The sequence below is a fragment of the Lygodium microphyllum genome, chromosome 19, assembly GCF_053477565.2.
Source record: "Lygodium microphyllum isolate KBCC chromosome 19, Lygodium_microphyllum_v1.1.10, whole genome shotgun sequence".
In the NCBI taxonomy this organism is placed as follows: Eukaryota; Viridiplantae; Streptophyta; class Polypodiopsida; order Schizaeales; family Lygodiaceae; genus Lygodium; species Lygodium microphyllum.
In genome coordinates, this window is record NC_141153.1 from 142,281,430 (window position 1) to 142,425,608 (window position 144,179).

Consider the following 144,179-nt stretch of genomic DNA (forward strand, 5'->3'; position numbering starts at 1 on the left):
AAAAGGGGTTTAAAAGGAACCCATGGGGGTAATATGGACTTGTGTGGGGAAATCCATGGGAAAAGGCCTTAAAAATCGGGCTAATATGGAGTTGTGGTGGATCCAATAGGAAGGGGGCTTAGAGAAGCCCCCTTAGAAGCTTCTGGGGTGTGCATGGCCACGTGGAAAGAGAGGAATAATGGCTACGTGGACATCGATGAGCTGGAAGGCCTTGATGGTGGCCATCAGGTGGGATGGCGGCAGCAATGTTGGTCGGCAGGTCTGGGCATGGCGGAACACGGCAAGGTGGCGTCTTCCAACGGCTGTAGCATGACGTCATGGCGCTTCTTCTGGACAGGCGGCGACCCTCATGTTGCACGGCAACAGCTATGGTAGCCTAACTCCTTTCCTCCACGCAGCCTTCTCTCTCCACGCAACCTTTCCTTCCTTTTTTTCCCCCCCTTTTTCTGCTCCACGACTCCCCCCTGGTTATATAGGTGAGGGGAGGGAGGACCTCCCCCCTACGTGGCCCCTCGCATGGCCTCTTCCCCTCCACCTCTTAAATTGCCATAATAGCCCATCCCCTTCCCTCAGCCACGCTTGGCTGGGGGAAGTAATAAAAAAAAATTTGCAATTACCTTATCCTCTTGACTCTTCCCAAGAGGCTGTTTACCTATGGTTATGCGGTTTATTTAACCCTCAGTCCCGTTTTGCCAGTGGAGAGGTCATGATTCTTTGGACCCGATTTACCAATGCGGAGTACTCCATTTCTCGCGTACGATCATAAATCAGCTACCGGAAATGGAGATAACTTTTTCACAAATTTACGATGTGCGGGAGGTTGGTCTAGTAATATTTTAAACGGAAATATTACAATCAAGTGCTAAGATTACGTGAAGGAACCAATGTCTAATGGGCTAACTAAGGAAGGTGATTGATGCTTTTCCAACTAAATGTGGTAGGTAATTAGACAACTAAAGCAACCTTGAGGAAAGTGCGGTGGATGTGGCCATGGGTCCATCCTACGGATAGATGGTCGCGGAATTTTTCCAATCGAAACGGATAGCAAGGAGATCTTCTCAAAGGAAATGAATAGCAAGGGCACTGACCTAGGTTTAGGTTATTAGAATCCCGATTTATGTTGTTTTAGCGGAACGGAATGGGACTATGCCTTATGGCAGAGAGGTCAAGCCTTTCATCCCTCTCGTTTCCCATTCTCCTTGAACCAAGTGCAGCGTGAATGTGCTTCGTCCCTGGTGTTCTGCGGAAGGTAGTTTGCTTGGGGTTCGAGGCTAAGTGTCGTTTAGGAAAATGACTATTAGGGGAAGCCCTGATTCAGGTCGGTCCTAAGTGGGAACGGCCGGAATACTTCTGCTACATGGCAGACGCGGAAAGTCCTAGATCGCAAACCCCATAACATTCCATGGGAGTGCCGGGCGGAGCTTTTTAGACTCTCTTTTCAATGGACTGCTAAGACGTGTCCTGAAAGGGAACAGGTGGACTCGTTATAGTTGGTATTAGAGCAAACCAACGAAGGATCTGTCTTTATAAGAAATCTTAATAAGAGGAAATAAAGAAAATGTTGCTGTTAAGAACATTTCCTTACTTTCAATGCTGTCTTATAGAATTATGAAGCATGGAACAAGTTCTTAGTGTTCTAAGTCATGTTTATGACCGCGATGCATTCCTGAGATTATTGATGAAGGATCGATATGATGAACATCCTAGACCGTATTTATAATCCATCACCTTTGTACGTGGAACGGAGGTGGACGGGTAACTTAGGAATCTACTACATAGCTGCCCACTGGTTTGCATACCTTCGAACCAACCTAAAGAGGATCAAGTGGTTGGAGGACCTGAAGATCGTAAAGCTGCTCATTTTTGTGGAGGCTCACATAAACGCAATGCTACATGTCGAAGGTTGGAGGGTTGAGCTGAACTCATATGTATACAAGGAGGTGACTCACATAATCCCTGTCGACAGGATCAAGGTGTTGGGACGCTACGAGAAGAATGGGTTCCAAAGGAAAGGATTGTCAAGAATCGCGTGGTGGGGGAACTTGCTCAAGATGCTGCACCGAACACACACAAAATGCACAAGGAGAAGCTCACTCAAGAGACAAGAAGAGAGATGGAGGCCAAAACGTTTTCTTGCTGATTTCTACTTCTTCTTTCACACTCTTTACAATGTATACAAAGTATAGATAAGATACACCATAAAGGAAAGTGGCCTACTAAGTCAAACAATGCATAACCGACTACACTAGTTGACAGGTGCTATAACTATGCCAGCTGTAAATAGGTGTAACAACCTCAATATAATAAGTAACGAGTCAGTGGCCATGTGAGAGTCATAATGACCACCAATGTGCTAAGTGTAGATGTGTGGACCCATCTAACTAGACGGTCCGTCATCAATGTCTGCATGTGTTGAGCTTGTCATCTCAACAAGGATACCCTAATCTTCCGATGACTTATCGATTCCAGAAGATCCATGACCCGAAACCATACTATTATCCAGTTCCTGTGGCTAAATGTAACACAACATTATTCTCCCCGAACTACTGTACCAGTTGCTCTACCATCCCAAGAAATACTGTACTCCGAAAGGGCTACACCCATATAAATGAAATAAGACTTCTTTTATCAATGTTTATCTTGTCTATGAGAATTGATAAAAAGTTAAGTGGCTAGGTTTCTTGGCTAAAAGCTGAATTGGGTATGAAATATAATCATAACAATTAGCGAGTTGTAACGTTAAAAATCCTCTATCCAGGCACAACCCCAGGTACAGGTTCCTAGTCCGCCCCCTTTACATCAAGTACGGATGTGATCCAGGAGAAGAAGTTTCTTCTCAAGCAGATCAAGCTGCCAGAATTTGACGGAAAAGAAGTTCCTTGGCTGTTGCGGCATGGTCCCTACCATGCGGGATGAGTGTGATATAGCAAGCTATGGTATCTCTCGCTGACAATTACGACCCTTCACATGTCAGTGAGACGGTTCACCACCTTGACCATCTACAAATCAAGCCAAGTTTTTCTAACCCTACTCCTTTTGTTTACAATAATTGGTTATTTTTTAAGTGTGGAGACATACATAAATGAGTGGTGGACAAGTGTTAGGCCCCTATTGATTAGTCAACCCAATCTATTAAGGTCTTAAGTGTAGGGACATGTCCCTACGCATTTGTTTTGCATATTCTCATGAAAACATCACTATCTTATCATTCATGTATCTCTTGTCCTGATTTTTCCTTGATGGGGTCCCTTTTCCACTCAATCGTCTCATTTTCACCCTGTCTTGGGGATGTTCCTTGTTCGTTTATCTTTATCTTGTATTTTATTACTTTTCCATGCAAACACACCCTATGTTCATCGAAACTTAAATCTAATATTACAACCCTATTTGTCTCTTTGTAATGGACATTTTTTCTTTTTATGGCCCCCTATTCAGAGACATGGTTCATGAGCTATTAATTTTTTATAAATTAGATGTGTTTTCATGCAAACGTGTCTTTTTTGCTTCGAAACAAAAATCTGATGTGATAAGCCCAACCTACACCTTCTTCTTTTCGTTTCTCCTTTTTACTGCATCATTTTGATGCACGATTTGCCCATTATTAAAATTTTCATGTTTTCGAGAATTCTCGTCTGTGATTTTGGCTCTTTTTCCATGTGAACTTGCCCTATTTTCCTTGAAATTCAATTTTTATTATATAGCCTTGTCCAACCTACTCTTATGCACATTTTTTACTTTTTCTCCATCCTATTTTGGCCTATCGATTTTATGAAAATAAATTTTATGTGTATTTTCATGCTCATTCTTACTATTTTTCCATGTGAACATGTCTTTCTTACATCAAAATGACATTCTGACTTGAGTGCCCTTTTGATCACCATTCCTTTTTCTTCTTTTTTTTTGCCCTATCTTCTAAATTACTAATTGTTTGAAATTAATTTTTGTTCAGATCCTTGGGAGTATTTTTTACTGTTTTTTCCATGTGATCCCCCCCATTTGCCATTGAAACCATATTCCAATTGGATAGCCCTCTCCCATTTGTTCCTCTCCACAATTTTCCTTTTTGTTGCATTCTATTCCAACTTTTTGATTTTTTTGTTATTGATTTCAAAATCTATTGTGGAGTGTGTTTTGAGTGGTTTTTCTATATGAACGAGTCTTATTCTCATCGGAATTGTATTATGATGTGATAACTTGGCCACCTCTTCATGCCAAACGATTTTCATTCCAAAAACATCATGAAAAATTAATTTTCTTGTGAGTTTTCATGCTTGATTTTTTCTATTTTTCCACATGTTTCCACATGAACACTCCTTTTTGTTGACAAACGCATTAGCTGCATTGTCCATGCCCTTTTCCCTATTGTCCTATCTAGTTTTACTTTTTATAGCATCTTTATCTGATGCACAGATCTCTCTCCATTATTTTTTGTGTTTAATTTTGCATTTGTGCCGGCGCATTGTCACATCAACGGCCGAGTTTCACTTTGACACGCATGTCCAATTTTTACCATGTTGTGTTCAAGCATCTGAATTCCTAATTGTGGTAGATCATTTCCGCTAGCACAAAGTTTTTAATCCCCCCTACCCATGTTTGTACGCGGGACGTAGAAGGGATCCCCTCCCAACTGTCCACTACAAGATATAGGCCTTATATCGACGTTTAAAGCGACGAAAATACAAACAACAAAAATTTTCCCCGTCGTCGTAAAAAGCGTCGTTATTAACGACACCATAGAAACGTCGGTATTGGCGTCGCTATGCATGTCGCAAACCGTTGCTATCAGCGTCGGTATTGGTGCAACGTAGCGACGCTGATAGCGATGCCAATAGCGACACTGATAGCGATGGTTTGCAACATGCATAGCAATGCCAATAGCAACGTGAGAAGTAAAGTTTGCGACGCTAATAGCGACGGTAACAGGGAAAAAAAAAATTGTGATAGGGCAGGAACTATGTGCTTTATGAGAGCCATACAAAATAGTTTCTGCACTACTGTGTACAATGCACTTGCAAACAAAAACAATGTATACTGAAATCATAAAACTGATACATAAAATAAATACATGATCGCATAAAAAGCGATTGATACAATCATAACAGGATATCACTAATACATAGAACATGTCTACATAGATTAGGCGACTCAAAAATAAAGGTGTGTGAGCTTCAAGGATCCAAGGGCGAGCTACGCATCCTCGTCGCCCGAAATCTCATCCGGCCGCAAAGGAGCATCGAACGGACTCTACAGAAAAAGAAACAACACATCAGCCCACCATACAATAATGCATTCAAATATCTCATAGTAACTACGGACAAGAAAGATGAGTGACTTATAGGGCCGCCGCATCTATACAATCGATTGATCAATGCATTGAGATCGTGCTTCTCTGCATATCGAGTCTCAAGGCCAGATGGATCGCGATTTGTAATGAAGTGCTGCAAAGAAAACAAAATGCTAACTGTTAGAAACATGATTTTCAGTACAAAGAATATTTCAAAAAAATAAACAAGCAAAACAAAAGAAAAACCTAAAAAGTCCTCCAAATATGTCATGTGGCCACCACTCCCAAGATGATGGACCACTCTGGCCTCGAGTCGTGCCCTCGCCGCCTCGCACTGCTGACTCCAACGTCTTGGAGAATCTGTAGCCTCCTCCCTTAGTCGGTGCCAGTCTTCTGCATCTAACCACTTGGGCTTTACAACCCCACTCTTGATTGCCTTGCGTGCGTGGGATCGTCTATGTGACATGTATGCACGCATGCAATCCATCATCCAGCCCGTAGAGAATCTATCTATTGCGGCGGGCACTGGAAACTCCTCGTGCAAGGATGCTACTATGTAGTCCTTACTCCCCTCCGGTATGTTCTTCCAATGATCCAAGATGTTGTGCCGAAAAACTTGTTGGCACAACTCTCTCATGCAAGCCATCACCCTCCTCCCCTCATCATTCATGATGATGGCTCCTGACCTACTATCGACCAGATATCCATAACCCCTAGGAGTATGCCTAAGATGGGTCATCTCCCATCTGTGTCCATGCTCCTGGGCATATCCAGGAGACCCCTCTACATGCGGTGTACCGATGGGGGTAATCCCTCTCGAAGTGGCACCCAAAGGGGTGCCACCTGCTGACGGCTACGCAAAAGTCGGAGTAATTGGAGTAGACATCCCCACACAGGTGTGACAAATCCTGGAGATGATGCAGCTCCAGCTGAACGATGAGACGTAGACACCACGTCCACGTCTCCACAGCATCCACTTGAGTCACAAGAGCAAGGAGTTGCACCTGTATCCCGTGTCGACCGTGGGCTCACTGCCTCTGTATCTCTGCAGCATCCCCCTGATCCCGATGTACTCCCTCCCCCTGGCACAAGTCGTGAGCGTCGAGATCGTCTGCTCGAATCCGAAGCATCCGATCGCGCTGAAGCAGATCTAGTAGAGCGCCCTGACGAAGAACGAGATAGCTCCTGGTCTGCCATCTCTCTGAATTTGACGATCTGGTGTGGAGACATGCGTGCGAAGATGTCCTCTAACTCCTCATCGCTCATCCCTCGACTCATCCTGAAAATGTCACCTGCACAGACAAAAAATGATGTTAGAATAATCAATTTAAATCATACAAAGCGCATTAATATAAATCATTTAAAAAAAACTCACTTAAAATGCATATCTTATGTACCCTTATAAGCGATAGGTCAACGAATTGAGTAACTGGATGCTCCAAGTATGAAGTATCCTATGGTCCCATGTTAATCTCCTGACACAACTTCGCATACACTGGAAGGTCGATAGACATGTCACCATAAAAGAATGAGTCTGCCTCGTTCTCAAAGAATTCTTAGACTTCTGTATTTCCATCATTGTTAGCCGATACTGGCTCCAAGCTTTTGACAACCTCCACCCCTTGCAATATCGACCCCTCTATTTGCATATTATCTTCATCTATGCTCGGAACATCGCTTTGATCATATACTCTCGCACTTTGGAGAGTTGAAGGTATAACATACCACCATTGAGGTTGTCGGGGGTTTGGATAGAAGATTACCTGTTCACAAACACGTACAAGAGAGTTCAAACCATTGTGACATAAACCATGTCGTAATACAATTAGCAAGCAAATGACTCCATGCACTTGTTCACAATGGGTCGGCAACACAAAGGTGTTGTGAAAATCCATTCATTTTTTTTCGGAATCTATTTTGAGAAATCCAGATGGACCTCTTCGAATTGTTGCTCCAGCTCCTCCAAGTACGACTTTGAACCACTGCACATCGAATAGTATCATGGAGAAGCTATGGTAATCCACCGTAATAACACTTTGCAAGTTTCCAAAATACTCCATCTTATCTACAACCATGTTTGGATCCATTGCTCGTCGCCGGCTCTTTTGCTCGAACCTTGCCATGATACCACAGTCCATTGTGGAGCGCATTTTGTCAATACGCTCCACGCGAAAATGCCGTCCGCGTGACCTGCACTATATATTTTGTATTGTACATTGAAACACTCAAATTAGATGTCGCATATAAAATTTAGATATGACAGATTCTAAACCCCTCATCACCTTTGGACTACATTCCCTCGAGAATTCCCACTCCTCCATTGAGACCTCTGTCCCTTCGTGAGATGCTGCGGTCAAGGCTCCATGCAACCATCACGTTGACATAAACCGCGGCATCTCCTCTATGCCTTCAGAATATCGAATCGGTCGATGATGCATACTACGTCGGAATTCAGCTCGCGCTTCCTCTCGATCTTGCTTAGCGATCGAGCCACGTTTCCATAGAGGCATGGTGCAACATACAAAAGAGATTCACCTTCTCTTCCATTGAGGCATCCATTCTTTTTTCTACCCCATTTCCAATCACCACATCTCCAGTCAGTCTATCATCGTCCTTCAGCCGACCATAGCATTTCATTGTCTAGTTCCACCATTGGTAGCCATTGTGAAATATGCACTAGCGCCTCAGACACCAACCAATCTTCGGCCATGCTACCTTCTGGCCGAGCTCGTTGTCGCACAAAGCCTTTCAGGGTTTTCATGAAGGGCTCCAAGAAGAACATCCATCACGTATGGACAGGTCCAGCAATCTCCACTTCATCCACAAGATGCACAAGAAGGTGGATTTGTATCGTGAGCATGCTATTGGGTAGGTATTTCTCAAAGAGACAGACTGTCTCCACTGCTCCCCACCTCGCAGATTCAATAGAGGACGTCTTAATCTCCTTCTGTGAGATCCATTGCACCAAAGTCGACAACTTGTAAATGGCCCTGTGAATTTCAGGAGTAAGACATCCTGCGATCGCGATCGGTAGTACAAACTGCCACAAATGAGAAAGCATTATGAATAATGGCCACATTCCAAATAGCAAAATTCCCACGCTAATTAAAATCCATTCGTAGTACAAACCTGACATATCTTATGCCAATCATGGGATTTTAGCCCTGATAATTGGTCGTCTTTAGAAAATGCAGACCTAAGAGAAAGCATTATACCCGTCGGAGTGCGGATAGACTTGATTACTTGCTTCACAATACGCTCTTCTTTAGTGGAAAAAACCCAAGGAGCGCAAGGAAGCTGCATGTGACCATCAGCACTCAACTGAGGCCAAAGCGCCTCCATCTTACCTATCTCCTTCAAATCCATTCGTGCCCCTATAGTGTCTCTCTTTCGTGTGATGTGGTCCCATAACAAGCTGCCCACATTCTTGAAAATATGCATGGGATCCAACAAGTGGTTAATCTGTAAGTGAATCCAATATGGCAACTCGTAGAAAACTGAGAACCACCGCATTCCATTTGGATGTGATTCGGCATGGACCATTTTTAGCTCGTACCAGCTTGCGCCGTTCATACGTGTTGGAGCTCGTCCAAGGAAACCTTCCCTGAGTTCATGATCCTCTGGCAAGAAAGCAGCGTGTCCTTGATATACCATCTTCTTCATGGTTCATGACCTTCACGAGTCTAACTATGGCCCGCATAATGGACATGCATGATAACTTGAGGTAACAACACCACGACCTAGTGAATACTTGATTGAATGAGATAAAATATAGATATTACTAGTGAGAATGGAGGCCTGCTCACCTGAGCACTCTCCCAATCTCGGAAAGTCATGCATCGTCCACATGAGAATGGCTCGAATATTGGCTGACCACCGACCATCGCGCCTGCTCATATCTTGCACTGTGGCCCCCTCCTCCCACAAAATCTTAAGCTCACCGACTAATGGACAAAGATACACGTCCATATTTTTTACTTTGTAGCGGCCTGGGACAAGCAAGCTAAGGATGAGATGTCCTTTCTTCGTAGAAAGCCATGGAGGGATGTTGTAGTTGACAAGGACTATAGGCCACACACTGTAAGAAGTTGAGCGCAGACCGAATGGGTTCACGCCATCCATTGTGAGACCGATCCGAAGATTCCTTGGCTCTTGTGCAAAGCCTGGGAAGGTAGAGTCAATGTGGATCCATGCGCGCGAATCCGCTGATATTCGTTGAACTCCATCTATGGACCTATTCTTCGCATGCCACGTTGTCAAGATCGCCATGCCGGACGTACAAAACATGTGGATTATGCAGGGGATGATTGGAAAGTGTCTGAGAACTTTTTGAGGGATGGTTTGCCCTTGCAAGTCCTGTTGATACCTGTGAGCACCACACTTTGGACATGCCTCCATAGTCTCGTATTCTCCTCGAAATAGACAGCAATCGTTGATACATGCATGGATATTATTGTAGTCCATGCCAAGCTTTTGCAAAACATGTCGTGCATCATCAGGAGACTCAGGCATGGTATTTGTAGGTGGTAATATATGATATTTCAATAACCTGAAAAAAATCATAAAACACTTTGAAAAAGCACAAATGTTTGTAATAATAGTGTCGAAAAAAAAAATCAATGAAGCGTATGTACAAGGTACCTCAACAACTCGGTCACACTCGTATCGCTCCACCCGTATTTTGCTTGCACACTTAAGAGTGCAAGCAGTGTCTTCAGCCGAGATACTGGGCACCCATCATATAATGGTATGGATGCTTCCTCTCTAAGCGGATCAGAAGTCTCGACATCCATGGGAATCAATGCATCAATCATTGCCTCCATCTCAAGCTCCAAGAGTGTAGGTAGGTCTGGAAGGTTGCCTGTCTCCTCTGGCATTGACAGTATAGATTGGTCTTGCGAGTGGTGGATTGGCTCATGCACTCCATCCATCACACACCCACAAACTCTTCTAATTGGCCGCAAAGGGTGCATTCTCCCTTGGGACGAGACATCACCTCCCTGGATAGAAAATTTGCCAGCAAGACCCAATCTTATTGTATATGGTATTTAATTAGCTTGTGAGTACAATGCATGATTGATATTAACTTCAAATTACCGTTTGCTGAAAATCAGCAATCGCGTGATCAATGATCTCAGATTGAAACTCACCAAATCGTCGTACGTATTCTATAGACAATCGGCGTTTTCGTCTAATTGCCAACTTGCATTGAGAGCAAGGACATGGGACACGCTGATTAAGATACGCATCGCGATCTTCAACAACAGGACCTTCTTCGTTTTCCATCTTGTCTATGTTACAACAAAAAATTTAATGACTTGTAATACAATTTGGGAAAACAAGGCCCAAATGGATAGCTTTATGCAAGTTGACCATAAGCTCTTGCTTGAGAGGTTTTAGCCTCTACAAGAGGTTGAGAAGCCAAATTTGAAAAACATTGAGGTTGATATTGATGCATCCATGGTGTTGAAATCTAAACTTCAAGATATAAGAAATGCTTTACTGATTGATGTAAAAAATGCATGGGATATAGTAGTTGAGAGATTTATTGATGTTATATCTCGGCCATTTACCATGCTCAAGGATTTGATAATTATTCATTATTGTAGAAAAAAAAGGCATTGGTTCATAAGGTTCATGAGTTGGAGACTAAATGATTGGACTTGACTAAAAGATTGGATAATGCCTTAGATGCTAAAAGGAAAAGTGATGAAGAGGAAGAGAGAGAGAAAGAGAGGGAGAGGGGGAGGAAATGGGAAAGGAAGAGGGAGGGAGAGAGAGAGAGAAAGAGGGGGGAGGAAATGAGAGAGGGAGAGGGAGAGGGAGAGGGGGGGGAGACGAAAACATAATAGGGAAATGAGAGAGGGAGAGGGAGGGAGAAGAAGTGAGAGAAGGAGAGGAAGAGAGCAAAAGGAAATGAGAGAGGGAGAGGAGAGAGAAAAAAGAGAGAATGAGAGGAGAGAGAAAAAAAGAGAGAATGAGAGGAGAGAGAAAAAGAGATAAGATGTTAAACATAATAGGAAAAGAGAGAAAGAGAGGGTGTGGGTGAGGGTGAGGATGAGGGAGGGAGAGGAAATGAGAGAGGGAGAGGAAGAGAGAAAAGGAAATGAGAGAGGGAGAGGAGAGAGAAGAAGAAACGAGAGAGAGAGGAGAGAGAAAAAGAGAGAAAGATCATCAAACCTAATGGAAAAAGAGAGCAAGAGAGGGTCAGGGTGAGGGAGGGAGAGGAAATGAGAGAGGAAGAGAAAGAAAGAAAGGGAAATGAGAGAGGGAGAGGAGAGAGAAAAAAATGAGAGAGGGAGAGGAGAGAGAAAAAGAGAAAAATTCATTAAATCTAATAAAGAAAGAGAGAAAGAGAGGGTCAGGGTGAGGGAGGGACAGGAAATGAGAGAGCGAGAGAAAGAGAGAAAGGTAAATGAGAGAGGGAGAGGAGAGAGAAAAAAATAAGAGAGAGAGAAGAGAGAAAAAGAGAGAAAAATCATTAAACCTAATAGGGAAAGAGAGAAAGAGAGGATGAGGGCGAGGGAGGGAGTGGAAATGAGAGAGGGAGAGGAAGAGAGAAAAGGAAATGAGAGAGGAGAGGAGAGAGAAAAATAAATGAGAGAGAGAGGAGAGAGAAAAAGAGAGAAAGATCATTAAACCTAATGGGAAAAGAGAGAAAGAGACTGTCAAGTTGAGGGAGGGAGAGGAAATGAGAGAGGAAGAGAAAGAAAGAAAGGGAAATGAGAGAGGGAGAGGAGAGAGAAAAAGAGAAAAAAATCATTAAATCTAATAGAGAAAGAGAGGGTCAAGGTGAGGGAGGGACAGGAAATGAGAGAGGGAGAGAAAGAGAGAAAGGAAAATGAGATACGGAGAGGAGAGAGAAAAAGAGAAAAATCATTAAACCTAATAGGGAAAGAGAGAAATAGAGGCTTAGGGTGAGGAAGGGAGAGGAAATGAGAGAGGGGGAGAAAGAGAGAAAGGGAATGAGAGAGGGAGAGGAGAGAGAAAAATGAGATAGGGAGAGGAGAGAGAAAAAGAGAAAAATCATTAAACCTAATAGAGAAAGAGAGAAAGAGAGGGTGAGGGTGAGAGAGGGAGAGGAAATGAGAGAGGGAGAAAGAGAGAAAGGGAAATGAGAGATGGAGAGGAGAGAGAAAAAGAAATATGAGAGAGAGAGGAGAGAGAAAAAGAGATAAAAATCATTAAACCTAATAGGGAAAGAGAGAAAGAGAGGGTCAGGGTGAGGGAGGGAGAGGAAATGAGAGAGGGAGAGAAAGAGGGAGGGAGAGGAAATGAGAGAGGGAGAGAAAGAGAGAAAAGTAAATAGGACCTTACAATAAGCTTAGGGTACTATGATAGTGTGTACTAAGAATGAGTCCACCTCACTAAGAATAGGATTGGCGGTTCACCTCACTAAGAATGATTCCATCTAGGTACAAAGGGTACAAATACATTATCCTAGAAACTACATTATAGAAGCTTCCACTTGTGTTGGCACAAGGGTACCATCATATTTCACCCTCCCCCTCTCTATATTTGTGTATGCATCTACGTACAAAGGGTACAAATAAAAATAGACAGAAGAGAAGCCAAACAGACAAATGTAACAATATGTGGGTATAATAGTTAGTGTTACAACTTCTCTTCTTCTTTGCTACCCATATTTGCTATTGTACCCAAGTATTGTAAAGGTAGATAGATAGATAGAAAAGTAGATAGATAGATAGATAGATAGTATCATAGTACCCTAGTATGTACTACCTTGTACCTATTACATAGATAGATAGATAGATAGATAGACAGATAGGTAGATAGATAGATAGATAGTCGTGGTCGTAGTCGTGGTTATGGTTGTAGTCGTAGTTGTGGTCATAGAAAAAGAGAGAGATGGAAGGAGAGGATAACAATCTAAGAAAAAAAAAGAATGATAACAAAAACAAATTGTTTGTTGTAACGTAGACAAAATGGAAAACGAAGAAGGTCCTGTTGTTCAAGATCGCGAGGCGTATCTTAAACAATGTGTTCCATGTCCTTGCTCTCAATGCAAGCTGGCAATTAGACGAAAACGTCGATTTTCTATTGAACACATACGACGATTTGGCCAGTTTCAATCTGAGATCATTGATCAGGCGATTGTGGATTTTTAGCAAGCGATAAGAAAAGTTAATATCAATCATGCATTGTACTCGCAAGCTAATTGAATACCATATACAATAAGATTAGGTCTTATTGGAAAATTTTCTATCCAAGGAGGTGATGTCTCGTCCCAAGGAGGAGTGCACCCTTTGCGGTCAATTAAAAGAGTTCGTCGGCGTGCGATGGATGGAGTGTAGGAGCCAATCCACCACTTGCAAGGCCAATCTATACTGTCAATGCTAGAGAAGACAGGCAACCTTCCAAACCTACCTACAATCTTGGAGCCTGAGATGGAGGCAATGATCGATGCATTGATTCCCATGGATGTCGAGACTTCTGATCTGCTTAGAGAGGAAGCATTCATACCATTATATGATGGGTGCCGAGTATCTCGCCTGAAGACACTGCTTGCACTCTTAAGTGTGCAAGTAAAATATGGGTGGAGCGATACGAGTGTGACCGAGTTGTTCAGGTACCTTGTACATACGCTTCATTGATTTTTTTTTCGGCACTATTATTACAAACATTTGTGATTTTTCAAGGTGTTTATGATTTTTTTCAGGTTATTAAAATATCATATATTACCACATGTAAATACCATGCCTGAGTCTCATGATGATGCACGACATGTTTTACGAAAGCTTGGCCCATGGACTACAATAACATCCATGCATGAATCAACGATTGCATACTGTTTTGAGAAAAATATGAGACTATGGACACATGTCCAAAGTGTTGTGCTCACAGGTATCGACAGGACTTGCAATGACAAACCATCCCTCAAAATGTTCTCAGACACTTTCCGCTTATCCCTCGCATAAACCACATGTTTCGTACGTCCGGCATGGCGAGCTTGACAACGTGGCATGCACAGAATAGGTCCATAGATGGAGTTCAATGAATATCAGTGGATTCACGCGCATGGAGCCACATTGACTCTACCTTCCTAGGCTTTGCCCGAGAGCGAAGGAATCTTCGACTCAGTCTTGCAATGGATGGCGTGAACCCATTTGATCTGCGCTCAACTTCTTACAGTGTGTGGCCTATAGTCCTTGTCAACTTAAGTATCCCTCCATGGCTTTCTACGAAGAAAGGACATCTCATCCTTAGCTTACTCGTCCTCGGCCGCTACAAAGTCAAAAATATTGACGTGTATCTTCGTCCATTAGTCGATAAGCTTAAGATTTTGTGGGAGGAGGGGGTCACCATGCAAGATATGAGTAGGCATGATGGTCGGCGGTCAGCCAATATTCGAGCCATTCTCATGTGGACGATGCATGACTTTCCGGGATTCAGAGAGTGCTCAGGTGAACAGGCCTCCGTTCTCATTGATAATATCTATATTTTATCTCGTTCAAGCAAGTATTCACTGGGTCGTGGTGTTGGAACACGTCTGGTTATCTCAAGTTATCATGCATGTCCATTGTGCAGGCCACAGTTAGACTCCCGAAGGTCACGAACCATGAAGAATATGGTATATCAAGGACACGCTGTTTTCTTGCTAGAGGATCATGAACTGAGGGAAGGTTTCCTTGGACCACCTCCAACACGTATGAATGCCACAAGTTGGTACGAGCTGAAAATGGTCCAAGCGGAATCACATCCAAATGGAATGCGGCGGTTCTCAGTTTTCTACGAGTTGCCATATTGGACCCACTTACAGGTCAACCACTTGTTGGATCCCATGCATATTTTCAAGAATGTGGGCAGCTTGCTATGGGACCACATCACAGGAAAGAGAGACACTATAGGGGCACGAATGGATTTGAAGGAGGTAGGTAAGATGGATGCGCTTTGGCTGCAGTCGTGCTGATGATCACGTGTAGCTTCCTCGCACTCCTTGGGTTTTGTCCACTAAAGAAGAGTGCATTGTGAAGCAAGTAGTCAAGTCTATCCGCACTTTGACGGGTATGATGCGTTCTCTCAGGTCTGCATTTTCTAGAGACCACCAATTATCAAGGCTAAAATCCCATGACTGGCATAAGATATGCCAGGTTTGTACTACACAGCCTCCTGCTTCCCCTCCATCGTCGAAGCCTGGCTCCGTGTAGGAGTGAAGGCCGGCCAGTGCTCCAAGCGGTGCCAGTAATGCGGGGTCGAGTGTGCGTACCAAAGAGTGGAGGGTCTATGTCAACGGGAAATGGTGGAAACGATGGAAGCATAATGAAAGTGCTCTCAGCAAGAGTGAGGCTCTGTCGCGCTGCCCATGAGCTACCCAAGCTCCATGCCTGATCCAGAAGAAGTCGAGAAAATGATTAATTGTAATCCTGAACTGAAGGGACTGGAGCTTATCGCCTTCGGGGTTGGGCATCACAGTTAGGAATGACGAAGCAGCCTCAAGAAGATCAACCTTGGTGCATACCTTTCTTAGTTGATCTAGCAAAAGGAAGTCCTTGTAAGCTATGTCCAGAGCAAGAGTGAAGGCCTTTACGCTGCATCAATCTGGAGACCTGCAAGGAGAAATTACAGTTATTACACCTGCAAGTTCTGGTTTTAGTGAAGTTATAAGCACAATAACATCCTTTTCTGAAATTTGTGAGAAAATTCTGCCATCTCATCTGATGTCTCTCCATGTACCCCAATTCTGGAAAGGTTTCCATCAAACTCAATAGGACAATCCTTTAATTCTGAGAAGTCTTATATGACAGGATCTCGTGCTTCATTTGGAGATGGCTCAATATCTCCCTATAGCCCTTCTCTTTCAAAGTCCATTCCTGGCTTTCTTTTCCAGGATGCTGGTCTAGATTTCCCTCAACTGATTCTGTTCCATGTGAGGAATTTCCAATTACCCCTCTTAATCTAGAGTGGAACTCGTCTACAAGAGCAACAAATTGGGATCAACCATACCCGTATGATCCTTCCAATTGTCAGTGGAATTGGTTTTCTTCATCAGAGTCTTTGTGCACAGAAGAAACAACTCAATCTGGAGTTTTGATTCCAGGCCTTCCAAATGATTTAGCATAGCTATGTCTCATGCGGGTTTCATTTATTAAGTACGATCCTTGTTTCTGAATGGTATCTAGACAGTGAAGAGCAGTTCTTACATTTGAAGAGTTCTACAAAGCAAGAAAAACACTTGGGATTAAAGAAGCCTTTATATCACTGGTTGTCCATGGTAATAAAATCCACATCTTCAGCAGAGTCATGGAATTCAGCAATAAAGTAGTACCATAGTGTATGTCATACTTGCGCAGAGTCAAATAACTGTTGCTCAGAAACTGGCCTTTAATTACTGGAACCGGTGGTGTCTGGATTCAATAGCTCTTCAGGCTGTGAACAACAAGTTTATTGTACATATGCATGTTAAATCAGCAATCTTTGCATTCAATATGAAGAGTTTGGAGTTTACTATGGCATAGCCTGATCTCACTTGTTTAATCTTCTATCTTGGAATTTCTTAAGAACCTCTGTGGTCGTGATTTTGCTTTCGAAACCCTTCGACATCTTTGGTGAACCCGACGTGAAAGCGTCGCAGAAATTTCAGGATGGGAGATACTTCAGCCTCTACTTCAGCCTCTACGTTCGCCTCTTCTACAATTCCAGCTGCCTCTACTTCAGCTCCATCAATGGCTGCTGCAACAAGTACTTCAACAGAGGATCTAAAGCAGATTTTACAGAATATGTCTATGTATATGCAGCTCCAAAATCAGCAAACACAATTGTATATGCAGCAGCAGCAACAATTGCATCAACAGCAGTTGTCTCAGCAAAGGCAACTCTATTCAGAGCAGGAGAATGCAAACAGCGCGACTAACGCTATTGAAGCAGTTGAGAATGAGAAGAAGCTATTTGACAGGCGTAATGTTTCAGCATATTTGAAGACATATGAGATCAAGATGGGGTTTTTTGGAGTTCCAGCTGGACTTATGAGTAAGTACTTCCTTCGTCTTGTCACACCCGCTTTGAGGGCAAAAGTGACTGATCTTTTTATTCAAAATACACATTAGCAAGATTTTAAGAAGGCCTTGAAAGAAGAATACTTCCTTGAGGACTTTCGTATGGCGACTCGGCGGTCATTCCGAGAGTGGGTCTACATGCCAAACAAAGGTCTAGCTGCTTCGGAGTTGATTCGAGAATTTGAGGAGAGGTATAGTCAGCTTGATGCCATTGAACAAAGAGCATTGGATGTTGAAAAAGTTGAGCTTTTCTTGCAAGCTGCAGATCCTGCTCTTCAAGAAGAATTGGATGAGCTTCTTGAGGATCGCACAAAGCCTATGGGTCTTAAAACTGATTGGCAGGATGCTCAGGATGCAGTCTCGACTTTGACCAAGAGGAGGATATGGAAGACTCGCCTACAGAATGGTTCCATGACACCTACACCATCATCAACTCCTATGCCTGCTTCTATCCCTATTATTTCTTCTCCTCCTCAGCCAGTTTCTTGGCCTATGCCAGTGCCTACTGTTTCCACTCCACCTATTCCTCCTGTTCCACGACTGATGCCTACACCTTCTGCTCCAAAACCATCCGCTCCATCGGTGCCTACCTCTCTTGATGACATAATCAAAGGCATAACAGATTTGACACTGGAGTCAGTCAAAGCGGAGTTGGTGGGAAAGTTGAAGGAGCAGTTTGCTTCGACTGCGCCTACTACTTCTTCTAGTGCTCCTACTGCACCTAGGAGTGCTCCTAGTGCACCTAGGAGAGATCAGAGATGTATTTGGTGTGATAGTACGGACCATCAGCATTGCAGGGATTGTGAATCTTTTCAGGATGCAAGGAGGAAGAATTTGATATATTGGGGGAAAGATGGTAAGATTTGGTTGACTAAGACAGGAGCTCCACTTGCTACCAACTTTGGTAAAGGTGGAATGAAGAAGTTAGTGGATGACATGGCTGCGCGTACTTCTTATGTGACAGCTAGAGGTGATGCTTCTGCATATGGAGTCCAAATTGAGAACGGATCAGAGACTCAGTCAGCGCTATGGACTTATGCTATGGAGACTGCAAATAAGGGAAAAATTTAGCAAACTGTTTTGAGTAGTGCAGGCTCTAGCATCAGATCAGAGACAGGTTGGGACTCGCCTGTTGACAGGTACTCTATTTATACTTATTTGGCTAAATCTCATGGTGCAGATGTACTTGTTGAGGAAAAGCGTAAGAGGGATGAAGAAAATCCAAGTGCAGCTAAGAAGACTAGAGGGGGTGAGTTTGTTACTCCACCTACTGCAAGACCGTCTTCAAGACCAGGGCCAGATCGACAGATGGAAGATGCTCAAAAGAGAGAAAAGAGGCAAGAGCCTAGAGAGAGAAAGCAGCCAGGGTTTAGATTGATGTCCGATATTGAGACATCTACAGACATGAAGAAAATATTTAATGATAAGATACTTGGCAGTGAGGTGACTTTCACTATTTCTGAGATTTTGGGCATCTCAAAAAGAGAGTTTCAGGATCAGTTTCAGGAGGTCCTGAAGAGGAAAAGACATGCTTTGTCTACCACTAGTACACAGGGAGTTTTGATTGGGGAGTTGGATGAGGATGAGGATGAGGTTATGGTTGATAATGCTTCTGTTTTTCCGCAGGTAGAGAAGAGGGTTCAGCCTATGCATTATGCTGAAATTGATGAGCCTGTCATGATACCGCGTAGTCACTTTTCGCGGAGCCATTGGGCTAGGGCAACTACAGAGACGATGGTAAAGATTGGAGAGAAACAGGTGCCTTATGTTGCATTGGTGGATCATGGTTCAGAGATTAATCTCATAGTTCGTGGAGTTTATGAGAGTAACAGATGGCCTATGGATGTAGAGCATGGGTGGCGAATGAGAGCTGCCAATAACACTGCAGGTGATTTGTATGTTGCCTGTCCTAGTGTCAGGGTTTCTATTGGTGATGTAGAGGAGGATTTTCATTTCTTTGTGCAGGATTCATGCTCTTATCCCATAATTCTTGGACAGCCATTCATCACAGAGATGCGCATGGAAACAAAGGTCATGGATGATGGATCTGCTTATGCACGGATTCGTAGTAAAGATGGTATGAGAGCAGTTCAGTTTATGACTGTATGTGTGAACCATGTTAGAAACAGGGATACTCTCAGAGATGCACCCTTGCCCACTATGAGGGATTCGGGTTTTCATTAGGTACCGCCGTTTCGCGAGACGACGGTGGTACAGAGCAGAGGAGATTGGAGTTCTCGCCTCCTGGCAGCGGTGTTTTCTCCTCCAATTTTGTTGGGATTTCAGCAAACAGTTCAATGAGTTATCAGAAGACTTCTGGGTTGCCTAGAACTGCCAGGTAGTATATATGCAGGAAGGAGAAAAATTTGAAAAATGCAGGAATTTTGGAGGATGATGAGCACATAGATGGGATGTATGACAGTGTGATTTGTGCAGATACGATGACAGAGATGGGAGATATGCTGAAAACTGATATGCAGAATTGTCACAGTGATGTATTAGTGTAGTCCCTGGACATGTTTCATGAAATTGCAGATTTTATGTCACAGATTGAGTCAGAGGCTGAGGTAACTCAGCAAAGAGTGTTGAGTGCTGAAGAAATTCAGCAAACAGAGTTTCCAGCTGGTTATGATCAGCTTTCAGAGAGACAGAGGGCTGAAAACTTTCAGCCAACAGAGTTTACTGCTGAAATATTTCAGCATTCAGAGTTTGGGGCTGTTTCTATGCAGTCCATAGAGCAGAGGGCTAAGGATATTCAGCCATTGGAGTGCAGAATTGCTGATTTACAGCAAGATTTATGTAATGCAGAAGAGCATAATGAAGCCAGGGTTGACACGAAATACAAAACTGTGGATAAGAAGGTGAAGCCGGTTGCTGTACTGCTTCCACCTAACAGTGATCAGCAAATAGAGAGGGCTGCTAAATAGCAAATTTTGAGGAATCTGGAGCATATTGGTCATAAATTTTCAGCAGAGACTCTTGCTGAATTGAAAATTGGAAATTGTGATTTCTTGTTACCCATAGAGAAGCAATGCTTTCAGGAGATGCTTGAGCGTCATGGAAGGGGATTTGCTTTTTTCCCGCATGAGATTGGATGTGTGAATCCTGATATTGTTGCTCCTATGGTCATTTTTACTATTCCTCATATCCCATGGAATCTTCGACCTATTCCAGTGCCTAAAGCACACTTGCCAAAGCTGATTGATTTATTGAATGAGAAAATCAGGATGGGAATCCTTGAGCCTTCATCTGCACCATACTCAAATAGGTGGTTTACAGTTCCAAGAGTTTATACTACCGATCACGATTGCAGGATGTCTTACTCCAGAAATACGCAGGGCCATTTACAAGTTGTCTACTTTGGTGTAATGGATCTCACAGAAGAAGATTAAGATGTCCTCTATTGAATCCGCGAGGCAGGGAGCAGTGGAGACGGTCTGTCTCTTTGAGAAATACCTGCCCATCAGCATGCTCATGATACAAATCCACCTTCTTGTGCATCTTTTAGATGAAGTGGAGATTGCTGGACCTGTCCATACGTGATGGATGTTCTTCTTGGAGCGCTTCATGAAAACCTTGAAAAGCTTTGTGCGACAATGAGGTGACCAGAAGGTAGCATGGCTGAAGGTTGGTTGGTGTCTGAGGCGCTAGTGCATATTTCACAATGGCTACCAACGGTGGATCCAGACAACAAAATGCTATGGTCGCTAAAGGACGATAATAGACTCACTGGAGATGTGGTGGTTGGAAATGGGATAGAAAAAAGAATGGATGCCTCAATGGAGAAGGTGAATCACTTTTGTATGTTGCACCATGCCTCTATGGAGACGTGGCTCGCCAAGTACCAGATCGCTAGGCAAGATCGAGAGGAAACGCGAGCTGAACTCCGACATAGTATGCGTCATCAACCAATTCAATATCCCAAAGGTATGGAGAAGATGCCGCGGTTCATGTCAACGCGATGGTTGCATGGAGCTTTGATTGCAGCATCTCGTGAAGGAACTGAGGTCTCAATGGAGGAGTGGGAATTCTCGAGGGGATGTAGTCCAAAGGTGATGAGGGGTTTAGAATTTGTTGTATCTAAATTTTATATGCGACATCTAATTTGAGTATTTCAATGTATAGTAAAAAATATATAGTGCAGCTGGTCGCGGATGGCATTTTCGCGTGGAGCGTATTGACAAAATACACTCCACAATGGACTATGGTATCATGGCAAGGTTCGAGCAAGAGAGACGGCGACGAGCAACGGATCCAAACACAGTTGTGGATGAGATGGAGTATTTTGGGAACTTGCAAAGTATTGTTACGGCGGATTACCATAGCTTCTCCATGATACTATTCGATGTGCAGTGGTTCAAAGTGGTACTCGGAGGAGTTGGAGCAACAGTTCGACGAGGTCCATTTGGATTTCTCGAAATAGATTTTGAAAAAAAATGGACGGATTTGCGTGACACCTTTGTGTTGCCGGCCCATTATGAACAGGTTCATGGACTCATTTGTTTGCTAATTGTATTATGACATGGTTTATGTCACAATAGTTTGAACTCTCTTGTACATGTTTGTGAACAGGTAATCTTCTATCCAAACCCCCGACAACCTCGATGGTGGTATGTTATACTTTCAACTCTCCAAAGTGCGAGAGTATATGATCAAAGCGATGTTCCAAGCATAGATGAAGATAATATGCAAATAGAGGGGTCGATATTGCAAGGGTGGAGGCCGTCGAAAGCTTGGAGCCAGCATCGGCTAAGAATGATGGAAATATAGGAGTCTAAGAATTCTTTGAGAACGAGGTGGACTCATCCTTTTGTGGTGACATGTCTATCAACCTTCTAGTGTGTGCGGAGTTGTGTCAAGAGATTGATATGGGACCATAGGATACTTGATACTTGGAGCATCCACTTATTCAATTCGTTGACCAATCGCTTATAAGGGTACATAAGATATGCATTTTAAGTGAGATTTTTTTTTAGGATTTATATTACTGTGCTTTGTATGATTTAAATTGATTATTCTAACATCATTTTCTGTCTCTGCAGGGAACACTTTCAAGATGAGTCGAGGGATGAGCGATGAGGAGTTACAGGATATCTTCACACGCATGTCTCCAGACCAGATCACGAGATTTAGAGATATGGCAGACCAGGAGCTGTCTGAGTCTTTGTCAGGGCGCTCTGCTAGATCTACTTCAGTGCGATTGGATGCTTCAACTTTGAGCAAACGAGCTCGATGCTCCAGACTTGGGCTAGAGGGAGGGAGTGCTTCGGGGTCAGGGGGATACTGTAGAGATACGGATGCAGTGAGCCCGCAGTCAACATGGGATACAGGTGCGACTCCTCACTCTCATGGCCCTTCCAGTGAGCGTGGCTCAGACTCAGGTGGATGCTGTGGAGGCACGGATGTGGTGTCTCCGTCTCATCATTCAGCTGAAGTTGCGTCACCTTAGGGATTTTTCACACCTGTGGGGACGTCTACTCCAGTTACTCCAGCTTTTGCTCAGTCCATCAGCCAGGTGGTACCCTTATGGGTGCCACTTTGAGAGATATTACCCCGATCGGTACATTGGATGCACAGGGGTTTCCTGGATATGCCCAAGAGCATGGACGCAGATGGGAGAGGACCCATCTTAGGCAGACTCCAGGGGGATATGAATATCTAGTCGATGGTAGGTCAGGATCCATCATCATGAATGATGAGGGGAGGAGGGTGATGGCTCGCATGAGAGAGTTGTACCAACAAGTTTTTCGGCACAACGTCTTAGATCATTGGAAGAACATACCAGAGGGGAGCAAGGACTACATAGTAGCATCCTTGCATGCGGAGTTTCTGGTTCCAGCATCAGTAGATAGATTCTCTACGGGCTGGATGATGGATTACATGTGTGCATATATGTCACACAGATGATCCAATGCACGCAAGGCAATCAAGAGTGGGGCTGCAAAGCCCGAGTGGTTAGATGCAGACAACTGGCGCTGACTGAGGGAGGAGGCTATAGATTCTCTAGGACGTTGGAGTCAGCAGCGCGAGGCACGGAGGGCATGACTCGAGGCAGGAGTGGTCCATTATCTTGGGAGTAGCGGCCATAGGACATATTTGGAGGACTTTGTAAGTTTTTCTTTTGTTTTGCTTGTTTAATTTTTTGCAATATCATTTGTACTGACAATTATGTTTCTAACAGTTAGCATTTTGTTTTCTTTGTAGCACTCCATTACAAATCACGATCCGATTGGCCTTGAGACTCGATATGCAGAGAGGCACGGTCTCACTTCATTGATCGACCGATTGTATAGATGCAACAGCCTTGTAAGTCACTCATCTTTCTTGTCCATAGTTACCACGTTTAATTAGAATGCATTATTGTATGGTGGAGTGATGTGTTGTTTCTTTTTTTGCAGAGTCCGTTCGATGCTCCTTTGCTGCGGGACGAGCTTTCGAAGGGCGAGGATATGTAGCTCACCCTTGGATCCCTGGAGTTCACACACCTTTATTTTTGGGTCGCCTAATCTATATAGACATTTTCTATGTATTAGTGATATCTTGTCATGATTGTACCAATTTCTTATTATGCGATCATGTATTTATTTCATGTATCAGTGTTATAATTTTAGTATACATTGTTTTTGTTTGTAAGCGCATTGTACACATCACAGAAATTATTTTGTATGGCTCTAATAAAGCACACAGTGCTATAATTTTTTTTTTCCATGTTACCGTCGCTATTAACGTCGCAAATTTTACTGCTCGTGTCGTTATTTATGTCGCAAACCATCGCTATCAGCATCGGTATTGGTGTCGGTGATACCAACGCCAATACCGATGCTGATAGCGATGCTGATATCAACTGTTCTATGGTGTCGCCAATAACAATGCTTTTTGCGACGACGGAGGAAAATTTTGTTATTTGCATTTTCGTCGCTTTTAACGTCGGTATAAGGTCTATATCTTGCAATGTTGCCCCTTTTCTTCCCTTCTTGTTTCTTCTCTTGAGATGCATCTTCCATAACATGCTCAGGCATGACTTTTTTAGCCTCTTCTTGCTGCTCCATTTTACTTTCTATTATGCATTTAGATGGGCCTGAAGAGGAAGGACCAGTAGTATCCTCATCTATTCTTCTATTTTCTTCCACAAGTGCTTCTTGATTATGAACCTCAGTAAAATAAGCATAGGCTGAAAATGAATCCAGTGGTGCACTTCATCCTGTGATCCCTCATATACTCTGACTTGCGTCAGCCAATTTAGACTTTGCTCTTTTGACCTTTTCCATGCAATCTAATGCTTGCATCCAAACACGATATTTTGCTTCAACTATGCCTCCTTTACGACCTTCATCAGACCTTTCAATTCTCAACCCATATGTGGCTACATCTATGGCAAAAAATGCTATCATTGCATCCATATCTGCATACCTCTTCCGCATGCCACCATTTTCAAAGTTTGGCTCTATTGGAATACTAGTTTCTATTGCATGTATTTTGCAATCTTTGCCAAAGACTAACCTTTTTTCTTTCGCTTCATGGTAAGTTGTACAATCTCTCTTTTCATGCTAAAAACTATCACATCAAATACATCTTCTCTTGTATCCTTCTCTCTACGGTCTTTGGCCTGTTGCCCAAAGACCCAACCCTACTCTTCTACCTTGACATCCAACTTTTTGACCTTTGCATAGATTTTTGTCAAATTTAGCCTCAAATCATACATGCCTTTGATTAATTCATCCACAACATCACCTTTAAGAGTTTAAAAAAAAGGTATAGCTGGTTGTTCCGCCATAGCTACAAGCGCCTTGGCTGCAATTTCAACCCCATTTTGAGCAGTGGCAAGTGTGGTGCCTATACCCCATCTTAATTTCATCTGCTCTCTCTTTACCAACATATGCACTGCTTTAGTTACATTAGCCCAATCTCATTTTAGCCCTGTTTTAGAATAGGCATCTTCTAAATGATCAGTCACCTTCTCTTGCAAGATAGGATCTGCAACCTTAAAAAATAAATCAATTTTCTGACTCTCCAATGATTGTTGCTCATCGGCATCCAACTGAGCATACCGACTTTCAAATTCCTGGAGCAAAGCTGTAGCAACCAACCCTTTATTGTGATTTTTAATCCAATCTATAAATGTCTTTTTAGTTACCAATCCTGCATCTTCCAAGAAAAACTATTCTCTCAAAACTTTCTTAAAAGCTGCCCAATTAGCATCTTTTCTATGTAACTCATCAATCAGATCATGCAATGTATACATGGCCAAACAGAAGAAATATTGACTCCATGCATACTGCAGTATCCCATGAAACATCTTTTTTCATACAATCGGATGAAGGCCGAAATATTTTGACCTTTGAAATGTTTCAATTCTTGTCCCACTGACTGCAATGCATTCACGGCTAATAAATCAATTCTTTTTGCTTCGTGCGGAGTTTGCATCTGTTGTAACAATTGTTGCTATTATTATTACTACAACAAAGTAGTCATTTGTTGTAAAGCATCACTACCAGTTCATCCAATAGAATCCCCCATCTTTACACACCTCTATCGCCGACTTTCACATCAGGTTCAACAGTGTCAGAGCGTTTGGGGTCGAAAATCTACCGCAAGGGTAAGAGACAGGAGGGTGAAGGGAGATTCAAGGAGAGGAGTAGACGAAATAGAAGGGGTTTGAAGAAATAGAAGATCACGTAGAAGAATACTCATGGAACGAAATAGGAGATATAGAAGAATACTCACAGAGTTGAAGCCTATCAGTTTATTTCTGCATTATGAGAAGACAAATCTCTGGTACACAAAAACATGCATAAAATAATACATTCCTCTATGCTACTCAGACTGCCAATCTCATGCTTCCATTGGCTCTGAAAGGGGGGTAAAATACTAGCACACCTAGCCAAAATTTTGCCTGATCACTCCATCTCCTACTTCTGTTCACTGCTTGAAAACAACGATCACGTGTCGCGTGATTTCGCCAATCCCCCTTTTTACATAAAATCCTCTCAAAATGGCTAAAAGCTACCTAGTTTCTTTTACATGTCATCCTAATCTAGAAGTTGTTTACAGTTTTATGGATTTTTATAAGAGATAATATCAAAAATTGACTAAACTTGTCCAAAAATCTAATATTTTTGAACCATGGACACTAACACTAATGTGTAAAATGGCATTGGCTTTCTAGATTAATAAGAAAGCCACACTCTAGCATTTTTCACAATGTGCCCGAGTACGCTATTCTTGATATTTTTAAATTATAAAAAAACTATAAATACATTAAAAAATGTTTAAAAACCATAAAAAATCCAAATAAAATAAAAAAGGTTACAAAAAAAGGATAATTTTTCATTCATTAAAAAATACCAATAAAAATATAAATTATATTAATTATAAAAATATTATACCAATAAAATCTTGAAAAAATAAAAAATAAATTTTAAAGAAAAATCCAAATATTTTTCCATTATGATTATGACTAGTCAAAAAAACATAAAAATTTAGAAAACGTATTGGAAATAATTTCTTTAAAAAAACAACTTAAAAATAAGACAATGAGAAAGTGTATAAAAATACATAATTAAATACATAGAAATCCTACAATTTTTTTTTTCATATTCCTAACATTTGTGTTGCCATTTGGGTACTCCCATTCATTTATTTATTTATTTATCTTAAAAACCAAAATTAAAATATTAAAGAAAAAGAAAGAAAAACCAACTTAACACACATAAATACAAACATATGAAAAGAAAAACCCCAACACATAATCATCCAAGTAACAAACCCTTTCTTGTCCCGATTCTTTTTATTTTGGTATTAGCATTTGATTTTTCATACCTTACAGGAGGCCAATTGCCACTTAGTCAACTTGTTGTTTTGTTCGAGGATTTTTAAATTCTTCAACTTGTTTGGAAGTGGAATTTTGCGCACCGGACCTTGTGGGTGTCCACATACAGCCAAGCTCTTTTTGTTTTTCCCTCCTTTACCATGCGCACTGTAATACACATATAATTGTAATGAAAAATCAATAGACTGTTGTACCCTCAAAATAAATAGAATGCACATCCTAAGTTTCTAATTAAAAAGAACCTAGTGTTAATTTATAAAAGGAACACGGTCATTGCACAAGCACATAGGACCATAACCCACTTAGTTTGGTAATTTAAAATCCATTCATAGTATATGCACACACGTATTATACACACATTTAATCTGTAAATAATGATGAATCCTTTGAAGTCAGGCAAGCATGTGCTTTGCCCAATAGATCATCTAAATTTTTAAAAAATGAATTGCATTTGTAGAGATGTCTAGTCAAGTCCAGTCAAGTCAGTCTTAGTAAGGGTTGGGATCCGAGTATGACTCACCATGCATTAATGGAAAATTTAATAATGAACCATGATTAATTGGTCATGTAGTAAAAACAAGTCATGTAGTTTTCACTCACCCACTTCATCACACCATAGGTATATGCCTTACACTTAAAGGGATTGGGGTTTTTCTTGGTTAGTATCAATGATCTTGTCTATCTATATTTATTGTGATGGTCTGAGTCTATGGTTGAGTCTTGATTTCTGTATTGTGCCTGGGATATGGTATACGTGGAATTTTATTTTCTTTTGAGTGTTTAATTACAGGGTTTTCAAGTGCTTGTTTGTATGCATAGCATGAAGCTTGTGGTTGCATATATGCATAGATCATGTCAAATTTTTAGTAGGATGTGGAATGCTTGGCGAGGTTTGGTCTAGTTTAGTCAATTTGTTGTTGTTATTTTTGTTTCCTTGTTATCTATTTCAGTGGTGGTATATGTGGGATATTTGCAGAAATCCTTCCTCATTTTTCCAATTTTGTTTGTGTGTGGATAATCTAGTGTGGTCTAAATGACATCTTCTTCCACACCTTTGCTTGTGATCTAGCATGTATCGTTACCGGTCCATGATTATTCTTTTCTTTTGGATGCTGATGAATACATTCAAAATGATGGTCTTCATCTCTTTGTGCCATTAAAGTTCTCTACAATGGTGGATGCGAAGCTTTTGGGCCTAATTTATGGCCGTCGGTTTGTTTATCCCCTACTATTGTTAATGAGGCCTTGTTCCTACCTTTTGCAGCTTCCCTTATGCCTAGTGGTAATAATTTATTATCCACTATGGAGATCCTTGCCTTTTTTGCAGAAGAAAACCTCTACTCCTTTGGTAGCAAATAAGTTTATCACTAGTTTAGGAGAATTAGTGACATATATTTCCTCTCCCTTATGGAAGCAGTTATGCAAATTCCTCCAAGACCACTTTATGTGTTGGACAAGCCTACATCAAAATGTTCATCCCAATAACTCTTCATGCCCTCTATCAAAATCCTGGAAGGGGTTAAACTTAATTGGAGAACCTTTTTGTTGGCTAAAATGGATCAACATTTTTAGCTTAGTACTATTTTCTATAAGTTTTTTCTATAGAAGATCATTTAGTTGGAACCTCCCTTAGGTGGCATTCCTATGTCTGATCTTGTTCCACTTTCACAATAGTCTCCACATGTTCCTTCTCCTCTTATGGAAGTCAATTCAAATCTAGCAAATGTACCCCCTTGTTGAGATCATTCAAAAGAAGTGTCACACATAGGGTCCTTCTGATCCTCTCCCCATTTCAACCCTTACGGTACATATTTTGATGCCTGAGGTGTCTAGTAGCTCCCTTCCCTCTTTCTTGTCTTATTATAACAATCTCTTTGCATGAAATAAGAAGAACAATTGGATCTACAGATTCCTTCTCCCTTGCAAATAGTACTTTATATATCTATGCTTTCACACCTAGTTTTTTTCTTGTTCAGTATGCTTTAGAGATTTCCATGACTTCATATCTTCAAACAATCTATACATGAGTGTATACTTCACTACGAGACAAGGTGGATTCTTTGACCAGTCAGCTTAGTAAATCTCTCAAGGATTTAGATTTTGAAAAGATTGCTTTGAGTGTATGCAAATGACTACATTTATAGCTTTGATGGATTCATAGAAGTCCATGCTTAAAGAGTTAGAAGCTAAGGTTGCCACTTTAGAGGAAGCGAATGTGTCCTTAACTAAGGAAAAAAATTCCACCCTTGAGAAAATGATAGAATTAGATCGTAAGCTTGGCATATGTGAGGGAAAGTTGCAGCATTCTCAAGAAATTGTAGAGTTGCAAAAGAAGTTTATTGATGAACTTCATTAGAAAGTTGCTACTCTTTCTATTCCTCCTCCAGCGTGGATGATGTCTTCTTTGTTGTCTAAGGAAGAGCTAGATCATTTGCAGCAGAAGGCAAAAGTGTGTGATGGATTTTTCGCCAAATTACAGTGCCTTTAGCAGTGTATGAATTGTGTTCAGGAAGATTTTGTACACTATGCTAAATTAGTGTCACCTCCATCATCCTTCTAGATTCAGTATTAACAACAATGCTTTGCATGTACATATCCTTGGGTAATGTGGACTTAGAACCTCCAAAGGATGGGTAGCAGAACATGTGGTCTGTAGATTTTCTCAAAGCATTGTTTGATAGATTTGTTGATGAGTTGATCTCTCATGAGACTCAATTATTATCTTTTATGTATCTTCAAGGAGATTTGCACATCCCTAATGAGGAGGACATGAATCTATATGTGGGAGATGTGATTTTGCATGCAGTCATGTATGTCGATTCTATTGAATTGACTTTGGTTGATGGCCTAAAGAATTATTATCAACAAACATTGTGGTATAAAGGCTATGCTTGGCATCCTCCTTTTGAGTATGATGTTCTGGATCCTCATCATCGGGGACAAAGTGTCTTTCACAAGTCAGATATTCAGCCATTGAAATCCCAAATTTTGAACCATATTGCTAATAATCGCTTATTCACTGAGGAGTTCTTTCCAGCTTTTGACTATTCCATATATCCATATGATCCTCATGATATCCTCTCTTATTCCTTAATTTATTATCGATTACCCTTATATATTGCTATCCTCCAATATTATCCGGATGGTATCCCTTTCTCATCTTTTACCGCTGTAGTTTCCCCTCAAGTTCTAGTTTTTACTTCATGCCCATTATTGATGATCCTATATCCTCACCTACTTCTAGAGAACTTACTTCTCTTGTCCCACCTATTCCTTTTGGCTTTCTAGTAGAATCCCTTCACAAATTTCTACTTTCTTTGCCTTCTTTCCCACCGTCATTGTCCCTTCAAATAACTTCATTTTATGATTTATCTTGCCCACCTCTTCATTGTTCTCTTATTATTTTCTTACCCTCTCCATCTTGCTATATTAATCTTCCTCCACAATCAATGATGGATAACATAACTTTTGACACTTAACTCCAAATTGAGTAGGGATTGGCATTGCCTTAAGAGTTTCCCAAATGAAAACTTTTAGGGTGTCCAAGGAAGGCATATCTACAATTCAACATATTTGCAATCTAAATGATAAGAACATGAATCAAGAATTGAAGAGATACTACATAGCTATACTTCTCGATTGTCTTCTTCTGAAGGAATTGGTTATAGCTAATTGTGATAGCTCTGATACCATGTTGAGATGTAGAGAGAGAAGATATGCAGAGATGCGAAGGAGAGAAGAGACACACCATGTACACTCCCAAAGAATATATCATATTAATCACAATCTACATATATATAGGGTAGACCTAGTCTACATAGACTGAGCTACATATAACTCCAATAGCCTTGAGCATTTTGAAGGGAGGTGATCTGTGCCATAGTGTATGCATTGTATATTTTGGCAATAGGGTCAAGTGTTTTTAAGAGATTTGGTTAATTTAAGAGAATCCTGATATTATTTATTAATTTTGGTGATTAGGTCTAAGGTGTCTTTGTTTTCTAAAGAATTCTATCGTATGCAATTTCCACAGATTGCTTTATTGTGTTCCTTGTGCAGGTCATCTACACAAATGACCTTGTTCAGCATAGCCTTCATGACATAAAAGTTAAGCCAAGGTCTTGTATATCTTTTCATCATGGATGCCCTTGATGAGGGATTTTGTGATCATCTTAGGCATGGGTTGTTTTCTTACTAGTATTTGATTGAATAGGCTCTTGACCTTAGAGACATAGTCTCTCATGGTCTCTCCTTCTTACTATATTCAATGTTCATCAAGGGAACAATAAAGTTTTCCCCTATCCTACTTTAGCAAAGTGTTTGATGAACATGCCTTTCATTATCACATAGGAGTTCTTCTTAGTGGGATCTAGCCTAGTGAACCATTTACATCTTATTTCTCCTAGGAAAAGTCCAAAATATTGCACTCTTTCTGCATCTCAGGTGAGGTTGTTAGCCTCAAAAACTTGCTCAAATTATTCTAGAAAATTGTAAGGGTCATCAATGGCCCTATATTTAACAAGTTGCTTTGCCACTAAAGGAATCTTGAACTAGTCTTTGTTGGTAGGTGTGTTGCCCATGCTTGTTAGGATGGTCTATGCAATATGGGTCCCTACTTATATGATATCGGGTTGGTCAAATGATTGGTGTTGCTTAAGGTTAGAGAGTGAGCCTTGTGATGTGCTTGTTGCTCCTAGGTTGAATAGCATTCTATGGATATCATCCATCTCTTCTTGCATAGTAGAAAGTTGTAACTTGGTGTCTTTATTAATGTTTATATCAAGCAGTTGATAGCCATTTGTCACTCCCCTCTTAGGTCAACTTGCTTTTGCTACATATATTAAAGGTTCATAGTAGAGGCATCAAAATGTTGGCCCTCTTGAAGCTGTCTATGGTGGTTTAGAAGTCATCTTGCTTGACCTATCCATCATGTCCAACATAGTCTCTAATGTTTCTTGATTGACCAAGTCAATAATTTGGTCTATAAGGTCCTATACGGGTGTGGTATCAAGGTCAAGCGTTTGGTCAAGGCTTGGGTCTCTACTGGTGGTCAAAGTATGGAGTTCATTTGCCACTCCTTAAGTGCATGCACTATAAGTCATTTGCCTTATCATTTTTTGTTTTGTTTATTTTATTTTTAATAAAATTTCTTGTTACACAATGTTCCCTTTTTAGATGTGATGTGTGTTGCTAATCATGCTTGAGTTCTTCAAGAGTGCAGTGCTGTGGCCTATAGTATGTGAGTGAGATTTTATGTGTCATGAGGTTGTGTCTATGGAGTTGTGCAAGTAGTGTGTGTGGTTGTGTCATACTCATGACACACTGAGGCATGTTACTCACAAAAGTCTATTGCACTAGTAGGTGTGACACACTGGGAAGTGTGTCACACTGAACTCTCCTTCTACTACTCTTCCCACAATCATCCCTACTAAGCATGTTGGACAAGTCAGGTGGCTGAGTGAGGAGGGTTCACAAATGGACAGCATGAGTGTATGCTAACATGTTTGTCACTATGCTTGTGTCTCCCTATGCATGGATGTGTGGTGTTATGTGTTGATGTGTAGAGGTGTGTGACATACCAAGGTGGCTCATGTGTCCCCCACAATCATCAGCATAGACAGTGGATCAGAGGTGGGATGTAGAGATAAAGGAGATCCCGTGTGTGTGGGGGGGGGGGGTTGCTATGTGTGACACAAAAGGCACCACCTCTCTCACCACTACTCATAGTTTTCCTTGGTGAGTTGTGTAGGAGGAGAGGATTGTCAAGTGCATCATGCCATGCATGTCGACTAATTAAGTGTGAGTAGGCTCATTAAAATATACCAAGATAATCTCAAAACTCCTTTTAATTAAGAAATATGAAGATTACTTTTCAAACCACGTGTCTCATGTTTCACTATGGTGTATGTGTATTGCACATGGTATCCTCTAGGTCACCTACGAACCCTCCCCACTCCACTATGTGGGTTAGATGGCAGGGCGAGCTAGTGGATTCTTAGTGCCTCTCTGTATTGCACCCAAGTAGACCCCACTCAATAAGATTACACCTAAGAATAGATCCTCCTCTTTCTAGAGTGCAAGTGTTAGCCATGTCTTCTTAGGACATTGATTAATACACAAGATATTCACTTTGTGTGCACCACGGATTTATCAAAAGTCAAGCTTATGTGTGCCCACCATAATTAATATACTGCATGCTAAGCTGTTAACTGATGTCCCTATCGCTTTGGTGATTATCCACCCACTAAGTAGTGTGAGAGTCATAGAGAGAAGGAGGTAGGACACAACTTGGACACAACTTGATAGGCTCAATCACAATACCAAGCCATGCACCCAAAAATTCTCATGTGGATTGGATTAAGTGCCTTACTTGTTCCTACTATTGTGTTGTCATGGGAGTCACTGTGGTGGTTTCCCTGAAGTGGAAGTTGATGATACCTCTTGATCAATGATAGCTCCTCCTCTGTGACATGTTCTTTCTTCTCTTGTTTGGCTTCTTTCTTGTTCTTTATTTTCCTCCCCTCGCCATGAGTCCCTAGCCGAGTGTGATGATGGTGATTGTGATATCGGTGGAGAGGGTACAAGAGTCGATGTGGATGTAGGTGGTGAAAAGAAGGAAGGTGATGGTGATGGAGTTGGTGTAGGAGACAATGGGGGTATTGCCCAATGTTCGGAGGATGTGACTGTGATGGCACCACTATAGTAAGAGGAGATGGTCGTGATGGTGGGTGTAGATCCGGCTATGGTGGAAGGTATGGAGGCAATGATGGAAATGCAAGAGTTGGTGGAGGTCGTGTCGATGGTGAGATGATGGAAATGCACGTCATCGCAGGCACACAACAATGAGTTGTAGGAAGAGAAAACAAAGGGGACAATGGAGATGGCCATGACGACAAGTTGCATAATGAGGAAACACAGGTTAGTGCAGATGGAGATGAAGACAACAAATTTAGAAGCTCTATGCTTCTAAAAGAAGCTTCAAAACATCTAATGTTTAAAAAAAATAAAATATATAGATATAAATTAGCACTAACAACAAACCTTAAGTTACTAACTCTTCTAACTATCCTAACTCTTAAGTAACGTTTAAAAAAAACTCAATCTACCCATACACCAAAAGCATTATTTTATAATACTAACTCAAAGGTGATAATTTATTAGTCTACCAACTAACACACTAACAAGTTTAAAGAAAAAAAGAAAAGGTGAAAAATCACTAACTTACCGAAACTAACACACATGTCTTATGAACAACATCCTTAATGAAACCACACCAAGAATCACATCCCCCTATTCCAAGCTAGTCCCATGCTAAAGGCATTATAAAGAAATGGATCCTAATTGCACTCAAGTGTGCAACTCAACTTAACCAACAACTCATTTCAAAGTTGGTAGAACATGCCTCTGATCCTATTCCACTTTGTGGAACATGCAAGTGACCATGAGCTCAATGTGCCCTTGGTCCCCAAAACAAAACCACATGTTTGGTTTTCACACCCAATGATCCGAACCTTGGATACCCCCTTATTATTTCAAGAGGTTGAGCACATAATACATTAGGCTAGCTCTCACCTAGCCTCTTGCATATGGTAAGCAATCCTACCTTTGTAGTGAGCCTCCTAGGCCTTTCCTCAAGCATGAAGGTAGCACTAGTTGACTCTACGATTCAAGTAAGCCCCTACTTTCTTCCTCACCCTCTATGGCCTTTAATATGCAATATGAGAGCTCTGGGAAGTTATTATATATATATCCTCTACATCATGTGCATTCAAGGCCTATTTATAAATATCCTTATCTGTGAATTTTTCTTGAATAAAACATAACCCTTATCTATTCAATCTGTAAATAACCCCTTTATATTACACCCTTATGTATGTGAAAAATGTATAAAAAATATATTTTAAAAATACATTATTTTGAACCCACTTGATGCACATATATACTCATGAGTACTTATTCGAGGATAAGAGTATGAGACTAGGCATGAGAGAGCATCCATGGGAAGGGAAGGAGGCTTCACCCTTGGTCCCTCACTCTGCCTCACTCCCTCCACACACACACACACACACACACACACACTCTCTCTCTCTCTCTCTCTCTCTCTCTCTCTCTCCCCTTAGCTCACAAAAGGCAAAAGGTAGAACAAGAAGTTGGCACACACAAGAATAGCCTCTTCTATTTATCATCATCCCTTTTATGAAAATTTTTAGGGTTAGGTTTTTCCATTCTCCCTTGGGCAACTTGCCTCGCTTTTAGCCAAAAGACCTATCTTCTCAATCTTGCACACATTAAACCATATTCATAATCCACATTCATGTGTTACAACTTGCATGTGAGGGAGCCCTTCTCTCATGCTAGTGTCACAAAGCCAAAATAAAATATTACAATTTTCAAAATCTTCCAATATCTTCTTAACCTTTCAATGTTCTTAAAAAGTTTTTGAGAATCAAGAGTCTTCGAAATCTAGTTAACATGGGCATACATTGGAAGGTCTATACGTACGTATCCATAGAAAGAGGAGTCCACTTTATTCTCAAAAAAATCTTTACCCATGCTTGTCTCCTCTACACACTGCAAGTCCTCCTTGCCCTAGAACTCTCACAACATTAGCTCCTCTTCCTGCATACTCACCCTGTCCACATAGGACATTACTTTTATCATACACTTGAGTGCTTCGAGGTGTATTGATGGCGCAACATACCACCAACAAGATTGCTTGGGATTTGGATAGAAGATTACTTGTTTAGTATCATATATAAGTCTATCACAAAGGATGAATCAACATTTGTGATTATTTTGTGTTAACAAAAAAAGGTCATGCACTTGTTCACAATGACCTCACAAGACAAATGTGTTACATAGCTCATTCCATCTTTTCTCCAATTTCATTTCCACAAATCGAGATGGACCTCGTCAAACGGTTATCGTTGCTCCTTCCAATACCAATTTAAACCATTGTACATCGAATATGATTATGAATAAGCTACAATAATCCATTGAGATAACACAAATTAACAAAAAAGGTCATGCACCTGTTCGCAATGACCTCACAAGACAAATTTGTTACACAGCTCATTCCATCTTTTCTCCGATTTCACCTCCACAAATCGAGATGGACCTTGTCAAACAGTTATCGTTGCTCCTTCCAATACCAATTTAAACCATTGTACATCGAATATGATTATGAATAAGCTACAATAATCCATTGAGATAACACTTTGCAAGTTTCCAAAATACTCCATCTTATCTACTATAATATTTAGATCCATGACCCATTGTCAACTCTCTTCAAAATTTTCCATGATATCATAGTCCATTATGGTTTGTTGATGCACTCAACTCAAAAATGTTGCCCATGTGACTAGGCCACATTCTAGATTTTGTACTATACATTGAAATGGCTAGACTATTTATTGCATATAAAATCTAGATATGACAACAAAGAAAGCCTACGATCATTTCCAATTTTCACTCCTCCATAGAGATCTCTACTCCTTCGTGTGAAGATGTGATCAAGGAATCATGCAATCACCTTGCAAACATGAACCGTGGTATCTCCTCTATGCCCTTGAGATATCAAATGGATCAATGGCATGTTCTATGCTGAAATTTTGACCGTGCTTCCTCATGTTCTCTTCTTAGAAGCTCGTACCTATCGAGCCACTTCTACATGGATGCATAGCGTAATATACAAAAACAATTAACTCTTTTTCCATGGTACTACTCATTCTCTTTTCTATTCCATTTCCAATGACCACATCTCTTATCAGTTTATCATCATCCTTCAATGTCCATAGCATACAATCATTTGAATCCACCATTAGCCACTCCTAAATATGCACCAATGCCTCTAAAAATGCCAACCTTTAGCCATGTTTTCTCCAAATGAGCTCATTTTCTCACAAAGCTCTTTAGGGTTTTCATAAAGCCTTCTAAGAAGAACATCCATCATGTATAGACGGGTATTGTAATCACCACTTCATCCAGAAGATGTATTAGGAGGTGAGTTTGTATCATGAGCATGCCCATGGGTAGGTACATCTCAAAGAGACAGACCATCTCCAGTGCTCTCCACCTTGTGGATTCAATAGAGGATTTCTTGATCTAATATTGTGAGATCCATTACACTAAATTCAAAAACTTATAAATCACGAATGTATCTTTTGAGTGAGACTCCACAATTGCTTGGTAGTATGAAGTGCCAAAAATTTAAAGCATTATGAATATCAAATCGATAGAAAATAGTGAAATATTGATTGCACTTGCTATCAAGAATGGGACAAACCTAGCATAACTTGTGCCAATCATGATATTTTAGTCCTATTAGTTGGTCATCTTGAGAAAAAGCCAACCTAAGGGAGCACATCAAACCCATCAAGGTATAGATAGGCATGATAATTTATTTTACCATGTACTCTTATTTAGTAAACATGACCCAAGGAGCACAAGGTAGTTGCATACAATCAAAGCGCCTCCATCTTGTCTACCTCTTTCAAATGCTTCCGTGCCCCTACAATATCTCTCTTTCCTGGTCCCACAATAATCTGTTCACATTCTTGAAAATGTACATGGGATCCAAAAAATGGTTGATCTATAAGTAGTTCCAATATGGAAACTCATAGAAAACTAAGAATTGTTGTTGTAACGTGTCCACCTGTTCCCTTCATGACATGTCTTAACAGTCCATCAGAAAGATAGTCTAGAAAGCTCCGCCCGGATCTCCCATGGAATATTACGGGGTTTGCGAACTAAGACTTTCCGCGTCTGCCACGTAGCGAAAGTATTTCGACCGTTCCCACTTAGGACCGACCTGAATCAGGGTTTTCGCTAATGGTCACTTTCCTAAACGGCAGTTAGCATCGAACCCTAAGTGAACTACTTTACATAGAAACGCCAGGGACAAAGCGGATTCATGCTGCACTTGGTTCAAGGAGAATGGGAAACGAGAGGGATGCAAGGCTCAACCTCTCTGCCCATAAGGCATGGTCCCATTCATTTCCCCTAAAATAGCATAAATCGGGATTCTAGTAACCTAAACTCGAGATTAGTGCCCTTGTTGTTCATTTCCTTTGAGAAGATCTCCTTGCTGTCCATTTCGATTGAGAAAAGTTCCCGGCCAATCGGGACCACCGATCCATAGGACGGACCCATAGCCACATCCACCCACTACAAGATATAGACCCTATACCGATGTTTAAAGCGACGAAAATACAAACAACAAAATTTGCCCCCATCATCGCAAAAAGCGTCGTTATTAATGATGCCATAGAAACATTGCTATTAGCGTCACTATTGGCGTCGCTATCAGCGTCGCATTTGCCGCCAATAGCGACGCAACCAGTAAATTTGCGACGTGCATAGCGACGGCAATAGCAACATGAGCAGTAAATTTGCGACGCTAATAGCGATGGTAACAGGGATTAAAAAAATTTTGTGGCAGGGCAGCAAGCTACCGTGCCACATATAGCACTGTGTGCTGTATGAGAGCCATACAAAATAGTTTCTGCACTACTCTATACAAAGCGCTTGCAAACAAAAAGAAGGTATACTGAAATCATAAAACTGATACATGAAATAAATATATGATCGCATAAAAAGTGATTGGCACAATCATGACAGGATCTCATGAATACATAGAAAATGTCTACATAGATCAGGCGACTAAAAAATAAAGGTGTGTGAGCTCCAAGGATCCAAGGGCGAGCTACAAATCCTCGTCCCCGGAAAGCTCGTCCCGTCGCAAAGGAGCATCAAACGAACTCTGCAGAAAAAGAAACAACACATCAATCCACCATACAATAATGCATTCAAATATCTCATGGTAACTATGGACAAGAAAGATGAGTGACTTATAGGGCCGCCGTGTCTATACAATCGGTCGATCAATGCATTGAGACCGTGCCTCTCTGCATATCGAGTCTCAAGGCCTATCGGATCGCGATTTGTAATGGAGTGCTGCAAAGAAAACAAAATGCTAACTGTTAGAAATATGATTGTCAGTACAAAGAATATTTCAAAAAAACAAACAAGCAAAACAAAAGAAAAACTTACAAAGTCCTCCAAATATGTCCTGTGGCCGCCACTCCCAAGATGATAGACCACTCCGGCCTCAAGTTGTGCCCTCGCCGCCTCATGCTGCTGACTCCAACGTCCTGGAGAATCTATAGCCTCCTCCCTCAGTCGGCTCCAGTCGTCTACATCTAACCACTCGGGCTTTGCAGCCCCACTCTTGATTGCCTTGTGTGCGTCAGATTGTCTATGTGACATGTATGCACGCATGCAATCCATCATCCAGCCCGTAGAGAATCTATCTACTGCGACTAGCACCGGAAACTCCTCATGCAAGGATGCTACTATGTAGTCCTTGCTCCCCTCCGGTATGTTCTTCCAATGATCCAGGACGTTGTGCTGAAAAACTTATTGGCACAACTCTCTCATGCGAGCCATCACCCTCCTCCCCTCATCATTCATGATGATGGCTCCTGACCTACTATCGACCAGATATCCAGAACCCCTAGGAGTCTGCCTAAGATGGGTCCTCTCCCATCTGCGTCCACGCTCCTGGGCATATCCAGGAGACCCCTCTACATCTGGTGTGCTGACGGGGGTAATCTCTCTCGGAGTGGCACCCAAAGGGGTGACACCCAAAGGGGTGCCACCTCTGCTGACGACTGCACAAAAGCCGGAGTAACTGGAGTAGACATCCCTACAGGTGTGACAAATCCTGGAGGTGACGCAGCTCCAGCTGAACAACGAGACAAAGACACCACATCCGTGTCTCCACAGCAACATCCCCCTGATCCCGATGCACTCGCTCCCTCTGGCCCAAGTCGTGAGCGTCGAGATCATCTGCTCGAAGTCGAAGCATCCGATCGCGCTGAAGCAGATCTAGCAGAGCGTCCTAACGAAGAACGAGACAGCTCCTGGTCTGCCATCTCTTTGAATCTCGCGAGCTGGTCTGGAGACATGCGTGCGAAGATGTCCTGCAACTCCTCATTGCTCATCCTGAAAATGTCACTTGCACAGATAAAAAATGGTGTTAGAATAATCAATTTAAATTATACAAAGCACAGTAATATAAATCATTTTTAAAAAATCTCTCTTAAAATTCATATCTTATGTATCTTTATAAGAGATTGGTCAACGAATTGAGTAAGTGGATGCTCCAAGTATGAAGTATCCTATGGTCCCATGTTAATCTCTTGACACAACTCCGCATACACTGGAAGGTCGATAGACATGTCACCACAAAAGAATGAGTCCGCCTCGTTCTCAAAAAATTCTTGGAATCCTGTATTTCCATCATTGTTAGCCGATGCTGGCTCCAAGCTTTCGACGGCCTCCACCCCTTGTAATTTGTACATTTGCATATCCAATGCGTTTGTGCCAAATTTCAATATTTGTAACAACACCTTTTCCTTTAGCATACATAGTAGCATTCATAGTAGGAATTCCAGCATCCAGAGTACATACATCCAACTCTACTTTCCTTTGCAACCAACCTGCACTTGTCAATGAAGTCTTCTACAAAGTAACCCTTTGCATTAAATCTGACTTGCAGCCCTTGCTCTACCATCTGACCGACTGACACCAAGTTCTTTGTAATAGATGGCATATGTAATACATTTGAAAGACTGTTTGTCTTACCATCATGCAAGGACAAGGGAACTTTTCCAATGTGTGAAATTGGGTGGCATGAATCATCACCCGTCTGCACATAACCTGCATTTTGCAAATCTTGCATCTCTCCAAACAATTCTGCATGGCTGGTCATATGATTAGATGCACCTGAATCGACATACCAAACATCATCATGTGTTCCCTTTCCTGTAATAGCATGGAGCATATACTGCATAACAAACAGACGTTCATTTTTGTCTTTATTATGTCGTGAAGATGATGCATAGTTTCCTTGCTGTAATTTACCACTACGAATATCATCTTTCTTAGCATAGCATTGGGCTACAATATGACCTGTTTTGCCATAGTAGTGACACACAATACCAGATATGTTAGAACCTCTGTTCTGCCATCCACCTCTTCCTCTAAAGCTCCCTCTGCCTTTAAAGTTACCATGACCTCCTGAAACCTGCATATCGCCAAATTGCTGATTCAATCTATTTTGCTGGTTGTCACTACTACATCTTGTACCACGACCTCTTGAAGATAACTTGCCATGTCTCCTTCTTGGAAGTTGAGTAGAAAGCTTGGACCTGTTCACCACTTTTTTCAAATATCTTACTCTGCATGTTGATCTCTTCAGTGATCATAAGGGAGACCAACTCATTGAAATCTAGAAATGGTTTTCTGACATATACGGAAGTTACAAAAGACTTCCAAGCCTTTTCATTGTTAAGTCCACCCAAGGTCGACGACACCAAATCATCATCATCGGGCATTGCATCAATTGCTGCCAAGGCATTTGCAATGCTCCTTACCTTCAATGCATACTCATTAATAGACATCTTCCCTTTCTTCAATGTATTCAACTCTTGCTTGAGTTGAATCTTTCGTGCCTTTGTATTTATGAAGAACATACTTTCAAGTATGGTCCAAGCTGCATATGAATTCTCTGCATTTCTAATATGTCCCAGCATATTATTGTCAATTACTGCAAACAACCAATACATAACCTTTTTGTCTTTTGCATTCCATTCCTTCTATGCCTTTGTCTCTTCTGCAATTGGAGGATCACTCACCTCCGGCTCCTTTTCTTCACCTGAAACAAACTCGTAGAGGCCTTTTCCAATAAGGAAGTTCGTGACACGGAACTTCCATGAAGGGTAGTTGTTCTTTTCGAGCTTCTCAATGATGGGGTTTCCACTATTCTTTGCCATTATCACAAAACTAATACCAAAGAGCAAGCAAATCTTCTGCAACCCTCGACCTGTAGTGCATAGCAATATATCAGACAGTCTTTTTCACTGCCTGCTCAACAATACATGCAATCTGCAACCAATTTGTAGATAAAACTTGTGTTTATTCACTGGTAAACACCTTTGAACTTACAGATTTGAAATCTGTAACTTGTGCACCCAATTTTGGTCAATACAGCCGAAGTCACAGTGTACCCTAAAACTGTTGTCCACAACCTTACGGCTCTAAAACGGGGCCTGAAACGGCCTCAAATGCCCAAAATAACTGTGGAATTTTTCTAAAGGGCTTATCTGCAGAATACGCAACGCTCTTTGTGCACACCAAATCTCACTACAATCTAAGATTTTTGCTCTGCCCTGCTTCCGGTGCCTCCACAGTCACTATCCAAGAGAGAGTGGAAGAATGGGAGAGCTTCTTACCCGTTGCTTACTTGCTCGAACCTTGCTTCTTCTCCTTCACTTCAGTCTTCAAAATCCGTCTCTCTCAGTGGGCGGATCTGATACTATGTCAAGAATCACGTGGTGGGGGGACTTGTTCAAGATGCTACGTCGAACACACACAGAATGCACAAGGAGAAGCTCACTCAAGAGACAAGAAGAGAGATTGAGGCCAAAACGTTTTCTTGCTGGTTTCTTCTTCTTCTTCTTCCACACACTTTTTACAACGTACACAAAGTATAGATAAGATACAACATAAAGAAAAGTGGCCTACTAAGTCAAACAATGCATAACCAACTACACTAGTCGACTGGCGCTATAACTATGCCAGCTGTGAATAGGTGTAACAACCTGAATATAATAAGTAATGAGTCAGTGGACATGTGAGAGTCATAATGACCACCGACGTGCTAAGTGTAGACGTGTGGACCCATCTAACCAGGCGGTCCATCATTAATGTCCGCATGTGTTCAGCTTGTCATCTCAACACATACCCCAGAGGGGTATGCCTACCTTGTAGATGATAGATCAGGAGCCATCATCATGAATGATGAGGGGAGGAGGGTGATGGCTCGCATGAGAGAGTTGTGCCATCTTGGGAGTGGTGGCCAAAAGACATATTTGGAGGGCTTTGTAAGTTTTTCTTTTGTTTTTCTTGCTTATTTTTTTGCAATATCCTTTGTATTGACAATCATATTTCTAACAGTTGTATTTTGTTTTCTTTGCAGCACTCCATTACAAATCGCAATTCCACCGGCCTTGAGACTTGATATGTAGAGACGCACAGTCTCACTACATTGATCGATCGATTGTATGGACATAGCGGCCCTATAAGTCACTCATCTTTGTTGTCCGTAGTTACAATGTTTAATTAGAATGCATTATTGTATGGTGGACTGATGTGTAGTTGTTTCTTTTTTTGCAGAGTCCGTTTGATGCTCCTTTACGGGGGGATGAGGTTTTGAATGGTGATGATCTATAGCTCACCCTTGGATCCCTAGAGCTCACATATCCTTCTGTTTTGGTCACGTGATCTGTGTAGACATTTTCTATGTAGTAGTACTATCTTGCCATGATTGTACTGATCGCTTTCATTATACAATCAAGTATTTATTTCATGTATCAGTGTTATGATTTAAGTACACTTTGTCTTTATTTACACGAGCATTGTACACATTACTGAAACTATTTTGTATGGCCCAAATAAAGCACACAGTGTTATATATTGCCCTGCCACAAAAATTTTATTTTCCTTGTTACCATTGCTATTAGCGTCGCAAATTTATTGCACCCGTCGCTATTAGTGTCTCAAAATGCATCGCAAAGCGTCATTATCAGCATCGCTATTTGCATCGGTATCAGTGGCGACATTGATAACGATGCAAATAGCGACGTTAATAATAATGCTGATACCGACTGTTCTATGGCGTCACCAATAATGACGCTTTTTGCGACAACAGGGGCAAATTTCTTTATGAACATTTTCGTCACTTTTAATGTCGGTATAAGGCCTATATCTTGTAGTGTAGATGTCATCTCCACCATGCTGAAGGGTGATAGCCAGATTAGAAAATCCTAAGGGGACTTAACTAAGTATATTCAGTGTCATGAGTACGAGGGAGACTGGATGCATGTTTTTGCTACCATCAACCTACCGTTCTCAAAAAATGAGGAGTAGGAATGAGCCATCAAGACGATTGGCAAGACCAAGCACACATCCTTAGTACCAGTTTGCATGATGGTTGGAAGCCTACACAGAAAACCCAATCATGTCACATTCCAAGTCTCGAGCAATAAACGCAAGCTCCTCGAGATCTTAGGATACTTGACCGATAAGTTGGCTAGTGAGAGAGGATCTGAAAAGATGAGTGGGTTGCCTCTTATCCACCGAGCCTCCAATCCTCACTAAGAGAGCTGAAGAAGGACACCACCTAGCCAAAGGGAGGATGGGCTAGGACATCCCTTTCGTCAAAGAGATAGACTAGCATGAGAGTGTTGCATAATGTGCTCTTAGTGGCTCCCCTTTGGGCTTGGTGATCTAAAGTGCTCTCATGTGCTTATGATTGTGTATCTTTACATCTCCATGGGTACCTTATATAGTCTCCATGAGAGATTAGATTAAGATAATTTGCTTGATTAACATAATCCTAGATGATGTATGGCATCTTTGATAATATGGAGAATAGTGGAGGGGACAAGTCCCCACCTTGGTCATCATGCAAGAAGCTAAGGGTGATGGTAGACAAGCTAGAGAAAGGGAGCTAGATTACAAGAAGTGGGTGTCCGAAGCACATTATTATAATATATTTACAAGAAGGATAAAATGGAATGTTGATGTGACAAGGTGAAAGAGAGAAGAAATTTTCCTATAGCCACCAGTCTACGCCTTTGTAACTTCAAATCAGTGAAGAATCTGAAAAAAGCTTCTTCTATAACTTTGTAGACCAGGTCTAAACTGATTGGGCATCGTGGAAATTTTCTTGAAATTTGATTTTTCTTGGGATTTATTAAAATTATTGAAAAATGATTCCAAATGTTGCTTTGAGTTTAATTCCTTATGTAAATATAAATACATATAAGCATGTTACAGAGGGGATCCATACTTATAAGCTTTTGTGTAAGATCCAAATGGCACCATGCTGTGGATATTGACTTGTGTACAAGGGTGAGGTGTCCTCTAATGATGGTGATAGATCTCAAATCTTGGTGATGTAGGTGGAACCCAAGTATAGTTGAAGATTAGTGCTTTGAAAAAAAATCTATGCACTCACTCAACCCCCAGGTATAATTCATTTCCATCATCAATAAGATAACCCATCCCTTTTATCGTTTACATTGACATCCCTCCTAAGAACTTATTTTTCCACTTGATAGAGTTATCATAACCAAGAAGCAATGTAGCATACCTAGTGCTTGAAGAGTAAACCCAAAGTGATAAGATTTAGGGTTTAAGCTATGGGCAAGGATCTTGATAGGGATTTTAGCCAAATTTTGTGGTAGAAATCTAGTTTGTAAAAAACCCGAATCATTAGTCCTCCCCTTAGGCTAGAGGCATTCATGTCTCTAGCTTGCTTATGATGGTCTAATAAAGCAAGGAGGATTGCATCCCCTCATTGGTGGCTCTTTGTCGAATGACTACTCTAAAGTGTTCCCAATTCTTTGAAAATAAGGCTTGAGTTGCCATCCATTTACCATTGTCTTGTGAACCCTCCCATCCATGTCACCTAGCTTATAGCTGCCATTTGGATATCTCCTTATGAACATGAATGGCCCTTCCCACTTGAACACAAGTTTAGCATCCTTTCTATTATGAAATCATTTATCATAGCGTAGCACAAGTGATCCTTCCCTTATGTTCTTGCTAGCCAGTTTCTTATTAAATGTCTTCCTCCTCTCTCTCAGCTTGTATAGAATAGTGTTGGATTACTGCTTCTCCATCTTAATACAGCCTCTCTAGATCCAAGATCCTTTCCTTTAACTTCTTATCTTGATTCTTCTATTGACTGGCTACTAAAACACATTTGCTGGCCAGTTCTACCTCTATAGGAAGTAAAGCCTATTGGCCATAAATGAGGTGAAATGGAGTATAGCCAAGTGAGGTTCTAAATGAAGTCCTGTAGGCCCAAAGAGCTGCGCTCAATTTTTTATCCTAGTGCTTGGGTTGCATGTGTACTTTCTTGGTAATTATCTTACAAATCAGCCCATTCACCTTTTCAACCACACCATTACACAGTGGGTAGTAGGGAGTAAAATGCATGACATGCTTGATTTTTAGCCTTTCCATTAGCTCCCCCGCTATATTAGCCTTAAAACCAAGACCCTAGTCAGAGATAATTTCTAAAGGTGTAACAAACCTGCAAAAAATGTTTTCAAACACAAATTTTCCCACTTCTTGGGCTGTGATCCTACTAGTTGCTGAAGCCTCAGCCCACCTCGTCATGTAGTCCACATCCATTATGATGTATTTCTAGCCATATTGAGTTCGTGGGAGTGGCTCTATTGCATCAATCCCCCATTTCCCAAATGGGACATATGTACTTATGGGATTTTGTTATTCATGCATTAGCTTCCTTGGTCCAGCCTTTTGGCAACGGCCTTTTGGCAAGCAACATCACAAGTGCGGCAACAATGTTGCACATCTCGATCAGACTAGGCCACACAAAACTGGCTTGGAGAATCCTTTTTTTGGTTGTTTCTTGAGCAAAATGTCCACCACGAACCCCCTCATGGCAACTCTTAATCACATCCATAATCTCCTTTGCTGTTGGCACCCTTCTAAGCATTGCATCCTTTCCTTTGCAATATAACAAATCATTTATCAAGCAGTATTTAGTGGCCTTAGTAGCCAACCACCTTTTCTCACTCTTATTCATATGTGTAGGTGCCTCACCATACTCAAGAAAATAAAGCACATTTTATAGTTGAAACTTCCCTTGAAACAAGGGGATCTTTACTGCAATGATGTCCACCATTACCTCTTTCAAAATTTCAACTGCTAGAGCATTTGCATCGTCGCTTGTGCGTCTTGGCACAAAATAGATTTGGAATTTCTATAGCTTTCTTATGAGAGTTTTAGATTCTCTCATTTTCATGGCTATTTAATCATTTTTACAGGCCGAGATTCCTTTCATTTGCTTAACAATTAGCATAGAATCCCCAAAAACATTAAGTTGAGTGATACCATGTGAGAGACACCACCTCAAACCTAAAAGCAAGGCTTGATATTCTGCCTCATTATTAGAATGGGCATCCTCTAGGATAATACCTTCTCCAGAAAGTTTCTCACTTCAGGACTGAACACCACTATTCTTGCTGCAGCTTTGCCTTTAATACACTTGTAGGCCCCATCAAAGTAGAGGGTATGGGCATTCTCCACCCGTGGGGGGTCCTCAAGAGGAGGTGTCTCCTCTTTTACCTTTTCCTTCTCTTTTTTCTTCTTTTAATGGCATCTATGAGTCAACAAATCAGTTAGGCATGCCCGAGTAGAGTCCTCCACCTTGAAGGTGTAGTTAAAATCTTGGAGTTGTATCACCCACTTAGCAATTCTGGCTAAAAAATCCATGTGTTATATGGCATAGGGAAAATTTTCTTCTGTCGTGATCGCTATGAACGGCCTAGGGAGAAGATAAGGACAAAACTTACTTACATAAAACATTAGAGACAAAACCATCACCTCCACCATCTAACAAAATATTAGTAAGTTTGGGAATCTCCCAATTCTAATTTTTTGAATACTAATAAGGTGGCACATGGATAACATGCCCATAAGTTTCTCAAAACCATATGATGTGACATATCATTGGAAAGCACTTGAAAAATGGAATATATTGAGCTATAGAGACTTGATTTAGAGTTATAGTGTTCAAGTTATGAAAAATCCAAAGATTTGACTACGTATCCCAAACTTATTGAAAATTCCCATATTCCCCAATATGGTTGTCAAGAATCGCGTGGTAGGGGGACTTGCTCAAGATGCTGCATCGAACACAAATAGAATGCACAAGGAGAAGCTCACTCAAGAGACAAGAAGAGAGATGGAGGCCAAAACGTTTTCTTGCTAGTTTCTTCTTCTTCTTCCACATACTTTACAATGTACACAATGTATAGATAAGATACAACATAAAGGAAAGTGGCCTACTAAGTCAAACAATGCATAATCGTCTACACTAGTCGATTGGCGCTATAACTATGCCAGCTGTAAATAGATGTAACAACCTGAATATAATAAGTAATGAGTTAGTGGCCATGTGAGAGTCATAATGACCACCGACGTGCTAAGTGTAGTCGTGTGGACCCATCTAACCAGGCGGTCCATCATCAATGTCCGCATGTGTTGAGCTTGTCATCTCAACAATGGTGTTATCTTATACCCTCGTTCTGATGGTGTCATTACTCCGCTAGAAAATTAAACCGACATCATAAGGCCAAATTTAGCATCTTTTTGTATTAGTGTTGCCCCTAGAGCATCTTCCCCAAAACTTGGGTTGACAAAAAACTCTTGATCTCAACAAGGCTATAAAATTATGGAAATGGTGCTGAGAGCCTTCTTCACCTCGTGAAAACACCTCACTTTCGTCACTCCACAGGAGCTCCTCAGATTGGGTCAATTGTTGTATTGGAAACACTAATTGGGAGAGGAGATGAATGAACTTTCCCATATATCGCACCTTCTAAATTAAAGAGGTTAATTGCTTCTTAAGAGAAGATGGCACCGCTAATAGGTATCCACTTCAATGCCCCTCACCCTTACGACATGCCCTAACAAAGTTACACTATCAGTTTCTCCAATAAGACACTTCTTATGGTTTAGTTGCCCCCCATTTGTGCGAGGCTGTTGAAACCTTCATCCACCTTCCCTTGATGTAGAGACTTAGAACTATAAATACAAATATCATCAATAAATATGGATTTACCAAAATATGACTGGAAGAAATAATTCATGAATCACTAGAAGGTAGTTGGGGCATTTGTTAATCCAAATTGCATTACTTTGTAAGCAAAACAACCTGAAGGCATGATGAAGGTGGTCTTCTATTGATCCTCCTTAGCTATTTGAATTTGGAAATAACCTGAATACCCATCACAAATAGTGTATCTCTCATGCCCAACCACCTCGTTGAGTATTTGATCCTGAAAGGGAAGAGGGAATGTAACGTGTCCACCTATTATCTTCATGATACGTCTTGGCAGTCCATCAGAAAGGATGTCTAGAAAGCTCCGCCCGGCACTCCCATGGAATGTTACAGGGTTTGCAATCTAGGGCTTTCCACGTCTGCCACGTAGCGGAAGTATTCCGGCTGTTCCCACTTAGGACCGATCTGAATTAGGGTTTTGCTTATTGGTCATTTCCTGACGGCAACTAGTGTCGAACCCAAGCAAATTACTTTACGCAGAAAGGCCAAGTCCGAAGCAGATTCATGCTACACTTGGTTCAAGGAGAATGGGAAACGAGAGGGATGCAAGCTCAACCTCTCTACCATAAGGCATAGTCCCATTCCATTCCCCTAAAATAGTGTAAATCGGGATTAGTTATAACTCTAGGTCAACGCTCTTGTTGTTCGTGTTCTTTTGAACGATCTTCTTGCTATCCATCGTGATTTGAGAAAAGTTCTCGGCCAACCGGGACCACCCATCCGTAGGATGGACCTATGGCCACATCCACTGCACTTTCCTCAGGTTGTTTTAGTTATTTAATTACCTAGCACATTTAGTTGGACATGTATCAATCAGCTTCATTAATTAGCCCGTTAGGCACTAGTTCCTTCACGTAATCATAGCACTTGACATAGAAAAGCAATGTCAAACAAGTTCCTTTTTAACAGGTTATCATATTTATCTTTGAAATACATAAAGTCCAGCTCGTAGGCTTATTCACAATCCGCCCGAAGGTTATCCAGCAATCCACAGGGATCACTAATCCAAGTTTCCGCCCGTAGACTAGTATGCAGGCGTGGAGATCCAATCCCAAGTCACATTGGCATCTTGTGCAGGGCCCGAAAGGCAAGGGATTTACGGCCAGAGCCCCCCCTGGTACCCAAGCGTCCTCCTACTGCAAGTAGCGCCCAACGGAGAGACCTCTCGCAGTGGGTTCGATCCACCTTCCCGGCACGGTTAACAACCCCCTTGGTTAGGGTCAGGCAGGCAGTCGGGGGTAACTGAAGCTGCCTCTCCCTTCAAGCCTTCAACCTGAAGCATTAGATATCCATTTATCCCTTAATTCTTTGATCAAACAAAGCAAAACAGTGCTCTTAAATCTGTCATAAGCACAATCATTTTCATTGGTCGTTATTGTTGGCCAACTGCTAAGGAGTGAATCCTTCTTTCTGAATGCATCAAGCACACGATTCGGGATTACTTGCGACTTGGTAAGGTCCCCTATATCTTGGGTTAGGGTCGTACCCTATTAACCCGACTTGATCAATAACTTAAGTTCATATGTTATTCTGATTTATTGGCTTGTCTTTTGCTTCCAAGCAATTATCTTTACCCCAAAAAGATACTATATTAGGAAAATTATTCATTCTCTTGCAAGATAACTTGCGTAAGAATCTGCCAATCTCATCCCAAGGAATTAGCTATTCCCTTGTGATCAAATCACAAGATTATGCAACTCTACCACTTGTTGCACAAGTGTCGCATCAACTATGGGACTATTTACCCATTGAATGGAGTCATGAAATAGTCTATTCCTGATGGCATTAGGCCGACTTGTCAGTCCTAGGGTTTCGAGTTTCATCATTTTAGCGAGAGATTCTTAGGAAAACCCTAGATCACTTCTCGCAAGTAGGTCCTAGTGTCCCTACATTTCGTGAATGTGGGCAAGTATTTAGGGTTTAGGAGTTTCAATTTTGGCAATACGTGTGACTAGGTAAATGTCTCCAGCGGGCTAACCCTCGTCAGTTCCTTGGGATACGTCGCATTGAATTAACCCTTTTCTAAACGAGTACTCCGCAGTTTTTAGGTGTTTAGGTTTATGCCAATTTAACCTATCTATTCTTAAAGTTAATTACACTATTATTTCCATAACCACATGACTTATTATCTACGCGTAAGTTGAATTTTCAAATCCTAAATTTTTGGTTTAGGATCAAGCATAGATCAGGGTATAGCCTAATTTCAATTAATCATCCTATAACTTACGAACAAGATTCATGCTAAAACATGCAGCCTTTTCTAATAATTATATAGTTGAAAAACAATATTTATACTAACTGACTAGAGTTTTTCAACTTAAGAATCATTTCATGCCTTGCACTTTCCTATGCATTGGATTCTTAGCACTTCCCATGATGACTCATTGTGAAGAAGATATGGCCTAATAATGCGACATGCAATTTATACTTCCATGCTTAAACGGAGTGCATTAATTCCATTTTGTAAATATGGATAATAACCTAAGTTCAGTTCATTGAAATGCACAAAAACTACTTGCTAGGAATGCATACCAATCTTCTGCTCACTTTGTTTTGTTCATTTTATTAAAAATACTAATGACTGAATTCCTCCATCGTGAGCTAATTTTTCTAAAGCATTTAAGACAAAAAATGCATCCTATTTCCAAAAATCATCTACGCCCAATTGAATTATAACGATGTAAAATAAAAATTAGGAAGAAAAACCTAGACTTGTGGTGAGATGTCCATGTGGATTCTAGGAGACGATCCTCATGCGGTTGCGCCTTGGGCTTTCTTAGGAGCCATCGAGAATGTGGCCTTTCCGTATTGGATGTGGCTTTGCGAAACTCCCTTTGTAATTCACCCATCCCTTGTGAATGTTTTTTCCTTCCTTTTGTAGAAGCTTCGGTGCGAATTGAATACACAGAAAGGGGTTTAACCTTGGGCTAATTTGGGAGATTGAAGGAAATCCAAAGGAAAAGCTTGATGGGATTTTTAAAGGCCTTGAACAGGGTTCCACGGAAAAAAAAAGGTACTAATGGATTTTTGAGGGGTTGAAAAGAAGAGCAAGGCAGAAAAGGCCTTAAAGGGATCTTTCATGAGGGAGGGGGGAACCCACGACTTGAAGTGCAATTCTCGGGAAGGGGGTAGAAAAACCTCTTTAAAGGGGGGCTTACTAAAACCACGAAAAGGGGGCTTTTCTTTTTGTGTAGGGGAAAACAAAGGTATAAAAGGGCCTTAGGGAGGAAATTTTTTTAAGGGGGGGGAAAGGGGCCTAAGGGAGCCCTTAGGAGGATTTAAGGTACGGGGAGAAAAAAGGGGCTTATAGAGCCCTTAGGGGGACTCTGGTGTGAGGGGGAAAAAAGGGGCTTAAAGACCACTTAAAGGCCCTTCAAGGAAAATTTGGGGGGGAAAAAGGGGGCTTATAGAGCCCCCCCTTAGAAGCTTTGGAAGCTTCTGGAAAGAGGTACGTGGGGGTGGAGGCCGTCGACAGGTGGCATTCGGCGGTCTTCACGACAACGCCTCAACTGCGACATCGGCATCCTCTCCTCTCTATCACGGCGGCAGCCAAATCCTGCACCACGGTAGCACAACGGTCTCCCACCTCACTCACTCTTCCTCCTCACGGTAGTTAGACGACAATGTGGGCAGGGGAATCAGACTGCAGCAGCAGCTGTAATTGGTTTGGGTGGCGTCTCGTCTGGCTTTACGACAGCCTTCCCTTGCTCTATGGCAGACTCTTCACCCCCCTACCCGAGCTTTATGGCATCCTCGATTAAATAGGGGAGGGGAGGGGATCCTCCCTCCCCTGCGTGGCTTCACGCATGGCTATGTCCCCTCCAGAGCATCCAACAAGGATGCTTAGTCATCCACCCTTCCCTCCCTCTTCCCCAGCATGACAGTCGGCTGGGGGAAGGAGGGAATAATTTTTTTTTCCCAATTCAAAAAATATTATCCTTAATAATTATCCTAACCTAAGAGGGCATCCATATGTGAAATGCATATTTTTTTATTTCGGAGTTCTTACATTATCTCCCCCTTGGAGGAATCGAGATGTCCTCATCTCGAGATAAGCTGGGGATATTGATGGTTGAGAGTGCCTTCATCTATCCAAGTGGCATCCTCTTCGGGATAATATTTCCACTAGACAAGGCATTCTCTCAAGGTTCTAGATCTCAGTTGTCTCTCTCTAACATCTAAGATCCTGTCAGGCCTTAGTTCAAGGACTCCTTGACTAGGCATTACAACTTGTTGGTCATCAAGTACATAGTTAGGATTAGGTACAGACTTCTTCAATAGGCTGATATGGAATACATTATGAACCTTTAGGTTCACCGAGAGTTGGAGTTTATAAGCATTAGGTTCTAGGAACTTGAGGATCTTGTATGGTCCACAATACCTTGGACTTAGCTTCTTGCAATCTCCTAAGGATAGGGAACTCTTCTTAGGGCGTACGCGAATGAAAATCATGTCTCCTTCTTTGAAGACTCTATCTTGACGCTTCAAATCCACGTATGCCTTCTGTCTATCCTTGGTTGGATGTCCTATCTTATTGAATTTATTTGGTCATCCATCTCTTTCAACATCTGTCTTAAAGCTTCAACCCTTAAGGTTGGATCTGAGAAGTTTAGGGGACTTCGACAGTCATGACCATACAATGCTTGGAAAGGGGTTATCTGAATGCTTTGTTGGTAAGAAGCATTGTAGGCAAATTGAACCAAAGGCAAGTATTGAATCCACCTTTTTGGCTCACGACAGCAGTATGCCCTAAGCATATCCTCGATGACTTGATTGACTCGCTTTGTTTGGCCATCCGTTTGGGGATGGTAAGCTGTGATAAAACAGAGTTGACTCCCAATGGCTTCAAAGATAGCTCTCCAGAAGTGTGATGTGAAGAGAAAATCACAATCACTAATGATTCTTCTGGGTAGCCCATGTATCTTGAATATCTCCTTAATAAACAATCTTGCAATATCCGAGGCTTTATAGTTTGTTTTTACTGGAATAAGGTGTGCAAACTTAGTTAGCATGTCAACCACAACCAGGATGGAGTTGTATCCTCCTTGAACTTGGGGTAGGCCAACAACAAAATCCATACTGATGAATTCCCATTTCATTTGGGGAATGTCAAGTGGTTGCAGCTTCCCTGGCATCATGACATGTTTGGCTTTGATAGGTTGACAAGACAAACACTCGGTGACATATTTGAGAACATCACCTTTAAGCCTCTCCCAATGGTAGCTCTTCCTAACTGCATTGAGAGTCTTGGCATAGCCACGATGTCGTGAGAAAGAGGAATCATGAGATTCCCACAATATGTTCTGCTTCAGTGGCTAACTTGTCGGTATACACAGCCTCGTTCTATAGTAGACAAGTCCACTATTGATAGAGAATTCATGATAGTTAGCCTACAACTTTTGGTTCTGACCCTTGATAGAGATCTCCCTTAGCATCATTTGGTAGGTTGGATCATGGCATGCTTCCTCTCTAGCTAACTCAAGTATTGGATTGTTTGGCATAGATACTTTTGTAGCTAGAGATCTAGCTGTTGATGGGTTCTACAAATTTAGGGAATTAAGGAATGCCTTGCGACTGAGTGTATCGGCAACTACATTCTCTTTTCCTGGTCAGTACTTGATATCAAAGTCATACTCCTTCAGCACTTCAATCCACCGACTTCGTCTCATGTTGAGCTCATTCTGGGTAAAGATCCACTTGAGACTCTTATGATCTGTCACTAGAGCAAACTTGTTACCCAACAGGTAGTGTCTCCAAAGCTTTAGAGCATGGATGACAGCTAGCAATTCCAGATCATGTGTAGCATAATTCTTCTCATGACTCTTCAATTTCCTTGAGGAGTAAGCTACAGGATGACCTTCTTGCATGAGCACATATCCTAAGACAAGTGCGCTAGCATCAGTTACTACCTCAAACTCTTTACTGAGGTCTGGAAGTTTTAGGATAGGTGCCGATACCAAACTTTGCTCGGGAGTTGACCATGCAATGGATGTTTACTTCTTCAATAAATCCATCAGAGGTGTTGCAATTAGAGCATAGTTTTTTATGAACACCCTATACCATCCTGTCAATCCAAGAAAACTGGGTATTTCTTTGATAGTTGTTGGTATTGGATCCACTGAGATTCCTTCCACTGATATGATGAATCCCAAATATTCAATTTGATGCTTGAAGAATGCACACTTCTTCATTTTAGCATACAGCTTATGTGACCTCATTGTCTCAAGGACAATCCAAAGTTGGGGTTCATGATCTTCTTCCTGTTTAGAATAGACTAAAGTTTCGTCGAAATAAGACGAGCACAAAGTCATCAAGATATGGCCTAAAAATATTCTGCATTATCTTGTTGAATGTGGCAGGTGCATTTGTAAGCCCGAATGACATAACTAGGAACTCAAAGTGTCCATATCTTGTATTGAAGGCCGTCTTTGGGATATCTTCTTCCTTGATCCTTATCTGATAGTAACCCGACCTGAGATCAATCTTGGAGAAGATATTTGCACCTTGAAGATGATCAAGAAGCTCATCTATTCTAGGAATAGGGTACTTGTTCTTGACAGTTGATTGATTCAACCCTCTGTAATCAATACATAGTCGAAGTATTCCATGTTTCTTTTTCTGGAACAGTACTGGAGCTCCCCCCATGGTGAACTACTAGGACAGATGTAGCCCTGATCTAACAGTTGCTTGAGTTGTTCCTTCAGCTCAATTGCTTCCAGTATAGACATTCTATAAGGTCTTTTTGCAATTGGCGCAGCTCCTGGTACTAGCTTAATCTCATGATCCACTTCTCTTTGAGGCAGGAGTTCTGTTAGTTCTTCAGGAAATACATCCGCATATTCCTTTAGCCAAGAAGGTCCTTCATTAGACTCCTGCTTCTGATCTAACTTGTTGAGCTTAATCAAGTAGACAGGTAATCTTTTTCTGACTCCTTTTATGATCCGAGATGCTTTGGCCAATTGGATTTTTAGATTTCCAGCCTCACCCTGAGTTGTGACTAAATCCCCTTTAGAGTTACGAAAGGAAATTTGGCCCTTCCCACAATGAATGTGGGCATCATTAGGCTTAAGCCAATCCATTCCAAGTAGACATTCATGGATACCTAAATTGGTGACTCTGAATTTGACCGAAGTCATTTTTCCTCCCAGAAACAATTTCACCTTAGCAGTTTTCCTAGTACAAGTAACCTCACGACCATTTGCCAATTCCACAAGCAAAATAGGTGCTTCTACTATGGCTATTCCTAGTCTTTTTGCAAAAGCTGGTGAGATAAAGAAATGTGTACTGCCACAATCAATCAAGGTCTTGAAACTTTTGCCTTGATAGTCCGACGGTGTCTGAATCACCGAGAATTGGCAATTCGGGCCTTTCTTGTGTAGAGCGGCATGGACTGTCACCCTTTCAAGTTCTGCTTCCATGGTCAGATCTTCTTCCTCTTCGCACATTTGCCTATTGGCAATGCAGGCGATTCTTCCTCTGCCTCGGTTAGCGGCTCCCTTACCATGGCCTGTTTCTTGGAAAGGTGCTTGACGATGTCCTCCTCCAAGCTTGGGACATTGCCTCTTGAAATGACCGGGCTCGTTGTAATGGAAACAACAGAGGTTTCGACCATTGCTTTGAGTAGGAACAAAGTTGTTGACGTTATTAGTTCTTGCTTTATTTCTTTATCCCTGACCTTGAAATCTCTTCATCTGAGGCCTGAATGCTCCTCTGTTTTGGTCATTATAAGACCAAGTTTTGTTACCTCTTGGTCTAAACTGCACCTCTTGAATTATAGGGGCAGCTCGAATGAGTGCACCTTGAAGATCTGATCGGCACATCGATTCGAGACGTGCATTCAGTGGTGGGTTTAAACCAGCACAAAATTTTGACACCTGCTGTGTCATGTCCATCTGTGGCGCATACTTAAGAAGTGAGACAAATTTAGAATAGTATGCGTCAAGAGTGAGTCCCAGCTGTTTTAGCTCGTAGAACTCATTCATTTTCTGCGCGCGATATGCAGGTGGTAAGTATCTTCCCTGCATGGCTTTCTTTAGCTTCTCCCAGGTAACGGATCCTTTTGCGATCCCTTGATCCCTGCACCATTGCTTCCACCAAAGCCTGGCTTCTTCGGTGAGCTTCAGCTTGGCAAGCGTAGCCTGATTGGCGGGTGCAGTAGTGGATGCTTCAAAGTAATCCTCCATGGATTCAATCCAGATTTCAACATCTTCTTGGACGGCCTGCCTCTCCCGTCAAATTCGGGCGGCTTAATCTGCTTGAGAAGAAACTTCTTCTCCTGGATTACATAAGTACTTGATGTAGGAGGCGAACTGGGATTCGGTACTTGGGGTTGTGCCTAAATAAAGATTTCTTAACGTTATTACACGATAATCGTTACGATTTATATTTCATTATGATTTCAGCTATCAACCAAGCAATCTAACCACTTAACTTCTTATCAATTTTTAACGACGGAGCAGACATTGATAAAAGGAAGTCTTATTGTATTTATATGGGCATAGCCCTTTTGGAATACAACATTTCTTGCGATGATAAGCCAACTGTTACATTTAGTTTGGGGAGAATAATGTTGTATTACATTTATCTACAGGAATTGTATAATAGTATGGTTTCGGATCATGGATCTTCAGGAATCGGTAAGTCATTAGAAGTTTAGGATATCCTTTCCTTTGGAACGCATTCTTCTCATGGCGCCCCAACACTTTAATCTTGTCGGCAGGGATTACACGAGTCACTTCCTCATATCCATATGAGTTCAGTTCAACCCTCCGACCTTGAATGTGTAAAGTTGAGTTTACATGAGATTCCACAAAAATGAACAGCCTTATAACTTTTAGGTCTTCCAACCACTTGATCCTCTTTAGGTTGGTCTGTAGGTATGCAAACCGGTGGGCAGCTATATTATAGTAGATTCCTGAGACACCCATCCATCTTTATTCTATGTACAAAGGTGATGGATTATAGATATGCTCTAGGATGTTCATCATCTCAACCCTTTGTCGATAATTAGGGGAATGCATCGCAGTCATAAACATGATTCGGAACACTAAGAACTTGTTCCATGCTTCGTAATTCTGCAAGACAGCATTGAAAGTAAGGAAATGTTTGGAATAGCAACATTTGTTTTACTTCATCTTATTAAGATTTCATAAAAACAATTCCGTTGTTGGTTCCTCTGATACCAACTATAATGTGTCCACCTGTTATCTTCATGACACGTCTTGGCAATCCATCGGAAAGGATATCTAGAAAGCTCCGCTCGGCAATCCCATGGAATGTTACGGGGTTTGCAATCTAGGGCTTTCCACGTCTGCCACGTAGCGGAAGTATTCCGGCCGTTCCCACTTAGGACTTACTTGAATTAGGGTTTTGCTTATTGGTCATTTCCTAATGGCAACTAGTATCGAACCTAAGCAAACTACTTTATGCAGAAACGCCAGGTCCGAAGCAGATTCACGTTGCACTTGGTTCAAGGAGAATGGGAAACGAGAGGGATGCCAAGCTCAACCTCTCTGCCATAAGGCATAGTCCCAGTACGTTCCCCTAAAACAGCGTAAATCAGGATTAGTTATAACTCTAGGTCAACGATCTTGCCATTTGTGTTCCTTTGAACCAGGACCACCCATCCGTAGGACGGACCTATGGCCACATCCAACGCACTTTCCTCAGGTTGTTTTAGTTATTTAATTACCTAACACATTTAGTTGGACATGTATCAATCAGCTTTCTTAATTAGCCCGTTAGGCACTCGTTCATTCACGTAATCATAACACTTGACATAGAAAAGCAATATCAAACAAGTTTCTTTTTAACAAGTTATCATATTTATCTTTGAAATACATAAAGTCCAGCTCGTAGGCTTAGTCACAATCCACCCGAAGGCTATCCAGCAATCCACAGGGATCACTAATCCAAGTTTCTGCCCATAGACTAGTATGCGGGCCTCCAGATCCAATCCCATGTCACGTTGGCCTCTTGTGCAAGGCCCGGAAGGCAAGGGATGTATGGCCAGAGCCTCCCCTGGCACCCAAGCGTCCTCTTGCTCCAAGTAGCGCCCAACGGAGAGACCTCTCGCAACAGTTTCAGTCCACCTTCCCGGCGCGGTTAACAACCCGCTTGGTTAGGGTCAGGCAGGCAGTTGAGGGTAATTGAAGCTGCCTCTCCCTTCAGGCCTTCAACCTGAAGCATTAGATATCCATTTATCCTTTAATTCTTTGATCAAACAAAGCAAAACAGTGCTCTTAAATCTATAACAAGCATAATCATGTTCATTGGTCGTTATTTTTGGCAAACTGCTAAGGAGTGAATCCTTCTTTCCGAATGCATCCAGCACTCGATCCGGGATTACTTGCGACTTGGCAAGGCCCCCTATATCCTAGGTTAGGGCCGTACCCTATTAACCCGACTTGATCAATACCTTAAGTTCATATGTTATTCCAATTTATTGGCTTGTCCTTTGCTTCCAAGCAATTAACTTTACCCCAGAAAGATACTATATTAGGAAAATTATTCATTCTCTTGCAAGATAACTTGTGTAAGAATCTGTCAATCTCAATCTCATCCCGAGAAATTGGCCATTCCCTTGTGATCAAATCACAAGATCATGCAACTCTACCACTTGTTGCACAAGTATCGCATCAACTATGGGACTATTTACCCATCGAATGGAGTCACGAAATAGTCTGTTCCTGATGGCATTAGGCCGACTTATCAGTCCTAGGGTTTCGAGTTTCATCATTTTAGCGAGAGATTCTTAGGAAAACCCTAGATCACTTCTCGCAAGTAGGTCCTAGTATCCCTGCATTCCGTGAATGTGGGCAAGTATTTAGGGTTTAGGAGTTTCAGTTTTGGCAATAGGTGCAACTAGGTAAATGTCTCCACCGGGCTAATCCTCGTCAGTTCCTTGGGATACGTCGCATTGAATTAACCCTTTTCTAAATGAGTACTCCGCGGTTTTTAGGTGTTTAGGTTTATGCCAATTTAACCTATCTATTCTTGAAGATAATTACGCTATTATTTCCATAACCACATGACTTATTGTCTACGTGTAAGTTAAATTTTCAAATCCTAACTTTTTGGTTTAGGATCAAGCATGGATTAGGTTATAGCCTAATTTCAATTAATCATCCTATAACTTACGAACGAGATTCATGCTAAAACATGCAGCCTTTTGTAATAATTATACAGTTGAAAAATGATATTTATACCAATTGACTAGAGTTATTCAACTTAATAATCATTTCATGCCTTGCACTTTCCTATGGATTCTTAGCACTTCCCATGATGACTCGTTGCAAAGAAGATATGGCGTAATAATGCGACATGCAATTTATACTTCCATGCTTAAACAGAGTGCATTAATTCCGTTTTGTAAATATGGACAATAACCTAAGTTCAGTTCATTGAAATGCACAAAAACTACTTGCTAGGAATGCATATCGATCTTTTTCTCACTTTATTTTGTTCATTTTATTAAAAATACTAATGACTGAATCCCTCCGTCGTGAGCTAATTAGTTTTCTAAAGCATTTAAGACGAAAAATGCATCCTATTTATAAAAATCATCTACGCGCCCTAATTGAATTATAACGACATAAAATAAAAATTAGAAAGAAAAACTTAGACTTGTGGTGAGATGTCCATGTGGATGCTAGGAGACGATCCTCCTGCGGTTGTGCCTTGAGCTTTCTTAGGAGCCATTGTGAATGTGGCCTTTCCGTCTTGGATGCGGCTTTGTGAAACTCCCTTTGTAATTCACCCGTCCCTTGTGAATGTTTTTTCCTTCCTTTTGTAGAAGCTTCGATGCGAATTGAATACATGGAAAGGGGTTTAACCTTGGGCTAATTTGGGAGATTGAAGGAAATCCAAAGGAAAAGCTTGATGGGCTTTTTAAAGGCCTTGAATAGGGTTCCATGGAAAAAAAAAGGTACTAAATGGATTTTTGAGGGGTTGAAAAGAAGGGCAAGGCAGAAAAGGCCTTAGAGGGATCTTTCATGAGGGAGGGGGGAACCCATGGCTTGAAGTTCAATTCCCGGGAAGGGGGTAGCAAAACCTCTTTAAAGGGGGGACGATGTGGGCAGGGGAATCAGACTGCAGCAGCAGTTGTAATTGGTTTGGGCGGCGTCTCATATGGCTTTACGACAGCCCTCCCTTGCTCTATGGCAGACTCTTCACCCCCCTACCCAAGCTTTATGGCAGCCCCGATTTAAATAGGGAAGGGGAGAGGAGGGGATCCTCCCTCCTCTGAGTGGCTTCACGCATGGCTACGTCCCCTCCAGAGCATCTAATAAGGATGCTTAGTCATCCACCCTTCCCTCCCTCTCCCCCAGCACGACAGTCGGCTAGTGGAAGGAGGGAATAAAAAATTTTGCCCAATTCAAAAAATATTATCCTTAATAATTATCCTAACCTAAGAGGGCATTCATATGCGAAATGCGTATTTTTTAATTTTGGGAGTTGTTACATGAAAGTCTGATATCTTTCATTCTTCTTGGGTGTCACTACTATAAGTGAAACCCACTCTGAGTCCCCTACTGCATAGATGATGCATGCCTTCAAAAGTCGTTGCACCTCAATGAGTAGAGTGTTTTGTTGAACTACTCCTAATTGTCGTAGCCGCTATACCACTAGCCTTGCTGCATATTTTAGATTAATGTGATGTTGTACTGTCGTCATATCTGTGATGTGTTCATAATTAGAAATAAAAAGTGCAGAGTGTTTTATCACCACTTCCATGTAGGCTTCCTTCTCCTCAACTGATAGATCCTTAGCCAATATTTTTTCTAACCCCTCCTTCTCAACCTTTGGAAGTTGTTGTGGAATTTCACTACTAGAAGGCCCTTTCAATGTAACCCCCATCACTTATAGAGAGATTTCTTCCTCCTCATTAGAAGATTCATCCTTTGTCTCACAGATGACCAATCCTCATTGGCACTCCATTCATCAGTAGTGGTCTCTATTGGAAGATCCTCCTATCGGCCCTCCTTCATATTATAGATAGTGCTCTTCCATTTTTTCCGTGGCCCCTTTTGTGGCCTTAGCTCTAAAGCCCCTGTCTTCCAATCTTGTCTAGCTTTCATTTCCATTAGCCATGTCACCCAAGAATGAGTGGATAGTTATCCCCCTTCACTGGCATCACATACATGTCAAGCTCCAATTGCACTCCACACACCTTTACCTTGACTTTCTTTATAACTCCCAAACAATTTACTACTACATTGTTAGCCATTTTGGCCCCAAATTTAGTAGTTTCAATTACCTCTAATCCCAAACGATGCATCAACTTTCCCGGTTGGACAGGCAAGGGCCGCACCTCTGTAAGTGGTCGAGGATGTTGAAGAACTTAAACTGGAGGTGGAGGCCTTGGATTTGGTGGAACAAGCCTCTTTCTAGGTGGTGTCATTTGTTGTCCCCTTCTTGGTTGGAACCCATTTCCTAGCAGACACATGGGATGAGGGCAAAAGTACATATCATGGCTAGTCTCTCCACAATTATAGTAAACATACTCTCTTTCTTGTCTCCTTCGGCCCCGATTTCCTTCATTTGTGAGGGGAGGGGACCGTACTCCTTGTACTAAATTCAATGAAAGGATTTCAAATTGATTAGTAATGCATCATAGAGCTCTTGCTATGGCATTTGTGGTTTGTTTGGAGCCTCTGCTATTTCTCTAGGCCTTGGCATGGTTGGTAAAAAACCTGCATGGGCTTAACTCCCCCCTTCAACTGGGCTTGATACTTCAATTTTCTATGTTTCTCCCTAGCATAAGTGACTGATTCTTCATAGGATGTGGAAAACTTGCCTTTGACATTCTCTCTTATTAGAGGGTAGAGTCTGGCCAGAAAGGAATATCTCTTAAGGCAATCAGGTACTCTCTCTCCCTCGGCTAAGGAGGCTATCTATTTATCGCAAAATTTTATAAACATGCCTTCATACGCTTGGTACTCTCCTGGTAAGGTTTGGCGAAGATCTAGGAGTTGTCTCCAAAGATCTTCAGGAGGCTCTGTATCTTGGTACTTATGTAAGTGTAATATTCCCACCCGTGAATATTGACGTCCCGCTCACGACGTAAACCTTGTGCAAAGGTTATCTCTTGCATTGAAATTATTGGCAGTGTAATGTGTGACCCGCACGCGAGAAATGGGGTCCTCCGCATTGGTAAATCAAAACCGAAAGTTCAAAACCGCAAGTCTCACAAAAACACCCGCTTAGGAGGGGCAATTTGAATAATTCAAGGCAAATTTTTTTTATTTTTACCCCTTTTTCTCCAGCCGATGCACGACTGGAGAAAAGGGAGTGTGGGGGGGAATGGGACATGGGAAAGTCGTGGCTTGCATGGGAGGGGGAAACCCATGCAAGGGGGCCACGTGGTGGAGGCCTTCTTTCCCCCCCCATGCCTATATAAACACCCCCTAGGAAGAGGCTAGGGAGGGAGGTCGCCGTGCTGGAGGGAGGTCGCCGTGCTGGAGGGAGGTTGCCGTGCTGGAGGGAGGTCGCCGTGCTGGAGGAGGGCGCCGTGCTGACGAAATGCCGCCAAGGGCTGCCGTGGCCTCCATCTACCGCCGCGACCAGGAACGCCGCCCACCCTCGCCGTGACTACGACCCCCCCACCCCTGACGTGGCTGCTGTTGACCAGAAGCTTCTTAGAAGCTTCTTAAGAAGCTTCTAAGGATTAAGGCCATAGGCCTTGATCCTATGCGACTTCTCGGTTTTTGAATCCGGTTAGGGAAATTCCTATTCCCAAGCGAGGAGAAGATATCGATCTCCTAGTCGTCTCGAAAAGCAAGGGTAAAGGATAGAGGGAACCTGCGGAGGCCGTAACCACGACTACTATGGCTCCCAAGAAGCTGCAAGGCGCGCCTGCGGGAGGTTCATCTCCAAGCATTCAAGTGGATATCTCCCCGAGCCCACAAACCCAGGTTTTTATGATTTCGATTCTACGCGAAAGTAATGCATTAGGTATGATAACTCTTACGGGATAGAAAGCACCTATGCATGTTCAAATTTATCAAGCCGAATAAAAAGGAAATTGAGGAAAATTTGTCTATTATCTCGTGACATGAAATGGAGTTATTAGTAATTTCAATATGATGAACGTGAGTTTTCTTTCCATCTTACGACTTAGTATTATGTTGCCTTATCATGCATTTCAAAGAACGAGCCTAGAACACCTACCGCCTATCGTTATAAGGCGAAGTTTTAAGTGTATTTTTTTGACTAGGCATGGGAAGAATAAGCTTATGTCGCAATTTAGGGAAAATCTTTATTGTAATGGTTCATGGCGAAAAATTGTTAACACCCGTAGGAGGTTATCCGAAAAGTAATGATGGCATATCAAAAAAATCGAATCTAGGGATTGGCATGTGGCATGTGCTTGCAAGAAAGAATATACCAATTCTAACTCTACAATAATCTCATTTAACTACGTTGTAGTTATGTAAAGGTTGCATGTTGCACTTTCATCGTGCATAAAAATTCATTCATCAAGTGTTGCCGTAGGAAAGGTTGCAGGATTTAAACAAAGCCTGAAATTCTAAGGTGTAGATAACAAGGTAGTAGACATGATTATTTGAAGTAAGGCCTAGTAGGTCCTAAGGAAGTTGGTATCCAACTTATCATGTGTTTCTTTTTTTACTTACCAATAATAGAGTGAGTCGCATGTTTACATGTATTGTGGTAGTCGAGGCCATTTTTCTTCTTTAGATCTAGTTTATTATCTCTAGGAAGGATTCATCCTTGTCGCAAGACAAGCATAGTGAATTACCCAAATCACCTAGCCACAAAGGATTTCGTATACGCATGAATCAGTCAATACGATAGATACCCCAAACACTAACTAGGGATTAGCAAGTTAAGGATTCGGCCAAGTTTTCCAATTGTCGCTAAGTCGAAACCTTCAAGCCCAATAGTCCTAACCACATTCCCAAAATGTTGAGTTAATTGGATGCTCATGAAAACAATAATCTAGGATTCCTACCTTAAGGACCAAGCATTCAAAATGACGAAACTCGAATTGAGTTGGAACCCTAGGACTAATTGTTGTCGATTTGGTAAAATTAGGGATGGGTTGGGTAAAAAGACACCCTAAACCCAGCTTCTTGTCTGAAGTTAACTCCGTGACCAGAGTACGCCATTCATTAGGTGAAACGATCTCTTGGAATAGAGGCGACGCTTGCGCAATAAGTTGCAACGTCGCATAGCCTTGCGGGTTGATCGTAAGAAATTTTGCCATTCCTTGGAACGAGGTTGGCCGGTTCTTGCGCAAGTTTAACTTGAAAAGGGATGGGTAGTCATCCTGTTATATCGTCCTCATTAGGGAAAAATTGCTAGTTAAGGGAAGTTAAGAAATTGCTCGGCGCAAATGATTAGTCAATAAATTAAAGCGACATGGTCGCCGGAATCTACTATTAATAAAACCTAAGGTATTGGTTAAGTTGGGTATGACCCTAGCCCAAGGACGATAGGAATCTTGCCAAGTTGCAATTGATTCCGGATCGAATGCGGGATGCATTCGGAGAGAAGGAGTCACTCCTTAACAGTTTACCAACTAAACGACCACTGGAATTGATTGTGCTTGTAACAGTTTAGAAAGCATTGTTTGCATTGTTTGTTCAAGGAACTAAAGGATGAAAGATATATAAATGCTTCAGGTTGAAGGCCTGAAGGGAGTGGCAGCTCAGTTACCCCCGACTGCCTGCCTGACCCTAACCAAGGGGGTTGTTGACCGCGCCGGGAACGTAGACCGAACCCGCCGCGAGAGGTCTTTCCGTTGAGCTCTACTTGGAGCAGGAGGACGCTTGGGTGCCAAGGGGGGCTCTGGCCGTAAATCCCTCGCCTTCCGGGTCCTGCACAAGAGGCTAACGTGACTCGGGATTGGATCTCGAGGCCCGCATACTAGTCTACGGGCAGAAGCTTGGAATAGTGATCCCTGGTGGATTACTGGATAGCCTTCGGGCGGATTATAGACAAGCCTACGGGCGGAACTCCTTGTATTTCAAACATAAAAGGATAAAATGATAATAAAGAAGTTGTTTGACATTGTTTTCTTTATGTCCTGTGATAAGATTACGTGAAGGAACCAGTGCTTAACAGGGCTAATCAAAGAAGCTGTTTGTTATATGTCAAATTAATGTGGTAGGTAATTACATAACTAAAACAAACCGAGGAAAGTGCGGAGGATGGACCATGGGTCCGTCCTATGGATGGGTGGTCCCGGTTAGCCGGGAACTTTTCTCAAAATCTTCGACGAACAGAGGGATGATCATCATCGCCGAAACAAATAACAAGAACGATGACTTAGAATTACCTAATACCCGATTCACGCTATTTTAGGGGAACGGAATGGGATTATGCCTTATGGCAGAGAGGTCGAGCCTTGCATCCCTCTCGTTTCCCATTCTCCTTGAACCAAGTGCAGCATGAATCCGCTTCGGACCTGGCGTTTCTGCGTAAAGTAGTTCGCTCGGGTCTGACGCTAGTTGCTGCTAGTTAACGACCAAACAGGAAAAACCTTAATTCCGGTTGATCCTAGGTGAGAAACGGCCAGGACACTTCCGCTACATGGCAGACGCGGGGAGACCTAGATTGCAAAACCCATAACATTCCATGGGAGTGCCGGGCAGAGTTCTCTAGACAGCCTTTCCGATGGACTGCCAAGACGTGTCCTAGAGGATTCTAGTGGACACGTTACAGTAAGAATGCGGTCTTGAGATCCTCTCAGTTACTCCTTGTAGCCTTCGGGAGAGCTTGATACCACACTTAAGCATCACCCTTTAGAACTAAAGAGAAGGTTGTAGCTTGGTTGCTTATCATTCCAACCTGTGAGACTAGGAACTTGATTTCTAAGTTATCCAGAAACTCTAGAGATTTCTTCCCTTTGTGCCCAAAAAAGCTTAGAAAAGCCATGATAGGAAGATGTAGATCTAGCTTAATACAAAACAAAGATGAACACATCTAGGTCTAAGTCATATCTTATTAAGGGTAGAATAAATGGATTCACATATGCATTAATCTCAGCAAGACGACGAGGGCCCAACAATTCCCTTATGATATTTTGGAACCTGAGCTTTGTGCTAGCTATTATGTGCACGGTTTGCCTAGTAAGAGGACGGATAGGTCCGTACAAATCCCTATTGTTCATGGGATGCAGTTAGAGTAGAATGAATATGTGCACATTAAAGGATATCTTATAATCCAAAATAGGAAATATTATGGGTTCAGGGGACAACAAGATCTCTCTCAACCTCTCAGCTCCAAAATAGAAGACCAACCTTTGCTAAAAATACATCTTTCTACTAGTGCAAACATCCACCCTAATGTTTTGAACCGATTGAAAGTTGTAGAAAATAGAATTATTGATCATTTATGCATTAACTACAAATTTTCACTACAAATTTTCATGAAGGATATTGCTGAAGATCTAGCCTCTTAGATTCCACCACTCGAGAGATGCGAAGGATTGCTCACCAGTGAGTGATTAGCCTAGCTTTAATGTGACCATCATCAGCCTTCTAAAGTTCATAGGCTTCAATAGCTACCTTCTCAATTACTTTGAGCCTTCTTTCTAGTAGTAGTTGAAGGGCATCACCATATGTAGCCTCTCACCAGTACAACACACCATTGATGTGTAACTCCCCCTCCAAAAACTTGTTAATCTCCAAATTTGAAAGTGCTTTTACCACTTGAAGATGAGGGTCCTTAGGAAGTGTTTTTACACTAGACATAAAGCACTCAATACAATGTCTTGACCTAGAGACTTGATGAGAGCAAGATTTTTCTTGAAGTAAAGAAGGGTGTGTGTAATTAACTTACTTTACCCGCACACGTACTATTTGCCGATAAAGATTCTTCTTCTCTTGAGCTTCTTTTGAAGACCATACTGATACTCTTAAGCAATGAATCCCTTGAATAGAGTTTGATGAAGATTCCTCCTTAGTGATCCCTTGACAAATACTCGTTGAAGAAGAGGACAACACTTTAGATGTTTCTTCCTTCATAGAAATTGTAGAGCATAGCTTGAGTTTGATCCTCAGCGAGGGGCACCAAAATGAGAGTTGAAAAGATGAGTGGGTTACCTCTTACCCACCCAGCCTCCAAACCTCACTAAGAGAGCTAAAGAAAGGCACCACTTAGCCAAAGGGAGGATGGGCTAGGGCATCCGTTTCCGCAAAGAGATAAAGGAGCATGAGGGTGTTGCATAATGTGCTCTTAGTGGCTCCCCTTTGGGCTTGGTGATCTAAAGTGCTTTCATGTACTTGTGATTGTGTATTCTTACATCTCATTTGGCACCTTATATAGCTTCCATAAGGGATTATATTAAGATAATATTTTTTATTAATATAATCCTAGATGATATATGGCATCTTTGATAATATGCAGAATAGTGGATGGGACAAGTCCCCACCTTGGTCATCATGCAAGAAGTCAAGGTTGGTGGTAGACAAGCTAGAGAAAGGGAGCTAGATTATAAGAGTGGGTTCCCAAAACACATTATTATAATATATTTACAAGAAGGATAAAACAGGAAGTTGATGTGATAAGGGTGAAAGAGAGAAAACATTTTCGTGCAACCAGCAGTTTGTGCCTTTGTAACTTCAAGTTGGCAACGAAGTTGAAATTTTTTTCTTTTGCAACTTTGTAGACCAGATCGAATTTGGTTGGACAGTGCATGAATTTTTTTGAAATTCTATTTTCCTTGGAATTTGTTAAAATTATTAAAAATATCTTTCAAAAGCTGCTTTGACTTTAATTCCTTATATATATATAAATACATATAAGCATGTGATAGAGGGGGTCCATACTTGTAAGCTTTTGTGTAAGATCCAAATGATACCATGATATGGATGTTGACTTGTGTACAAGGGTGAGGTTTCGTCTAATGATGGTGATAGATTCCAAATCTTGGTGATGCAGGTGGAACCCAAGTGTAGTTAGAGATTAGTCCTTTGAAAAAAAATCTATGCACTCACTCAACCCCAAGTGTAGTTAGAGATTAGTCCTTTGAGAAAATCTTGGTGATGCAGGTGGAACCCAAGTGTAGTTAGAGATTAGTCCTTTGAAAAAAAATCTATGCACTCACTCAACCCCTAGGTGTAATCCATTTCCATTATCACTAAGAAAACCCATCCCTTTTACCCTTTACATTGACATCCCTCCTAAGAACTTGTTTCCCCATTTGCTAGATTTATCATAATTGAGAAGCAATGTAGCATACATAGTGCTTGAAGAGTAAACGCAAAGTGATAAAATGTAGGGTTTAAGCTATAGGTAAGGCTCTTGATAAGGGTTTTGACCAAATTTTTTGGTAGAAATCTGCTTTGTAAATAACTAGGATCAGCTGGCAATCCAACAACTAACCTCAAGTCACTCCAAGATCTCATGGACGAGCATAATTGGCGATGGCCCAATGTACATGATTTCAACTTGAGGTACTATTGGGCTTTAATCCCCAGCCTACCAGAAGAGATAAATCAGGAGACTTGGGAAATCACTACAATGATATTGGAGTATAGCGATTTATGCATATTGATGACATCACTATAGCGATGCAAATAGCGACGGTTCCCATACAAAAAAAAGGGCTAAAACCCGAGCGTGGCATTTTACCGCAAAGAATGAAAGAGAGAGAAAAATAGATCGAGCATTTGGGAGGAAAAGGGAGAGAAAGAGAGAGAGAGAAAGAGAGAGAATGAGAGCTTCTAACCACCGCCACTACCATTCGCAAAAAAGAGGAGAAAGTGCACGAAGGGCAAAGAGGAGTTGACATTGCAAAGAGGAGCCACCCTCACGAAGAGGAGACAAAGAATCCATCCTCAAGCCTTTGTGGTGATTACATTGCTCCCTCTTGGTTTGTTGTTGTTCTTTCTCCCTTTCTTTTGTTTGATTTTGTTGAAAAAGAGGTGCATTGAGGAAGAAAGAGAGGAAATGAGAGAGGCATAAGAAGAAAAAAAAAGGAAGAAAGAATGGGAGAGAGAGAGGGAATAACATGAAACATAATAAAGAAAGAGAGAAATAGAGAGGGAGGGAGGGAGAGAGAAGAATGAATCAGAAAACACAAGGGGATAGATAAAAACAAAGAGAGGGTTTATCCTTGTTCTTTAATTTCTTCCTTTTTTATTTGTTTTTTTTAGAATGATTTGCATTGAGGGAGAAAGAGAGGAAATGAGAGAAGGAGAAAAAGAAAGAAAAAGAAAGGAAGAATAAGAGAGAGAGGGAATAAACATGAAACATAATAAAGAAAGAGAGAAATAGAGAGAGCAAGGGAGGGAGAGAGGAGAATGAATGAGAAAACACAAGGCGATACAGAAGACGCGAGGGGGTAATAAAAAAATGGTGAGGTCCAGTACAATACCTGTTGGTGGAAGGGAGGGAGATAGACAAAGTGGAGTGGAAGATGAGCCTCAGCTCATTATTGTTCTTCTTTCATTATTCTTCCATCATACTAACTGAAAGAGACTTATACACATAGGTATGACTAACCAAAACTAACTATAGTTAAGTCACTAACTATACTGACTTACTCAAAGTCACACACATGTACAGCTATATCCACAGCTAATGTCGGGCACACACATAAAGATAGACTAACTGAAGAGTAGTGGAAGCTTGGTATTCTAACACTCCCCCTCAAGCTCAAACCATTTGATAAACTCTAAGCAGTTGTGTGAAATATATGAACTTTTCTTTACCAAGAGACTTGGTAAATATGTCAGCTACCTAGCCTTCAGTCTTCATGAATCAAGTCAATCTGCCCTATAAGAACCATTTCTCTGATGAAATGGTAGTGAACCTCAATATGTTTGGACCTAGCATGGTAAATAGGATTGCTAGCCAACATAACACTACTGAGATTATCACAATCTCACTCTGCTTTCCAGTTGTATTCCTAAGTTTTTCAGCAATTTCATTAACCAAACTTCTTTGTAAGCCGCTAAGGCAACTCCTCTGTACTCAGCTTTTGTACGAGAAAATGCAACAATAGGCTATTTCTTACTCTACAAACGGATCATACTGCTATCCAATCCAAATGCATAACCACTGGTTGACCTCCTATCATAGGCACAACCACCCCAATCAACATCAGTAAACCCTCTTAAGTCAAGGGATTTTCCATATACATAAAACATTCCATAATCTATACTACCCTTTATATATCTCATGGTCCTCGTGACTGCATCTAAATGTGGTGTGCGAGGCTTCTACATGAACTGACTAATCAGTCCCACTACATAACATAAGTTAGGACGGATAATAGTCAAGTATATCAAGCTTCCCACCATGTTTCAATACATCATCACATTCTCTATGTCATTCCCAACATCAATCTATAGCATGACATTTTGATCAAGAGGCATATCCATAGGCTTGCATTCAGCCATACCATACTTCTCTAACATGTCATGAGCATACTACTTCTATAGCAGCCATATATCTTGAGGCGTAGAGACTACCTCAATCCCAAGAAAATACTTTAGCTCACCAAGGTCTTTGACTTTGAACTCAGCCTGTAAACATTATTTAATTTCAGCAATTTCCTCTTCATCATCTCCAGTGATGATAAGATAAACCACTAGAAATGCATATCCATGATCTGTCTTCTTCGTGAACAGAATGTGATCTACATCACCCAATCTAAACCCATTTTGCTATAAATAACTACTGATCTGAGCATTCCATGCTCTAGGTGCCTGTTTTAGTCCATATAAAGCCTTTTTCAACTTACATATATGTGTAGGAAGGTCCGGGTGAACATAGCCTTCAGGTTGCTCCATATATACTTCCTCAATCAAATCATCATTCAAGAAGGCATTCTTGATGTCCTTTTGCCATAATTTTTAGCCTTTGCATACTGCCAAAGCAATGACAGTTCTGACTGTTGCCATTTTAGCCATCGGATTGAAAGTCTCCTCATGGTCAAGGCCATATTGCTGTGCATACCCTTTTGCAACCAACCTAGCCTTATAGCATTCTAATGAACCATCTGACTTGCACTTAACCTTGTACACCCATTTCTAGCCAATGGGGACTTTGCCTTTAGGCATCTCAACCAATTCCCATGTCACATTTTCAGCCAAGGCTACATACTCCTCATCCATGGTAGCACACTAGTTATCATGTGTAACTGCATCATCAAACTTTGTAGGTTCTTTGTAACCTACCACACTAGCCATATATGCATAATGGTAGGCTGAATAACTAGTGTATGTAAACCTGTCAACTAGTCTTTTAACTCTCTCCAATATCCGTAACTATGGCTCACTCTGAGCTTGTCTCTCATGAGGTGGTACATAACGACTCTGTCTTGCTCCCCCTCACTGACATATCCGTGTCAGTGGACGTAGGAGTATGACTCCGCAAGAGTCCTGACTAAGGACTTACTATAGGTGACCCATCACCTATAGGACCACTCATAGATGTACTCACTGTAGGTGTATTTTTAGCATTACTAGTGCTAGCCAATCCATTAGTAGCCACTGCAATAGGATTACCATACCACAATGCCAGCTCATCAAAAACAATATCTCTGCTAATCAATGTCTCATGTGTAGACATTAGATAACACTTCTAAGTTTTCTGGTCTTGTGCATAACAAAGGAACACACTCTTGATAGCTTTAGGATCCAATTTCTTTCTCTTTTCATCAGGAACATGCACATATGCAATGCTGCCAAATACCTTCAAGTGCGAAATGTCAGTCTTATGACCATATAATCTCTCATATGGAGTTATATCATGAATCCTTGCTTTAGGGGTTCTATTTAGCACATAGACAGTAGTCAGTACTACTTTAGCCCAATAACCATTTGGCAAACTCTTCTCATTCAACAGAGCTCTTTCTGATTCCATAAGTACCCTATTTTTCCTTTTTGCTACACCATTTTTCCGAGAGTGTAAAACTGCAAGTTAACTGTCTTCTTCTGATCCCATGTTTAGTAAGGTACCTGTCAAAGTAATTAGAGACATATTCTCCACCTCCATCTGATCTAAGACATGAAATTTTATAGCTCAAATCATTTTCAGCATGCTTCTTGAAGTCCTTGAATGCATCAAACACATCATCCTTATGTTTCAGTATGTAAAGACAAGTATACCTGCTGAAATCATCAATGAAGGATACATAGTAACGAGCACCACCAAACGAAGCATTATGAGATGGACCCCATAAATCTAAATGTAGCAACTGCAAGGGTTGTGATCCATGCCGTACATGTCTCATAAATGGAAACCTTGACTGCTTTCCAAACTGATATGCATCACATACATGTCCAAACTCATGATACTTGAACTTAGGCAGTCCAAGCACAATCTCCTTCTATTGCATAGATTTCAGCTTTTGTACATTCACATGGCCAATCCGCTTATGCTATATCTCAACATCTCGTATAGCACCATCATCATGTGCAAACATGGTTGCTTTCAATTCTGGAATTGACACATCAAGAGTAAACATTCTACCATCTCTTCGGCCTCTAGCAATCAATTTGCAGCCATTACCATATTCTTCAACAAAGCATCCATCTCTATTAAATCTCACCTGCAGATTCTGTTCGACAACTAACAAAAGATTCTTGGTTATTGTAGGTACATGTAGTGCATCATGTAGGCTCTTTTTCTTGCCATTAGGCATCAACAACGAAAAAATTCTTGTGTGCTACATGTCATGTTGGGTGTCATCCCGAGTACACACATAACCATGTGAACCTGCAACCATATCATCAAACAATTCTCCATGGGGTGTCATATGACTTGAAGCCCCTGAATCAATGTACTATCTCTCATCTCTGTTCTACCTAGATGCATTCTTAGACACATGCTGCATGGCAAACAATCTATCAACCTGCTCATCATGAGCACTGCTAGAAGATGCAAAGTGCCAATATTATTTACCCTTTGCCTTTATATATCCCTGCTTCTTGTAACAATCATTTGCAATGTGTCCATATCTGCGGCATTAATGACAATCCTTATCTTTGTTTGATTGATCATTTGAGTGCCATGAACCAGATCCACCACCTCTACCATGGGGTGATCTCCCCTTGCCTCTAAAGCTACTAGATCCACGCTAGCCCTGTGTATGTGTGCCATGCTAGGCATTCTCTTGATGCTATATATAAGTGTTTTGAGTGTCTCCTTGACCTCGAAAAGAGATTGATTTTGTGGGTCCCATTGATCCACTCACCAGACGGTAATAGAACAGATACATCTTAGTATGTACAGATTATGTCACAAAGTGGTGTGAAGAAGCTAAAGCCCTGAAGCGGGACGATGGTAACAGCATAGCCCCGTTCATGTACAAGAATATTATCACCCGTTTTGGCAGTCCCCTCGAGTTGGTAAGTGACAGAGGTACTCATTTCCTTAACAAAATCATGGAGGAGCTGACAGAGCTGTATAAGATCCGCCATCGTAAGTCCACTCCCTACTACCCCAGAGCCAATGGCCAAGTTGAAGTCATCAATCGCATCCTTTGCTCGATCCTAACAAGAACTATTGCCGCACATTGTTGCAACTGGGACTATCGACTTACAGAGGCCCTCTGGGTATACAGAACCTCCCATAAGGCAGCTATAGGACAGACCACTTTCCAGCTAGTGTATGGTATAGAAGTCGTCTTCCCTGTTGAACTGGAATTGCCCTCTTTACACGTGGCAGTTAAAGAATGCTTGGGAGATGATCACTGCAACGCCACCTCCTGCACTTGGAATGCTTGGATGAGATACGGCGGATTGCCCTACAGTGTATGGAAACCACTCAAGCATGACACAAGGCATATCGTGACAGTTTCATCAAGCACAAAGAGTTCAAAGAAGGTGATCTTGTCCTAGCCTATGATTCAAGATTTGGAAAGTTTCCTGGCAAGCTTCAACAATAGTGGATGGGCCCATACAAGGTAGTTGCTATCAATCCTAATGGCTCTGTTCAAGTGCAGACCATTGATGCCTCTGATGATCCTTTCCTGATTAATGGCTATCGTCTGAAGTACTTTCCTCCTTGGGGATCTTGACAATCATAGTCAACCTACCCTCTTCCTTTTGGGTGTCGCACTGTCCTCGTCGTGCTTCTGATAGCCCTTATTATTCTCCTCATGAGGTAGTCTCATTTTGCTAGCCCCTCACAGATACCTCTCAACCCGACAGTGTTCTCTTCACGTATGATCTAACAACCATGGCGAGGTTTGTCCTGACACATGGTATTTCTACCATTCTCTTTCTTAATGGGGGAAAAAACAAACAAACAAACTGTTGTGGGAGAAAAGGAAGAAATTCCCTATCATAATAGGCCTCGTTCCAAGAAAAGGTGGAAATACCCTTGGGCGAGAAGCTGACTGTGAAAAAGGCAGTAACACCCTGCAGTTTAGGATAGCTGACTCACCAGCATAACCTTTCCAGCAAGTAATTTGAAGCCACCTCCCTTGGCGTGCTGTCTCTGCAATATCAGTCCATCTGCCCTTCTTAACAGATGACCTTTCTTAGAAATCATTAAAGTACGAGACTTGTTGGCTACCTCCCTGGGTACGCCTCGTCTTCAATATCCTGATGACAACAACAATCGACATGATCTTCATCACCAACCCCTTGAGTGATGTGAGCTTTCATCCTAACAGGATGGGGACGTGAGTATGGGCTGCCCTCTGTATCTATCAGTGAGTGAGACAGAGGGTGGGGTGAGTGACCAGTGTTTCACTTCAAATCAAATGAGAGGTGAGATGTGTGAACGGAGTGTTGCATGCACGGGATGGGCCTCTCAAGGCACAACGCACGATCTGTTCTTGAGCACTACACCATAAGGCTCCGTGGCCTTCTTTCTTGCACTGTATGCTGGCATAAGGCGGGATGCATAGTTGCACCATCAAATGCGCACAAGGCATACAACCTCTGCACAAGTGACAATGAGGATTACATCAATGGGTTTCGGGAATGTGCTACTCTCTATATCTTTCAACGGAGTGTGAGATAGAGGGTGGGCTGAGTGTGACGGATGTTTCTTTAATCAAGTATTGAGAGGTGAGGATTGAGGGACGTTAGGACCATTGGAGTCAGGTACATTCCCATTTTCATATGCACCCACGAGATGGGTCTCTGCCATCCATATAGGACCTGTCACTCTGTTCTGTATACTGCACTGCAAGCCTCCCTGGCCTTCCTGCTTGCACCTATGCCAGACGAGTTGGACGCACTAATGCACCATCAATTGTGCACCCTGTCATACTTCTTTTGCACCACCCTCTTGTTGATTCCTAAACCGGGTGTGAGATCTGGGTTTCCATCAATATTAACTCGAGTGATGTAAGTTATGGGGTGAGCGACTGTTCTCTCATTCCATCTGAGTGCCAGTGAGTTGAGTGACGATCCTTCATCAACGACACCTCCCCAGATAGGCTTCATTAAACAGCTACCTCCCTAGGTACTACTGCATGGTCCCTGCCATACTAGCTGAATGCTGGAGCGAGCCATGGTACCTCCTATAGCCGACTCCAACCGTTTTGTAGTCGTGCCGATTCCTTCAACCATATGCAAAATGGTCCAAGTATTCCTAACCTTACTTTTCTATTTGCAAGTGTATGTGATGTCTTAAGTGTGGGGATGCCAGCGTCCAGTCGATTGACAAGTCTGTGGCCGTGTCAATCAATCTACTATATATGTTAAGGTTTTAAGTATGGGGACACGTCCCTACGTGTCTGATGTGCATACCCCCTACATATGCCTCAAGTTGATTATGCATGCATGCCATAGCCTCTTTCTGCGTCTAACTTTACCCCACCTTTTGGGCCGATTCTTCCCTCTTTTCCTTTCTTCCTTGTTTTGACTTTTTGCATGTGAACGCATCCTATGTTCACTAGAATGTGAATCGAGCCTTACAACCCCATTCGTCCCTTTGAACTGCCCATTTTTCCTTTTTACCAACCCTTGTTCCGACTGATGGTATTTGAGTTATTAATTTTTGAAGCAAATTCTCGTAAGTTGGACGGTTTTTCATGTGAACGCATCTTTATTACTTCGGAACTCTGATTCAACATGCCCGTCCCGACAATCTCCTTCCACTTGATATTTTTTGTTTTTAATTCATGTCCTTCCAATGCACGGTTGATTCGTTATTAATTTTTGCAAGTTTTCGGGACCTTTTCGTGCCTAATTTTCACATTTTTCCCATGTGCACATGCCATGTTTGCATCTGACGTCCCGTTTAATTTGACAGTCATGTCCTGCCAGCCTTTTCTCCACTTTTTCCTTTTTTCTACCCCCTCTTTTGACTGTCGGATTTTTAGTTATTAGTTTTCCATGTGTTTTTTGGTGTCCTTTTTGTGTTTTTTGCATGTGAATCCCTCCTCAGTCCACCAACAGTGCGTTTTGACATGATAGTTCTGTGCATTCCCTTCCTCTTGACATTTTTCCTTTTTACTGTCCTCTATTCTGGTGCACGGATCATTCCGTATTAATTTCCGAATCCCTTTTCGGGTACGATTTTTGGGTTTTTTCCATGTGAATGCGTTGTCTCTTGGTCAAAACTATGTGTTGACATGATAAGTCTATCAAGCACATTATTTGGCACATTTTTCTTTCTTTCTTCCTTTAGTTTTGGCAAGCGAATTTTTCCATATTAATCCTCTATATATTTTTGAAGCTGTTTTTTGTGTTTTTTCCATGTGAACACCCTGATTTTGCCCCGTAACCCGTGTCGCATTTTTCTATCATCTTCCCCTCGTCTTTCGGCACATTTCTTATTTTTATAGTCTTCCGATCCGGTGTATGGTTTCGGTTTTATTAATTTTTCTTCCTCTTGCCATGTGGCCACGTCTCTCATGTCGCACGTGAACGCGCATGTTTTTGGTTTTAAGCGCCTCGGGATGCCCCCTTGGCCTCTCTGCCTCACATGTCACCGTCCCCGCCCTGTTTGATCCCACCGATGCAAATTTTTTTTTTCCTCCCGCCCCTCGCCTGCGTGTGGATCGGGGGTGTGCTCCTCTTTTTTTTTAATGGTCTTCAAAACCAAAGTACACCAACCAACACAACCATTTAAACAAAAAAAACAAAAACAAAACAAAAAAAAAACAAAAACAAAACTCCTTGGGCATTACTACGCTGAAGTTAATATGTTCAAGCCTGCAACTCTTGAAGACGCAATTTCATTAGCTCATGACACTGAAGACAAGCTGCGAGGTAGAGACAGACGTCCACAACAATTCCAAGCCAATGGTAACTATGGATCTAAGCAATTCAACTCAAATTTTAGAAGATTTAATCAAGGTCGTTTCTCTTCATCATCTTTCCGTAAGAATTGGGCAAAACCACCTGCTTTACCATCTAATACCAACCAAAACCCCAAGCCTATTCCACAGCCAAATCCTAATGTACCTAGACTTCCTACCATTGCAAACAATGTAACCAAAGCCAAGCCTATAGTATGTTATAAATGCCACCAGCCTGGACATCTAGCAACAAATTGCCATTCAAAGAAGCCACCTATCCATATCAACTACCTTGGAGCAATGGAAGATGAAGAACATGAAGATATGCCTGATTTCACGCAAGATGAGGACGACACTACTACTCCTTCGGATACTTTACCAGGTATGCCAACTCCACATTCTTTATTGACTATGAAATGTTTGGTGCATGGAAAGGAAAATATTATTTTGCATGATGACGGTAGTACTCATGATTTTATTTCTGCAAAGCTAGTAAAAGAATTGAAGTTACAGACTGTACCTATGCATTATCGCATTAAAGTAGCATTCTTAGGCACTAGGTATAATGGTACACAGGAAGTGTATGACTTAAAAATTCAAATTGGTCAATACACTGAAAAAAGAAATTTTCTAGTTGTTCCATTACAGTCGAGTGACATTATTTTAGGTATGCCTTGGCGTCATCAGCATAACCCAGATATAGATTATTCCACACATTCAATTAATATTAAATTTCAAGGAAAACATATTACATTGTATGGTATGCATGCATCTAATGCTTTTCCATGGCTTTTGCATACTCAAGCTAAACGTACATTACGCAAAAGTAGTAAATCCTATCTCATTGGGGTGAATGAACTGCAAGTTAAAGAAAATCATATGCATCCTAGGCATAAAGAATTTCTTGCACATTTTAAAGACTGTTTTGCCGAAGATCTACCACCTAGTTTACCTCCTTCACGTCCAGAAGACCATAAAATAGATTTGATTCCTGGTACACAACCACCTTGCAAAGCACCAAATAGGCATAACCAGATAGAGCAAAAAGAAATTCAAAGTCAAGTTGAGGAATTACTAAATAGAGGATTGATTAGACCTAGTAGTTCTCCATTTGGTGCACATGTTCTGTTAGTCAAGAAAAAGAATAATACCTATCATATGTGCATTGACTATCGAGCTTTAAATAAGATCACTGTAAAGAATAGGTATCCAATTCCTAGAGTCGATGACCTTATGAAAAAACTGCAAGGATCTGCTATATTTAGTAAAATAGACCTTAAATCTGGTTATCATCAGGTGAGACTAGATAACTCTGACATATTCAAGACTGCATTTAGGACACAGTTTGGTCATTATGAATTTTTAGTGATGCCTTTCGGATTGACTAATGCACCTGCTACATTTAGTAGAATGATGAATCGTATATTTTTGAAATATCAGTATTGTGTTATTGTCTTCTTTAATGATATTTTGGTGTTTAGTCAAAATGAGAAAGAACATTATGAGCATTTGTCATTGGTTTTCCTGTTATTAAAAGATAATCAACTGTATGCAAATCCTGAAAAGAGTGAATTCTTTAAAACAAAAATTGAGTATTTAGGTCATATAGTATCGTCAGATGGAATTAAGGTTGACCCTAAGAAAATAGATGCAATATTGAATTGGCCTGTACCTAAAAATGTGCATGAGTTACGATCATTCCTTGGTCTTGCTAGTTTCTATAGGAAGTTTGTGCGTAATTTTTCATTACTTGCTTCACCATTAACTAAACTTCTGAAGAAAGGTATTGTCTATCATTGGTCTGAAAATCAACATAAATCCTTTGACTTATTGAAACATGCATTAACCCATGCCCCTGTCTTACAATTGCCTGATTTTAATAGACCATTCTTTTTAGTAGTGATCGATGCTAGTGGATCAGGAATATGAGCCGTACTTATGCAAGACAACCATCCTATAGCCTATTCTAGTTGTAAGCTGAAACCCTCTGAACTGAAATATTCCACATATGACAAATAATTATTAGCTGTTGTACAAGCATTAAGACAGTGGAAACACTACTTAATGGGCTCTGAATTTATGATTAAGACCGATCAGCAAAGTATTAGACATTTACTTAGCCAACCCCAAATATCTTGAATAAAAGTCAGTTTTGACTCCAGTTGACTTGTCTGACTTGCAGAGTACCAGACTTATGTGACTTGCAGAGTTTGTAGACTTGCAGAACTTCGACTTAGAATACTTGTAGAACTTGGACTTTGCAGACTTGCAGAGTTGTAAGGCTTAACTGACTTGGAGCTTAAGTGATTAAGCTTATGAGCTTAATCAATCAGAAACGGCGAAATCGTGGGGGGGGGGCATTTTTGAAAGGCGGCGAAAATCATCGAAGCCTCCTGAGATACCACGCAATGCAATTTTGAAGCTTTAAGCTTCTTTTAAGCTTATAAAGCTTTACTACTAAGCTTAATAATCATAAAAGATTTTAGGCTTTTAAGCTATGGAGGCTTATCTCTGTGTATGAAGATGACTTGATGAAGAAGAGATAGGAGTGGTCCTCCGCCTCTGCAAGCTGGTCCTTCGCAGTCTGATGATGGAAACAGAGGTTCTTGATCGCTAGGAATCTGCCTGTATCGACCGTTCGCGACGAGATTGACCGTAGAGCCTGATCGTTCCAGGAGCTCCGCCTTTGCACAAGATGGGTAGCGATTGGAAGCTCTTGATCTCAGCTTCACTCTGATACCACTAGTGCGCAGATGGGATGTTGTACGCTCGCGTAGTGAATGCCGGAAGGTCCCCAATAACAATAGAACTCTACTTTTTGCACAAAATTCAATGTAAAAAGCATGAACGACATGAACAAGAGACCAATTAGGTGCAACCTTCCCCCATGCCTTGCGTGAACGCTCCACAAAGCATGTATTTTATGTATTAATCATCTTCAAGCTCAAATAATAGCCCAAATTACAAAATAGCAAGCTTTTAGGTTTTGAGTTTGCTTTAGCACAAAATAGGAATAAAGCTAACGGACGGTGCCCAAAGAGTCTGGCATGCCCAATACAATGTCCAAGTACAAATAACATAATCGTGCGCCCATGCGCATACAAAATAATAATAAATATCCAAAGCCTCAATAAATAGGCGCGACAAAATATAGGCGCCATGCCTAAGGTATGCGCCGATCAAAATATAATCAATAAATCGAATACTCGCTATCCTCCAATGCTTTCCTCCGCTACTGCTACTATCTCTACACATGAACTGAAGCATTCACAATCATTAGTAAAATAATACAATTAAACCGACAAAAGTGAATACCTAGCAGTCTTCAGCTACATAAATAAATCAACTGGTTAGAAATCAATCCTAATCTTAATTTATTACGAGTGCGCACTCTAAACTCATAAACGTTTATTAATTTAATATGTATTTTGCGCAATCACCCGCCATGGAATCACCCATGTACACACTAAATTAAAGAAATGCCCGAAAAGGACAGGCGTCCCCATCAACTTCTCGCACAAAGAATCCACTTTGTGTATGAGCCCCGGTCATCAAAGTTTACAGAATCCACCGTAAAACCTCATGGAATCCACCGTGGCACGGAATCCACCGTGAAATATGCCTCTTGGCATCACTTTGACATCGGAGGTACGGACAGCCATTTACAAATTGTCCGAGCTAGTTCAGTTTGTCTCCCAAAAAGAGATTCACACATCATCGATTGAATCTGCGAAATGCATGGCAGTAGAGACTGCTTGTCTTTTGGAGAAGTATCTTCCCACTAGCATGCTCACGATACAAACCCATCTTCTAGTGCATATTGTAGATGAATTGCAGGTTGCAGGTCCAGTCCATAGTCGATGGATGTTTTTCCTTGAACGGTTCATGAAGATCTTAAAGGGATTTGTGCAACAACGGGCTCGTCCTGAGGGTAGCATGGCTGAAGGTTGGTTAGTGTCGGAGGCCTTGGTGTACATTTCTGAGTGGTTTTCCACTGTGGACCGGGACAAAGGCTTGATATGGTCACTTAAAGAGGATGATCATCTGAATGGAGATGTCCTAGTGGGAAACGGAATAGAGAAGAAGATGGACGCATCCATGGAGTCCAAGGTGAACCGATTTTGTATGCTGCATAGCGCTACGATGGAGAAGTAGCTGCAATGGTATGAGAATGCTTGAGCTGAGCGAGAGTCTGCAAGATTTTGATGGAGTACGCAGCAACGGCCCATTCGATATCCGAAGGGCTTAGAGGAGATGCCTCTACTCATGTCCATTAGATGGCTACATGAGGCCCTAGCCAAAGCATCTCAAGATGGAGAAACAGTTACTGAAGAAGAGTGGGACTTCTCACGTGGATGCAATCCCAAGGTATGGATGCAATCCCAAGGTATACAATCCCAAGAAATTACAATCTATAGTGCAAATCACAACTAATATACTTGTTCTTCTCCCAGTATAAGGTTCATAGTGTAGCATGGTCACGTGGACAACATTTCAGAGTAGAGCACATCGACAAGTTATGCTCGACAATGGACTGTGGAGTGATGGCAATGTTTGAGTAGGAAAGCCAATGATGTGCCACAGATCCAAACCGTATAGTTGCAGAGATGGAGTATTTCAGATGTTTATAGAGTATCCTTGCAGTGGATTATCGAAGTTTCTCCGTGACCATATTTGATGTGCAATGGTTCAAGGTTACTCTCAAAGGAGCAGGTGCAACTGTTCGGCGAGGGCCAAGTGGCTTTGTTGAGATTGACTCAACAAAGAAGTAGACCGATTTGAGTGATACATTTGTTTTGCCAAATCACTGTGAGCAGGTAAGAGTCCCTAATACTTGACGCGCTTTAGCAATCTCAAAGTGGACTTTTATACTAATCGTAATATGGATAAGGTCGTCTTTTTCCCTAATCCACGTGTTTGCCAGAACCCCCGTACCGATCGTAGAAGAGACACCTTTAATAGCGGCAATGACAGAAGGCATACAAGAAACTAGGATGAACTGCCTGGAGGACCAAGACATCTCACCTATGGAGATAGAGGAGATAGAGGATATGTTTTTTGAAAATCATACTAACATTGTTGCTTATAAGTGTGATGCCTTTATATATTGTCCAAAGTTTCTGTAGAGTGTAGTTTCTTTTGGTTCCATATAATTGTCCTAAAGAACATGCTTTGAAAATGAACTTTATGCTCAATTACATGATTTGAAAAGAAGTGCAAAGTTGAAATCCATGCCACGCAATCACAAAAACGATGCCACACACAAGAAAAAGTGAAAGTATTGATAACAATTAGGGTCTAGCTTGTCTATAAGTGTGTGTGCATCATGCAAGATGCAAACAGAAGTCCTTGATTACTTTAAAATACTTAACCTTGCCTTTAGTTACTAAGTGAAGAAATAATTGTTGCACTCTATTCCATCCACCTGAATATCACAATCACTCAAAAAAAGAGTGCTCCTCATGATGTTGGCCAAAAAAGAAACCTATCTCACAATTGAATGAGACATATACAACCATGAAACTTACCCAACCACTTTTTCTGCTCATCTTGAGGTTCCTAATTCTATGATGAGTGTCCAAACTCTCATGTGTGCAAAGAATAGTGTGTGTATAATGAAGGGTGCTCTCTCAAGTATGTGTATCTAAGATTTAAGATATATAACTGCAATAGATATCATGCCGTGCTAGTGCTCAACACTAGTGCAAAGAGTGTATTAATCCAACCCATGGCATAAAAGTAATAAAAAAAATCCAGGAGACAACCCCTGAGTATAGTGTATCCAATAAGTGCAACATGAAGAACTCGTGAACCCATAATCCTATGATATGCAAGGATATCAACAAGAAAATATACCTAACTTAGGATTTGCAATAGCTATTACACTACAACATATACATGCTAACGACGTTTATAACGACATTTTCTTTATATATGAAAAATATCCCCGTCGTCGCTATTAGCGTCGCTACAAAACCGTCGCTATTTGCCTTGCTATTTTCGTCACTAAATACCGACGAAATTAGCGACGAAAATAGCGACGGTTACAGAGGAATTTTCGATGCTAATACCGACGATTGTAGAATTATTTTCCGACCTTGATACCGACGGTTGCAGAAAAAAAAATTTGTGGCAGGGCTGCATCTCAGTTAGAGCCACATAGGGCTAAGAGACAATTCCTGCTATCAAAGAAGTTAGACAATCGATCCCAAATAATGACAAGACTTTGCAAACAAGTACTTTCATGACATTAATTAACACAAATGTGCACTGCATTGATAAAGAAAATAACAGAATTTAAATTGAGAAGTGCTACTGCGACAAAGCAAATATGTATACACATGTATATCAATATGTGGTGAATAACATGGAGATGTGTATATAGAGTCATGCTACAACATAGAAGTCCGAATCATATACACATAGCTATTACATATGGAGAATAGAGGCCATAAGGCCTTACATAATACAAGATGGGGAGTAATCCTATGTAGCCTAATCTGCTCTCTACGACTCATCCGCATAAGAAAACTCCTCTCGCTGTAGTAGCATACCGAAGGGAGTCTACAACAGCAAATACATATATAATTGTGAGTATCAAATACAAACTGACATATAATGACAGATTTCTCAAATTAGGAATGATATTTATTACTATTTATCGGTCCTCTGCGAGCATAGAGCTTCTCGATCAGGGCACTCAAGCCATGCTTCTCCCCGTATATCACCTCTAGTGCAGTCGGGTCGCGATTCGTAAAACCTTGCTGTGGCACACAAACATTGAAAAACAACGTACTTCAGATTCATATTCGAAATACATACATCAACATGGATGTCATTAAATTAGAGTACTCTACCCTATTAATACTTACGAAATCTGCCAGGAATGTTGCGCGGCCATCGCTACCAAGGTGATGCACCGATCCTGCGTCCAAGCGCGCCTTTGCTACGTCCTTCTGCTGCTTTCACTTTTCTGGAGTGGATGTAACCTCATCCTGGAGATTACTCCAGTCCTCTGTATCCAGCCACTCCGGCTTCAATTTGCCCTACTTGACTGCTTTGCGTGCATCAGATCGCCTATGCGACTGATAGTCACGCATACGCGTCATCATCCACCCTCTCAAAAATCTATCATTGCTAGAGGGCTGAGGGAACTCTCGATACAATGTATCCATTACGTACTCCTTGCTGGCATCTGGGATCTCCTTCCACTTGTCTGTAATGTTGTGCCGAAATACTTGTTGGCACAACACATGCATCCTAGAGATGACAGCTTTTCCCTCATCATTCATGTATAAATGGCCAGTGGCCTTATCTACGAGATACGAGTAACCTGCAAGATTTTGCAAACGAGTACTTTCATGACATTAATACAAATGTGTCAAACACAACTTGAACTGATAAGTGCTACTGCGAAAAAGGATGCGAAAATGCATACCTGGAGGAGTGGGTTTTGTGTACTTCTTGTCGGCCCTAGGAGTGATTGGTTGGGTGCGTGAAGGAGTGAGAGCAGTAGACGTCTACCCGCCATCGCCAGTGAAAGATGGTGTCAACTCCTTGGTGGTAGTGCGAGTGGGAGAGACTGCATCTGTATCCCCACAACAGGAGCTGTCTCCTCCTCGACTACGTGACTCTGAAGCAAAGCGAGACCTGTGACTGCGTCTACTCGAGACCGAAGCATCGGACTGTCTAGAGTCTCTCGATCGTGCTGAGGTGGAACAGGAAAGTTGTGCATCGGCTCTATCTCTGACCCGTGCTAGCTGCTCCGATGAGAAACGCGCTAGCATTGCGTCAATGTCGTCATCTGTAAAATCGTGACTCATCCTGCCGTCCGTGCCCAAATCCTAAACCTGCACATACAAGGAAAAATAATAATATTAGATAATGAATTGCAAGACATAATAAAACTAAGACTTAATTAGCAAGTCTTCATTTTAAAATAATAAAAAAATTAGATAATACAAAATACCATACTCCAAAAACATACAAACTGTCCTAATCGATTTGCAAAAATTGGCATTGCTGTAGTGGGAGGAACGTTTTGATCGAGTCACTTTTGTTTAGGGTTCCACAATCTCATCTTGACATAGCTCAGTATAGACCGGGAGATCTATACAAAATTCTCCACAAAATGAGGACTCTGCTTAGATAATGCTTGGACTACCAAGGAGCTTGTTGTGAGTGTCAAGGTCATAAGATCTCAGGAGCCATTTGTTCCAATATCCAAAAATACCAAGAGTAAGCAAAAGCATAAGGCTGTAGATTTTCACAAAATAGCATGTTTCAAGGAGATTAGGTAGCCGTGCATCCTCTCATAAGATCTCTAACCACAACATAGTAAAGGCTTAGAGGATGATGGGAGTTTACAATACTTTGGAAGACCAAGAGTGTCACCTTTACAAGAAAGCTGGACTGTGTGTACTTCTTATGGGGAAGATAGACAACACAAGAATGAGGAAAGTTGGTGTTGGTCCGACTCTAAGTATCCTAGTGGCATTTTAAGTTTAACGTAAGGTGGCCTATCGGAGAGTGATCAGGGTTTTCTTGAGAAGAAGGCTAACAGAGTGGCATTCTTAGGAAGGGTCGTGGAAGTTTATCCATGCACGAGGTACTTCCTAGTTCATGGGATCTGGCAGCAAGAGAGATGAACTTTTTGAGAGCCATTATCTTATGAGTATAGTTGTAGGCTGGCCTGCATGTTTGTGAATCCTGCAGCGTTGAATTTGGCAATCAAGTTTATTGTTTGAGGGGCCGGATTGTGGATGCTCAACTTGTGTCTTTTCTCTTGTTATTGTGCTAGAGGAGGGAGGTGGCCATGAGGCTGAGTGGCCGTCTAAACAACACGGCTCACGTTAAATCTCAATTTGCGTCACCTCTCAATTTGCCTGGTGACGCAGCACCGGTCACAGTCGGTGACAATGAAAAGCCCTCCCTTTGCACCAAAAAGGTACGATGCATGCTGTTGCTCGAGATTGAGCCTGCACCTCCCCATTGTAAGTCAAGCACTCTACCATCTTGCTTGTGCACGCATGGGTTGAATTGATGCGGATTTTGTAAAATGAATGTGACCCCTAAAAAGTGTCGACCACAGACACGTAGATTGTCTACGGGCGATAGCCCATAGCAGCCAATCAGCACAGGTCGCCTGTATACTCGGAGAAAGGTATGGGTTTGGGTTTTTTCTACACAGCGTGTTTTCTACGTGTCTAAAGGGGCTGCTCAATGTGTTGAACGTGTTCTCTTAATTGCTGGGGAATCATCAGCATCCTGAGCAAGAATCCAGATGACAGTGCCAATGAGACGGTCTGAGAACTGTGCTAGTTAAAGAGGAGAGACAGGAATCGATGTGATTTTGTAGAGCTACTTGTGCTTTTCTGGTATATGATATTACAAGATTAAGTCGTATCACCTATCCACCACCTGAGTAAGTGGATGCTAGATATTTGCTGTTTGAGCATAAGGAGTGATCAGGATACATATATGATAGGATATTGTAATGTCTCGCCCTCATTCCGCCCTCACACATTCCAAGAAAACACATTTTTTTTTTTCTTGACATTGGCACTCACCTCCGAGGATCGGATCTAGTAGTGGTAGTCAAAAAAATCAGTAGGTGTGTTAGTAGGGTGAGGTCGAAGGAGTTAGTCGTTTAAGTAAGGTTAGTCAGTTAGTAAGGGTAAATTAAAAACGTTAGAAATATGGAATATGTTAGTATAGGTTAACATTAGTAATATACTATACATTAGTAATATACTATAGTATAGTATATAAAGCTTCTAAGATGGGTGAAACCATCATCTCCCACCACCTCCGCAACGACTTGAGCCGACATCATCATCATAGTCGTCAGCACCAACGTCGTCATCGTCTCGAGCTGGCCGTCCATGCGAGAAGACACGACTCCAAAACTGTATACTCCTGCCACCCGTCGGGAGCATGATGATAGCAACCCCTTCCCTCCCCCCCAACTATATAATAAGCTTTTTTCCCCATTGTAGAAGAGGGGCGGACCTCCATCATCTGTGCCTTTCGCATGTACTAGGCAGCCATCAATAATCCTGGGCCTCCATTCTGTTCTCTCGCCAGGTCTCCAGCGTCGCCACCTCCCTGCAGATGTACGGGTCTTCTTTATTCCCCCCTGGCTATTTGCATTGGCGGCAACGTGTGCCACCTAGCCCACGTGCCTTCTTCCCTGGACCAGTCCGCTATGGCCGATCTGCAGCCGCTTTGCCCACCCAGCCCCGTGGCTATTTGCCTTGGCGGCAGCCTGCGCCACCTAGCCCACGTGCCTTCTTCCCTGGACCAGTCTTCTTTTCCCCCATCGTCTCAACATAGGCCACGTAGGCTCTGACCAGTCCACTTTTTCCCTATCACGACATCACGAACCCCTCCCTGGACCCAATTCAAACCATCATTATGGGGCCCGGTTGTTGTTCCGTGAGGAATAGAGAGGAATAAGGTGGGAGAAGATAAAGAAGAGAAGGAGTGAGGTAAAGGAGGAGGAGTAGAGAGGAATAAGGTGGGAGAAGATAAAGAAAAGAAGAGGAGTGAAGGAGGAAGAATAGAGAGGAATAGGGTGGAAGAAGATAAAGAAAAGAAGAGGGGTGAAGGAGGAAGAATAGAGAGGAATAGGGTGGAAGAAGATAAAGAAGAGAAAGAAGAGTAGAGTAAAATAGGGTAGAAGAAGATAAAAGAGGTAAGAAAGAAGGAATAGAGGGAGGTAGAAGGGTAAAAAGGGAGGAAAAATAAAAAGGAGTGAAGGAGGAGGAGTAGGGAAGGAGAAGAAAAAAAAAAGTAGAGGAAGTGCAAGGAAAGAGAATAAGTGCCTTCTATACCTTTTACCCCAAAGCCAAAGTTCTCCAAGAGTTCATGTGGTTGTAAAACCATACTCACCCATAAACTTTTTGTCAAAGTATAGACCCAATAGAATCTTCTTAGGCTTTGTAAATCTTTTTCTCTCCGAAGAATCTAAGAATCTAAAGGTCCTATCATTCCTTCTCGTGATCAACCATTCAAACGGCACCTTGCCCCGAAAGAGAGTCGGTGGAAATCCGGAAGGAAGAGTAAAAGCTACCTTCACATTCGAACTGCGTTGCCGCCTAAGAAAGTCCAAGGAGTAGCTGCGGGAGGGTCATCTCCCAGTATCCATGTGGATATCTCACCCCAAAACCAGGTTTTTCTTCTTGGCTTTAAATCGGTTTTAAGTCAATCATGCAGAGAGAAATTGTTAGGGATGGGATATAATTGTCTGAGTTATTTATAATGAAGGATTTTAGCTTATAAATGATAATGTATAGAACATAGTTTCCTTCGAATAGCATCATGCATTATAAGGAATTAGGAGCAAGATTATCTATTTACTATAGTAGTATATTTCAGTTAAATCTTGAGGGTATAGAAATTGTATCTTGCACCATTAGTCCTATTCCTTTTTGCAACGAATCATTGTAAATGATTAAATTCATGAAAGGTTTCTTTCGTTGCTCAAATTACTAGGAAGTTATCACTGCTAATTGCACATCTTAGCAAGGGAAATGATTGTTATTTGGCATGAGTTCGTCTGCAAGGAAAAAGGAAGATTAAATTGACCCGTATCGACTGGAAAGTCAATTGTCACAAGGATAGCAAAAACCGTGACAAGGCGATCAATATTACCTTCCAAAAGATAACCAAACCAATCTAAACTTAGAAATACCATGCTGAAGAGAAAAATATGCCTTGGAAATGATTTAAAGACCAAAGAAATGTTTAGACCTTAAGCACTTGACTACTTTCCTTATTGTAGGGTAAATAAATTCGTAAAGATAAGGAACTAGGGTTTGTTCCTGAGGTTCTTAAAAAGAAACCCTAGGTCCAACAAACGTCAGCTTAAAGAAACAAAAACGGATTATTTCATCGTATATTACGATGCAAGACTTGCGCAGCAAGTACGAAGTCATATAGTCTTGTGATTGATTCACAAGAAGAAAGGTTAAATACCCTCAACAAGGATGGCGGATCCTTATGCAAGTTATCTTGCAAAAGGATGTATTCTTTGATATCCTTCTAAATAAGGAAAGTTAAAAAACGGAATCTAACCAATGAACTTTAGGGTTGACCAAGTTGGGTTAATAAGGTACGCCCTAACCCAGAATATAAGGGATCTTGCCAAGTTACAAGACACCTTGGAACGAGTGCAGATGCATTCGAAAGGAAAGAATCATTCCTTAGCAGTTTGCCAAACAACAAGGTCGATTAATGGAAATGTTTGTGCTTGCTAGAGATTTTAGAGCACTGTTTGATTTATGAATTACAAATTAAATGAATATCTATACTTCAAGTTGAAGGCCTGAAAGGAGAGGCAGTTTCAGTTACCCCCGACTGCCTGCCTGACCCTAACCAAGGGGGTTGTTGACCGCGCCGGGAACGTGGACCGAACCCGCCACGAGAGGTCTCTCCGTTGAGCTCTAGTTGGAGCAGGAGGACGCTTGGGTGCCAGCGGGGCTCTGGCCGTAAATTCCTCGCCTTCTGGGTCCTGCATAAGAGGCTAACGTGACTCGGGATTGAATCTCGAGGCCCGGATACTAGTCTACAGGCAGAAGCTTGGAATAGTGATCCCTGCGGATTACTAGATAGCCTTCCGGCGGATTATAGACAAGCCTACGGGCGGAACTCATTGTATTTCAAAGATAAAATGATGAAATGTTAATAAAGAACTTGCTTGATATTGTTTTTCTATGTCACGTGATAAGATTACGTGAAGGAACCAGTGCTTAATGGTTTAATTAAAGAAGTTGATTGTTATATGTCAAATCAATGTGTTAGATAATTACATAACTAAAAACAAACCGAGGAAAGTGCGGAGGATGGGCCATAGGTCCGTCCTACGGTTGGGTGGTCCCGGTTAGCCGGGAACTTTTCTCAAAGAACAACAGGATGATCGTCAAAGAAAACGAATAACGGAAGCAATGACCTAGAGTTATGTCTTACCCGATTTACGCTGTTTTAGGGGAACGGAATGGGACTATGTCTTATGGCAGAGAGGTTGAGCTTTGCATCCCTCTCGTTCCCCATTCTCCTTGAACCAAGTGCAGCGTGAATCCGCTTCGAACCTGGCATTTCTGCGTAAAGTAGTTCGCTTGCGTCCGACGCTAGTTGCTGTTAGTTAACGACCAGTCAGGAAAACCCTAATTCCGGTCGATCCTAAGTGGGAACGGCCAGGATACTTCCGCTACGTGGCAGATGCGGGAAGACCTAGATCGCAAATCCCGTAACATTCCATGGGAGTGCCGGGCGGAGCTTTCTAGGCACCCTTTCTGATGGATTGCTAAGACGTGTCCTGGATGATACTAAGAGGACACGTTACAGTTGGTATCAGAGCCGACCAACAACGGAATTATTTTTATGAGATCTCAATAAAATGAAGTAAAGAAATTGTTGCTGTCCAAACATTTTCTTACCTTCAATGCTGTCTTGCAGAATTATGAATCATGGAACAAGTTTTTGGTATTTCCGATCATGTTTATGACTGTAATGCATTCTCCGCTTTATAGACAAAGAATTGGGATGATGAACATCCTGGAGCAGATTTATAATCCATCACCTTTATACATAGAACAAAGATGGACGGGGTCTTCAGGAATCTACTATATAGCCGCCCACCGGTTTGCTTATCTACAGACCAACCTAAAGAGGATCAGGTGGTTGGAAGACTTGAAGGTCGTTAAGCTGTTCGTTTTTGTGGAAGCTCACGTAAATTCAACTCTACATATCCGAGGTTGGAGGGTTGAGATGAACTCATATATATATGAGGAAGTAACCCGTGTAATCCCACCCGACAGGATTAAAGTGTTGGGCCGCCATGAGAAGTATGAATTCCAACGGAAAGGGTATCCTGAACTTCCAATGAATTATCGATTCCTAAAGATCCATGACCCAAAACCCTACTATTATATAGTTCTAGTAGACAAATGCAATACAACGTTGTTCTCCCCAAACTAAATGTAACGATTGGCTTATCATTACGTGAAATGTTGTATTCAAAAAGGCTATGCCCATGTAAATACAAATAAAGACTTCTTTTTATCAATATCTAGCTGTGCATAAGAGTTGTTAAGAAGTTAAGTAGCTACATTGTTAAGCTAACGTCGATTATCATATAATAACGTTAAGAAAACCTTTATCCAGGCAAAACCCCAGGTACAGGTTCCAAATTCGCCTCCTACATCAAGTACTGCTGTGATCTAGGAGAAGAAGTTCCTTCTTAAGCAGATAAAGCCACTCAAGTTTCACGGGAGGGGCAGGTTTGTTCAGGCTGATGCTGAAATTTGGATTGAATCCATGGAGGATTACTTCAAAGCAGCCGGTACTGCACCCTCCAATCAAGCTATGCTCACCAAGTTAAAGCTCACCGGCGAAGCCAGACTTTGGTGGAAGTAATGGTGCAGGGATCAAGGGATTTCAGAGGGATCCGTTACTTGGGAGAAGCTGAAGAAAGCTGTGCATGGAAGATACTTACCACTTGCATATCGCACACAGAAAATGAACGAGTTCTACGAGCTAAAACAGCTAGGACTCACTCTTGACGCATACTACTCTAAATTCGTCTCACTTTTAAAATATGCGCCACAGATGGACATGACGCAGCAGGTGTCCAAATTTTGTGCGGGCTTAAATCCACCAGTAAATACCCGTCTCAAATCTATGCATCCATCAGACCTTCAAGATGCACTCATTCGAGCAGCACCTATAATTCAGGAGGTGCAAGCTAAACCAAGGAGTAATAAACTTGGTCTTATAATGACCCGAACAGAGGTGCATTTAGACCTCAAACGAAGAGAGTTCACGATCATAATCAGGGACAAAGAAAGAAAGCAAGGACAAATAACGTCAACAACTTTGTTCCTACTCAAAGTAATGGCCGAAACCTCCGTTGTTTCCACTGCAACGAACCCGGTCACTTCAAGAGGCAATGTCCCAAGATCAGCGGAGGACATCGCCAAACGCCTTTCCAAGGAGCAGGCCCTGGTCAAGGAGCCGCTACCCGTGGAAGAGGAAGAACCGCCTGCATTGCCAATAGGCAGAGATGCGAAGAAGAAGAAGAGGAAGATCCGACTATGGAAGTAGAATTCGAAAAAGCGACAGTCCATGCCACTTTACACAAGAAAGGGCCGAATCGCCAGTTCTCGATGATTCAGACACCGTCGGACTATCAAGGTAAAGGTTTCAAAACCTTGATTTATTGTGGCAGTACACATTCCTTTATCTCACCAGCATGTGTAAAAAGATTAGGAATAGCCATAGTAGAAGCACCTACCCTAATTGTGGAATTGGCAAATGGTTGTGAGGTAACTTGTACCAGACAAACTGCTAAGGTGGAATTCTTTCTGGGAGGAAAGAAGACTTCAGTCAAATTCAGAGTCATGAATTTAGGTATCCATGAGTGTCTACTCGGGATGGATTGGCTTAAGCCCAACGACGCCCACATTCACTGTGGAAAGGGTCAAGTTTCCTTTCGAAACTCTGAAAGGGAATTTGTCACAACTCAAGGTGAGGCAGGAGTGCCAAGAATCCAATTGGCCAAAGTATCTCAGATCATAAAAGGAGTCAGAAAAAGATTACCCGTCTACCTGATCAAACTCAACAAGTTGGATCAAAAGCAAGAGTCTCATGAAGGACCTTCTTGGCTAAAGGAATACGTTGACGTATTCCCTGAGGAATTGACTGAACTTCCGCCTCAAAGAGAAGTAGATCATGAGATTAGGCTACCAGAAGCAATTGAGTTGAAGGAACAACTCAAGCAACTATTAGATCAGGGTTGCATCTGGCCTAGCAATTCACCGTGGGGAGCTCCATTACTATTCTAGAAAAAGAAAGATGGGACACTTCGACTATGTATTGATTACCGAGGGTTGAATCAATCAACAGTCAAGAACAAGTATCCTATTCCTAGAATAGATGAGCTTCTTGATCGTCTTCAGGGTTCAAATATCTTCTCCAAGATTGATCTCAGGTCAGGTTACTATCAGATAAGGATCAAGGAAGAAGATATTCCAAAGACGGCCTTCAATACAAGATATGGGCACTTTGAGTTCCTGGTTATGTCATTCGAGCTTATGAATGCACTTGCTACCTTCAATAGATTAATTCAGAATATCTTTAGACCATATCTCGATGATTTCGTGCTTGTCTTCTTCGATGACACTTTAGTCTATTCTAAACAGGAAGAAGATCATGAACCTCAACTTCGGATTGTCCTTGAGACAATGAGGTCACATAAGCTGTATGCAAAAATGAAGAAGTGTGCATTCTTCAAGTGGCAGATTGAATATCTGGGATTCATAGTATCATCAGAAGGAATATCAATAGACCTAGCCAAGGTCAGAGATGTGCTTGAATGGCCAACACCAGTATCTGTCAAAGAAATACACAGCTTTCTTGGATTGACGGGATGGTATAGGGTCTTCATAAAAAACTATGCTTTGATTGCAGCACCTCTAATGGATTTACTAAAGAAGCAGACTTCCATTACATGGTCGACTTCCGAACAAAATAGCTTTGACAAATTGAAGCAAAGTTTGGTATCAGCACCTATTCTAAAACTTCCAGACCTCCATAAAGAGTTCGAGGTAGTAACAGATACTAGCATTCTTGCCTTGGGGTGTGTACTTATGCAGGAAGGTCATCCAGTAGCATACTCTTCAAGGAAATTGAAGAGTCATGAAAAGAATTATGCCACTCATGATCTGGAATTACTAGCTGTCATCCATGCTCTAAAGCTTTGGAGACACTACCTGTTGGGTAATAAGTTTACTCTAGTAACTGACCATAAGAGTCTCAAATGGATCTTTACCTAGAATGAGCTCAACGTGAGGCAACGTCGGTGGATTGAAGTGTTGGAGGAATATGATTTTGAAATCAAGTACCGACCAGGGAAGGAGAATGTAGTTGCCGATGCACTCAGTCGCAAGGCATTCCTAAATTCCCTAATCTTGCAGAATCCATCAACGGCTAGATCTCTGGCTACAAAAGTATCTATGCCAAACAACCCTATACTTGAACTAGCTAGAGAGGAAGCATGCCATGATTTGGCCTACCAAACAATGCTAAAGGAAATATCTACCAAAGAGCAGAATCAAAAGTTGCAAGCTAAGTATTAGGGATTTTCCATTGATAATGGACTTGTCTACTACAGAACAAGGCTGTGTATACCAGCAAGCCAGTCACTTAAGCGGAAGATAATATGGGAAGCTCATGATTCCCCTTTCGCAGGACATCCTGCCTATGCTAAGACTCTTAATGCAATTAGGAAGAGCTACCATTGGGAGAGGTTTAAAGGTGACATTCTCAAATATGTCAGTGAGTGTTTGTCTTGCCAACGTATCAAAGCCGAACATGTCTTGATGCCAGGGAAACTGCAACCGCTTGACATCCCCCAAATGAAATGGGAATTCATCAGTATGGATTTTGTTGTAGGCTTACCCCAAGTCCAAGGAGGATACAATTCCATCATGGTTGTGGTTGACATGCTTACCAAGGTTGCACACCTGATTCCAGTAAAGACAAACTATAAAGCCTCCGACATTGCAAGATTGTTTATCAAGGAGATATTCAAGCTACATGGGTTACCCAGAAGAATCATTAGTGATCGAGATTCTCTCTTCACATCACACTTCTGGAGAGCTATCTTTGAAGCTATTGGGACTCAACTCTGCTTTAGCACCGCCTACCATCCCCAATCGGATGGCCAAACAGAGCGAGTAAATCAAATCATCGAAGATATGCTTAGGGCATACTGTTGTCGAGCCGAAAAGGTGGATTCAATACTTGCCATTAGTTGAATTTGCCTACAATGCTTCTTACCAGCAGAGCATTCAGATGACCCCTTTTCAAGCATTGTATGGTCATGATTGCAGAAGTCCCCTAAACTTCTCAGATCCAACCTTAAGGGTTGAAGCTTCAAGACAGATGTTGGAAGACATGGATGATCAAATAAAGTCAATAAGACAAGACATACAAGTGGCCAAGGATAGACAAAAGGCATACGCAGATTTGAAGCGTCAAGAAAGAGTCTTCAAAGAAGGAGACATGGTCTTCATTCGCATACGCCCTAAAAAGAGTTCTCTATCCTTAGGAGATTGCAAGAAGCTAAGTCCAAGATATTGTGGGCCGTACAAAATCCTAAAATGCCTAGGACCCAATGCTTATAGATTGCAACTCCCTGAGAACTTAAAGGTTCACAATGTATTCCATATCAGCCTATTGACAAAATATATACCCAACCCTAGATGTTAAGGAGAGACAACTAAGATCCAGAACCTTGAAAGAATGTCTCGTCCAGTGGAAAGATTCTCCCGAAGAAGATGCCACTTGGGTAGATGAAAACACTCTCATCCACCCATCAATATCCCCAGTTTATCTCGAGATGAGGACATCTCGATTCTTCTAAGAGGGAGAGGATGTAATGTCTCACCCTCATTCCGCCCTCACACATTCCAAGAAAACACGTTTTTTTTTTCTTGACATTGGCACTCACCTCCGAGGATCGGATCTAGTAGTGGTAGTCAAAAAAATTAGTAGGTGTGTTAGCAGGGTGAGGTCGAAGGAGTTAGTCGATTAAGTAAGGTTAGTTAGTTAGTAAGGGTAAATTAAAAACGTTAGAAATATGGAATATGTTAGTATAGGTTAACATTAGTAATATACTATACATTAGTAATATACTATAGTATAGTATATAAAGCTTCTAAGACGGGTGAAACCATCATCTCCCACCACCTCCACAACGACTTGAGCCGACATCATCATCATAGTCGTCAGCACCAACATCATTCTCACCCTCGTCCATCGTCTCGAGCTGGCCGTCCATGCGAGAAGACACGACTCCAAAACTGTATACTCCTACCACCCGTCGGGAGCATGAGGATAGAAACCCCCTTCCCTCCCCCCAACTATATAATAAGCCTTTTTCCCCGTTGCAGAAGAGAGGCGGACCTCCATCGCCTGTGCCTTTCGCATGTACTAGGCAGCCATCAATAATCCTCGGCCTCCATTCTGTTCTCTTGCCAGGTCTCTAGTGTCGCCACCTCCCTGCACACGTACGGGTCTTCTTTATTCCCCCCTGGCTATTTGCATTGGCAGCAGCCTGCGCCACCTAGCCCATGTGCCTTCTTCCCTGGACCAGTCCGCTGTGGCAGATCTGCAGCCGCTTCGCCCACCCAGCCCCGTGGCTATTTGCCTTGGCGGCAGCCTGCGCCACCTAGCCCACGTGCCTTCTTCCTTGGACTAGTCTTCTTTTCCCCCATCGTCTCAACATAGGCCACGTAGGCTATGACCAGTCCACTTTTTCCCTATCACGATGTCACGGACCCCTCCCTGGACCCCAATTCAAACCATCATTATGGGCCCCGGTTGTTGTTCCGTGAGGAATAGAGAGGAATAAGGTGGGAGAAGATAAAGAAGAGAAGGAGTGAGGTAAAGGAGGAGGAGTAGAGAGGAATAAGGTGGGAGAAGATAAAGAAAAGAAGAGGAGTGAAGGAGGAAGAATAGAGAGGAATAGGGTGGAAGAAGATAAAGAAAAGAAGAGGGGTGAAGGAGGAAGAATAGAGAGGAATAGGGTGGAAGAAGATAAAGAAAAGAAGAGGGGTGAAGGAGGAAGAATAGAGAGGAATAGGGTGGAAGAAGATAAAGAAGAGAAAGAAGAGTAGAGTGAAATAGGGTAGAAGAAGATAAAAGAGGTAAGAAAGAAGGAATAGAGGGAGATAGAAGGGTAAAAAGGGAGGAAAAATAAAAAGGAGTGGAGGAGGAGTAGGGAAGGAGAAGAAAAAACAAAAGTAGAGGAAGTGCAAGGAAAGAGAATAAGTGTCTTCTATACCTTTTACCCCAAAGCCAAAGTTCTCCAAGAGTTCATGTGGTTGTAAACCATACTCACCCATAAACTTTTTGTCAAAGTATAGACCCAATAGAATCTTCTTAGGCTTTGTAAATCTTTTTCTCTCCGAAGAATCTAAGAATCTAAAGGTCCTATCATTCCTTCTCGTGATCAACCATTCAAACGGCACCTTGCCTCAAAAGAGAGTTGGTGGAAATCCGGAAGGAAGAGTAAAAGCTACCTTCATATTCGAACTGCGATGCCGCCTAAGAAAGTCCAAGGAGTAGCTGCGGGAGGGTCATCTCCCAGTATCCATGTGGATATCTCACCCCAAAACCAGGTTTTTCTTCTTGTCTTTAAATCGGTTTTAAGTCAATCATGCAGAGAGAAATTGTTAGGGATAGGATATAATTGTCTGAGTTATTTATAATGAAGGATTTTAGCTTATAAATGATAATGTATAGAACATAGTTTCCTTTGAATAGCATCATGCATTATAAGAAATTACGAGCAAGATTATCTATTTACTATAGTAGTATATTTCAGTTAAATCTTGAGGGTATAGAAATTGTATCTTGCACCATTAGTCCTATTCCTTTTTGCAACGAATCATTGTAAATGATTAAATTCATGAAAGGTTTCTTTCGTTGCTCAAATTACTAGGAAGTTATCACTGCTAATTGCACATCTTAGCAAGGGAAATGATTGTTATTTGGCATGAGTTCGTCTGCAAGGAAAAAGGAAGATTAAATTGAACCGTATCGACTGGAAAGTCAATTGTCACAAGGATAGAAAAAACCGTGACAAGGCGATCAATATTACCTTCCAAAAGATAACCAAACCAATCTAAACTTAGAAATACCATGCTGAAGAGAAAAATATACCTTGGAAATTATTTAAAGACCAAAGAAATGTTTAGACCTTAAGCACTTGACTACTTTCCTTATTGTAGGGTAAATAAATTCGTAAAGATAAGGAACTAGGGTTTGTCCCTGAGGTTCTTAAAAAGAAACCCTAGGTCCAACAAACTTTAGCTTAAAGAAACAAAAACGGATTATTTCATCGTATATTACGATGCAGGACTTGCGCAGCAAGTACAAAGTCATATAGTCTTGTGATTGATTCACAAGAAGAAAGGTTAAATACCCTCAACAAGGATGGCGGATCCTTACGCAAGTTATCTTGCAAAAGGATGTATTCTTTGATATCCTTCTAAATAAGGAAAGTTAAAAAACGGAATCTAACCAATGAACTTTAGGGTTGACCAAGTTGGGTTAATAAGGTACGCCCTAACCCAGAATATAAGGGATCTTGCCAAGTTGCAAGACACCTTGGAACGAGTGTGATGCATTCAAAAGGAAAGAATCATTCCTTAGCAGTTTGCCAAACAACAAGGTCGATTAATGGAAATGTTTGTGCTTGCTAGAGATTTTAGAGCACTGTTTGATTTATGAATTACAAATTAAATGAATATCTATACTTCAGGTTGAAGGCCTGAAAGGAGAGGCAGTTTCAGTTATCCCCGACTGCCTGCCTAACCCTAACCAAGGGGGTTGTTGACCGCACCAGGAACATGGACCGAACCCGCCATGAGAGGTCTCTCCGTTGAGCTCTAGTTTGAGCAGGAGGACGCTTGGGTGCCAGAGGGGCTCTGGCCGTAAATTTCTCACCTTCCGGGTCCTGCACAAGAGGCTAACGTGACTCGGGATTGAATCTCGAGGCGCGCATACTAGTCTAGGGTAGAAGCTTGGAATAGTGATCCCTGCGGATTACTGGATAGCCTTCGGGCGGATTATGGACAAGCCTACGGGCGGAACTCATTATATTTTAAAGATAAAATGATGAAATGTTAATAAAGAACTTGCTTGATATTGTTTTTCTATGTCACGTGATAAGATCACGTGAAGGAACCAATGCTTAATGGTTTAATTAAAGAAGCTGATTGTTATATGTCAAATCAATGTGTGAGATAATTACATAACTAAAAACAAACCGAAGAAAGTGCGAGGATGGGCCATGGGTCCGTCCTATGGTTGGGTGGTCCCGGTTAGCCGGGAACTTTTCTCAAAGAACAACAGGATGATCGTTAAAGAAAACGAATAACGAAAGCAATGACCTAGAGTTATGTCTTACCCGATTTACGTTGTTTTAGGGGAACGGAATGGGACTATGTCTTATGGCAGAGAGGTTGAGCTTTGCATCATTCTCATTTCCCATTCTCCTTGAACCAAGTGCAGCGTGAATCCGCTTTGGACCTGGCGTTTCTGCGTAAAGTAGTTCACTCGGGTCCGACGCTAGTTGATGTTAGTTAATGACCAATCAGGAAAACCCTAATTCCAGTCGATCCTAAGTGGGAATGGCCAGGATACTTCCGCTACGTGGCAGATGCGAGAAGACCTAGATCGCAAATCCCATAACATTCCATGCGAGTGCCGGGCGGAGCTTTCTAGACACCCTTTCCGATGGACTACTAAGACGTGTCCTGGATGATACTAAGAGGACACGTTACAGATATAAATAGGGAGTGATTGATTGATTAAAGGCCTCTCGATCTAGAAATTTGAAAAGTATGAATATCATCGGGTGGATCTGCAACTATGTGAATGCTAGGAGGATTCACAAGGATTAAGAGGCCAAATTATAAAGAGGAAGAGTCAACGTGTTTAGAAAATTAGTAGTTTGGATGTTCAGGTGATAAAAGAGCATTTCAACTTTAAAGGTATCTTGTAAGGTTTTCTAAACCCTTTTGAATTGAAGTTTTAATGTATTGAATGAATAAAGAAGTTTTAACTTGAGCACTAGGATGTGTTATATGAAACTATAGATGTTTTGTTTTTGCCAAAGAAGTAGTTTTCTTGGAGACTATAATATTTTAGAATTGTGGATGTGTGGTGGATTCTAAAATTTTAACTCAATATCTTAAGATTTTTGTTTTATGGAGGTTAGAAATAGTTAGAGAAGGTGAGAGACTACAAGAGGCATTGATAATTTTCTCCAAATTGGACTCCTTATGTTTGGTTGTAAATTGAAGGATTTTCTAAAGGAGTTCTACACTTTGATAAAGTCATACGTTTTTTCGACACTCCTTTCTTTTCTTTGTATAATGGATTGTTGGAGAAGACTATCTTTGATCAGTGTTCATGTAATAATGGGTGGGGAGTTTGAATGTAACCAATGCATATTTTCCATGTCAGCAGAGTAGCAACAGACAATGTCATAATAAATAATGAGCATTGCACCATTGTCGATAGGTCATACTACCACTAGTAATAAGAATCAAGTAACAGTATGATGAGGGATAATTAATAAGGGCCATGTTGCCTCGTAAGTGGTGCTATTGGAATTACTTTCAATCTGGATTTGAGTGATTATTGGGGACTAGGGATTAGGTGCGGAGCTCTTGAAGGCATGTACAAAATCTGGTGATACTTTGTCAATAGGGAACTTTGGAGTGAGCGGAAAGGAGCACACTAGTCTATTTGCACGGTAATGTTGCAATCCGAATTTGTTGACGGGTTAACGGAATAAGATTTCCTTGTAAATTAGTAAGGTAGAAAGAATTAGTGGTGGTTGTAGGGAAGATCTAAAACCAACCACTCCACCTTGTTTTCAATTTTCATGGAAACTTGCCCATCTAAGTGCGGAAGTCTAGGATGGCTTTTCCATGCTCAAAGAGCCCCATCTTGGTGGAGAGGCAATCCACTTGGTGATTTTCCCTACTGAACTGGACTTTGAATAGGAGGTAGAATACTAAATCTCATCCATGTCTAACTTTGCTAGGTTTTTGAGTCGGAATGGAAGGGATTTGGAAGAAAGAAGGCAATCTTTGATAGGAATTTTCAGATTGGGGATTACAAATTCCAGAATCATAATTGTATCAATACCGAAGGCAAGCTTGTATGAAGTGAGGTCTATTTCCACTTTGAAGAAAGTACGGTAAGCTCAAAATGCTGTTGGAGCTTGCTATCCCAATCTTTCCTATGATGCTCAATCACCTTTTTTAGTATTTTGCAAAGGGTTTGGTTAGTATACTGAGCCACCACGTCTTTGACTTATGGGTAATACTACAATGAAGATTTCTTATGAATTACTATGAAGGATAGAGTCATATGCTTGATGATCTTATTTACAAAATGACTTCCGTGATCACTAACCAATTCAATTAGATCACCATAGTGGGTAAAGATATCTTTGAAGAGGCACTTTGCTACTGCTTGTGTGGAATTATTCGACATTACCTATGCTTTGACTCTCTTGGTGCACTCATCTCTTGTTATCAATATATACTTGTTTTTGGCATAGAATGCCACATGTTCTTTGATAGGCCACCCTTTCTAAAAGGGCTCTAGTTGGATTGGGTAAAGGGGTAATTGATACCAAGAGAGAGGTTGCCCTAGCTGTTGGCATGCATCATACTTCTGGACAAATCTATGGACATTACCATGTAGGCCATCATAACTAGGCTTGCTAGATTTTTTGGATTGTAATATCTATTGCAAAGTGACCTCTATCAATATCTTGATGAGGTTCTCCCATGACAACATCTTTTTCCATATGGAGAATGACATGTTGCAGCACTCTAGATAGAGTTTTGTGGTAGAGCTGAGTAAGGATAACTTCAAAGCGCCCACTCTAGAGAGCCAATCCTTTATGCTGGTCCATCGAAATATGATCTATGACTTAACTTGAGTCCAACAAGACCAGCAATTTCTCATACCACATCTAAGAAGGATTGGGTGTGGGGAAAGCTCAGAATTATCAATTGCTGCATGAAACAGTTGAGTATGTTGAAAGTCATCATTAACTCTGATTGGAGGTTCTCCAAAATCAAGCTAGGAGAGGAAGTTGACTATCACATGCTATGCTTCATGCTTGTGCATGACTTTGAAATCAAATTCTTGAAGTAATAAAATCCATCAGGCTATATATATCGGGGGGTTTACTATATATATCCTCTATATCACATGCATTCAAGGCCTATTTATAAAATATCCTTATTTGTGAATTTTTCTTGAATAAAACATAATCATTTTTATTCACTTTGTAAGTAATCCCTTTATATGATACCTTTTGTATGTAAAAAGTATATAAAAATAGTATTTTTAAAACCCCTTATTTTGAGCTACCATGATACATACATATATTTATGAGTGATCCCCCTGGAGGGAATAGATCATTTCAAGGCATTCCTTTTGTGTTACATGGGGGTCACTACCTTGTTGGAATCCACGATAATGCTATCACCATAGATAATGTGACCCAACAAACCACCACCTTTCATGGCAAAGACACATTTCAAGAGATTCTGACTTGAACTAACTTTACGACATTAGGTGAAAAGGAGTTGAAGATAATGCAAGTGAAGCGAGTGTGTGATGTTGATGAAGACACTAAAGTCATCCAAGGATACCTACATGAAGTTTAGATTCAGGTAGTGCTCGAATATTTCCTACATATCCTACTGAAAAGAAACTCGAGCATTCTTCAACCCAATCCACATTATTGTACATACAAACACACCCTAAGCTGTGATAACAACAGTTTTGGCTTGATTATCATGAGCAAGCTTGACCTAGTTATAACAACTAAATCTATCAAGAAATGAGTATATCTTGTGGCCAACACCCTCATTGAGAATGTTGTCTAAGTAAGGAATGAAGAACATATGTGAAATATTAGACTATTGATCTTATGCTAATCTATACAGATTTAACTTCTTATTTCTCTTGGAATCTATGAAATTGTGTAATATCTACTCTACATGATCTATAGGAGTGATGAAGCCAACTTGGAGAAGTTGATCTAGCTCTTCTTTTGACTAGCTTTGCCATGTGGGGATTCATTCTATATCTATACATGTGGACTAACACAACATTTGGTATGAGGGAAATCCACTATTAGTAAAATTGGGGATCTAGTCCCTTCATCTAAGAGTAATTTTTTTGTTTTCTTTACTAGTTAAATTGATCTTTACTAGTTTTGTTTCTTTCGAGACCAAGATAGATTGTGGTGAGAGCATCCTCATCAACTCTAACGACTTTTTGCATTTCAACTTTCAATTATCTCTCTTGCCTAAGAACATAATTTTTTAAAAATTTGGCTATAGTGCTTGAGTCACTTTTGCCTTGGAGTGTGTATTCTAGATTTATGGATCATCAAGATTTTAGTCTTAGGTTGATTCTGACTCATGGGTAGGGTTGAGTTGGGAGTGCAAGTACTACTGTCTTATCTAGAGCACATCCACAAAAAATGAAAGGATTTCAAGTTGGTATTAACTTTGCCCCAGGAATACAACTTTCTCATCATCATCCATGCTATCTGTCGTATTGATAATTTCTAAGACTACTGGTTGGCAAGCTACTGATGGAGATGGAATTTCTTAAAAGAAGATCCAAATCTTATTGTGATCTTGACAAATAGCTAGCCAGCCACAATCTCAATTTTGAGTGACCCATGCTTGCCGTAGCCAACAGGGTTGTCTGAGCAGCAATAGGTGGTGATTGTGACATGCACCATCCATGTTCAGACTACCAAGGAAATCAGGATTGGCACACTTGCAACCTCCATGGGAACTGATCGAATGATGCTTAGTGGCCGCATTCTTTATTGGTTTTCCATTCAAACTAGGAATAGAGATCTTAGTTCATCAACCCAAAATTTCTACAAGTGGCCACAGTGATGATAATGTTAATTCCATACCCATTATCCACTAGACCAACGTTGATCACTTGATTCTAGAAATGGAGAGAGATGACTAGAATGGCAAAACTAGGGGACAATGGTCTTGATGGGACTACATACATTCCAAACTTCCACTTCTAGGGAGTTGTAGTGAGGGTTGCAACTTTGAACTCTAGTAAAACAAGTTGATCTGGTTGGATCATCTTCAATAAGTGGTCCTTGAAGGCTGGATTCAGTAGATCTCCTAGGAGAATTTTAATGGAAATGGGATCTCATGAATTCTAAGTATCTAGTTTGATTGGAACCTCCCATGTAGAGAAAAAAGCATCAACAATGGTAGCATGTTGATTCCCTTCTACCCTCATGGGTTGTGGCAGCAGTCTATACTTTGATGGTTGCTTCTAGTTTAGAAGATTTCAAACTCAAAAAATGTGGAAATATTTGTTTTGATACCAATGGTTTTGCGTTTCGTTCCTCACTTGAAAATTTTTTTGCAATGGCTATGGACATCTCAATGCTACCAATTCTCTTATTGTCTATGTTACTTCATTGTAGACTTTCTCTTGTTCAACCTAGGAACTTCTTATGGGCTTGTCCTCCTTTACTTTTAGCTTCTTACTTGACTGGGTAACCACATTGACCTCCGACTTTGGGAGCTCTTTGATTTCCATAGTATTGATAGATGGCAACAAAGTTTAGTCTTGACTCTATCGCTTATGAGCATCATACTACTGGGTTTCAAGATACTTAGATCTCCAATGGCCTCCATACATACAAGGAAAACATTGTTTATTTGGGGAATGATAATATTCTCCTCTATTTTCTTGATATCTTCCTCATCTGCAGCATATGCCACGAGACATGCTCTTGTGTATATGTGTTGAGATACCTGCAATGGAGCTTCGGTGTAGAGATGCAGGTTGAGAGAGAGAGAAGATATAGAGACATTATTTGTGGTAGTGAAGAGTGTACCTCAATAATGTTTTAGATAGGTATATGTACTATGTATAGCCTAGCCCTTACGGGTGGAGACACGGCAGTGCCCTTTATCCCAGAAACCTCCCCCCTGAAGGCAATGTGCCCAAAGGTAGAGGAAAAGAATCAAGAAAGTCTAAGTATGTACAAAGTACCTCTCTGATAAAATGATACTTCACTTGTATGTGTTTTGTCTTTGCATGAAAGATGGGGTTCCGTGCTAACATGATAGCACTTTGACTATCACAGTGGAGGATAGGAACCTCTTAGTAATTCCAAGCTCAGCCACTAAACGTGACAACCATAAGTCTTCTTTGCATGCCTCAATGGCAACCACATACTCAGCCTCCATACTAGACAATGCAACATACTTTTGCATCCTAGATATCCAAGAGATAGATCCGCCTATGAAGTTAAACACATATCCTATAGTGGACTTTCTACGGTCTGCATGCCCAGCATAGTCTGTATCCATAAAGCCAATGATAGATGCCTTCTACTTACAAAAGTAGATGCACAAATCCTTTATGTCCTCAAGGTATCTCATAATACCTTTCACTACATCCCAATTCTTCTTGCTAGTGTTTGCCATGTACCTACTAACCACTCCCACTACAAAGGCAATGTCTAGATGTGTAGCAACCATATCATACATCAAATTTCCAATGACTGAAGCATACAGAATCTTGGCCATTTCAGCCTTTTCATCATCAGATGCAGAGTTGTCCTTTGCATTGAGTTTCACATATGGAGGCAATGGAACTCCCATTGATTTCCCCCCTCCATATTGAAATGCTGCAAAATCTTGGATATATACTCCTATTAAGATAGATAGAGTAACCCCTTTGATCTATCTCTGAGTATCTGCATCCTAAGAATATGATTGGCATCACCAAGATCCTTCATGTCAAAGCTGCCATGAAGACTTTGCTTCAACGAATCCAAGGCATGAGTATCCTTGCCAGCAATCAACATGTCATTAACATACAAAACCAAGATAATCAGGCCACCATGTGCTGCCTTCTTGGTGTACAAGTAGTGATCAACTTGACTTTTGTGAAAGCCCTGAGACTGCATGAAAGTATCAAACTTATGATATCATTCCCTCACTGCCTGGTTCAGCCCATACAAACTCTGTTTCAATTTATAGACCATCATCTCTTTGCCTTTAACAACAATACCCTCAAGTTGCTGCATATATATGTCCTGATGTAGATCACCATGTAAGAATGCAGTCTTTGCATCCATCTATATGAGCTCCATATCTTTAGCTACAACCAAGCCCAAAATGGTTCTTAGAGTAGTCATCTTGACTAGAGGAGAGAAGATAGCGTCAAAGTCAATTCCATGTTGTTGCTTGTACCCCTTGCAACCAATCGTGCTTTGTACTTTGGCAAAGAACCTGAAGTGACCTTCATCTTGTAAACCCACTTGCATGGAAGATTTTTTTGCCCTTTAGGTAGCTGCACCAAGTCCCAAGTACAATTTCTATCAAGTCATTCCATTTTTGATAGCATGGCCTTGAACCACTTCTTGGAGTCCGGTCTAGTCATTGCGTCCTTGAAGCATGATGGCTCACCACAATCTATCAACATGACATAAAGTGCAGCATACTACGCACCAGGAACAAACCTATTTGGCTTCCTTGAAGGTCAGGTTGACCTACGTAGTGAAGGTTGCTGGATGGTGGGCCTACAAATTTGCATTTAGAGGTTGCCACCCTGAAATACAAGTGTGTAATTATGCATGTATAGGTTTCTGTCTTGAAATTTCATTATGTTTTCCTAACAGTTCAAGCTATCCTAACTGCATGTTTTTAGGATGAAGCAGTGGTATATCATGGGCAATACCTTGCTGGTCATTTTCAACACCATTTTCTACATTTTCAAGAGTATTTAGAACAAGTATACACTGTTGTCCACTGGGCACTTTCTAAAAGGTACATCCTCCCTGAAAACAACCCTTCTAACTTTCTAAATCTTCTCGGGTTGCTTATGCATGCGATCTCCATGGAAGATGACGTCATTGTTGTGTACTATCTTTCTTTTCTTGGGATACCAAAGTCTATATCCCTTCTCACTCTCGTCACCGTATCCTAGGAATATGCATTTACAAGACTTTGGTTCTAGTTTGCTGTATTCTTCTTTCCATATGTGCACAAAAGCCTCACAATTTGATGAGATCTAAAAATGGGCGGCACTGGCAATGGCACTAGCCGGACCTCATGCATATAACAGATACCTTCGCCACCACCCGGCCTCACAGGCCAGGAGCATCTATAATAACTAAATGCACACTAGATACATCTAATTGAAAGGTGAGAAGGATCAAAGCTTGCACTCGAGAGCTATGGCGGAAGAGCAAGAGCATGAAAGAGAGAGACAAGAAATGGGAACTCCAACTGTCACAATGTGTGACCAGGCCTTCCTTTATTCAAACTGTCACTAAAAGAATAAATAATAAAGTGATGGTGACGGGCGCCCGCCACTTGCAGTGTGCAGTGGCGATGATTGTCAGTGTAGTAATACATGGGCGGCTAGGTGGAGGCGGCTTTACCCCCAACAACCTCCCACTTAAAGGCGAATCTTTCCTAGTGAGGAGTGAAAATAAAAAGAAAAAGACAATACAACATGTAGACATGTACAACAGGATGAGGAAAGACATCATCTCATCCCACACCCATCAACCTCCTTAGGAAGGCAAAGCGCTCTGTAGAGAGGCTTTTCGTGAGCAGATCTGCAGGATTCTGGTCAGTCGAGATCTTGACAAGATCAACAGCAACGACCCCACGTATGAAGTGATACCTCACCTCAATGTGTTTCATCTTCACAATGGAAGACCGGATTCTTGGCTAACTGAATAGTACTCATAGAATCTGAATGCAGTGTAGGGATAGAAACAATACCAAGGTCAGTAACCAAATGACCAAACCAAATGGCCTCCTTGCAAGCCTCATTGGCTGCAACATACTCGGCCTCTATAATAGAAAGGGTCGTGCATTTTTGCACCTTGGACATCCAAGAAACATCACCTCGAGCATAGGTGAATACATAGTCGGAAGTGGACTTCCTACTATCTGCATGTCCTGCATAATCAGAGTCAGTGTACCCCACGAATCCTATATCTTGGCTGCCATAGCATATGCACATATTTGCAGTGCCCTTGAGGTACCTCATGATACCCTTCAGGACATCCCAAATCTTCTTGCCAGGTGTAGCCATATAGCATGCCACAACACCAACTACAAAGGCAATATCTGGATGAGTGGCTATCATGGGATACTGGTGCGCAGATCGGTCGCTGTATGCTCACGTAGTGAATCCCGGTGTCGAAGGGTTTCGAAAGCAATGTCGCAACTTCAGAAGTCCTTGTTAAATTTCAGGATAGAAGATCAATCAAGTGTGACATTTACAACCTTAATCAACATCAACAGCTTCAGTTTTCACAAAGGAATCAATTCTGATTTAATAACCAACTGGTTATTCAAAAATTAAAGTTCTTCACGTCCCTTCTTGCTATTTCAAAAAGAATTTCGCTGGTTGGTACTGTTTAAGAAACACCAAGATAATTTGTATACAGAAGACTGGACTCTTGATATTTCAGAGAGAAACAACAATCTTATTCAAATAGGGTAGCATTCCAATTCTGTAATCAAATTGTCTTGGAGAAGTTTACAAAGAAGAGCTCAATGGATTCCTGAATGCCTAATAAACATTTGAAAGCTCATATTTTGAATTCTGCACAGCCTGAATTCTGTAGACCAGGGTCTCTAATCGAACCTTTGTCATCATCAGCAAACGCACATCTTTAGCGAAAATTGACATGTCTGTCACCCTCTCTGAATGGCTTCGGAGCAAATTTCGCAAAGCTGTGTTTATGTGTAGTATCTGTATGTGACAGTTGGACGTAGTTCATAACATATATAGCTTTTATTCACAGCTATTTGCCTTCTCACAACCAATGCAGGATCTGAACTGTACATTGTGATGGAAGAGACATCCAACTGGGGTTGCACCTTCCCTGGTAAACGGATGACTATATCATACACCACATGCTCATCCCTAAGGTGACGGCCCTGGAAGCTTATTGGAATCAAGTCTCCCAGAAACAGATGTTGGAGCAAGGCGTACTGGAGGGGCCGAAGGTTCAGCAGGGGCAACAGCAACCGAAGAGTGTGTAGTTGGAAGGGCCATTAGGCGTGCACTCTCAAGAGAAGGACTCGATGGGCTTGAAAGATTAGACTGTGATAAACTTGGCTGAAGTATTGCAGATAAGGGCACAGTTGGGGTGCAAAAGGTGTTGGCTGGGAAAAGTTAAACTGATCAAAATTATGAGGATATGGAGGCCGTGTTCCCTGATCACGAAGATCGTTATTGCAGGTGTTTCAGCATACTCCGATTGGCAAAAAAAAAAATAAATTCTTTTCGTCTCCAGCTTCTTTGCTTTATCATACATCTGTCTTTCTGTGAATTGCCCCTCATCGTCTTCAGCTTCCCTTCTCCTCTGTTCCCAACGCAGAACTCGCCTTATTGGTTTTTCCTCCATTTCATTCCTCAACTGTCGCTTCTAAGTCCTTTATTACCTGCATCTTCTTCGTCAATCCTCGACCTCTACTGTTGATGCATCGTCGTTGCAGCTTCTCGTTCTCGTCAGATTTATGAAGGAGAATTGAAATCAGAGTAAATCCCACTGCTCTTGACGGTAAATAGTCTAATCCTGCACACGAAACATTGCAATTTCTTCCTTGTCTTCTGTCAGTAGTATTCCTTAAAATGCACCGAATCAGGATTACAATTTTGAAGCTCTTGTTTGACTTTGTATGGAGAAGACAGGATCGAATTTAGTTTTGTTTCTTCATCCTCGCTTCAAAGACTTGTCCGATCCGAGGACCTCCTCCACCTTTTTCCTGATGTCGCAAGGCACGGACATCTGGTTCTGCTGCTGCTTTTTCTCTGAGCTTGCCTGTGGTTAACCGCGGACAATAGACAAGACAACGCCCTTTCTATTGCAGCCTCTTCCATCCTCCCGATCCCAAACATCTTCGTTCCTTCTCATTTCTCTATTTTTCCCAGTTCAGAAAAATTCCGCCATCACCAGCATAATTCCTCCCTGTCGAGTCGCAGAGTATCATCTATCCTTTTCCTCCTCTATTTCAGTCCTCGTCTCTTTTTCAGGCTCTCCTTTTTTGCTTTTCCCTCCCTCTTTAGCTTTTTTTAAAAAAAATCCCTCCTTAGCCTCCTCCTTCCGTGTTTTCTTTTTCCCTTTTGTTTCTCCTCAAATTAGTTTTCCTCCTAGAACCAGAAAAAAAACCCCTCCAAGGAAAAGTAGCCCCAAAGTAGCCACGTCACAATATTCTGATCCTGCGGAGAGTGTCTTCCTACTTGACCTTGAAGTTTTTCATCATGAATTGCGGTACTCAAAACCTCATTGCCCACCAAAAGAAGAATTCTCCCGATCAAGGAATCCCCAATTTAGCTTTTTTCTTGTCCTCAGAAAAGCAGCCCTACCAAAACAGCAATTGATGCCGTTGAGCCCCTGCATGTCTCATAGAATGTAGGAAGTTTATGTAGCCTAAAAAATTCATTCACACTGTGTATCTGCCTGCAGATTTCAGACATCCCCTTGCCTAGTACTTCAACATAACCCACAACTCTTTCAAACACTTTCTTTTGGCTGCATTATTGCTTGCCATATACAGTATGTTTGGCATCCAATCTTACATTCAATTCTGCTGAAAAGGTGCAACCACATCGATGTTTTGTTTGCCCCTCTTCATCTTCTCAAAGAAGTCATGAGATTCCCACATATACTCATACTTATCACCCTGATTCTCCATTGAGCATAATGCGAAACTCCCGTGAACTGTTGATCAAAACCTCCTCATCTAAATTGACTGACCACTTGGCAAGGCATGCCAATTAGAACATTATTGATAAGTTCCTCTTGCTCCAAACCCTTCTTCACTTTATTACCCACGCAGAACAAAAGTACAAACACAACAACTAAATATGTACAAAGTATCAAATCACACGCACAACTTTTGGGTGGTTTGCACACCTCGAATGCGTAGCAATACGACATCCACCCCCTCTAATCCTGCGCATCCTCCGGATGGGCCAACTACCCATGATCATTATCATCAAGATCCACAAACAGATCAATCTCTTCGTTATGCATTTCCGGTAGATCAACAAGATTATCTGTCATATCATCTGTTTCTTCCATTGGAATTTCTTCTCGTTGTTCTTCTCTTGAAAATTCTTCCAATGCATATTCCTCATCATCTCTTTTCTTGAAAATCTTGATTCTTTTTCCAGCAATAGGCACTCTAAGCACTGTCCCATCCAATTCAGTCAGCTCATATGTTGCATTATCAAAGACATGTCTGACTATGTACGGCCCAAACCATCTTTTCACCATCTTCCGAAGTACAGTATGCTGATTTTCAAGGCTGCTATCAAAGACCAATATCCAATCTCCCTCTTCTATTGCTCTAGGCCGCAAGCGATGCCTGTTGTCAAACCTGTCCTTGTTCCTTAGTCTAGCAACTTTCAACCTGTCAATAGCTAGCTGAATATCCTCTGGTCTCCTCTCCAACTGTCGAATCCGAAGAGCTAAGAGCTCTTCTCTCGTCAAATCCTCCTGCCAAGGTAAAACTGACCAAGTCAAAGCACAAGTCTCAATCGGCATAACAGGTTTCTGACCATACATCAACTCTGCAGGCATATATCCTGTTGTAACACTATGAGTCGTACGATCAGCCCACAAAGCAAATGGTAGAAGTCTCGGCCATTCTCCAATCCGTCCTCTGCATGCTTTGGCTAATGCTTTCACTATCGGCGGATGCCCTCTTTCACTCTTCCCATTTCCCTCTGGATTATATGCTGTGGTTAGAGTCAACTTGATTCCTAGCTGAGAGAAAAACTCCCTAGCTTCATCTGCATCTAATTCACCACGATCCGCAGTGATCTTACCCACACAACCATACCTGCAGAAAATTTCCTCCAATAAGAACTTACACACTGCACTAGTGGTCTTCGTTCTCAAAGATCTGCCCTCAACATGATTGGTAAGATCCTCTCTAGCCAAAACAATGTACCTCAACTGCCATAGACCCATAGGCATGGTAACCAAATCAACTACCCACTTATAATGAATGCATAGCGGATAGGTCGGATGAAGCTCATCTCGATGACGCACTACTGAATACATCTGGCAATCTCTGCAAGTCTCAACAAAGTGAGAAACATCTCTATACATGCCTTTCCACCAATATTTCTCCTTGATTTTCTCATAAGTAGCCCATACTCCTCTATGACCAGCCCAAGGACTCTCATGAAACTCCCCCATCACCTGTAACTGTGTCCCTCTATCACAGACAACCCGCAAAGGTAATCCGCCTCTTTTCTTTGGATGCTTCCAAAGAAATCCATCCTTGAGAAAATAACCATAGGCTTTCCTTCTGATCTTCTTGAACTCTTCATCTGTCCATTCATCTCTTTTGCTTAGTGTACTAAGGTACCTGCCAATCTGCAACCAATCTCCAACATAGAGTTCTTCTGTGAAAGCCACAATATCATAGACATGACAAACATGATAAACCATAGTGGCTGAAATTTCTGCATCATCCTCTTCTGCAAGTAGAGTCTCCTCATCATCATATCTGGCTCTAGACAGCATATCTGCCACCACTGGATTATCTTTCCCTGCTATGTGTTTAAATTCCGGATTTAATGACTTGATGTATGCAATCCATCTCAACATGGCTATATCCGGAGTAGAGCAACTCGTGATCATGCCAATCAATGGCAAGCAATCTGTCTCTACCACAACTGAAGCTCCAATAGCTGAGGTATGTAATCATGAAGGACCTTATGCATGGCATTCATCATATGCGCAACAGAATTAGTGGCAGCTTGAGGCAAGGTTCACATCCTGACAAGCCCAATAGGAGTTCTCATGGTGGTTATGTCCCTGCTTTCCAAAGCCAGCTGAAACTGATCATATCCTGAATACAAATCACCCAAAGAATAGATGGCACGTCCAGCAAATGCCTCTGCAAACTCATCCACAACTAGACCTATACCAACATTCCTGATAGTAACTCTGTTCACTGGCTGCATGTCCTGAATAAATCGGAGAGTACCATTCTTCTTTGGAACTGTAAACCACATGTTTGAGTATGGTGCAGATGAAGGCTCAAGGATTCCCATCTTGATTTTCTCATTCAATAAATCAATCAGCTTTGGCAAGTGTGCTTTAGGCACTGGAATAGGTCGGAGATTCCATGGGTTATGAGGAATAGTAAAAATGACTATAGGAGCAACAATATCAGGATTCACACATCCAATCTCATGTGGGAAAAAAGCAAATCCCCTTCCATGGCGCTCAAGCATCTCCTGAAAGCATTGCTTCTCTATGGTTAACAAGAAATCACCATTTCCAATTTTCAATTCAGCAAGAGTCTCTCTGAAAATTTATGACCAATATGCTCCGGATTCCTCAAAATTTGCTGTTTAGCAGCCCTCTCTATTTGCTGATCACTGTCAGGTGGAAGCGGTACAACAACCGACTTCACCTTCTTATCCACAGTTTTGTATTTCGTGTCAACCCTGGCTTCATTATGCTCTTCTGCATTACATAAACCTTGCTGTAAATCAGCAATTCTGCACTCCAATGGCTGAATATTCTCAGCCCTCTGCTCTATGGACTGCATAGGAACAGCCCCAAACTCTGAATGCTGAAATATTTCAGCAGTAAACTCTGTTGGCTGAAAATTTTCAGCCCTCTGTCTCTCTGAAAGCTGATCATAACCAGCTGGAAACTCTGTTTGCTGAATTTCTTCAGCACTCAACACTCTTTGCTGAGTTACCTCAGCCTCTGACTCAATCTGTGACATAAAATCTGCAATTTCATGAAACATGTCCAGGGACTGCACTAATACATTACCGTGACAATTCAGCATATCAGTTTTCAGCATATCTCCCATCTCTGTCATCGTATCTGCACAAATCACACTGTCATACATCCCATCTATGTGCTCATCATCCTCCAAAATTCCTGCATTTTTCAAATTTTTCTTCCTCCTGCATATATACTGCCTGGCAGCTCTAGGCAACCTAGAAGTCTTCTGATAACTCATTGAACTGTTTGCTGAAATCCCAACATAACCGGAGGAGAAAACACTGCTGCCAGGAGGCGAGAACTCCAATCTCCTCTCCTCTGTACCACCGTCGTCTCGCGAAACGGCGGTACCTAATGAAAACCCGAATCCCTCACAGTGGGCAAAGGTACATCTTTGAGAGTATCTCTGTTTCTAACATGGTTCACACATACAGTCATAAACTGAACTGCTCTCATACCATCTTTACTGCGAATCCATGCATAAGCAGATCCATCATCCATGACCTTTGTTTCCATGCGCATCTCTGTAATGAATGGCTGACCAAGAATTATGGGATAAGAGCATGAATCCTGCACAAAGAAATGAAAATCCTCCTCTACATCACCAATAGAAACCCTGACACTAGGACAAGCAGCATATAAATCACCTGCAGTGTTATTGGCGGCTCTCATACGCCACCCATGCTCTACATCCATAGGCCATCTGTTACTCTCATAAACTCCATGAACTATGAGATTAATCTCTGAACCATGATCAACCAATGCAACATAAGGTACCTGTTTCTCTCCAATCTTTACCATCGTCTCTGTAGTTGCCCTAGCCCAATGGCTCCGTGAAAAATGACTACGCGGTATCATGACAGGCTCATCAATTTTAGCATAATGCATAGGCTGAACCCTCTTCTCTACCTGCGGAAAAACAGAAGCATTATCAACCATAACTTCATCCTCATCCTCATCCAACTCCCCAATCAAAACTCCCTGTGTATCAGTGGTAGACAATGCATGTCTTTTCCTCTTCAAGACCTCCTGAAACTGATCCTGAAACTCTCTTTTTGAGATGCCCAAAATCTCAGAAATAGTGAAAATCACCTCACTGCCAAGTATCTTATCATTAAAGATTTTCTTCATGTCTGTAGATGTCTCAATATCGGACATCAATCTGAATCCTGGCTGCTTTCTCTCTCTAAGCTCTTGCCTCTTTTCTCTCTTTTGAGCATCCTCCATCTGTCGATCTGGCCCTGATCTTGAAGACGGTCCTGCAGTAGGTGGAGTAACAAATTCACCCCCTCTAGTCTTCTTAGCTGCACTTGGATTTTCTTCATCTCTCTTACGCTTCTCCTCAACAAGTACATCTGCACCATGAGACTTAGCCAAATAAGCATAAATAGAATACCTGTCAACAGGCGAGTCCCAACCTGTCTCTGTTCTGATGCTAGAGCCTGCACTAGTCAAAACAATTTGCTGAATTTTCCCCTTGTTTGCAGTCTCCATAGCATAAGTCCATAGCGCGGACTGAGTCTCTGATCCTTTCTCAATCTGTACTCCATATGCAGAAGCATCACCTCTAGCTATCACATAAGAAGTACGCGCAGCCATGTCCTCCACTAACTTCTTCATTCCACCTTTACCAAAGTTGGTAGCAAGTGGAGCTCCTGTCTCAGTCAACCAAATCTTACCATCTTGCCCCCAATATACCAAATTCTGCCTCCTTGCATCCTGGAAAGAGTCACAATCCCTGCAATGCTGATGCTCCGTACTATCACACCAAATACATCTCTGATCTCTCCTAGGTACACTAGGAGCACTCCTAGGTGCAGTAGGAGCGCTAGAAGAAGCAGTAGGCGCAGTCGAAGCAAACTGCTCCTTCAACTTTCCCACCAACTCCGCTTTGACTGACTCCAGTGTCAAATCTGTGATGCCTTTGATTATGTCATCAAGAGAGGTAGGCACCGATGGAGCGGATGGTTTTGGAGCAGAAGGTGTAGGCATCGGTCGTGGAACAGGAGGAATAGGTGGAGTAGAAACAGTAGGCACTGGCATAGGCCAAGAAACTGGCTGAGGAGGAGAAGAAATAACAGGGATAGAAGTAGGCATAGGAGCTGATGATGGTGTAGGTGTCATGGAACCATTCTGTAGGCGAGTCTTCCATATCCTCCTCTTGGTCAAAGTCAAGACTGCATCCTGAGCATCCTGCTAATCAGTTTTAAGACCCATAGGCTTCGTGCGATCTTCAAGAAGCTCAGCCAATTCTTCTTGAAGAGCAGGATCTGCAGCTTGTAAGAAAAGCTCAACTTTTTCAACATCCAATGCTCTTTGTTCAATGGCATCAAGCTGACTATACCTCTCTTCGAATTCTCGAATCAACTCCGAAGCAGCGAGACCTTTGTTTGGCATGTAGACCCACTCTCGGAATGACCGCCGAGTAGCCATACCAAAGTCCTCAAGGAAGTATTCTTCTTTCAGGGCCTTCTTAAAATCTTGCCAATGTGTATTTTGAATAAAAAGATCAGTCACTTTTGTCCTCAAAGCAGGTGTGACAAGACGAAGGAAGTACTTACTCATAAGTCCAGCAGGAACTCCAAAAAACCCCATCTTGATCTCATATGTCTTCAAATATGCTGAAACATTACGCCCGTCAAATAGCTTCTTCTCATTCTCAACTGCTTCAATAGCCTTAGTCGCGCTGTTTGCATTCTCCTGCTCCGAATAGAGTTGCCTTTGTTGAGACAACTGCTGTTGATGCAATTGTTGTTGCTGCTGCATATACAATTGTGTTTGCTGATTTTGGAGCTGCATATACATGGACATATTCTGCAAAATCTGCTTTAGATCCTCTGTTGAAGTACTTGACGCAGCAGTCATTGATGGAGCTGAAGTAGAGGCAGCTGGAATTGTAGAAGAAGCTGAAATAGAGGCTGAAGTATCTTCCATCCTGAAATTTCTGCGACGCTTTCACGTCAGGTTCACCAAAGATGTCGAAGGGTTTCGAAAGCAATGTCGCAACTTCAGAAGTCCTTGTTAAATTTCAGGATAGAAGATCAATCAAGTGTGACATTTACAACCTTAATCAACATCAACAGCTTCAGTTTTCACAAAGGAATCAATTCTGATTTAATAACCAACTGGTTATTCAAAAATTGAAGTTCTTCACGTCCCTTCTTGCTATTTCAAAAAGAATTTTGCTGGTTGGTACTGTTTAAGAAACACCAAGATAATTTGTATACAGAAGACTAGACTCTTGATATTTCAGAGAGAAATAACAATCTTATTCAAATAGGGTAGCATTCCAATTCTGTAATCAAATTGTCTTCAAGTTGTCTATATGAGCTCCAGAATTTTACAAAAGATTCATGGTTCATATTTCAGCATCAGTCTAAATAGGCATTGGGTCATTGATCTTTAGTCGATGGAGAAGTTTACAAAGAAGAGCTCAATGGATTCCTGAATGCCTAATAAACATTTGAAAGCTCATATTTTGAATTCTGCACAGCCTGAATTCTGTACACCAGGGTCTCTAATCGAACCTTTGTCATCATCAGCAAACGCACATCTTCAGCAAAAATTGACATGTCTGTCACCCTCTGTGAATGGCTTCGGAGCAAATTTCGCAAAGATGTGTTTATGTGTAGTATCTGTATGTGACAGTTGGACGTAGTTCATAACATATATAGCTTTTATTCACAGCTATTTGCCTTCTCACAACCAATGCAGGATCTGAACTGTACATTGTGATGGAAGAGACATCCAACTGGGGTTGCACCTTCCCTGGTAAACGGATGACTATATCATACACCACATGCTCACCCCTAAGGTGACGGCCCTGGAAGCTTATTGGAATCGAGTCTCCCAGAAACAGATGTTGGAGCGAGGCGTACTGGAGGGGCCGAAGGTTCAGCAAGGGCAACAGCAACCGAAGAGTGTGTAGTTGGAAGGGCCATTAGGCGTGCACTGTCAAGAGAAGGACTCGATGGGCTTGAAAGATTAGACTGTGATAAACTTGGCTGAAGTATTGCAGATAAGGGCACAGTCGGGGTGCAAAAGGTGTTGGCTGGGAAAAGTTAAACTGATCAAAATTATGAGGATATGGAGGCCGTGTTCCCTGATCACGAAGATCGTTATTGCAGGTGTTTCAGCATACTCCGATTGGCCAAAAAAAAAAAATTCTTTTCGTCTCCAGCTTCTTTACTTTATCATACATCTGTCTTTCTGTGAATTGCCCCTCATCGTCTTCAGCTTCCCTTCTCCTCTGTTCCGAACGCAGAACTCGCCTTATTGGTTTTTCCTCCATTTCATTCCTCAACTGTCGCTTCTAAGTCCCTTATTACCTCCATCTTCTTCGTCGATCCTCGACCTCTACTGTTGATGCATCGTCGTTGCAGCTTCTCGTTCTCGTCAGATTTATGAAGGAGAATTGAAATCAGAGTAAATCCCACTGCTCTTGACGGTAAATAGTCTAATCCTGCACACGAAACATTGCAATTTCTTCCTTGTCTTCTGTCTGTAGTATTCCTTAAAATGCACTGAATCAGGATTACAATTTTGAAGCTCTTGTTTGACTTTGTATGGAGAAGACATGATCGAATTTAGTTTTGTTTCTTCATCCTCGCTTCAAAGACTTGTCCGATCCGAGGACCTCCTCCACCTTTTTCCTGATGTCGCAAGGCACGGACATCTGGTTCTGCTGCTGCTTTTTCTCTAAGCTTGCATGTGGTTAACCGTGGACAATAGACAAGACAATGCCCTTTCTATTGCAACCTCTTCCGTCCTCCCGATCCCAAACATCTTCGTTTCTTCTCATTTCTCTATTTTTCCCAGTTCAGAAAAATTCCGCCATCACCAGCATAATTCCTCCCTGTCGAGTCGCAGAGTACCATCTATCCTTTTCCTCCTCTGTTTCAGTCCTCGTCTCTTTTTCAGGCTCTCCTTTTTTGCTTTTCCCTCCCTCTTTAGCTTTTTTTTAAAAAAATCCCTCCTTAGCCTCCTCCTTCCGTGTTTTCTTTTTCCCTTTTGTTTCTCCTCAAATTAGTTTTCCTCCCAGAACCAGAAAAAAAACCCCTCCAAGGAAAAGTAGCCCCAAAGTAGCCACGTCACAATATTCTGATCCTGCGGAGAGTGTCTTCCTACTTGACCTTGAAGTTTTTCGTCATGAATTGTGGTACTCAAAACCTCATTGCCCACCAAAAGCAGAATTCTCCCGATCAAGGAAGCCCCAATTTAGCTTTTTTCCTGTCCTCAGAAAAGCAGCCCTACCAAAACAGCAATTGATGCCGTTGAGCCCCTGCATGTCTCATAGAATGTAGGAAGTTTATGTAGCCTAAAGACTTCATTCACACTGTGTATCTGCCTGCAGATTTCAGACATCCCCTTGCCTAGTACTTCAACATAACCCACAACTCTTTCAAACACTTTCTTTTGGCTGCATTATTGCTTGCCATATACAGTATGTTTGGCATCTAATCTTACATTCAATTCTGCTGAAAAGGTGCAACCACATCGATGTTTTGTTTGCCCCTCTTCATCTTCTCAAAGAAGTCATGAGATTCCCACATATACTCATACTTATCACCCTGATTCTCCATTGAGCATAATGCGAAACTCCTGTGAACTGTTGATCAAAACCTCCTCATCTAAATTGACTGACCACTTGGCAAGGCATGCCAATTAGAACATTATTGATAAGTTCCTCTTGCTCCAAACCCTTCTTCACTTTATTACCCACGCAGAACAAAAGTACAAACACAACAACTAAATATGTACAAAGTATCAAATCACACGCACAATTTTTGGGTGGTTTACACACCTCGAATGCGCAGCAATACGACACCGGAAGGTCCCCAAGAACAATGAACTCTACTTTTTGCACAAATTACAATGTAAAAAGCATGAACGACAAGAGCAAGAGACCAATTGGGTTCAATCTCCCCCATGCCTTGTGTGAGTGCTTCACAAAGCATGTATTTTATGTATATTCCATCTTCATGCTCAATAATAGCCCAATTTACAAAAATATATCAAGCTTTTAGCTTTTGAGTTTTCTTTTACAAAAATAGAAATAAAGCTAATGGACGGTGCCCAAAGAGTCTGGCACGCCCAATACAATGTCCCAAATAGAAATAACATATCCGTGCGCATATGTACATACAAAATAATGATAAATAATCGATGCCTCAATAGACATGACAAAATATAGGCGTGGCACCTATCAAAATATAATCCATAGGTCAAATACTCGCTAGACTCCAATGCTTTCCTCCACCACTGCTGCTATCTCTACACATCAACTGAAGCATTCACAATCGTTAGTAAAATAATACAATTAAACCGACAAAAGTGAATACCTAGCAGCCTTTAGCTACATAAATAAATCAACTGGTTAGAAATAAATCCTAACCTTAATTTATTACGAGTGCGCACTCTAAACTCATAAACGTTTATTAATTTAATATGCATTTTGCAGAATCACCCGCTATGGAATCACCCATGTACACACTAAATTAATGAAACGCCCGAAAAGGACAGGCGTTCCCATCAACTTCTCGCACAAAGAATCCACTTTGTGTATGAGCCCCGGTCATCAAAGTTTACGGAATCCACCGTAAAACCTCACGGAATCCACCGTGGCACGGAATCCACCGTGAAATATGCCTCCTGGCATCATACCCCCGGGGTGGGATAACAATTGACCTCAATTACTATTAGCTCAATGTGGAGCTAACAGAGTGGGGAAAGCGTTTAAGTCTCTAGCGTGCATCCATTGTGTTTCCTCTACAGGATGGTTCTTAAATTTAACTAAATATCTAGAATACCTTCGGCCAGTTCTAGTGGTCATAAAGTCAGTGTCTATGATAGCTTCTGGTTCAAGTATTTCAGTCTCTTCCTCTAATAAAGGTGGGTTTTCATAAACAGGGTGGACAGGTAATTGGCCTCTAAATGGTCTCAATAAACTAATGTGAAATGTATTGTGAATTTTCCAATGAGATGGTAATTCTAACTTGAATGCATTGTCATTAATTTTATGAATGATTCTAAATGGTCCATAGAATCTAGGAGCTAGTTTGACAACTGGATGTCTATCTACACTTTGCAGTCTACGTTTTTCTATTCTCAGCCAAACATAATCATCAACTTTGAAATTCATGGCTTGTCTTTTCTTGTTGGCTTGTTTGGTATATGATTGCTGGGCTTTAGCAATCATATCTTTAACCTCATCAAATATACTGTTATGCATACTAGCAATATCATCAGCACTCTGAATTCTATTAGACAAAGATGCAACAGCTGTAGATAATCTATATCCATAAATGACTTCAAACGGTGCTTTCTTTGTAGATGTGTGCGGTGTATTGTTATATGCAAACTGTAATAAATGAAAATGAGTGTCCCATGTCTGAGGTTTAGAGATAGTATATGCACGTAAAAGATCTAGAATGGTGTTGTTTGTGGCTTCTGTTTGTCCATTAGTTTCTGGATGAAATGCAGATGAGAAATCAATCTTTGTGCCTAGATTAGCAAACAATGTAATCCAAAAATTGTTACAAAATCTAGAATCACGATCTGAAATGATAACCTTTGGCAATCCATGGTTAGTAAAAACAGTTTTCAAAAACAATTGTGCTGCTTGTGATGCTGTTAAAGTTTTCTTACATGGAATGAAATATGCTTGTTTACTAAATCTATCTACAACTGTCCAAATCATATCATGGTTAGATTTAGTATTAGGTAAACCAGTAATGAAATCCATAGAGATTTGTTCCCAAGGTTTAGATGGAATAGACAAAGGCATAAGTAATCCATACTGTTTACATGATGTCTCTTAATTCTTTGACAAATCAAACATTCAGAAACGAAGTTAGATACATCTGCATCCATATGCGGCCAATGAAAATCTTCAGTTAACATACGTAAGGTAGATATGATACTTCTATGACCTTGATATGGGGGACAATGAATTTCATTCAAAACAAAAGATCGGAATGAAATGGTAACACACAATCTCTTTTCATAAAACATAAATCCATCATTATATGAGAATGAATCAACAGGAATGAAATTATTTTGAACTAATTTATTCCAATCAGAATGAAAAGTAATATCCTGGTGATATGTATCTTTCATAGCAATCAAAGAATCAAAAGATATGACAGAAATATTATGAATGGCAGGTCTTCTACTCAATGCATCAGCCACTACATTTTCTTTTCCAGGTTGGTATTGAATGATAGGATGAAAACTTTGAATAAAGGAAGCCCATTTGATATGACGGTCAGAGATTTGAGATTGGCTAAGTAAATGTCTAATACTTTGCTGATCGGTCTTTATCATAAATTCTGAACCCATTAAGTAGTGTTTCCACTGTCTTAATGCTTGTACAACTGCTAATAGTTCTTTGTCATATGTGGAATATTTCAGCTCAGAAGGTTTCAGCTTACAACTAGAATATGCTATAGGATGATTGTCTTGCATAAGTACGGCTCCTATTCCTGATCCACTAGCATCGGTCACTACTAGAAAGAATGGTCTATTAAAGTCAGGCAACTGTAGAACAGGGGCATTGGTTAATGCATGTTTTAGTAAGTCAAAGGATTTCTGTTGATTTTCGGTCCATTGATAAACTATTCCTTTCTTCAGAAGTTTGGTTAATGGTAAAGCAAGTAATGAAAAATTACGTATAAACTTCCTATAGAAACTAGCAAGACCAAGGAATGAGTGTAACTCATGCACGTTTTTAGGAACAGGCCAATTCAATATTGCATCAATTTTCTTAGGATCAACTTTAATTCCATCAGATGATACAATATGACCTAAATACTCAATTTCTGTCTTAAAGAATTCACTCTTTTCAGGATTTGCATACAGTTGATTTTCTTTCAATAACTGAAAAACCAATGACAAATGCTCATAATGTTCTTTCTCATTTTGACTAAACACCAAAATATCATCAAAGAAAACAATTACACAATACTGATATTTCAAAAAGATACGATTCATCATTCTACTAAAGGTAGCAGGTGCATTAGTCAATCCGAATGGCATGACTAAAAATTCGTAATGACCAAACTGTGTTCTGAATGCAGTCTTGAATATGTCAGATTTATCTAGCCTCACCTGATGATAACGAGACTTAAGGTCAATTTTACTAAATATAGAAGATCCTTGCAGTTTGTCCATAAGGTCATCAACTCTAGGAATAGGATACCTATTTTTTACAGTGATCTTATTTAAAGCTCGGTAGTCAATGCACATATGATAAGTATTATTCTTTTTCTTGACTAACAATACAGGTGCACCGAATGGAGAACTGCTAGGTCGAATCAAACCTCTATTTAGTAATTCCTCAACTTGACTCTGGATTTCTTTTTGCTCTATCTGGTTATGCCTATATGGTGCTTTGCAAGGTGGTTGTGTGCCAGGGATCAAATCTATCTTATGGTATTCTGGACGTGAAGGAGGTAAACTTGGTGGTAGGTCTTCTGCAAAACAATCCTTAAAATATGCAATAAATTCCTTATGCCTAGGGTGCATATGATTTTCCTTTACTTGCAATTCATTCACCCAAATGAGATAGGATTTACTACTCTTGCGTAATGTACGTTTAGCTTGAGTATGCGAAAGCAGTGGAAAAACATTAGATGCATGCATACCATATAATGTAATAGATTTTCCTTGAAAATTAATATTCATTGTGTGTGTAGAATAATCTATATCTGGGTTATGCTGGTGTCGCCAAGGCATACCTAAAATAATGTCACTCGACTGTAATGGAACAACTAAGAAATTTCTTCTTTCAATGTATGAACCAATTTGAATCTCTAAGTCTTGCACTTCGTGTGTACCATTATACCTAGTGCCTAAAAATGCAGGTTTTATGCGATAATGCGTAGGTACAGTCTGTAATTTCAATTCCTTTACCAATTTCGCTGAAATAAAATCATGAGTACTACCATCATCATGCAAAATAGTCTTTTCCTTTCCATTCACCAAACATTTCATAGTCAATAAAGAATGTGAAGTAGGCATACCTGGTAAAGTATCGGAAATAGTAGTAGTGTCGTCCTCATCTTCAGTGAAATTAGGCATATCCTCATGTTCGTCTTCGTACATGGCTCCAAGATAGTTGATATGAGCTGGTGGCTTCTTTGAATGACAATTTGCTGCTAGATGTCCAGGCTGGTGGCATTTATAGCATACTATTGGCTTGGCTTTGGTTACATTATTTGCAATAGCGAGGAGTCTAGGTACATTTGGATTTGGCTGTGGAATAGGCTTAGGATTTGGATTGACATTGGATGGTAATGCAGGTGGTTTAGCCCAATTCTTGCGGAAAGTTGATGAAGAGAAACGACCTGGATTAAATCTTCTAAAATTGGAATTGAATTGCTTAGATCCATAATTACCATTGGCTTGGAATTGCTGTTGATGGACCTAAAAACGGGCCGGCACTGGCTCATGCACTAGCCGGGCCTCGTCACTACGCACAAGACAACCCCTCGGCCTCGCGGCCAGGAGCGTCTATCAAAATCTCTGCCTTCCTAAACATTGCGTTTGTATACGTTGTAGTCCAACTGATCCTAACCCAATATGACTCCTCAGAGGGAGTCCCTTTCACATAGCCAAAAGGCTCGAATCACATACACATGGGGTTCCTCCTACGGCTAAATGCCGTCAACACTCTACGACTCTCCTACACCTTGGGGATTGGCCCCTCAGTGCGTCGCTCAACATCTAGACATTTCGCACAAAAGTCGCTCAAGGTACCAAATAAGCGTGTCCAGGAATGTACCATTGTCCTTACTTCTCTTTCCCCTGGCCCCACGACTACCTACAGCATGGGTACCTCACTGCCTCTCATCGTAGGTCATGTTCTAATAAACCAATTGCAATGCATGTCCAGGAGCTGGTCACTGATACTTTTAAATTCTTTTTCATGCTCCATGCATTTGGTGGATGCCTAGTGCTCAAACATTTAGCAAAATAGTATCATGCACAAGTGCAAAAACATTCCTTTAATGGTTTCCAACTACCGTTCATGCTTCGTTGCATGGGCTTAGCACCGAGGTGATCCTCGTGCTACTTAGCTCTTAATTTTAATCATCATCCGTCCTAAATGCTATGCATAGAGACCAGCAACTTTCCCATCATTTCACACGGCATTTAGACATATTTCAACTCCTCTACCCTTCCCCGTTTAAATATTGCATCGTTGCATAGGTTTATAGGGTATTTTATCATCATTTTATGTGAAAAAACCGGAAAAAGACACACTAGAACAAGAAAGTGGGGTTGAACTGAGGCAAATCCTCATGCTTCAGTCCCCACAAACATTCACACACATTGTTCTTATTTATCCTTATTTTTCAAAACCCAAAATGTATTTTTTCCCTATTTTTTAGGATTTTTTCACCCTTTTCTTGTATTTTTCCTTATTTTCCTGCATTATTTAATTACTGAAAATTCAAAACAGGTTATGGGCTGTGGCCCTTAGTTCCTTCTTGCAGAAAAATGAAAGTTTAGTTGATGTTCCTATTTACTTCCCCCTTTTTATGCCAAAAACCATCATTTTCCCTTGATTTTTCATGTTTTTCGTGTTTTAATGTATTATTTTGAACCACAAGATGCATATTTTTTCGATTTTTTGATTATGACCAGCAAGAACTCATAGAAAACAGCAACATGAACAATTTTTAGCCCACATGAACAACATTTCATCAATCAAAATCTATAAAAGCTCAAATTTCCTTTGAAAATTTTAAATTACCGCTTATTTGCGTGTTTCGGGTTTCATGTCCATGGCTGTAAATTTGGAAATCAGCAGCACTTCATGTCCAGCACAATGACCAATCACCATTTCCAGCCCGTGGAGCAATCCGATCCATGCCGGACAAGCCTCCATCATTCTTTCTTCTTCCTTCTTCTCCCCACATGAACTTGCCTTTAGAAGAGAGAGAGGGAGGAGAGAGAAAGACTGAAATCAGAGATCTTCAAAGAGGGCATCATTGCGCGAGCGAAGGGCGGTGATAGAGTCAGGATTCAGAGGGAAATCAATGCCCAATGTCGATTGGGGGGGTTGCTCACAGGCAGGAGATGGCTCCTCCATCATTCAAGCGAAAAAATCGGGCGCAGTATGGCATGATGTTCTCCTCCTTTCTCTCTCCACGATTTTGGTTCAAACATTTCATGTGGCATTTTAAGTTTGGGCCCCCAAAGGTCATGCCCATTTTGGCCAAAAATAAGTCCACCTCTTCGTATCTTCACCGGTTTCTTGGCCATTTCCCCGTCCGGACTCGGAATCGAGCTCTGAAAAATCCTAGGCGTCCCGCTTAGCATCCCGCATTGGCCAGTAGCTCGTGTCAACCCGCACGACTGTCTGAAAAATTATGAAAAATCAACAAGTGTCGCTCGGGTGCCTTTAAAGCACTTTGGCGCTTAAAATCGTCCTAGATCGAGCCGCCGCCTTTGACATTGAATATTTTTCCTTTGGAATTCATAATTTTTTGCTATTTTTAAGCACTTCCCGTCACCTAAATTCCGCTCTCATTGGCGACCACGGGATAGGGCGACTCAGCCCGTCGAATCCACGAACATATCTGCACAAAAACAACCAAAGAAGCATCAAACTGATACAAAACACTTAGATAATAAAACTCAGCACAATGCTTCCCCTACCCCTGGACAGAACCAAGGCATGACATCCACAAGGAGTAGGCCGAGCATCATTTAATAGAAGATCCAAAGTGAGTTACTAACCAACTGCTCTAACACAGCCAAACTAAAAACCTATCAAAGAGGTTGCCCTAAGTGGTAGTCTGCACTACTTACCAACTAAAGACAACACAACTAGGAGCTTCGACAAGGCGAGGACTCCTATAGCCTGATCAAAGAGTATTTTCTTCCAGTACATGTCTTCTTTTAGGGTTTTTAGTTTATCAACATACTTGGGCATGTAAAAAGGAGGGAGCTGAGCGTAGTGACCCAAAGAGAACAAGGCATCGGCCTCAGGACCTGTCTCGGCACCCAAGAACCTACCAAGCCCTCGCAAGGCGACACTTAATCCTTTTCTAACGCTCACTTTTATTTTCGCTCCAACCTTCCTTGTTTTGGTATTATTTTTCCAGCAAGAAGCCACCCCTAGGAAGACAAGGTATCGGCCCCGGGTCTGACTCGTCCCTAGGAACCTACCAGGCCTTCGCAAGGCAATGAGCAACTGCTTATATATTTTCATTTCTTTTCTTTTCTTTGATAGGGGTTAGAACCCCTTTTTACACACCTTCGTATTTATATTCATCTTTTAGGATGTTCAGAGTTTCTGGGCATCATCATTATTATCTTCTGGCAGGCTTCTCTAACTGCCTCACTACTAACAAGAACTCCTAGAACGGCTGCCTAGCAGGCTAGCAGGACAGGGCCACTAGGACTTCCTTCTAAAACAGGTCTTTCGATGTCGAACAATGTCTGTACAGGACGCAATGACTACTCCAACCTCCCTCAAACATACTCAACCTAAACCTGGGACTTCATGCCTTGGTTGCCGGTCCCCAACAAAAATGTATCCCCTCGACAAGTACAAATACACATATAACAGGAAAGAAAGATACTCGTAAAGGAGAGGTATCACTTGGATTGGCCGCAAGAAGCTTCCATCGATGCCGTGACAAAGGCTCCTTCCTAGCTTCACCAAAGTCCACGAACCACGAAATCTGTCTAGCACAACACTAAAACAAAAACCCAATTAAACGCACCCGCACTAGACAGGGAAATGGCCCTCTTGGCCTAATGAAATCAAACAATACTATGCATAACATCCTCCTGGAAACAACTATGATAGACATCAAAGCATACTATTCCCAAGGGAACATGGCTCGTAGCCCTAAACTAGGTGCATTAAATTATGACCTATCCCTCCTGCATATATCGCAAGAGGTGTTCGCATCACATGTCGTCGAATCAGTCTATGGGTCCAAGATAATAAAGGCAGATGAGTCTCGCTTATCCTCTGCATCACCCAGATCAACCATCGTCTGCCAAAGAGGGCATGTTCAGAAAGCATACCCCACAAACGACCAGGTCCTGTCTCACCATCAATAGAAATATCGGGACAAGGGCCACAATTAAAGAAAAGGTCTTCTTCATACGCGAAAGTAGCCAATGAATCGGCAAACTGATTCCAATTCCGTGGAATCAGCTGAAAAGACACTCTATCAAATTCGTCTAGCAGGGCTATGGCAGTATGATGGTACATACAAAGGATGGGGTTTCGTACCATGTACGTCCCATTGAGTTGATTTAAAACCAACTGAGAGTCCCCTTTCACCAACAACTGGCGGATACCACCCTTCTTCACAATATTCAAACCCATAATCAGGGCTTTGTATTCGGCCATATTATTGGTAAAATTCGCCCCGAGATAAGCAGCTAACTTCATGACAATGCGTCGACGGGGGTCTCGGATGACAACTCCTACACTTCCTTTTTTGCATGCACCCCTGGACGCCCCATCAAAGTACAAGGTGTACGTCCATAAAGGGTTTACATATCCCGCCACCCTAGACTCTACTCGTAATTATGGTAATCGAAATTCAGCATATTCAACGGGTGGATTGTAGGCTCCATCCCTCCATCGTCATTGAATTCAACAGGGATGCTCGTCAAAATTTGTAGGCAGTGATGGCAGAAGACCTTGATCTCCCAAATAAATGTCCCGCCTTCTTGCTCAATCACCTTGTATCCTTTGCTCCACCAAATGAGCTTTCCCTGATGATACTTTTGTTCCAAATATGGGTGTTCTAAATAAGGAATCAGATGACCCATCAACCCCTATCACGATTTCCTTGCAGATGTTTGATCGATCTCGCCTAGACCTGCAAGGCAGTCATAGCATTAGTGCAATCAGAAGTAATAAGGTTTAATCTTATTAAGATTAACCTTATTTTTAAATTCTATCCCCTCAAGGTCAGCTAACAAAACTGTGGATTTATTCTTTCCTATTCTAACGATCCGATAGGGCCCATCCCATTTGGGCTCTATCTTGCCTGGAAATAATTCACGTCGTGCGTCATAATACAGAACAAGCTGTCCTTTCTTGAAGGTGTATTTCTTGGCTTTTATGTCGTGTAACTGCTTCATTCGGCGCTTCGCCACTTCTTGGTGCAATAAGCTCTGCAACTTAAGCTCATCTAAATGTGCTAGTGTCGTCAAGCGCTCAAAAAGTGCATCTTCACCGCTCAAAGAATGATTGATGGCAAACCGAATGGTCGGCAGCTCAATCTCTAAAGGCAAGACACACTCCTCCCCATATACTAACTTGAACGGGGTATGGCCAGTGGCTCGTTTGAAAGTCGTATTATAAGCCCACACTGCCACGTATAACTTTTTATCCCAATCCCGTTTCTTTTCCGACACAATTTTGGACAGGATGCCCACAAGCTGCTTGTTGGTGCTTTCAACTTGCCCATTGGCTTGCGGATTATATGGGGTTGTCTTGTTATGCTTGCTTTGCCACATCTCTGTCAAACCTTTGATCACCTTATTTAGGAAATGGGTTCCGCGGTCCGACACTAATTCTTTCGGCGGACCAAACCGGCATATTATTTGCTCTAAAAGGAAACTAGCAGTTTCTTTAGCATCATCTTTCCTGCACGTGCTTCTGACCACTTTGTGAAGTAGTCAGTTGCTACAATGATGTACCTCTTTTGTGTAGTCAACGACGGAGTAATAGGACCCACAAAGTCTATTCCCCACTTCTCAAATGGAAGTATCGCCATAATAGGGTTGAGTGGTCGTTTCCTATTCTCTTGACTATCATGTCGTTGGCAAATATCGCATCTCTTAACATACGCAAACGCATCCTGGAAGATGGCAGGCCACCAATAACCTGCTCTTAAAGCCTTTTGTGCTGTAAGCCGTCCAGCAAAATGGCCACCGCAAGCAGAATCATGGCACTCTTCCAAAATGAATGGCTCCTCGTCAGGCATCACACACCGGCGATAGATATCATCAACCCCTTGCCGATATAATGTACCTGCGATCAAAGCAAACTTTAACGCTTGTGCTTAATTTTCCTTCTCTCAGCTTTAGATAATTCGGATCCCGCCTCTCCTGTTGATAAATAATGTGTTATTGCAGCATACCAGGAGGGAATAGATGCCGTATCTATTTTAAATAACAACTCCATGTCACTACCTTCAGCCACAGATTCTTTCGGCTCCCCAAAGTCCACTAGACATTCCACGATGCCTTGCAACCTTGGTGGCTTACTCTTGATTTCATAATCAAATTCCTGCAAAGTGATTAACCACTTTGCTAAACGATCAGGCGGCTGTAGCTTATTCATCAATAGTCGAAGTCCCTCCGCCTTCGTATAAAGCACGACTTTCTCATAGAGAATGTAATGCCTGAATTTCTTGGTCCCAAAGACCATCGCTAAACACAGCTTCTCCATGTAAGTATAGTTGATTTCGGATACCCCCAGCTTCCGACTGGCAAAAGCAATCGGGTGGTACCACTTCTCTTCCCAAATTTGGGCTAAACAACAGCTGATACTATACATGGTGGCTGCTGAAAATATATAGAACACCTCACCTCTTTTAGGTGCTTTTAAAACGGGCGCTCTTGCTAGCTCTTGTTTCACATCCTCGAATGCTACCTTACAAGGGTCACCCCATACAAACGAACATCTAAAGGACAATAAATTTGTAAGCGGCAATGTTCTTTCTGCTAAGGCGTTGATGAATCTACGGTAGTAACCAACCGAAGACAGAAAGCTATGAACTTCCTTTGGAGTGCGTGGTGGATCCATGGCAACTATAACTTTGACCTTCTCGGGGTCTGTCGCAATTCCTACCGAACTGACCACATGACCCAGAAATAGTCCATAAGGTACTTCAAAAACACACTTCCGTGGGTTTAAGGCGATGCAGAATTGTCTACAGCGCTCAAAGCATTTTCGCAAAATGATTAACTGCCTTTCTCTCACGGTGGCGGCCCCTAAGTCATCAATAAACACCTTCAACTCTTCAGGGGATATGTCACCGAATGTCTTATCTACTGTTCGTTGCCACGAACCAGGCGCATTGCATAAACCAAAGGACATCACATGGTATGCAAAAGTACCAAATACAGTAATAAAAGTTGTTTTCAACTTATCCTCTTCTGCAATTGCCATTTGGTTGTATCCTGCAAAGCAATCCATAAACTAATATATCTCCCTACCCGCTAATTGATCCAAAATCTGGTCAATAAATGGCAACGGGTAGTAGTCCTTAACTGCCTGCTTATTCAGCTCCCTAAAGTCTACACATAATCGGATTTGATTATTCTTCTTCTTTCTAATCACAACTGGCAAACACCATTCCATGTGTTGCACAGGAAAAATCAAACCCGCTTTTCGAAGCTTCTGTAACTCTTCAAACAGGCCGTCCCTCAGTTCAAAAGGCATACGCCTTACTTTCTGCCGTACAGGACGACTGCCCTCCTTCAACGGAATTGTATGAACAGCAAGACTAGGAGGGATGCCTCTCAACTCATCATAACTCCAGGCAAAGATATCACGGAATTCCTGGATCAAGGCCACATAGTCCTCCCTTTCTACTGAACTGAGCATAGAACCTAATTTGATTGGCCGCGAATCATCAAGCGTACCAAGGTCTAGCTCGATAACATCTGCATCTCTTATACAATCTTGGCCCTCTATCGGCTCGTTCAAAGTGATCTGATAGATGTCTTCCGTGGTGGATCCCTCTTTGGACTCATCACTCGATGATGTCTCACTGACAGATAAATCTTCTAGTGTCTCCAATTCTGTAGAAGATAGAGGAGCTCTCTCACTCTGCGGGGACTCAGGATAAGCATCAACTACCACACGCTGGGCACCTCTGCCGAATATCAGTCGACCGGCAGGTATATCCACTTGGCAATCTGCTTGCAAGATCCAAGGTCGTCCGAGTAATACTTGGTAACTTGGCTGGCCTGCAAAACGAATCACCCTAAAGTCCAACAGGCATTCTACATTTGCAACAGTGACATGGACCTTAGTAATGCAGCCTTCCGGCTGTCTCAAACTATCATCTGCCATTCTGAGAATTGTGGAGGTATCTTTCTGGATCGCAAGACCCAACCTTCTTATCAGTTCAGAACTCATGATGTTAACAGATGATCCCGTGTCGACAATGGCATAATCTACTAATATCCCATCGACATAGGATGCAACCCTTGGGCAATGCTTCTCAGCATGCTCAAACCAGTCATCACCAACTCGCGCAATACCCAAAGGTTCTACAATATACCCGGTACGTAGAATCTTTCTAAATTCCTTGCGTACTCCTGTGGAAAGCTTAATAAGTTGTAAAAGATTCACATCCGGCTTGACTTCGCAAAGGGAGCTCGCCAAATCGAATTCATGATAGTTTGACAGAGCTCGCTTTTCACGCCAAACCATCCGCTCTTTAGGTCGCTGAACCGGCTTTATTGCCTCTTTCTTAACTTTCACCTTCTTCTTTGGTGCTTCCTTATCGGCTTTACTTTCCACAGGCTTCAAAGGTCCCCCTTCCATGGCAGGATCCAATTCTGATTTTTTGATTATGACCAGCAAGAACTCATAGAAAACAGCAACATGAACAATTTTTAGCCCACATGAACAACATTTCATCAATCAAAATCCATAAAAGCTCAAATTTCCTTTGAAAATTTTAAATTACCGCTTATTTGCGTGTTTCGGGTTTCATGTCCATGGCTGTAAATTTGGAAATCAGCAGCACTTCATGTCCAGCACAATCACCAATCACCATTTCCAGCCCGTGGAGCAATCCGATCCATGCCGGACAAGCCTCCATCATTCTTTCTTCTTCCTTCTTCTCCCCACATGAACTTGCCTTTAGAAGAGAGAGAGGGAGGAGAGAGAAAGACTGAAATCAGAGATCTTCAAAGAGGGCATCATTGCGCGAGCGAAGGGCGGCGATAGAGTCAGGATTCAGAGGGAAATCAATGCCCAATGTCGATTGGGGGGGTTGCTCACAGGCAGGAGATGGCTCCTCCATCATTCAAGCGAAAAAAATCGGGCGCAGTATGGCGTGATGTTCTCCTCCTTTCTCTCTCCACGATTTTGGTTCAAACATTTCATGTGGCATTTTAAGTTTGGGCTCCCAAAGGTCATGCCCATTTTGGCCAAAAATAAGTCCACCTCTTCGTATCTTGACCGGTTTCTTGGCCATTTCCCCGTCCAGACTCGGAATCGAGCTCTGAAAAATCCTGGGCGTCCCGCTTAGCATCCCGCATTGGCCAGTAGCTCGTGTCAACCTGCATGACTGTCTGAAAAATTATGAAAAATCAACAAATGTCGCTCGGGCGCCTTTAAAGCACTTTGGTGCTTAAAATCGTCCTAGATCGAGCTGCCGCCTTTGACATTGAATATTTTTCCTTTGGAATTCATAATTTTTTGCTATTTTTAAGCACTTCCCGTCACCTAAATTCCGCTCTCAGCTGTGGTCGTCTGTCCCTACCTCGTAGCTTATCTTCAGTGTCGTGAGCTAGTGAAATGGCGTCTTCAAGGGTAGCAGGCTTGAACATGTTAACTTCAGCGTAGTAATGTCCAAGAAGTCTAGACATATACTTCCGCTTATGTGTCATCTCTGGTGCGTCTTCAAGCATGCGTAGGTGGAGGAGTGCATTCCAAAAATGCTCTATATACTGAGGTATAGGCTCACGATCCCGTTGTTGGAGTAGATCCCATTGCTTGATAGCTTTCTCATGAAATTGCGATGGAAGGAAATTCTGCATGAACTTCTTCTTGAAATCTTCCCAAGTAGCACGACATTCTATGCTCTTGCATACTACAGTCCACCAAAGTGATGCTCTGTCTACCAAATGATTAGTAACACACTTGATTTTATCTTTTTTGGATAAATTTCCTCATGGAAATAGTCATCAAACTGACTAATGAATACTAGAACAGTCTTTCCTTCTCGTATGCCATTGAAAGTACGAAATTTGAAACTTCGTTTACTTATCTTTGATTCCTTGCGAATGGTTTGAGCTTCAAGGGTGGCGTCGATGGTACGTCAAATCAAATCTTCAGCTTGAGGTTCTTCTTTGTCGGTAGACGCTCTTTGTAATTTTGCCAATTGCGCTTGCAATGCTTGCCTAGCCCTTCGTTCTTCTTCCAATTGCATCATGATTAAGTCCAGCTTTTGCTCCATCGTAGGCTTAGGTAGGTCGTCTTCAGCCATAGGATCATCCATATGTGGTTCCGTCATCCTGTAAAACTCAAAAGACCTTTCTCACTCAAAATCAGGTTAGCGGGATGAGCGTAGCTCAAGTTCGGGGTTACAAGGCTTACGTGTTTTTGGGTATTTCTTTCTCAATCTTCAGAAAATCTGTGATTTTTCCTTCTTCATATGCTGAAAATACTTCAACAAACCTGCGTATGGGTAGAATACCTTCCAACGAACAACTTTGCAGTTCGAAGTTTCTGCACAGGAACAGCCCTTCTAGGAGTTTTGAGCACAAGTCAGTTCTGACTCCAGTTGACTAGTCTGACTTGCAGAGTTGCAGACTTATGTGACTTGCAGAGTTGCAGACTTGCAGAACTTAGCCGACTTAGTGAACTTGCAGAACTTGATCACATATGACTTGCAGAACTTGATCTCTGAGGTGCGGGACCTAGAGTTGTTGACCAGAGGTGACTTGTCTTACTTGATTAAAGCTTAATGATTTAAGCTTAATTGCTTAAGCTTTGAAGGGGGCATTACTTCAGAAAAACGGTGCAGTCGTGGGGGGGGCCGTTTTTTCCGCCACGCGGAAAAATCGGAGATACTCCGAGACCAGGCGGATCGATTTGTGAAGCTTAAAGCTTCTAACCAAGCTTATAAGCTTATTCTTAAGCTTTTTGAAAGAAGGAATTATAAAAATAATAGAGCTTATCTCTCTCTGTTGACGACTTGATGATGGAGATGAATGAGTGGTCCTCCGCCTGTACAGCCCGCCGGTCCTTCGCGATCTGATGACAGAAACAGGGGTTCTTGATCGCCAGAAGTCTGCCTGTATTTTCGGTTGGTGACGAGATTGACCGTAGAGCCCGATCGTTCCAGAAGCTCCGCCTTTGCACGAGATGGGTAGCGATTGGAAGCTCTTGATCTCAGCTCCGCTCTGATACCACTGGTGCGCAGATCAGTCGCTGTATGCTCACGTAGTGAATCCCGGAAGGTCCCCAAGAACAATGAACTCTATTTTTTGCACAAATTACAATGTAAAAAGCATGAACGACAAGAGCAAGAGACCAACTGGGTTCAATCTCCCCCCATGCCTTGTGTGTGCACTTCACAAAGCATGTATTTTATGTATATTCCATCTTCATGCTCAATAATAGCCCAATTTACAAAAATATATCAAGCTTTTAGCTTTTGAGTTTGCTTTTACAAAAATAGAAATAAAGCTAATGGACGATGCCCAAAGAGTCTGGCACGCCCAATACAATGTCCCAAATAGAAATAACATATCCGTGCGCATAGACGCATACAAAATAATGATAAATAATCGATGCCTCAATAGACATGACAAAATATAGGCGTGGCGCCTATCAAAATATAATCCATAGGTCGAATACTTGCTAGACTCCAATGCTTTCCTCCACCACTGCCGCTATCTCTACACATCAACTGAAGCATTCACAATCGTTAGTAAAATAATACAATTAAACCGACAAAAGTGAATACCTAGCAGTCTTCAGCTACATAAATAAATCAACTGGTTAGAAATAAATCCTAACTTTAATTTATTACGAGTGCGCACTCTAAACTCATAAACGTTTATTAATTTAATATGCATTTTACGGAATCACCCGCTATGGAATCACCCATGTACACACTAAATTAATGAAACGCCCAAAAAGGACAGGCGTCCCCATCAACTTCTCGCACAAAGAATCCACTTTGTGTATGAACCCCGGTCATCAAAGTTTACGGAATCCACCGTAAAACCTCACGGAATCCACCGTGGCATGGAATCCACCATAAAATATGCCTCCTGGCATCAGATACATAAGACAGTGTTGAGATATCGAGCTCCACTCGTGATATGCCAGGGTGACCGTTGTGCATTTATGTCACCGACATGTTAGTTACAGATGCGGTTGGTACACCGCCCATGAATAATAGCTACATGATAGCTATCCTTATCTACTCTAGTTCGTGGCTCAGTTAGTATGCCACCTTAGTTAGTTGAGTTTGGTTTGAGACCCATATATAGGGTTCTTCTATTTCTTTGTATGAGAGTTCTTTTTGGCTTACACAACTAAGAAGAGGAAAACTGTTTTCAGCCTCCACCCTTGTGTGTATTCCCCCATTGTGCAAGCAAGAAAGCTACAAGTGAGACTCCTTCCTTCTCTCCCACAATCTTGACATGGTATCAGAGCCTTGTTCGTGGTAAGGAGCTCAAGAAAGCAAGCCAAGCTCGCGGTGTTCTGGTAAGAGGAGCAGTGTTGCTTTCATTTTCTGTTTTGGGAGCAGATCTCTGCAGGTAGCACAGCCGGAAATTGCAAGAGTGCATTGTCTCAGGTTGAGACGCCCTTCGCGGTGAACCAAGAGGGTAGTATATGCTGTGGGACAGGGCTTTAGCCCTAGGCGACCTTGTTTTTTTGATTTGAGGCCATTTCGGGGCCTGTTTTGAAGGCGGAAGTTTTCTGCACGCACTCAGGAAAAGGCCCTGTTTTATGCTGTGCGACCACTGTTCTACAGGTCAATGAAAAGTTACCACAGAGATTGCATCGTATGCTTGTGTGCAGAGACATTGGGAGTTACAGAATCATCCCTGTTGCCTGTTGATGCAAAATCGTCACTAGGAAGTGACTGTGTGGTCAAATACCACTTTCGCCAGTTTTGCAGATTTTCCCTTGTGAGGGTGAAGCTGTGTTTTTTTGCAGTGACAGAATTTTTTGCAGTATTCAGTAATGGCATCTGATTCTCTCTCACAGATTGTCACTGAAAAGCTTGACAAGAACAACTTCCAAGCATGGAAGTTTAGAATGAAGAATTTCCTTATGGGAAAAGGATATTGGGAATTTATTGCAGGAAATGAAGAAGAACCAGTTCTTCCTGATGTTCCCAATCAACAGCAAATGCAGGCATTCAAAGCATGGCATGAGAGAGCCAGGAAAGTTATGTATTGGCTGTCTATCAGTATTTCAGACTCTATGATTGTGCATATTCAGGATGCAAGTACGCCAAAGGAGGCATGGGATACTTTGTCAAAAATGTATAGCACAAATACGCAAGCCAGGAAAATGCAGCTCAAGCAAGAGTTGCATAATGTGCAAAGAGAAAATATGAGCATCAATGACTACCACATGAAGGTGAAGAAGATTGCAGATGCACTTGCTTCCATTGGGTCGCCAGTGGAAGATGATGATTTAGTTTCTCTGACCTTGAATGGTCTAGGAAAGGATTATGCACAGTTTCGAACATCCATTTCCGTCCGTGAAAGATTTCCTGATTTTGAGGAGTTGATTGCTCTTCTAATTTCTGAGGAACATAGAAATGGTGGTGCATCTTCTTCAGGAGGAACTTCAAAAGAAGCTGTCTTCTACTCAAATGCTGGAAGAGGTAGAGGCAGAGGTAGAGGAGGCCGATTTGGAGGCCGTGGTAGAAATCAGAATATGCAGCAAACTCAAGAAAACCAGTCCTATGGAGGAGGACATGGTAACTCTAGAGGCAGGGGGAGCCAAAGAGGTCGTGGTGGATGGCAAAGAGGTCAAAATGCAAACAGTAATATTGAATGCTACTACTGTGGTAAAATGGGTCATATGGCTAAAGACTGCTATAAAAAGCAGAATGACATCATGAATGGAAAACTGCAACAAGGGAATTATGCATCTTCTAGTAGACAGGGTGATGACAGAAATGAGCATTTGTTCATGGTGCAGCACATGAACAATTCTGTGACAAGTGCAGAAGAAAGCAATGATGTATGGTATGTTGACTCAGGTGCATCAAACCACATGACAGATCATGCAGAATGGATGGAGGATGCAAGGAAAATGGAAAAACCAGGATTTGTGGAGACTGGTGATGATATTGCACATCCTATTGTGCAGATTGGAAAAATTCCCTTGTCTATGCAGGATGGGAAAAAAAAAAACCTGTCTGATGTATTTCATGTCCCGAATATCACCAAGAATCTGGTTTCTGTTGGTCAAATGGTTGAGCAGGGCTTGCAGGTCAGATTTAATCCTCATGGATGCTTTGTTGAGGATATGAAAAATAAAGGTCGCTTGATAGCAAAAGGAAAGAAGAATGGCAGAATGTTTACATTGGATGCAGACATGCCTGAATTGAGTGCAGCAATGTTTGCACATGGGACCGGTGTAGTTGCGGATATTGATATCTGGCATAAACGCATTGGTCATGTTAATGTACAGCGACTTAAATCAATGCAGGCCCAAAACATTGTTGCAGGATTGCCTAAATTCAAGGTTGCAGAAATGCATAAGGTATGTGAAGCCAGTCAGTTTGGAAAACAGGCAAGGAAACCATTTCCTAGACATGTTCAAGAGAGTAAGAAGCCATTGGAATTAATCCACTCTGATGTGTGGACTACTAAAGCTGCATCTCTTGGAGGCTGTCATTATTTTGTCACTTTTATCGATGACTATAGCAGAAAAATTTGGGTGTATTTTATGAAAAAGAAAAGTGAAGTTTTTGGGCATTTCAAAACTCTTAAAGCTATGGTTGAAAAAGAAACAGGTCTGCAGATAAAATGCCTAAGGTCAGATGGAGGGGGAGAGTACCTCTCAAATGAGTTTGCAAGGTTCCTGCAGGAGCATGGCATAAAGCAGCAATATTCATGCAGTCATACCCCACAACAAAATGGAATTGTAGAAAGAAAAAATAGGTATATTGGAGAGGTATCTCGTGCTATGCTCAACGAAAAAGACTTGCCATTTTTATTGGGCTGAGGCAGTTGCTACAGCAGTCTACATGATGAACAGGACTCCCACTGCAGCAATACATGGCATGACTCCAGAGGAGAGGTATACTGGTAGGAAACTAGATATTTCTCATTTGAAAATTTTTGGCTGCATTGCCTATGTTCATGTGCCAGATGAGTTGAGATCCAAGTTGGATCCAAAAGCTGAGAAGTGCATCTTTATTGGTTATTCTCTGCAGCAAAAAGGATATAGATGCTATAACCTTCTACTCGTAAGTTTACAGTGAGCAGAGATGTTGTTTTTGATGAGATGAGTAGCTGGTATAAACCAGTAAATGTGATTGATAATGTAGATGCACAAAATGGTAATGTTGCACAGAATTCTCAGCAGCAGTCACAAGATATTAGTGGACCTGGAGCGTCCTCTAGCAGTGGTTCACATTCTCTCCATGGACAGGCAGATTGAGATCAGGAGAATTTTCTCAAAGCAATGTAGATAGTGGTATGAAGGTATCACGAAAAGGAAAAGAGAAGGTAGATCAGCCCATGTTTGATGTGAATGCAGGTCACTCTTATGTGGATGGTGAATCCAGTGGCTCAGAACAGAGCATTGATGATGAGTTGGGTATTCCTTCTATTGTTACACCTGGAGTAAGGAAGACCAGGGATATTTTGAGAGCACCTGGGAGTGAACCCACTTTACGCAGGTCTACCAGAGTTAGGTATCCTGTGGATAGGCTGAAATATGATGGATTTACAACCATTCACTATGCATATATGGTCAAGGTGATACAGGAACCAGAACCCACTTCTTTTGAGCAAGCCATGGGAAAAGAAAAATGGGAGAAAGCCATGGATGAAGAAATGGATGCCTTGGAAGCAAATGCTACATGGGAATTGGTACCTTTGCCTAAAGGTAAGAATGCAATTGGCTGTAAGTGGGTTTATAAGGTGAAGCACAATGCAGATGGTTCTGTGAACAGATACAAGGCAAGATTAGTAGTCAAGGGGTATGCACAAACATATGGCATTGACTATGAAGAAACATTTAGTCCGGTTGCAAGGATGGCAACCGTAAGAGCAGTCATTGCTATGGCTGCATCAAAGGAATGGTCTTTACATCAGATGGATGTAAAGAATGCCTTCTTGCATGGTGACCTGCAAGAAGAGGTCTATATGGAGCAGCCACCAGGTTATGTGCATGATGTTCATCCTGAGTTTGTTTGCAGGTTGAAGAAAGCCTTGTATGGCTTGAAACAAGCACCTAGAGCATGGTCTGACAAGATAGGATAGTATCTTGTCACTATTGGCTTTCAGATTTCCAAGGCAGATTTCTCACTTTATGTGAGAAAAACAGAGAAAGGTATTATGCTACTTGTCATTTATGTTGATGATTTGATTATGACAGGTGACAGTGATGAAGATATCCTTCATGTGAAAATGCTATTGAAGCAGAAGTTTGAGATGAAGGATTTGGGAGAGCTGCGTTATTTCTTGGGCATCGAGGTGATTAGATCACCAAGTGGGATACAGCTCTTACAGAGGCAGTATGGATTGGACATGCTGTCCAAATATGGGATGACAGGCTGTAAGCCTATTTCAGTTCCTTTGGAGCAGAATGTGAAGCTAAGCGCAGATGCAGGTGAGCTTCTGGAAGACCCTACTATGTACAGACGCATAGTAGGAAGCTTGATTTATATGACTATTACCAGGCCAGATTTGAGCTATGCTGTTGGATTGGTAAGTCAGTTTATGCAGGCTCCAAGGAAATCGCATTTGGATGCAGCTAGACGCATACTCAGGTATGTGAAGTCCACATTGCAGTATGGACTATTTTATGAGACTGGGGTTCAGATACAGTTGCATGGATACACTGATGCTGATTGGGCTGGTAGCATTTCTGATAGACATTCTACCAGTGGATATGTGTTCTCTTTTGGGAGTGCTGCAGTCACTTGGAGCAGCAAGAAACAGCCTACAGTTGCCTTGTCGAGCACAGAGGTTGAGTACAGGGGTGCAGCAATGGCTGCATGTGAGGTAGCTTGGTTGCATAAGCTACTTTATGATATGCATCAGCCTCCTACAGATGGGCCAGTTGTCATTTATTGTGACAACATGAGTAGTATACACTTGGCAAATAACCCAGTCTATCATGCTAGAACAAAGCACATTGAGGTGCATTATCACTATGTGCGGGAGAGGGTTTTACTAGGTCTTATTGATCTAGTTTATGTCAGCACAGAGGATCAGGTAGCTGACATATTTACGAAGGCATTGGGCACAGAGAAGCTGCGCAAGTTCAGAGACCTGCTTGGTGTGCAGGAATTGGGACTGAGCTCGAGGGGGAGTGTTGAGATATCGAGCTCCACTCGTGATATGCCAGGGTGACCGTTGTGCATTTATGTCACCGACATGTTAGTTGCAGATGCGGTTGGTACACCGCCCATGAATAATAGCTACATGATAGCTATCCTTATCTACTCTAGTTCGTGGCTCAGTTAGTATGCCACCTTAGTTAGTTGAGTTTGGTTTGAGACCCATATATAGGGTTCTTCTATTTCTTTGTATGAGAGTTCTTTTTGGCTTACACAACTAAGAAGAGGAAAACTGTTTTCAGCCTCCACCCTTGTGTGTATTCCCCCATTGTGCAAGCAAGAAAACTACAAGTGAGACTCCTTCCTTCTCTCCCACAATCTTGACAGACAGCCCACTGTGGATGCATAGGGAATCTTGGCCATCTCGGCCCTCTGCTCATCTATCTGCGAACAATCAGCCTATGATACCTTCACATAAGAAAGCAATGGACAGCCAAAAGGCTTTACATCCTACATGCGGAAGCACTCAAGGACTTTATGAATGTAATCCCTCTGTGACAAGTACAGGAGTCCCTGATGCCTGTCACGTCGAATGCGCATACCAAGTATGTGAGCAGCCTGTCCCAGATCTTTCATCTCAAAGCTCTTCTTGAGCTGAGTCTTAAGAGCATCTAGCTCATCGTGAGCTTTCCCTGCAATCAGCATATCATCCACATAGAGTATCAAAATCAATAAAGAGCCATCATGGGCTTTCTTCATGTAAAGACATGGATCCATAGCACTCCTGTTGTAGCCTTGTGAGTGCAAAAAGGCATCAAACTTATGATACCACTCCCTAGGTACCTGCTTCAAGCCATAAATACTTTTCTTTAATTCACACATTGGGTGCTCGCTGCTAGGTTTCTGCAAAGCCCTTATGCTGCTCCATATAAATCTCATCATGCAAGTCCCCATGTAAGAAAGCCATCTTGACATCTATCTAGCATAAATCCAAGTCAAGTTGAGCAACCAAAGCCAAGACTAAGCGCAGGGTGGTCATCTTAAACATAGGACAAAAGACCTCATCAAAGTCCACACCATGTTCCTGCTTAAAACCCTTTGCTGCTAGTCTAGCCTTGTATGCCGGCTTGGGGTATCCAGGGATACTTTTCAGCTTGTACACCCACTTGCATGGCAAAGCCTTCTTGCCCTCAGGCAAGGAAACTAAATCCCAAGTCTCATTCTTATGCAAGGAGTCTATCTCAGACTGCATAGTCCTCTCCCAAGAGTGACTGTCACCCCTGTGCATAGCCTCATCATAGGTGAAAGGCTCTCTTGCATCGGTAACCAAGACATAATACATTGAGGGCTGAAATCTATCAGGTGGACGTCTGTCTCTAGTAGACCATCTGACGGCAGGCTTTGATGCCTACCTAGCTATCTGTCCAATACCCTGACCATGAGTATCTGCTGCAATTGTAGGCTGTCCAAATGGTTATGTGGGAGCTCTCCTGAAATATGACCCTCAAGATCTCAACAACTCTCTCAAGTTACCGATGCATCTTGTCATCATGGAAGACTACATCATGACTGCGGATGACTTTCTGCGCCTGCGGATCCCAAAGACGGTAACCCATCTCGCCTACATCCCTATAACCAAGGAAAATACATTTGACACTCTTAGGATCCAGCTTACTTCTCTTGTCTCCGGGCACATGGCAAAATGCCTCACATCCAAAGACACGAAGATGCGCATAAGAGGGAGGTTTTCCAGTCCATACCTCCTCTACAACCTGTAAATCCAAACCACTAGAAGGTGATCTGTTTATGACATGCACAGCTATACTAACTGCCTCAGCCCAAAGGCTCTGTGGTAGGCCTGCATGGCTAAGCATACTGCGTACACACTCCAAGATGGTTCTATTCATCCACTCAGCCAAACCATTCCGGGGGGGTGTAGGGGGCAGTCAACTGACGCTTCATACCTCGCTCATCACATAGCTGCTCAAAATCACGTGAGCCATACTCACCCCCATTATCTGTTCTTAGGCATTTTAGCCTATACCTAGATTGGTTCTCAACCAATGCAATCCATCTCTGAAACACAACCAAGTCATCGAATTTCAGCTTAATGGGATAAGCCCAAACTTTTCATAAAAAATCATCTATGAACGTAACAAAATACTTTGCACCATCCATAGAGTGACAAGGCATGGGCCCACGGACATCCGAATGTACCAATGCCAAGGGCTCACTCATGTATGGCCTACCAGACTTCTTATGCATAGACCTAGTCTACCTGCCATAAAGACAATGCTCACATGAATCAAAACACGCATAATCAAGGTACTACAAGATATAGGCCTTATACCGACGTTTAAAGCAACGAAAATGCAAATAACAAAATTTGCCCCCATCGTTGCAAAAAGCGTCGTTATTGGTGACGCCATAGAACAGTCGGTATTAGCGTTGCTATCAGCGTCGGTATTGGCGTCGCTATGAGCGTCGCATTTGCGATGTTGATAGCGACA